This window comes from Elephas maximus, chromosome 9 (genome assembly GCF_024166365.1).
Source record: "Elephas maximus indicus isolate mEleMax1 chromosome 9, mEleMax1 primary haplotype, whole genome shotgun sequence".
In the NCBI taxonomy this organism is placed as follows: Eukaryota; Metazoa; Chordata; class Mammalia; order Proboscidea; family Elephantidae; genus Elephas; species Elephas maximus.
Window position 1 is genome coordinate 44,702,514 of NC_064827.1, and position 120,579 is coordinate 44,823,092.

Here is a 120,579-nt window from a genome sequence, read left to right on the forward strand (position 1 = left end):
TCTGCAAAATGGGGACAATAACACTTCACAGGGCTGATATTGTCTGGCTTGGTCCAGTACCTGAAATTATTGTTGCTCACTATTTCACTTCTCAGGGTATCTGTAAAGTAGGGCTAAAAGCCCAGTCTCCCTTCTGAAAGTGCTGGGGGTCTGAGGAGGTGGTAGGTATGAAAGAACAGTGAGGGCCAGGACAGAACCCCTCTGGCGATTGACTCAGTGGCCTGGGCCTGGCTCATCCCTCAAATTCCACCAAGTAGAGAATCCAGCAGGGGGCAGGGCCAGGATGACAAGGGGTGTGTGTGGGGGTGGGGTGAATGCAGTGGGGGACGCAGCTGTGCAGGTCTTGGGTCCTCATTCACAATTGGAGGAAGGGATTCAGGAAGTGCTCACAGCTGCTCAGACAACTCGGAGCCAAGTCTAAGCAGGGCCAAGGCTGCAGCACTCACGGATAAGCTGCCATGGTCTGGTCCCTGGGGCAGGAGGGCCCATCGGAGTGGCCAGGGTAAGTCTTAACAGCACCTGAATGTGAGCAGTGGGCATAAGGAGGGCTGGTGGGTGGCTGGCACAGAAGAGGGCTTCTCCTGAGACCTCAGGGCAAAGGAGCCTATAGTGTGTCATTGGAGGGGCTTGGATACCCAGCGCCTCAGAGCACGCCCTGCCCTAACTGAACTGACTCTCGCTCCTCCATGCCCAACGGGGGCCAAATGAAACGCGCCCCTTCCGCACACAGTCCCGGTGGGAGCCCTCTTGGCACTTGTGGGGAACTAGCTATCCTCCCGTCCCCCCACCCTGCCCAGAGTGGCACTTGCCTTCCTCTGCAGCATGTCCATGGTTGGGGGCTTGGGAGGTAGTGCAGAAGGCTGATACAGGGATTGGCCCAAGGCCCCTTGAGGGGAGGAGCCCGGGCTTATGCTGAATCCACAGGCCTGGGAGTATTTTGTCTTTCGTCTGAGCGTACAATCTATCTTGAAATTCGTAGGCTTCACGAGAGGGCTGGGGTTGGCAAGGCTCCCTCTGAGCAGTCTTCTGCCTCCTCCTCCCACCTCCTCAGTGTCCAGAGAGCCTTGTGCTCATAACTTTCCGAACAGCGCTTCTTCCAGAAGCTGCCAGCTGAGTTGACCACAGCTCTTGGAAGCCTGGCCTGAGGCTTAGAAAGCATACACGAAGCAGCGTAGATCCGAGTGGGGCCACGTGGGGGCGCCCAGCAGCCTAGAGCACGCTCGACCCACCGCTTCAGACCTGCATATTCTGCGAGGACTACTGGGAAAGCAGCTTTGGAGCACAGGGACCTTCAATCACCCAGACCCCCCAAGATTCAGATGGGGAGCTAAGCCTCCGAGACGCACCCGAGGTTGCTCAAGAGGTCAGCTGCCTCGTGGAACCATGGAAACTGCGGTGATTGGGGTGGTGGCGGTGCTGTTTGTGGTCACTGTGGCCATCACCTGCATCCTCTGCTGCTTCAGCTATGACCCAAAGACCCAGGATCCTCAGGGAGGCCCTGGCCCCAGCTTCACGGTGGCTACATTTCACCAGGAGGCATCTCTCTTCACAGGGCCGGGCCGCCATACCCAGCCGGCAGCTGGTGCCCGGGAATTCTGGACCTTCATGTGAGGCCTAACCATCCCCCAGGATTCACCCTGCTGGTGGTCCAGACTCACCCACCCCTCAGGAAGCCTTCCCTGGTGTCCCACTCCTCAAGTCCTGCATCCCTCTTCTTCCCCTCCTGTATCCTGGGAACTCCTTGTTGCATCCCAGCTTGCTGCCCTCTAGCCCAAGAGGTGGGACCAGGTGGGAGTCAGCCAGTGGCATCACTGGGGGGCTGCAGGGGGTGGGTGACAGCAAAACGACTGTCTATAAAATTTTTGTGCAATGTTTCAGCAGAAATTTATTATTTTTCATAAAAAAATCCCCGTAGTTAGCTATAAAACAAAAATATTTTTCATAAGTCCAGCTTACATGTGTCAATATACTTACAAGGTTAAAACTCTATGCTAAGTTTTTGAACCTTCTAATGCGATCTGGTCAGAGCAGTCATTACTACCCAATTACAGTCTGAACAGGCTAAAACCATGTGCTGTTGTCTTCCTGCTCCAGTGTCTTTTGTAGTTGCTGATTTGGTCAAATTTTCTGGTGTTTTACCTATAATATTGTGATAATTAGTATTTGCAAACCTACATCAAAACCTTCTTTGAGACTTAAGTAGTAAGGAGCAGTAAGAAGAAAAATAAAAAAAGTAAGAATTAAGTAGTAAGGAGAAAAATTAAAAAAAGGCTTCCGCTCAGTTACTAATAATGTTGTAATTCAATGTAGAAAGATTTTACAATTTTGTTGTTAGTATTCATATAATCTAAGAAGTATTGCATTTAAGCAATTTATAGCTATGTTCATCACATATTATTCTGTGATTAAAATTGATAATCAACATCGCTAAAGATTCTGTATTGTCTGGTATGGGAGGAGGTCCATGAGGTGGGTAACACCCTGAGTTACCACACTGGGTGACACCAACCCTACTGATGCCACTGGAGTCAGCTCTGATCTTGCCCTCAGGATGGGGCTTAGGATGTGTCCAAAGAGTGAGTGAGCAGACACGGTGTTGGATTGTGTGGTGGGCCAGCTCTGCTGATCTATATGGGGCACTAAAATTTCACTGGAACTCATTGTTACAGGGTTACCTCCAGGTTACCCCAGGAGGCTACACAACTGCTTCTACTTCCACTAGAAGGAGCAGCGCCCTCAAGTGGACACTTTTAGAAACCAGTTCTTATCTGCTCCCCTAATTGAGGATTTTTTGCTTTTGCATATGAAAACTGCGTGGAGCCCAACCCTGAGGCCTGCCAGCTGCGAGTCGCCTGAAATCAGCCCTGGAATTATGAAACCAAAGTGTTCCGTGTACAGCTGTTTTCTGGGAACAAGTGATTTATTTTATAAGTGAAAATGTGTACCCTTTTATGGGTCTTCCAAGAAGCTGTCTGGTTTGGAAAACCACAAAAGAAAACAGAAGAGAAATGAAGAGTCACAGAAAGCAGAAGGTGTTTTACTAACAGGAAAGACAGAAAGAAGACTTTTAAACCTATTTCGAAAGAGACTGTATCTTAACAGGTCACTTCTATTCTTAGGGAATGTGAGTGACTTACATCATTAAAGAATGATAGAAAACTCTTGAACTAAAGGACAATTTCAAATAAGTTAAAATGTTATGTTACATTCTGAGTATGTAACAAAGCTCTTGTTTTCACGTCAAAGAATTCTTTCATTGTTATTAATAGAAAATCTGTTTCTCTCTGTGCCCACAAAATAATTGCTGGGCCATGTCCAAAGAGTATGGTTTGAAGCGTGCAGTGTGCAAAATTATGAGCCACCTGTACCCGTGTGTGTTAGTCATCTAGTGCTGCCATAACAGAAATACCACAAGTGGATGACTTTAACACAGAGAAATTTATTTCCTCATAGTAAGGTAGGCTAGAAGTCCAAATTCAGGGCATCAGCTCCAGAGGAAGACATTTTCTCTCTGTCAGCCTTCTCATCAATATTCCCCCAGACTAGAAGCTTCTTCACCCAGGGACCCCGAGTCCAAAGGAAGTGCTCTGCTCCCGGCGCTCCTTTTTTGGTGGTATGAGGTCCCCAACTCTCTTCTTGCTTCCCCTTCCTTTTATCTCTTGAAAGATAAAAGGTGGTACAGGCCACCGCTCAGGGAAACTCCCTTTACCTTGGGTCAAGGAGGTGACCTGAGTAAGAGTGGTGTTACAATCCCACCCTAATCCTCTCAACATAAAATTACAATCACAAAATGGAGGACAACCACACAATACTGAGAATCATGGCCTAACCAAGTTGATACACACATTTTTGGGGAGACATAATTCAATTCATGACACCGTGTGTCTCTGTCCAGCTCTCCCAGTACCTTCCTGTTGGGAGGGCAGGACTGACTCTGAGGGGTACTCTGGCCTCTGAGGGTACCCAGACAGACTGCTGTTGCCAGAGGCAGGATGCTCAGAGAGTGAGGTTTGGGTCTGGAGGGGTGAGAAGGTGAGAAGCAGGGAGTTGGTTTGATGGAGAGAAGATGGGGTGAGGCCAGGATGGGGAGGGGAGGGGCACATCCTGGGGACAAGAGCTCCTGGAGCCATGTCTGGGTCACTCTGGAACCCCAGAGCTCCCAAGCAGAGCCTTCATAGATGTGTGTGGAAGGGAACTGGCTGCAGGGAGGCCCAGGAAGACTGAGTGAAGGCAACCGTTGCAGGTTGTGTTCTCTAAAAGTAAAGTTTGGGGTGCAAGATGTTTATTAGGGGTCAACACCTGTGAGGGAATAAGGAGGAAGCAGGATTGGGCCACGGAAGAAGTCAAACTGTGAGGCCAACCTGATAAAGCCTGAGCCGCTTGCGGGTGTTCTGGAGGTGTCCTGCTTGTCAGCGTGGCCCACGTGGGGCTGCAGTGGCTGGGCCTCAATGTCCCTCTGCCTTTGCTCTGACTCTGAGTTCTAGCCATTCCCTCTCCCCTCACAGGCAGGCCGCTCTCTGTCACAGAGGCAGGTCCTGAAGGAGCTCACCGATGGCGTCTATCTGCTGACCATACTTCCCGCAGCTGTAAGCAAATCCTTCCTTGAAGGGGGACCTGGGTGGTGCATCTCCACGGGAACTCAGTGGTGTTCCATTCTCAGAGGCCCAGACCAGTCAGAGATGGTGAGCACGTGCAGAAACAAAGAAATGCCTGGCATGAGAGCTCCAGATGGAGACAGAGGGCTGGGTAGGACCTGGGAGGGGAGTGGGCCTCAGCCTCCCTCTGCTCCAAGTCGAGGCATACTTTAGCAGGTTCTAAGGGCAGTGGTGGTTGTCTTGGGTCTCTCCCTCACTGGTGAAGACACAGGGGCCAGAGCAGGGATGGGGGTCTCCCAAGGTCACCTAGCAAGTCCGAGGCAGATACTTCAACCCAGGATCCCAGGGTCTCAGGATTGCAGGCCCAGCTTCAGTGAGATTTGGGCGCTGGCTGGTGTCCAGCTTCATTTCTTATGTCCAGTCAAGCTGAACGTCCCCCACGTGTCCTCTGAACCTCCACTCATGCTGTTCCCTCTGCCTGGAACATCTTCCCCCAAATTCTGCTGAGCACTGGTTCAGTGGAAGAGGGCCTGCAGGCTGGGGTCACACAACTGTGCATGCAGAGCAACGTCAGGGAAGCCAGCCTCACCCTGAAGGGTGGGCAGTTTGTCAAACCTCAAAGCCTTCTCAGGGCTCACGTGCTCATCCACCCCCCCAGTCTATGCACTACCCCTCCCGCCACTCACTGCTTATTTCTTCACTGACCTATGCATTTACTCATTCATCCAGTCACTCACTCATTCATTTATTCAGTCATTCACTCCTTTATTCAATGAACACTGGTTGAGCACTTACTATGTACTAGGTACTGCCCTGGGAACATGGGAGTCATCAGACAAGGTCCCAGCACTCAGTGAAGTCCCAGTGTCAGGACCTCGATAAGACCAGTCTGCAGATTACCCACTCTGTGTGCTCAGGGACGGGAGATCTGGGGACACCCAGAGAAACCTTTGGGAGGAGGTGGCCCTTGAGCCAGACTTGAAGAGAGGACTTCAATAAGCAGAATTTGGGGGAGGATGTTCCAGGCAGAGGGAACAGCATGAGTGGAGGTTCAGAGGACATGTGGGGGAAGTTCAGCTTGACTGGACATAAGAGATGAAGCTGGACACCAGCCAGCTCCCAAGGGAAGCACTTCTTGCCACAGCTAGCCAGGATGTCACAAAGGAGGAGGAAGACAGCAAAGAGGCAGCCTCGCTTGTCAAGCTGGGCAGGTACAGTCTCTCCAAGTACAGACACGGTAGCATTGCAGAATGCTGACACCGCAGGGGAGAGGTGGCCCCTGCAGTATAGGAGCAGAGAGAAAATCCCTGGAGGACTCTGACATCAGCCAGCCCCAGTGGAGGTGGAACTGAAGGGTGGGAAAGACAGCCCAGGAGAGCAGGGAGTTTGAGAACAGAAGGTAGTCAAGGCCAGCACACTGCTGACAAAAGGAAGGCCCTGAGGAAGAGCCGTCAGAGAAGGTGCAGGAAGGTGGGGACTGGGAGGGGCAGAGAAATATGGGAGTAGGGGTCCCATATTTAGCAAATAAAACCCTGAATTTGGACTGCTAGACTCGGGAGCTATGAGACAATAATTTTCTGTTGTTTAAAGCCACCCATTTTGTGGTACTTTGTAAGGGCAGCCCTGGGAAGCTAGTATACATCCTTATTAGAAAAACAATAACAACAACACAGCCTCTTTTGGAGCTAGAAACGACTAACAGAAGTGGTGTGCAACTTCTGGGAAATGTCCTTAAATAAAGGGAAGTACTGCTCTCTGACTTTCCTCCTACCATCTGGCCAGGACATGAATGCAGTGGCTGCAGCTACAGAAGTCATATTGCACCCAAAGGGGCCTTGGGGAGGGAGACCACACTTGGGGGAACCACAGATAGAGGTGCCTGGGTTACTGATACTGTGGGGGCACCATACCTACCTCTAGGCTAGTACATCAACAAGAAATGAACTTCTATCTTATGTAAGTCACTGTTGAAGTTTTCTATCATTCACAAAGAAACAAACTCTAAATTAGACAGCATGCTAATGCATTCTGTTCCTATTGCAAGCACAGACCACTGGCAAGACACTTTGAAAGGTCAGTAATGCGACGTGACCAATGAAAGAACTTAGCAATATTTAGGGACTCAGGAGGCATGGGGGAGGAGGCTGTTCTGGAGGTACAGATGATATTTGTAAAGTATGAGGCCTATCCACCTGCCAAGAAGGCTGGGGAGTAAATTTCTATACTGCTCTTAGTTAGCCTGGGAAAGAAATTTCCAGTCTCCTCACCATTCATAGGGTCTTTTCGCAATATCTGTGATGTTTACTTTGTAGCAACCAGGCGCCTGGAAGGCATAAAATGTACCTCATTGCAAGGCCAGCTGAAGGTTTAAATACTGGCCGCAGGGACTGGGGGATTTAGCCTAGGGAAGAAAAGATAGGTGGTGGTGGTGGTGGTGGTGGGGTGGATCTGAGTGCTGCTTTCACACATCAAAATAAAAAAGGGTTTAGATTTCTTCATGGAGGGCCTCAGGGCAAAACCAGGACCAAAGGGTGGAAGCTGCCAATTTTAACCTAATTTAAAGAGAACCCTCCTACCCATTAGTGCTGGATGGAATTAGCCGAGGAAGAGTTGTGTTTCCATTGCTGGAGGTGTTTAAGAAGAGGATGTTGCAAAGGGAATTTAGCAATTGAGCAGCTGTTCCCAAACCTGGATTTACATGTTGGTACCTGTTTTTTTTATCTGTCCATAAAGAAGCTTTGCAGACCTCATCTTCCAAATGAGGAAAGGAAAGACAATGTAGTATGTTTTTTTACAAAGCTAAGTATTTACAATCTGAAGTACATTTCCTTTACTCTGAGATTATGCTCTTTCTGTTTTGGGGGATGTAAAAATATTATTATTTTTTCCCTAAATTTTATTTTGTTGTTGAGAATATACACAGCAAAACATACCAATTCAACAGTTTCTATGTGTACAATTTAGTGACATTGATTATATTCTTCGAGTTGTGCAACCATTCTCACCCTCCTTTTCTGAGTTGTTCTTCCCTCATTAACATAAACTCACTGCCCCCTAAGGTTCCTGTCTAATTGTTCAGGTTGCAGTTGTCGCTTTGATTTCATATAGATAGTTCTTAAAAGAGCATTACACTCAAGGCAGACATTTTTTACTAGTTAAGCTAAATTAATGTTTGGTTTTAAAAAGGTTTCAGGGGATATTTTCTGTTTAAGGTTTAAAGATTATCTCAGGGCAATAGTTTCAGGGGTTCATCTGCCCTCCATGGCCCCAGAAAGTCTAGAGTCCGTGAGACTTTGAAATTCTGTTCTGCATTTTCCCCCTTTTGATCATGGTTCTTCTATGGACTCTTTGATCATAATATTCAGTAATAGTAGCTGCCCAAACCCAGTGCCGTCGAGTAGATTCCTACTCGTAGGGACCCTACAGGACAGAGTAGAACTGCCCCATAGAGTTTCCAAGGAGTGCTTGGTGGATTCAAACTGCTGACCCTTTGGTTAGCAGCCGTAGCACTTAACCACTACGCCACCAGGGTTTCTGGACACCATCCAATTCTTCTGGTCTCATGGCAAAGGAGGCAGTTGTTCATGGAGGCAATGAGCCACACATTCCATATCCTCCTCCTATTCTTGGCTCTCCTTCCTCTATTGCTCCAGGCAAATAGAGAGCAATTCTTGTGCCTTGGATGGCTACTTATAAGCTTTTAAACCTCAGACACTACACAATGAAGTAGGAGATAGAACAGAAGCACTGAACACCTTATTAGGCCTATTAACTGTGATGTCACATGAAACCATGACCCTAAATCTCCAAATCAAGGAACCAGATCCCATGAAGTATTTGGTTGTACATAAGCAGCCTCAGCAGCTACTTTTTTTTTTTGTCATTGTAAATATATTGATCACACAACTTGTGCCAATTCAACCTTTTACAGGTAAACAACTTATTGACAGCAATTATAATAACCTGCTCTGCAACCCTATCCTTAAACAATGCAAATTTTCTATCACTGTTAACCCCCTTTTTTCCTCTCCCTTCCACCCCTGGTAACCACTTATAAACTTTGGTCTCTGCACATTTACCTTTTCTTATCTTTTTATATAAGTGAGGTCATTTATAATATTTATCCTTTTGTGATTGACTTATTTCACTCAGCATAATGTCTTCAAGCTCCATCCATATTGTAGCATGTATCAAGACTTCATTTCTCCTACTGGCTGAGTAGTATTCCATTGTGTATAAATACCACATTTTGTTTACCGTTTCATCTGTTGATGGGCAGTTAGTTTGTTTTCACCTTTTGGCTGTTGTGAATAGTGCTGAATGAACATCGTTTTACAAGTCTCTTTGAGTCTCTGATTTGAAGTCTTTTGGGTATATACCTAGGAGTGGAATTGCTGGGTCATATGGTAGTTCTTTGAACCAAAGTATGAACCTTGAGTATACCCCACCTGAATTTAGAGACCATCTCAAGAACAGATTTGATGCATTAAACACTAATGAATGAAGACCAGATGAGTAGTGGGATGACATCAAGGCCATAATAAATGAAGAAAGCAAGAGGTCATTAAAAAGACAAGAAAGAAGGGAAAGACCACAATGCATGTCAGAAGAGACTTTGAAACTTGTTCTCGAACGTCCAATAGCTAGAGTGAAAAGGAAGAGATGATGAGGTAAAAGAGCTGAACAGAAGGTTTCGAAGGGAGGCTGGAGAAGACAAAGTATTATGATGAAATGTGCAAAGACCTGGAGTTAGAAAACCAAAAGGGAAGAACTCTGCATTTCTCAGGCTGAAAGAACTAAAGAAAAAATTCAGTCCTTGAGTTGCAATATTGAAGGATTCTATTTCTTATGGGTAAAACACTGAACCACGCAGGAAGCATAAAAGAAGATGGAAGGAATACGCAGAGTCACTGTACCAAAAAGAATTGGTCAACATTCAACCATTTCAAGAGGTATTGTATGATCAAGAACTGATGGTACTGAAGGAAGAAGTCCAAGCTGCACTGAAGGCACTGGTGATATACAAGCCTCCAGGAACTGACAGAATACCAATTGAGGTGTTTCAACAAATGGATGCAGTGCTGGAAGTGCTCACTTGTCTATGCCAAGAAATTTGGAAGACGGCTACCTGGCCAACCAACTGGAAGAGATCCATATTTGTACCATTTCCAAAGAAAGGTGATCCAACTGAATACAGAAATTATCTAACAATACCATTAATACCACACACATATAAAATTTTGCTGAAGGTCATTTGTTAAAGCCACCCATTTGTGGTATTTCTGTTATAGGAGCACTAGATAACTAAGACAATGTGTTTGGTGGACATTTGAATGTCCTCTTTGGTGAAATGTCTATTGAAGTCCTTTGCCCACTTTATGATTGAGTTGTCTTTTTGTTGTTGTCAAGGTTTTATATATATCTTGGTTATTAGATTCTTATCAGATATGGTTTCCAAAAATATTCTCCCAGTTGATGGCTTGTCTTATCTTTTCACTTTTTTGATGAAGTTGTTTGATGAACAAAAGTTCTTAATTTTTATGAAGTCCCAATTACTTATTTTGTCTTTTGCTATTTGCGCTTTTGTTATTACATTAAATAAACCATTGTTAAAAGCTAGGCCTGACAAGATTGTGCCTGCATTTTCTTCTAAGAATTTCATGGTTTTAATCCCCACACTTAGGTCCTTAATCCATTTTGGATTTGTTTTTGTATATGGTGTGAGGCATGGGTCCTGTTTCATTTTTTTGCTTGTGGAAATCCAATTTTAACAACACCATTTATTGAACAGACCCTTCTTTCCCCATCAAATGGACTTAACACCCTTGTCAAAAATCAGTTTACCATAGATGTGTCTGTTTATTTCTGGACTCTCATTTTTATTCCATTGGTCTGTGTGTCATTGTTATACTAGTACCAGGCTGCTTTGATTACTGTAGCTGTATAGTATATTTTAAAATCAAGAAGCATGATTCCTCCTACTTTGTTCTTCTCTTTCAACATTGCTTTAGCTGTTTGGGGCCTCTTACCATGCCATATGAAATTGAAGATTGTTTTTTTTATTTCTGTAAAGAAGGCTGCTGGAATTTTGATTGGAATAGTGTTGAATCTGTAGATTGCTTTAGGTAATATTGACATATTAACAATAAAAAGTCTTCCAGTCCATAAGGATGAGACATTTTTTCATTTATTTAAGTCTTTTTAAATCTCTCTCAGCAGTCTTTTACAGTTTTGATTGTGTAAGTTCTTCACATCCCTTATTAGGTTTATTCCTAGGTATTTTATTCTCTTAGATGCTATTATAAATGGAATTGTTTCCCTAATATCCCTTTCAGATTTTCACTGCTGGTGTATAGAAACTCAACTGATTTTTGTTTATTGACCTTATATCCTGCAACTTTGCTAAATTCCTCAATTAACTCTAGAAGTTTTCTTGTGGGCTTTTTGGGATTTTCTATATATAGGATCATATCATCTGCAAATAGAGATAATTTTACTTCTTCTTTTCCAATATGGATACCTTTTATTTATTTTTCTTGTCTTATTGTTCTGGCTAGGACTTCTAATACAATATTGAATAGAAGTGGTGAGATCAAACACCCTTGCCTTGTTCCCAATTTCAAGGGTAAAGCTCTCAGCCTTAAGTATAGTGTTGGCTGCTGGCTTTTCATATATGCCTTGAATCATACTGAGGAATTTCCCTTCTATTCCAATCTTCTTTAGGGTTTTCATCAAGAAAGGGTGTTGGATTTTATCAAATGCTTTTTCTGCATCCATAGAGGTGAACATGTGGTTTGTGTTCCTTTGTCCTATTGATGTGGTGTGTTATGTTGATTGATTTTCTAATGTTGAACCATACCTGCATTCCTGGAATAATCCCACTTGGTCATGGTATATGACTGTTTAAATATGCTGCTGAATTCTGTTCACTAGTATTTTGTTGAGGATATTTACATCTATATTCATAACATATTGGCCTGTAATTTTCTTTTCTTGTGGTGTCTTTGACTGGTTTTGGCATCAGGGTTATGTTCACTTCATAGAATGAATTAAGAAGTGTTATAGATTGAATTTTGTCCCCCCAAAAATGTATGTAGCAATTGGGCTGGGGCATGATTCCCAGTATTGTGTGATTTTTCTATATGTTGTAAATCCTGCCTCTATGATGTTAATGAGAGAGGATGGGCAGCAGTTGTGTTAGTGAGGCAGGATTCAACCTACAGGATTAGATTGTGTTTTGAGGCAAGCTCTGGAGATATAAAAGATAAAAGCAAGCAGAGACACGGGGGACCTCATACCATCAAGAAAGCAGCATCAGGAGCAGAGTGCATCCTTTGGACACGGGGTCCCTGCGCCTGAGAAGCTCCTCAACCAGGGGAAGATTGAGGACAAGGACCTTCCTCCAGAGCCGACAGAGAGAGAAAGCCGACACCCTGAATTTGGACTTGTAACCTTCTAGACTGTGAGAAAATAAATTTCTCTTTGTTAAAGCCATCCACTTGTGATATTTCTGTTATGGCAGCACTAGATAACTAAGACAGGGAGTATTCCTTCCCTCTCTATCTTTTGGAAGAGTTTAAACAGTATCGATGTCAGTTCTTCTCTAAACGTTTGGTAGAATTCCCCAGTGAAGCCTTTTGGTCCAGGACTTTTTTTTGATGGTAGGTTTTTGATCATTGATTTTATCTCTTCACTTGTTATGGGTCTGTTGAAACTTTCTATTTCCTCTTGAGCCAGTCTGGGTAGGTTGTATGCTTCTCAGAATTTGTCCATGTCATCTAGGTTATCCAGTTTGTGGCCATACAGTTATTAATAATATTCTGTCATAATTCTCTTTATTTCTACAAGGGTCAATTGTAATGTTTCTTATTTTGGTTATTTGCATCTTTTTTTTTTTCTTTGTCAGTCTGGTTAAAAGTTCGTCAATTTTATTGATCTTTGAATAAAAAAAAAATTTTTTTTTTATTCAAAGAACCAAATTCTGGTTTTATTGATTCTATTGTTTTTCTGTTTTCAATTTATTTATTTCTGCTCTGATCTTTGTTATTTCCTTTCTTCTATTCGGTTTAGGCTTAGTTTGCTCTTCTCTTTCTTGTTCCTGAAATTGTTGAGTTAGGGTGCTGATTTGAGATCTTTCTTCTTGTTTTTAATGTAAGCATTTGTTGCTACAAGTTTCCCTCTGAGTACTGCTTTTGCTGTATCCCATAAGTTTTGGTATGTTGTGCTTTCATTTTCATTTTATTCTAAGAAAATTGTCATTCCTCTTTTGATTTTTTACCTCCACCCATTAGTAGTTTAATAGTGTGTTGTTTAATTTCCATATGCTTGTGTTTTTTTTTTGTGTGTGTGTGTGTGTGTGTATTTTCCAGGTTTTTTTCTGTTACTGATTTCTAGCTTCACTCTGTTGTTTGTATGATTTTAATCTCTTTAAGTTTATCAAGGCCTATCCTGGAGAATGATCCACATGCACTGGAGTAGAATGTATATTGTGCTCTTGTTTGGTAGAATGTTATGTGTATGTTTGTTAAGTCTCATTGTTTATAATATCATTCAGGGCCTCTGTTTCTTTGTTAATCTTAAAATGTTCTTTAGTTGTTGTTAAGTATAGATGGTATATGTTTATTGTTTAATATCCTTACTCAACCAAATAAAAGTTTGGGAACTCCATATAGGTCTCCATTAAAAAAAATTTTTGCTGGCTGTGAAATCTGGAAATTTGGTAACCCTGATGTAAAAGATTGGACAAGATGATGCTTGTCTCTTTGACTTGACCTTTCATGGACCTGTATTTTTCCCTAGTGGCCCCTAGATGTCGCTTCCTTGTGCTTACAGCAGTTAGATCTTTTCATGGTGCAAATTAGAGAAACCAGAAATGTGATCCTGTTGCTTTACAGTAAATTAAACTTTATTGACAAAGTATTCATTTTTTTTTTACCACATGTAATTACTTTTTGATAAATACAAGAATATAAACTATTACTTGAGGCAAAACAATTTTCAAATTTCTGTTCTTAAAATTGAAATGATTACATTCCTAAATGCTCTCTGAGAATATCTCCCAATATCCTCACAAATTCAGGGTACTAATGATAAGCTGTTTCTCTTGGTCAAAAGATTTCTGTGAGCATCTCAACGGGATGATGTCTCTATCTGTGTGAGCAGGGACCGTGCTGTCCATTTTTACAGAGCACAAAACATCCAGCACTATGCCATATTAATGTCATGATAATTTCCATTTGTGTAAGCGGTTTGCAGAATGAGGATATAAAGTATCTGCATTCTGCATCTGCCCTTTTAAATACCAATGTGTGTTAGCACAATTAAGCAAGCCCGCTGTGCAAAGTCGTACGGTGTCTAATCTGTACGACTATCCATGGCTTCTGTGCTCTAAGCAATGAGACAGTGAAGAAGCTCATCAGACTTGTTTAGCCTATCATTTCCCATAGTTATTTGATTCAAAAGCTGTAGTTCTTTCCATTATGTCAAAACTGCCTTAAATGTAATGTCTGTCAGAAAATCATTTCTGAATTTAGATTAACTGAATAACAGATTGCCACAATTTGTACTGTGTAACAGCCTCAATTTTCTCTTCGCTAATTAGTTATTCTACATAAAAAACAGTCTACTCCCTCTCAATAGTAGTTCAAGTTGTAGAGAAAGTCCTTTTCTTTGCCCTTCTCAGGAATAAACCAAAGTGAATCTAGCGCACATTCCTCATAGTGAGGGCTTTCTACCTCATTCGTTCATTCATTTAACAAATATTCATTGAGAACCTATTACATGTTAGGCACTGTACTAGGCACCATGCTGGGCACTGTGTTCGCAATGACACGCCAGATGAAGCCTCATCCCCCGTGAAGTGGCATTCTAAAAGGAAGATAGTCAATAAATGAACAAATAAATAGATAATTTGTCAGGTGGTAATGAATTGTTACGGAGTCCTTGGGTGGCATAAATGTTTAAGTGCTCAGTTTCTAACTTAAAAGTTGGTTCAAACCTGCCTAGAAGTGCTTCGGAAGAAAAGTCTGGCCATCTGCTTCCAAAAGGTTACAGCCTCGAAAGCCCTACTTGCAGCTCCACTCTGCACACATGGGGTCATCATGAGTCAAAATCAACCCAGTGGCAACTAGCTTTGTTTTGGTTTGGTAATGAGTGTTACAGGGGATGGAAAGCAATGGGAGGGTGTCCATGTCAGGTGAGAAGGCGCCCTTCATGCAGAGATCTGAGTGACAAGAAGGAGAGAGTAGCGTGAAGATCTGGAGGAAGCACCTTCCAGGTCTTGCCCAGAAAGCATCTTCGTTGTTTTAGAGCCAGCACAGAAGTCAGTGTGGCTGGAAGGGTGGAAGGAGGGGCTGGTAGTGGGAGATGAGGCTGAAGAGGTGGACAGGATGCAGATTGTGTGGGCCTCTCAGGCCAAGGAATGGAGTTTGGATTTTATTCCTAAGTGGGACAGGACGCCAGTGGAAGGTTTTGAGTTGGGTAGAGACATAATCTAAAGTGTGAAGAATGGCCTGCAGAGAAGCACATGCACCAAAAGAATGGGTTCAAGTTGGATGTATTTTAAAGGTGGCAGATAGAACTCCCTGATGGGCTGGATGTGGAGGGTGAAGGAAAGAATAATCAAAGATGATCCATAGGTTTTTGGCTTGAACAACCAGGCGAGTGGTGGTGCTCCTATTTACGTAGATGGGAACAATTGAAGAATAAGCTGGAAGACAGGCATTGAGAAGCTAAGAGTTGTATTTGGGACGTATTAAATCTGAGGGGTCCATTATACATCCAAGTGTAGATGTCAGATAGGCAGGTAGTAATTCAAGTCTAGACTTTGGAGGATGGGTTGGGGGTGGTAAGGTTGCTGTGAGATCCATACTTGTGGATCTCTGTTACCTGGGCAGCTTAGATATAATAGGATATAATACCCTAATGATGCCCAGAAATCCACAATGTCTTCACTGCATTTCGAGTGGAATATTTACTAAGTTCTACATCTATGACGCTGTCAGACACTTGTGGTATAATAATGCGTACATAGTATACTAAGGTGCATTCTCTGGGCTGTGTTAAAAAATTGAATGTCTCATGGGTGCTTGATTTTGACACTGTCCTTGGAGGCTATTTTCATTCTTCTCCTCCTTCATGTTAATGCATCTAAAATTGTCTCTGTTTTCATTCAGGGCAAAATCAGCTGGAACTCAATGATTGACAGTCAGGGCCAAATTCAGAGGAGGAAGGGAGGCCCTAGAAGGGGAAGGCAGAGACCACAGGGCTTGTTGGGGGAGAGGGTGAAGGGAGAGGAAGTTCAGAGACAAGAGACTCTCAGGCAGACTAAGAGAGGGGCAACTGCTTGGGCAGCAGCAACTGTCAAGAACAAAAGTTGGCCATCACCCTTGAGGAGCAGGAGGGGCAACCTAAATAGGGCAGAGGATCCACTCCTGATCCCTCACCTATGGTGAATGCTGTGGAGACTGCAACAGGTGACTTGAACCCAAAGGAAAGAACTACTTATGTGTAAATCTTTCTGAACTTCATGTAGGTGATAAACTGACTAATCCTCAGATGGCTACTATTTTTTCAGTTATGGTCTTCATTGTGTCACCCTTCTGAAGTTAAGGATGTAGTAAGGTGGTTACAGTTAAATGAGGAAATTGAGGCTTAAAGAGGCAAAGCACAAAACACAATGTGAAGACCTCATTTAGATTCTTTTTCAAAGTAATTGTAAAAAAATAAATAAAAGAAAAAATAGAAAAGATTTCATGACATTTATGAGATAATTAAGAATTTCAAATTTGGAAATAACTAGATATTTGATGACATTAAAAATTACTGATAAAATTTTACATGTGGTAATAGTATTGTGGATATGTTAAGAGAAGTTATTATCTTCTTTTTTTTTAATTTTTATTGAGCTTCAAGTGAACGTTTACAAATCAAGTCAGTCTGTCACATGTAAGTTTATATACACCTTACTCCATACTCCCACTTGCTCTCCCCCTAATGAGTCAGCCCTTCCAGTCTCTCCTTGCGTGACAATTTTGCCAGCTTGAAGTTATTATCTTTTAGAGACACATGTTTATTTTTTATGGGTGTAATAAAATACTGATGGGTATAATTATATGATGGGTGTAGTGATATGACGTCTGGAATTTGCCTCAAAATAATGATTGAGTGGGAGAAACGGATAGGAATATAAATGAAAGGACTTGGCTATGAGTTTGTCATTGTGGTGAGATGGATGGCTTTTGTGTGGTCTTTCTTGCCATGGTCTTGTAACTCCTGCCCAGGTGGTTGGGCGGGACTCTGCAGATAGGGTAATTGTGGCCTACCAAAGGGATTGTTCAGTTTGCCATCCCACTGGGCTTGAGGTGAGCCATCCCAGAGGCGGGAAAGAGAGGATCCGACTACCACCAAGGAAGAACAGCCAGGAGCAGAGAACTGAGAAGCTTCTGGAACCAGGAGAGAGAGAGTGCTGTCAAGAAGTGGTGGTAGAGAAACCACAGTATGAGACAGTGTGGTGGGCTTCCTGGTCCATGAAGCGAGAAACCTGAGTGCCTGGGATGCCTCTGGGGACTTACTGGCAGGGCTAAAAGAGCTTTGTAATGTTTGCCTGAGCAGGACAGAGACATAGGGCCAGAGAGATGTGTGCCTGATGGAAGAACTGTATCCTGAGTGTGCCTGAGCTTGAATTGTAACCTGTTACTTCCCTAATAAACCCTGTAATTTTAAGTATTGTCTGTGAGTTCTGTGTGGCCATTGCAATGAATTATTGAACCCAGCAGAGAAGTAGAGTGTGCCATGGGAAGGACAGTTGGTGTCAGAATTGGTAAAGATGGCATAGAGAGGAGGCATGTCTAACCTCCGCCTCATAGGAATAAGCCTTGAGCTGTTGATCTTGATTCTCCTTCCCCCTTGTGAAGTTAGAGGAGATCGGACACCACCTGCATGCCATTTTTACAATCATATTCTCTCTACTTTTGTATATGTTTAAGATTGTCCGTAATAAAGAAAAAAAGAATAAGGTCAGGCAATTTGCCTATGTTTTTGTGGTTAGTAAGTGATGAGCCCAGGGCTGTTTGTCTTCAAAACCTGTGTCCTTTATGACTGTAAAAATGGCATGGCAGGGGCATTTGACCTCCTCTAACTTCACAAGAGGGAAGGAGAATCAAGATCAACAGCCCGAAGCTGATTCCTGTGAAGCAGAGGTCAGATATACCTCCTCTCTCCAACATTTTTACCAACTCTGACACCAGCTGTCCTTCTACAGCACTCAGCTTCACTGCTGGGTTTGATAATTCACTACAATGGCCATGCAGAACTCACAGACAACACTCATGATTGTGGGGTTTATTAAGAAAGTAACAGGTTACAATTCACGATCAGAAAGGACTCAGGATACAGTTCTTTGGTTAGGACAGCTTCTTGGCTATGCCCACAGGCAGGCCTCTCCTTGGGCTTTGGCCTCTCAGCCCCTCAGCCTCTTGGCCCCTCAGCCCTCTTTAGCTGGCCACCCTCTGCCCTGCTTGGAAAATTGTTACAAAGCTCTTTAGCTCCACCAGTAAGTGCCCAGAGGCACTCCACTCCACTAGTAAGCCTTGGCCTGAAGGCACTAAGCTCTCTTGCTCTTTGGGTTAGTGAGCCTAGCTCCACCAAGTGCCCAGAGGCACCCTACTCCATCAGGAAACCTCCTGCCCGAAAGCACTGTTCTACGTCTTTCCAACCCATCGGGGCAGGAATTGTTCTCCCCGGCACTTTCTTAAGTCAGGGCATCCCATTAGGAGGTTCTTTTTCAGGGTGAACTGTAACTTCCACTCCCTCATCCTGTTTCTTGCCTTCTCTGACCACTGCCAACCTAGGCTAGGTTAGGTAGCCCATCCTGGGTTTCCACAGCATTCTATACTTCTCCTTCATGGCACTCAGCACACTTCGATTACTCCTTCAATGTCCGCCTTCTTTGCTTAGCTGTAGCTCCAGGGAGGGCGGGCCTTACCTGCTGCATTCTCTGCTGTGTGTTGGATACACTAATAAACAGCTCAGACTGCTGAAGGATTGAGGTAATCAAGCCAGAGGACAAGGATCCAGGATGAAGTGCTTTGGTTAGAAAGAGAGAAAGACAAAAGCACCCCTGGGTTCCAAGAAGAGCATGGAGAAGAAGAACCGAGGATGAAGGTCCTGAGAGTGAATGTAAAAACAGTTATAGATGCAAAGACTCAAGATTTTCACCTGTACCAAAGTGAAATGGAGCTGAAATTTGGTTGTGCAACTTTTATAGTTCTTCCAAATAAGTTCCAAGCTAAAGCTAGTGCAGAGCACATGGGTTCTGTCATTCCCAACTAATACTTTTCCTGTGTTCATATAATCTGAGTCAGAGATCTCAGGGCACCTTCCATGTGGGTTGTAATTTCTATAACCGCTGGGTCCCTGCCATTTCCTGTTGTAACAATACATGATGCACTTTTACACCAATACCCCACATTCTAATGTTTGGGGCCTTCACCTGCTTGTTTATCAGGAAGGCAATTCTTTCCTCCAGCAGCCCTCTCTCAGTCATTCCCTCCAAGGTTTGAAAGACTTGATGGTGACTACTTCAGACCTGTGGTCAGAGCTGCTGCCTTCCATCAGCAGTTCCTGCCTCAGTGTCCTTCTGCTCTCCTGAGCACCGTCACACCATGACCAACTTCTATCAACATGCTCTTCTTTAGAGCTCTTCTCTTTCTGGCCAACAGTAAATTCTCTCTCTCTCCCCTGAGTGGCTTTTGTAGAAGAGTTGCCCACAACATTCCTCCTACTTATTCTCTAGGCCTCTCCTTGTATACACAGGGTACCTGGAAACAACTCTGCACCTGGAAACAACTCTCCCTTCAGACTTCAGGCCTTCCTTCTCAGCCTGACCACTGTGCCTGACTCCCCAATGGGAGTGGATTTCCCTTTCAGACTGTTGTTTCTTTCTCTTTCCTGATCAGTCCCTTACCAAAACCAAATCATTTGTTGTCAAGCCATTTCCGACTCATGGCGACCCCATGTGTTGCAGAGTAGAACTGTGTTTCATAGAGTTTACAGCTGTGATCTTTTGGATGTAGATTGCCAGGCCTTTGTTTCGAGGTGCCTCTGGGTGGATTAAAACCTCCAACTTTTCAGCTAATAGCTAAGCATTTAACTGTGCCAACCAGGGACTCCTATCAGGACCTTTAAAAAAGAAATCTGTGGCTGTTGAGTTGATCTCAACTCATGGTGACCCCATGTGTTACAGAGTAGAACTGAACAGCAAGCACATGAAAAGATATTCAAGTTCATTAGCCATCCCCACTAAAACCCACTGCTGCCGGGTCGATTCTGGCTCATAGCGACACCATAGGGTTTCCAAGGCTGTAAATTTCTGCAGAAGCAGACTGCCACATCTTTCTCCTGTGGAGCCACTGATGGTTTTGAACCGCCAGCCTTTTGGTTAGCAGTCAATTGCTTTAACCACTGTGCCACCAGGGCTCCTTACATTAGCCATTAAGGGAGCTGAAAACCAAAACCACAAGGAGTTACCACTTCATCCCCACTAGGATGGCTAAGATTTAAATAAAATAAAAACAACAACAAAAAACACAGAAAACAAGAAATGTTGGCGAGGTTGTGGAGAAATTGGAACCCTCCTCCACTGCTGGTGGGTATGCAATATGGTACCACTGCTATGGAAAACAGTTTGATGGTTCCTCAAAAACTTGAACACAGAGCTACCATATAACCCAGCAATTTCACTCCTGGGTATATATCCAAGAGACTTGAAAGCAGGACACAGACAAATGTACACTAATGTTCATTGCAGCGCTATTCACAACATCCAAAAAATGGAAGCAACTGAAATGTCCATCAACAGATAAATGGATAAACAAAATATAGCATATGCATACAATGGAATATCACTCAGCCATAAACAGAAATGAAGTTCTGATACATGCTATGACATGGATGAACCTTGAAAACATTATGCTGAGTGAAGTAAGTCAATCACAAAAGGAAAAATGTTTTATGATCACACATAAAATACTAGGATAGGCAAACATATAGACATCAAAGTTTATTAATGGTTATCAGAAGTGGGAGGAAGGGGGAAAGGGTGAGAAATTGTTCAGGAAGCATTGAGTTGCTGTTTATGGGGATGGAAAATTTGGCAACGGATATTGGTGAGGTTTCACAACACGATCGATATACTTGGTGTCACTGAATTGTGCGGGTGAAAAGTGTTGAATTTGTAAGTGCTGTGCTCTCTATATTTTTACAACAATAAAAATAAAGAACACTTATTTCCCTCTACCCTCATCAATATCAGTGTTTTAATTTGTGCTAACCTGCAAGGCAAAAGTTTGAAAACTGCTGGTTTAGAGCACTTCCTAAATGAGACAAACTTTTCTTTTGTGATGTCTAGTATCAAGGTTTTCTTTAGTCCTTGTAGCAAAAGGAATTTTAAATTTTATTCTGTATCGTAAAAATTTGTACACTGGAATGTAATGACTTACCAAACATTAGCCTTAAATTCCAACAGTGAATTTTCCAACTACCTCCAACAAAACTGATCTTTTCTGTGTCTACTCAAAAAACACTCAAGAGTTTCAACATAGTTTTAGCAAAAACAAATACATTTAAAAAGAAAACATATGAATTCAGAATTCATTAAGATAAAAAAGTTATAATAAAGCAGCCTTCTTGCTTGATACCCCTCATGGCACTATCTTGGTCAGACAACTTATACCATTCCTCTAGCTTTGCACAATCATATTTGAAATTATTGCATATGGGTTTAAAAAAAAAAACCCTAGTCTCTTTAATCCACATTTTCACAAAAAACTGTTTAAACTTCTGCTTAGTTGTTTTTTCTTTTGCTTAAAAAAAAAAAAAGAAAAGATACCAGGAATCCCACCCACCCCGCTGTTGGGTCACACTCAAAAAAACAAGCCAAATGCATTGCCATCAGGTTGATTCTGACTCATAGCAGCCCTGTAGGACATAGTAGAACTGCCCCACAGGGTTTCCTAGAAGCAGCTGGTGGATTCGAACTGCCCGCCTTTTTGGACAGTTGTTGTTGTTAGATGCCGCTGCATCGATTCGGACTCATAGCGACCCTATGCACAACAGAACGAAACACTGCCTGGTCCTGTGCCATTCTTACAATCGCTGTTACGCTTGAGCCCATTGTTGTAGCCACTGTGTCAATCCATCTTGCTGAGGGTCTTCCTCTTTTCCACTGACCCTGTACTTTACCAAGCATGATGTCCTCTAGGGACTGATCCCTCCTGACAACATGTCCAAAGTACGCAACAGGTGGTCTTGCTATCCTTGCTTCTAAGGAGCATTCTGGTTATACTTCTTCCAAGACAGATTTGTTCATTCTTTTGGCAGTCCACGATATATCCAATATTCTTCACCAACACCACAATTCAAAGGCGTCAATTCTTCCTCAGTTTTCCTTATTCATTGCCCAGGTTTCACATGCATATGATGCGATTGAAAATACCATGGCTTGGGTCAGGCGCACCTTAGTCTTCAAGGTGACGTCTTTGCTTTTCAACACTTTAAAGAGGTCCTTTGCAGCAGATTTGCCCAATGCAATGCATCTTTTGATTTCTTGACTGTTGTTTCCATGGCTGTTAATTGTGGATCCAGATAAAATGAAATCCTTGACAACTTCAATCTTTTCTCCATCTATCATGACGTGGTTTATTGGTCCTGTTGTGAGGATTTTTGTTTTATGTTGAGGTGTAATCCATACTGAAGGCTGTGGTCTTTGGTCTTCACCAGTAAGTGCTTCAAGTCCTCTTCACTTTCAGCAAGCAAGGTTGTGCCATCTGCATAACGCAGGTTGTTAATAAGTCTTCCTCCAATCTGATCCCCCATTCTTCTTCATACAGTCCAGGTTCTCAGATTAGTTGCTCAGCATACAGATTGAATAGGTATGGTGAAAGGATACAACCCTGATGCACACTTTTCCTGACTTTAAACCACTCAGTATCCCCTTGTTGTGTTCACACAACTGCCTCTTGATCTATGTACAGGTCCCTCCTGAGCACAATTAAGTGTTCTGGAATTTGGACAGTAGTCAGATGCTTAACCACTCGCTGCACCACCAGAGTTATTCCTGAACCAAACACTAGCATTCATGCAGATGAAAAAGCTTTGCAATGAATAGGATTTTGGTCTCTACTAAAAACAAAAAATGGCTAAAAAGAGACTTCAATTTATTTTCAAATTCTATGGCTAAATTCCTGTAATTCTTAACTGGTGTAAATATGAGCAAGCTGCTAGATTTTACTTCGGGTCAGATTTACTTCTTTGGTGTATGCCCAGAGGTGCTATTGAGAGCTGTTCGTGGCTACTTTTTTATGAGCCCAAGGAAAACTTCAAAAGGAGTGAATATTGACACTGAAATACCGTGTATAAAGACAGGTGGGAGAATTGAATACTTTTATTTTTTTTTTAAATAACTAAGTATAACCAATTTCTACTTAGTTTTAACATTAGGCAAACCAAAGAAATCACTTCTTAAAATAACCATAATTACAGCTGAACCCTTTACCAGGGTTGTGTTGTTATTGTTAGGTGCCTTCAAGTTGGTTCCTATTCATAGTGACCCTATGTACAAGAGAATGAAACACTGCCCAGTCCTGCACTGTGTCAGTTCACCTGTTGATGGACATTTTGATTGTTTCTACATTTTGGCCATTGTGAATAGTGTTGCATTAAACATTGGTGTACAATTATCTGTTTGCATTGCTGCTTTCAAGCAGCTTACCAAGAATTATATATCTTACCAAAATTCTTACTTAATCAGATGATTAAATCAAGCTCTCCTAATACAATCACACTTAACCCAGACATAATAGTGTTCCCACCCTAATCATAATCAGCCCTGAACCTAATCAACCCTAAGAAACAAGTTAACCCCCAGAATTAATCACCCCCCCAAAATAATCAAACCCCTTAATTTTAGCAGAGCACATGGCTCCCCAGCTAGACATGGCATTTCCCATCCTCCCTTTTATCTGAGTGTGATCATATGAATAAGCTCTGGCCAATGGGATGTGAGTGGAAACGGTGTTTACAGCTTCCAGGTCAAATCTTAAGAAAAAAACTCCCCACACTCTCTCTGTCCCCCTTTCTTTGGGCTGGAATGGATGAAATAAAGTGGTGAGCCAGTGTTGATATCTGAATGAGGACAATACCATAAGGAAAGGTAGCGCAAAGAGATAAAAAGACTGAGTCTCTAGATTACCTTATGGAGCAGCACAGCCTACCTGCCTCGGACTATCTACTCTGGACTGTTCCATGAGTGAGAAAAAACCCATCTCATTTGAGCCATGGTAATTTTGGGTTTCTCCATTATAGCAACTTAACCTGTGCCTCAATATGCTAAACCATCCAGTAGGTGAAAAGCATTTGCTTAAGCTGTCTGAAAGTTTAAGCAAGAAAAAAGCAACCTGGACCTCTGATGTAGAAAGACTTTGTAAAACATACTAACCTTCTGCTTCAAATTCCAATGGAACAAGACTACCGAATTAAAACTCTTTTCTCTGACTTTGAAAATTATAGCAAAATGGAAGATAATTTTCCTCTTATAGGTTGGAAATCTCAATGTGAAAACCAACCAACAAACTTGGAGACTTAATCTCCTCAGCCTCAGTTTCCAACATAACTAATCTACAAAATTAAAAGTTTTTTTTCAATTGTTTGAAAATTTTGGCAAATGACTTTCTCGTTATGTATCTGAAATCCTGATAGTTTTTAAAAACTCTGAGACCTGGTCTCTTTTTAGTTAAAATTAAAAGCATTCCACAGAACTATAAAGCTACTGCCTTAAACTCGGTTTGAACAAGAACCATTGTGACTATTAAAAAGTTTGTAAATTTCATCCATTTGTTTTTGTTTAAAAACAAAGCCCACAAAACAGGGTGTGTCAACATCTGTTATGGATCGAATTGTGTCCCACAGAAATATGTGTTGTAATTCCTAACCTCATTTTTTTTTTTTTTTATGCTTGTGGTTAAAATCCCATTTGGAAATAGGTTCTTTGTTATGTTGATGAGATAGGATCAGTGTAGGATGTGCCATGAGTCAATCTCTTTTGAGATACGAAAGAGATTAAACAAGCAAGTAAGCTAGCAGAGATGGGGAAATAGAGATGCCAAGCCACATGAAGATCACCCAGGCTCAGAAGCTGAGAAGAGACAAGGACCTTCTTCCAGAGCAGACAGACAAGAAAGCTCTTTCCTAGAGCCAACAGCCTGAATTTGGACTTCTAGCCTCCTAAACTGTGTGAAAAGAAATTTCTGTTTGTTAGGGAAGAGGCCCTGGAGAAATAAAGCACTATTGAGGAAGAAGAATGAAGTAGGAGGACTCACACTACCTTACCTCAGAACCTACTATACAGCTATGCTAGTCAAAACAGCCTGGTACTGGTACAACCGCAGATACATTGACCAATGGAACAGAATTGAGAACCCAGTTGTAAATCCATCCACCTACCTGATCTTCGACAAAGGCCCAAAGTTCATCAAATGGGGAAGAGACAATCTTTTTAACAAATGCTGCTGGCAAAACTGGATGTCCTTCTGCAAAAAAATGAAGCAGGACCCATACCTCACACCATACACAAAAACTAATTCAAAATGGATCAAAGACTTAAATATAAAACCAAAAACCATAAAGATCATAAGAAGAAAAAATAGGGTCAACACTAGAGACCCTAATACATGGCATTAACAGAATACAAACCATAATTAACAATACAAACTTCAGAAGATAAGCTAGATACCTGGGACCTTCTAAAAATTAAACACTTATGCTCATCAAAAGATTTCACCAAAACTCAAAAGACTCCACAAGAAAACTACTGGAATTAATAGAGAGATTCAGCAGAGTGGCAGGATACAAGATAAACATACAAAGATCAGTTGGATTCCTATACATCAATAAAGAGAATGATGAAAAGGAAATCAGGAAAACAATACCGTTTATAATAGCCCCTAAAAAAATAAAATACTTAGGAATAAATCTAACCAGGGATGTAAAAGACCTATACAAAGAAAACTACAAAACACCACTGCAAGAAACCAAAAGAGATCTATCAACCCAAAACCAAACCCACTGCCCTCGAGTCGATTCCGACTCATAGCAACCCTATAGGACAGAGTAGAACTGCCCCGTAGAGTTTCCAAGGAGCACCTGGTGGCTTCAAACTGCCGACCTTTTGGTTAGCAGCCGTAGCACTTAACCATTACGCCACCAGGGTTTCCAAAGAGATCTACATAAATGGAAAAACATACCATGCTCATGGATAGGTAGACTCAACATTGTGAAAATGACAGTTCTACCCAAAGCGATTTACAAGTACAATGCAATCCCATTCCATATACCAACAACATGCTTTGAAGACATGGAAAAACTAGTCATTAACTTTATATGGAAAGGGAAGAAGCCCCGATTAAGCAAAGCACTATTGAAGAAGAAGAATAAAGTAGGAGGACTCACACTACCTGACCTTAGAACATACTATACAGCTACGGTAGTCAAAACAGCCTGGTACTGGTACAACCACAGATACATCAACCAATGGAACAGAATTGAGAACCCAGATGTAAATCCTTCCACCTATGGTCACCTGATCTTTGACAAGGGCCCAAATTCCATCAAATGGGGAAAAGACAATCTTTTTAACAAATGCTGCTGGCAAAACTGGATGTTCAGTTGCAAAAAAAAAAAAGAAACAGGACCCATACCTCACACCACATACAAAAATTAATTCAAAATGGATCAAAGACCTAAATATAAAGCCCAAAACTATAAAGTTCGTAGAAGAAAAAATAGGATCAACATAGAGGCCCTAATACATGGCATTAACAGGATACAAACTATAATAAACAGCACACAAACTCCAGAAGATAAGCTAGATAACTGGGATCTTCCAAAAATTAAACACTTATACTCATCAAAAGAGTTCACCAAAAAGAGTAAAAAGAGAACCTAAAAACTGGGAAAAAAATGTTGGCTGTTATAAATCAGACTAAAGTCTGATCTCTAAAATCTACAAGAAAGTGCAACGGGACCTCAACAACAAAAAGACAAATAACCCAATTAAGAAATGGGCAATGGAAATGAACAGACACTTCACCAAAGAAGACATTCAAGCAACCAACAGACAAATGAGGAAATGCTCGAGATCACTAGCCATTAGAGAAATGCAAATTAAAACCACAATGAGCTGCCATCTCACCCTGGCATTATTGGCATGAATCAAAAAAAACAGGAAATAACAAATGTTGGAGAGGCTGCAGGAATTGAAACTCTTATGCACTGCTGGTGGGAATACAAAATGATACAACCATTTTCGAAAACGATATGGCGCTTCATTAAAAGCTAGAAATTGAAATACCATATGATTCAGCAATCCCACTCCTAGGAATATATCCTACAGAAATAGAGCCGTCACACGGGTAGACATATGCACACCCATGTTTATTGCAGCATTGTTCACAATAACAAAAAGATGGAAACTACCTAGATGCCTATCAACAAACAGATGAATGGATAAAGATAAAGAAACATCTCACAACACGGATGAACTGGAGAGCGTTATGCTGAGTGAAATAAGTTAATCACAAAAGGACAAATATTGTATGAGACCACTAGTATAAAAATAATGAAAAGGTTTACACACTAAAGAAACAATCTTTGATGGTTACCAGGGAGGGAAGGGTGGGGGTTGAAAAACACTAAATAGACAATAGATAAGTGATAACTCTGGTGAAGGGTAAGACAGTGCACAATATAAAAAGAAAAAACCAAAAAAATTCTGTTAAAGCCATCCACTTGTGGTATTTCTGTTACAGCAGCACTGGATAACTAAGACAACATCCTTGGTAAAAACCAGCAGCAAGGATGCTGCAAATGCTGATGAAGTCTCACAGCGTAAGCCAAGGGCTATCCCCTTGTACCTATAGTTGTAACCCAGGTCAGATCCTAGGATGTGGCCAACCACATGGTTTTGGAGGACCCAGCACTTTGGAAGGTCTGTCACTCAGACATTAAAACAGGTGGTAACCCTGCAGAAACAGAGGTTGGTCCCCAAGTATCCCTGATAAAGTCCAGGAAGAAGAAGTCATCTGAGATTTTTTTGGTGAGGATTTTGTGTTCTTTGGTGGTGAGGATTTACGAAGGGCCTATGAGCTACTTTAGGGTTATGGACTATTAGAACTAAATCAGGATTGTAAATCTGGAAAGTCTTTAGAAAGGCCTGTGGGCCATAACTATAGACATTGAATACCTATGAGTGTTCAAAATGTTATCAATCCTCAGTATTTTCAAATGGATGGTGTTGATTTATACCACAGTGTGTATTACATAGGCCTCAGGTTGGCTAGTCCGGTATGGCAGAGTTCCAAGGTTGGTGGAGTTGTATTGTTCGGGTTAACTGCCATAGTGATAAACAGAATGGGGAGTGGGTTCATGAGTGGAGCCCCTGGGTGGTACAAAAAGTAGAGCGCTCCATTACTAAAAAAGGTTGGAGGTTCAAACCCACCTAGAGGCACCTCAGAAGAAATGCCTAGTGATTTGCTTCTGGAAGGTCACAGCCTTGAAATCATTATGGACTGTGATTCTAAGGGATTGCAGACTGCTAGTGGGAATGTAACATGGTGCAGCAACCTTGGAAAACAGTCTGGAAGTTTGTCAAAAGTTAAACATAGATTTACCATATGACCTAGCAATTCTATTCCTAGGAATTTCCTAGAGAAATGAAAACATATGCTAAAGACCACTGAATTTGTATACTTCAAAGGAGTGAATTTTATTGTATGTGAATTATGTCTCAATGAAGCTTTTTTTTTTTTTAAGAGAGAGAAATGGAATTTCAGCCACATCTTTAAGAATGGATGGTCTTTCTTCAGGCATTGGAGACAAACGGAGAAAGTAGAGGGAAGCAGGCTAATGGACTTTCCAGCAGATAATCAAGAAGAAGCGGTAACTCAAATTCCCTTTATATTCCCTTTCTCTCTTGAGATCAGTGACCTAAGTCCTTCTGAGGTATGGGTGAAGCCTGTGAGGCTGCAGACAAACTTCTGCCTTTTTGGCACAGCCCTGGGGCTTAACACATCTCATGAGTTTTCTTTCAGCCAGATTTGAAGGACACAGGGTATATGTGGGCTGGAAGTTTTAGTGCTTCTGAGGAGGTGCTGTGGGATTTTCCAAAACAGCCTTTACTTGGTGACTTTTAAAGGAACATGGCAGAGGTATGCCTCTGCCAACAAAAGTCAGCATAAGTTCGTTTTGTTGAAAGAAAAATTGAGTTGGGTTGGGCAGGAAAATCCCTCAGGGAGAATGAACGGGCTATTTCACAGTACCTGCTTGCTCTGTTTCCCTGTTTTTTCTAAAATCTGTTGAGAGCAGGATCTATAATTCATCTCTGAGGCTCACTAAAAGCCTAGTATAGTGTTGCTGGAGCAGAAAGAGCATGGGCTTTGGAATTAAAGTTGGATTTGAATCCTGACATTTCTTTCTCAACACTTTCAAATCTCTTATTCACTCTCTGCTTCCAAAAAAAAAACCAAAAAAAACTTCCAACAAAAACTCCACCTTCCTCTGACCTTGCATTTCCCTTGAATCTCATCATATTACGCCTTCTCTTCTCAGCTAACTTCAGAGTGGTCTACCCTTGCTCTGAAGTCTGCTGTCCACCCTTACCACCCTTCTGAACCAGCTTTGGTCAGGGTCCGCTGGGGCCTCTACTTGGCCAAACACAGGGAACTCTGCATTCTGGCCCTCTGACCCTCTGGCTGGCCCTCTGGCCCTCTCAGCTGCATCCATCTCCTGTGAACCCTCATTCTTATTTTTTTAAGCCTTGATTCCCTTAATTTCATAGCACTACTCTCCCCTGGAGTCCCTTCGTAGTACAAACAGTTAACACACTTGGCTGCTAACCAAAAGGTTCGTGGTTCGGGCACCTTGGAAGAAAGGCCTGGCGATCTGCTTCTGAAAGGTGACAGTCATGACAATCCTATGGAGCACACTTCCTCTCTGAGACACATAGGGTTGCCATGAATTGGCATCAACTCGATAATAACTGGTTAGCTGGCAAAGTAGCGATGTGGTTTACAGAGTCCCAGCCCAGCATCACAAAACAGAGTACAGAAGGGTGACTTTGAAGCTGAGGGACAAGAGCTTTATAATTAGCACATTGACTTTATCACATATTAAATGACCATACGTATTTGGGTCTATTTCTGGGCTCTCTTCTGTTCCAGTGATCTATTTTCTACCAGTACCAAACTTTTTGATTACTGTACCTTTTATATATTTTGACATCTGGTAGGGCCAGTCTCCCCTAGTTGGTCTTTTTCTAAAAATTTCTATCTGTTCTGACACATTTTTCTGTATGAACTTTAGAATTTGCTTGTCGGTGATTGGGATAGCCTTGAATTTATAACCGAAGTGTCAGCAGTTCCAATCTTCCAGCCGCTCCTGGAAACCCCATAGGACAAGTGCTACTCTGTCTTATAGAGTAGCTCTGAGTCGGAATTGACTTGATGGCAGTGGGTTTGGTTTTTGATTAGGAGTGGTTAGGAGACTTGAAAAGTTTATTCTCTATTGAAACTTCTTATCCAAGTTATATCTTTCAATTTATTAAAATATTCCATTGAATTCTCTCAATAAGAGTATTATGGTTTTATTCATGTATGCATTGGAAATTTGTAACTTTATTCTCAAGTATTCCCCCCCCCCATTTAATTGCTAATATAAAAAAAAATATATAGATGAATTCTCTTTTTCCATGACATTTTCCTCCTGGCTGTTGTTTGTATGAAAACTTGATTTTTGCATGTTAGTTTTATAACCAGCCACCTTGTTGAATTCTATTTTTTAAAATTGTTTTTTGATCTATTTTCCTGTTTTGTCCTGGTATAAAATTACCAGTGTTACCGCAAATTGTGGATTCATGCTGCCTGCTGCAAAGCCAATACTGAGACAGGAGGAGGTAAGCATTAAAAGCATTAAGAGGGCTTTATTGAATACCGGTATTCAAGAGACAGAGAGGGTTAAATTCCTCTCAAATTCTGTCTAAACCTAGAGGACTGATTGGAGAGTTTTTATAGGGGGAAGGTCAGGGTTTAGAGGTTTTCAGGAATGTTGGTTTTTCTTTGAGGTAGACACGATGATAAAGTGATCTATTATTGAAGTCCTGCAAGTCTCTTCATGCCATCTTGGAGTCCTGCAAGTCTCTTCACGCCATCCTGGTTTCTGTCACAACATGGATCTAAGCTTTGTTCAGCCACCTCAGTTTTGTGTATTTTTTCCTTGGGAGAGGAACATAGTTTAATCAGCAACTAAAAATTGATTACATTATTTTTCTTTAAAGGAACAATCGTGGGACAGATTCCAGAGCAAATAATTATATTTCAAAGACTAGCTTATACAGTTATACTGAAACATTAGAAAATATATTCTCTCTACTTCAATATTAAAACACTAAAGAAAATATGTTTTCTCTACTTCACTAGTATATTAGTTATCAATAATAAGAAAGTTATTCCCTACTTTCTTCTATTTTCTCCATATTTTCTTTCTCTAGTTCAGTGGTTGGTATTTCTAGAACAATGTTAAATTATAATGGGTTTGATCTACTGATTCACTGTAGGCATGATGTAGGCTTTTTGTTAGAGACGTAGATTTAATTTTGTTGAAGAAGTACACGTTACCAACTGCCAATCTGACACAAAGGGTCCTTGTGTTTTTCCAAGTAAGAATACATGTGAAAGACAAACTTTATCTTCAGCAAGCTTTATTTTGCTTGAGTCAAGCAAAAGGAGTCAGTGGGGATCTAAGCCTCTCCAAAAGACTGACTCGAAAAGGGAAGCAAGGCTAGGGCTTATATGGGTTCGGTGGAGACAACAGAGAATGAATATTTAGTGGGCTTCTTTCAAGGGGCGGGTACTTCTCAGAATGGCAGTGTATGTTAATTAGGTTGCATGAGCATCTGGAATCTAAGATGGAACCCGTTGATATTAAAATGGGAGTCCTCTTGGCAGCCCTTGGCGTCACTTATTATGGGATATAGTGCACACGCACTTGATCTTCAGCACTACATCACCATCTTCAGAGGGCTAAGGAAGGTCACACAGCAGTCACACTCTGCTCCTCTATGCATATGAAGCCTGCAAAGGAGGAGGGGACTAGAAAGACATTAAGAAGATAGTAATTCACGGGCTGCCCCAATCCTGTCTCATGTTGACGGGTGGGTTCCTGTTTACCCAACTTTTAGATGATAATCTTTTAAAAACTCTTTTGTTCAGCCACCAGCACAGTTAACCCTGTCTTACACATGCATTCCTATTTTATTAGAAGGTTGTTAAAACTCAGAAATTTTTAATTTTTTCAAATAACTTTGGGGCATCTATTGAATAATCGCTTTTTTCCTCTCTTGACCTATGAATATGGTGAATTATACCAATAAAAAACCAGTTGCCATTGGGTCAACTCTGACTCATGTGGACTCCACTGTATAGGGTTTTCAATGGCTGGATTTTTTGGAAGTAGATTTCCAGGTTTCTCAAAGTGCCCCATACCCTTAAACTGTTGCAATTAACGCCTACATTTTCTAATAAATAAATTCTGTTATACATATTAGAGTTCTCTATGTTTTCCTCTATGCATGGTAAAGTAGAAGTTCAGCAAAAAAGAGGAAGACCTTCAATGAGATGGGATGACACAGCGGGCTTAAACACAGCAATGATCGTGAAGATGGCACAGGACCGGGCGATGTTTCATTCTATTATACATAAGGTCGCTGAGTCTGAACTGACTTAATGGCATCTAACAATAACAGCAACATGTGTTCCTCTGTCCTTCTTTGTCATGTTTTTTACCTTTCGGCATCAATGTTATGCTGGCTTGGTTAAAGGAATTTGGAAGATACCCTTCTTGCTGTGTGTTCTGAAACAGTTTAAACAGTATTAAAATCTTTTGTTCGGTGAATGATAACACTCATCTGTGAAACCACTTGGGCCTGGAACTTTTTAAGGTGGTAGTTCTTTGACAATTTCTTTTTAAGTAGTTGGTCCTTTTAGGTTGTCTATCTCTTTAGTGATTAATTGGTGATTTAGGAAATAATATTGGAGTCATTATTCCCTGTCCTTGAGCATAGAGAGTGTGACCCAGCTGGAGCTGGGCTCACAAGGACTCACAAGGACACATCAACTGGGCCTTGAGGTATAAAGACAAGAGCTAAGATAATCTTGGAAAATATCTTTAGGGAACATTTTAGGTAAGCCAGAACACAAAAGACTTTCCACTCTTATCTTTTTCCATTAACATACAGTGAATAGAGATTTGTTGGACCAGTGAAGACTCTCCTGACTGTTATCACTGAAACCTGTACCAACGATTGTTGAGAGGGACAATTCAAAATGAAAGATCACAGTTTCTAGCCAATCTGTGAAAAGGCGAAACTTCCAATGGTTTTGCCTATTTTGTAGTGTTAATATATACTGATGACTCTGTAACGTTCCTTGGATTTGGGCAGACAAGGCTGTGGCAGCATGCTTGTCCATTTTCCCATTCTTGTTTATTCTGTAATGTTCATTGGACTCGGGCAGACATGGCTCTGGCAACATGTATCCCACTTTTGCCTTTTTGAATATATGCTGAATAAAACTTTCTTTTTGCTTTACTAAACTTCGTAATGTTTTTTACTCTACAACATTGGATAATTTAATTCCTCATAGAATGTAAGTTTTTTCCAGGTTCTTAAATTTCTTTCTGAAAGTGTAGCAAAATATTCTTATACAATGTCAAATTTTCATGGCCACGGTTTTTAGGGTCATATTTGAGTTGGGTGGTGCCTCTGGACCGGAGAACCCCTGAGAGGTGGGGATAAAGGGCTGGCTGAGGAATAGAGCCTTACTCCCTCCACTGCCTCCCACCTCTATTCTGTCTCTACCATTGGCACTTTATATTTGGGCTTTCAGCTTCAAGATTTCATTGTGGGTAGGGGGTTTGATGATCACCTAGGTCAATCGGAAATTTCCTCAGCCTTGTCTCTTCTTGTACCTATTGATTTATACTTTCTGACCCCCACGTGTCTGTCAGTTTGTCATACTGTGGGGGCTTGTGTGTTGCTGTGATGGTGGAAGCTATGCTCCTGGTATTCAGATACAAGCAGGGTCACCCACAGAGGACAGGTTTCAGCTGAGCTTCCAGACTAAGGTAGACTAGGAAGAAGGACCTGGCAGTCTACTTCTGAAAAGCATTAGCCAGTGAAAACCTTATGAATAGCAGTGGAACATTGTCTGATATAGTGCTGGAAGATAAGCCCCCCAGGTTGGAAGGCACTCAAAAGATGACTGGGGAAGAGCTAGCTGCCTCTTCAAAGTAGAGTTAACCTTAATGATGTGGATGGACTAAAGCTTTCGGGACCTTCATTTGCTGATGTGGCACGACTCAAAATGAGAAGAAATAGCTGCAAACATCCATTAATAATCGGAACCTGGAATGTATGAAGTATGAATCTAGGAAAATTGGAAATCATCAAAAATGAAATGGAACACATAAGCATCGATATCCTAGGCATTAGTGAGCTGAAATGGACTAGTATTGGCCATTTTGAATCAGACAATCATATAGTCTACTATGCTGGGAATGACAACTTGAAGAGGAATAGTGTTGCATTCATCGTCAAAAAGAATGTTTCAAGATCTATCCTGTCAGTGACAGGATAATATCCATACGCATACAAGGAAGACCAGTTAATATGACTATTATTCAAATTTACTCACCAACCACTAGGGCCAAAGATGAAGAAATAGAAGATTTTTATCAGCTGCTGCAGTCTGAAATTGATCAAACATGCAATCAAGATGCATTGATAATTACTGGTGATTGGAATGCAGAAGTTGGAAACAAAGAAGAAGGATCAGTAGTTGGAAAATATGGCCTTGGTGATAGAAACAATGCTGGAGATCAAATGATAGAATTTTGCAAGACCAACGACTTCTTCATTGCAAATACCTTCTTTCACCAACATAAACGGCGACTATACACATGGACCTCACCAGATGGAACACACAGAAATCAAATTGACTACATCTGTGGAAAGAGACAATGGAAAAGCTTAATATCATCAGTCAGGACAAGGCCAGGGGCCAACTGTGGGACAGACCATCAATTGCTCATATGGAAGTCCAAGCTGAAACTAAAGAAAATCAGAGCAAGTCCACAAGAGCCAAAATATGACCTTGAGTATATCCCACCTCAATTTAGAGACCATCTCAAGAATAGATTTGACGCATTGAACACTAGTGACCAAAGACCAGACAAGTTGTGGAATGACATCAAGGACGTCATCCATGAAGAAAGCAAGAGGTCATTGAAAAGACAGGAAAGAAAGAAAGATCAAGCTGGATGTCAGAGGAGACTCTGAAACTTGCTCTCGAACGTCAAGCAGCTAAAGCAAAAGGAAGAATTGATGAAGCAAAAGAACTGAACAGAAGGATTTCAAAGGGCAGCTCGAGAAGACAAAGTAAAGTATTATAATGATATGTGCAAAGAGCTGGAGATGGAAAACCAAAAGGGAAGAACACGCTTGCCATTTCTCAAGCTGAAGGAACTGAAGAAAAAATTCAAGCCTCGAGTTCAATAGTGAAGGATTCTATGGGGAAAATATTAAACGATGCAGGAAGCATCAAAAGAAGATGGAAGGAATACGCAGAGTCATTATACCAAAAAAAATTAGATGATGTTCAACCATTTCAAGAGGTGGCATATGATCAGGAACCAATGGCACTGAAGGAAGAAGTCCAAGCTGCTCTGAAGGCACTGGCGAAAAACGAGGCTACAGGAATTGATGGAATATCAGTTGAGATGTTTCAACAAACAGATGCAGCACTGGAGGTGCTCACTCGTCTATGCCAAGAAATATGGAAGACAGCTTCCTCGCCACCTGACTGGAAGAGATCCATATTTATGCCTATTCCTAAGAAAGGTGATCCAACTGAATGTGCAAATTATAGAACAGTATCATTAATATCACATGGAAGCAAAAATTTTTTTTTATTAACTTTTATTGAGCTTCAAGTGAACGTTTACAAATCCAGTCAGTCTGTCACATATAAGTTTATATACATCTTACTCCTTACTCCCACTTGCTCTCCCCCTAATGAGTCAGCCCTTCCAGTCTCTCCTTTCGTGACAATTTTGCCAGCTTCCAACTCTCTCTATCCTCCCATCCCCCCTCCAGACAGGAGATGGAAGCAAAATTTTGCTGAAGATCATTCAAAAATAGCTGCAGCAGTATATTGACAGGGAACTGCCAGAAATTCAGGCCAGTTTCAGAAAAGGACGTGGAACCAGGGATATCATTGCTGATGTCAGATGGATCCTGGCTAAAAGCAGAGAATACCAGAAGGATTTTACCTGTGTTTTATTGACTATCCAAAGGCATTCGACTGTGTGGATCATAACAAATAATGGATAACATTGCCAAGAATGGGAATTCCAGAACACTTAATTGTGCTCATGAGGAGCCTTTACACAGATCAAAAGGCAGTTGTTCAGACAGAACAAGGGGATACTGATTGGTCTAAAGTCAGGAAAGGTGTGTGTCAGGGTTGTATTCTTTCACCATACCTATTCAATCTGTATGCTGAGCAAATAATCCGAGAAGCTGGACGATATGAAGAAGAACGGGGCATCAGGACTGGAGGAAGACTCATTAACAACCTGCGTTATGCAGATGACACAACCTTGCTTGCTGAAAGTGAAGAGGACTTGAAGCACTTACTAATGAAGATCATAGACCACAGCCTTCAGTATGGATTGCACCTCAACATAAAGAAAACAAAAATCCTCACAACTGGATCAATGAGCAACATCATGATAAATGGAGAAAAAAATTGAAATTGTCAAGGATTTCATTTTACTTGGATCCACAATCAACAGCCATGGAAGCAGCAGTCGAGAAATCAAAAGACACATTGCATTGGGTAAATCTGCTGCGAAAGACCTCTTCAAAGTGTTGAAGAACAAAGATGTCACCTTGAAGACTAAGGTGCACCTGACCCAAGCCATGGCATTTTCAATCGCATCATATGCATATGAAAGCTGGACAGTGAATAAGGAAGACCAAAGAAGAACTGACACCTTCGAATTGTGGTGTTGGCGAAGAATATTGAATATACCATGGACTGCCGAAAGAACGAACAAATCTGTCTTGGAAGAAGTACAACCAGAATGCTCCTTAGAAGCAAGGATGGCGAGACTGTGTCTTACATACTTTGGACATGTTGTCAGGAGGGATCAGTCCCTGGAGAAGGACATCATGCTTGGCAGAGTACAGGGTCAGTGGAAAAGAGGAAGACCCTTAACGAGGTGGATTGACACAGTAGCTGCAACAATGAGCTCGAGTATAACAACGATTGTAAGGATGGTGCAGGACCGGGCAGTGTTTCGTTCTGTTGTGCACAGGATCACTGTGAGTTGGAACCGACTCGACAGCACCTAACAACAACAACATACTTTCTGAAAGCATATGTCAAAAGAAAGGTGACTGGTTTTAAAAGGCAAGACATGTGACATTGGAGGGTGGGGCGGGGTAGTCACTGTTCCTGGAGGAAACAATTATGTAATTTCTAACTTAACAGTTACACTATGAAAATGTAATTTGTAATATAAAGGGTATGGCTGCTATTACTCAGTGGAAAAGATAGTGAGTAGAGGACAACCTAACAGGTAAGTGGGCTTGTTCAAAAGAGTTTCTCTGTATCAGCATGATCTGAGTTGCCCTGGGGAAATAGCTTAGCAGAGTCATTGTTATCCCCAAGGTATTTTATGTGAAATATCACATTCTTTCTATTGCTAAAATAAAAAAATGATGCTCTAGGCACAGTTTCCCCCATGTATCTGTCAGTTTCTTATACCGTGGTGGCTTGCTTTTTGCTGTGATGCTAGAAGCTATGCCTCTGGTATTTCAAATACCAGCAGGGTCACCCATGGCGGACAGGTTTCAGCTGAGCTTCCAGACTAAGACAGACTAGGAAGAAAGACCTGGTGGTCCACTTCTGAAAAGAATTAGCCAGTGAAAACCTTACGAATAGCAGCAGAACACTGTCTAACAGAGTGCTAGAAGATGAGCCCCTCAGGTTGGAAGGTACTCAAAAGATGACTGGGGAAGAGCGTCGTCCTCAAAGTAGAGTTGACCTTAACGACATGGATAAAGTCAAGCTATCGGTATCTTTATTTGCTAATGTGGCTTGAATCAAAATGAGAAGAAACAGCTGAAACATCTATTAATAATTGGAAAGCAGAAGGTACTAAGTATGAATCTAGGAAAATTGGAAATTGTCAAAAACGAGACAGAACACATAAACATTGATATCCTAGGCATTAGTGAGCTGTAATGGACTAGTATTTGACATTTTCAATTGGACAACCATACGGTCTACTATGCTGGGAATGACAAATTGAAGAGGCATGGCATTACATTCATCATCAAAAAGAACATTCCAAGATCTATCCTGAAGTACAATGCTGTCAGTGATAGAATAATATCGATAGGCCTACAAGGAAGACCAACTAATATGACTATTATTCAAATTTACACACCAGCCACTAATGCCAAAGATGAAGAAATTGAAGATTTTTACCAACTTCTGCAGTCTGAAATTGATTGAACATGCAATCAGGATGCATTGATAATTATTGGTGATTGGAATGTGCAAGTTGGACAAAGAAGGAACAATAGTTGGAAAATATGGCCTTGGTGATAGAAACAATGCTGGAGATCACATGATAAAATTTTGCAAGACCACCGACTTTGTCACTGAAAATTCCTTTTTCAACAACATATATAGCGACTATACACTTGGACCTTACCAGATGGAATACACAGGAATCAAATTGACTACATCTATTTTTTATGGAAAGAGATAATGGAAAAGTTCGATATCATCAGTCAGAACAGGGCTAGGGGCCAACTGTGAAACAGACCATTAATTGTTTATATGCAAGTTCAAGTTGAAGCTGGAGAAAATTAGAACAAGTCCACAAGAACCAAAGTATGACCTTGAGTATATCCCACCTGAATTTAGAGACCATCTCAAGAATAGATTTGATGCCTTGAACACTAATGACCGAAGACCAGATGAGTTGTTGAATGACTTCAAGGACATCAAACATGAAGAAAGCAAGAGGTCACTCAAAAGACAGGAAAGAAAGAAAAGATCAAAATGGATGTCAGAAGAGACTTTGAAAGTTGCTTTTGAATGTCGAGTAGCTAAAGTGAAACTAAGAATTGATGAAGTAAAAGAGCTGAACAGAAGATTTCAAAGGGTGACTGGAGAAAACAAAGTAAAGTATTATATGAAATATGCACAAAGCTGGAGATAGAAAACCAAAAGAAAAGGACACGCTCGGCATTTCTCCAGCTGAGAGAACTAAAGAAAAAAATTCAAGCCTCGAGTTCAATAGTGAAGGATTCTACAAGCAGGAAAAATCAAAAGAAGATGGAAGGACAATATAGAGTCACTATACCAAAAAGAATTGGTTGATGTTCAACCATTTCAGGAGGTAGCATACTATCAGAAGTCAATGGTACTGAAGGAAGAGGTCCAAGCTGCACTGGAGGCATTTGCAAATAATAAGGCTGCAGGAATTGACGCAATACCAACTGAGATGTTTCAACAAACAGAGGCAGTGCTGGGAGGGCTCACTCGTCAATGCCAAGAAATTTGGAAGACAGCTACCTGGCCAGCCGAAAGGAAGAGATCCATATTTATGCCTATTCCAAAGAAAGGTGATCCAACTGGATGTGGAAATTATCAAACAATATCATTAATATCACATGCAAGTAAAATTTTGCTGAAGATCATTCAAAAGTGACTGCAGCAGTACATCAACAGGGAACTGCCAGAAATTCATGTCGGATTCAGAAGAGGATGTGGAACCAGGGATATCATTGTTGATGTCAGATGAATCCTGGCTTAGGGCAGAGAATATCAGAAAGATGCTTACCTGTGTTGTATTGACTATGCAAAGGCATTCGGCTCTTTGGATCGTAACAAATTATGGATAACATTACAAAGAATGAGAATCCCAGAGCACATAATTGTGCTCATGAGGAACCTATACATAGATCAAGAGGCAGTAAGGAAAGCTGTGCGTCAGGGTTCTATCCTTTCACCATACCTATTCAATGTGTATGCTGAGCAAGAAGCTGGACTATATGAAGAAGAACGGGGCATCAGCATTGGAAGAAGACTTATTAACAACCTGCGTTATGCTGATGGCACAACCTTGTTTGCTGAAAGTCAAGAGGCCTTGAAGCACTTACTGATGAAGATCGAAGACGACAGCCTTCCGTATGGATTACACCTCAACATAAAGAAACCAAAATCCTTACAACTGGACAAATAAGCAATGTCATGACAAATGGAGAAAAGTTTGAAGTTGTCAAGGACTTCATTTTACTTGGATCTATAATCAACATCCATGGAAGAAGCACTCAAGAAATCAAACGATGCACTACATTGGGCAAATCTGCTGCCAAAGACCTCTTTAAAGTGTTAAAAAGCAAAGATGTCACCTTGAAGACTAAGGTGCACCTGAACTAAGCCATGGTGTTTTCAGTGACCTTATATGCATGTGAAAGCTGGACAATGAATAAGGAAGACATATGAAGAAACTGATACCTTTGAATTATGGTGCTGGCGAAGAACATTGAATATATCATGGACTGCCAAAAGAAGGAACAAATCCGTCTTGGACGAAGTACAGCCAGAATCCTTCTTAGAAGCAAGGAATGGACCCTGGAGAACAGTATCGTGCTTGGTATAGTAGAGGGTCAGGGAAAAAGAGGAAAACCTTCAAGGCGATGAATTGACAAAGTGACTGCAACAATGAGCCTGAGCATAGCAATGACTGTGAGGATGGTGCAGGACCGGGCAGTGTTTTGTTCTGTTGTACACAGATAGGGTCGCTTTGAGTGGGAACTGTTTCGATGGCACCTAACAACAACCACAGGCACAGTTTAGTACCTGTGAGTTGGTAACTATGTTGATTTTGGCATAGGTGGAAGGAATGGGGCTCTTTAGACTCAAGGGACGTAGGCTAAAGATCCAGGAGAACTATCTTCATATAGCAGAAGGAAAGAGAATAGGTGCATTTCATGTATGGGGACAAAGATGTGGACTTAGGACTGAAAGATGGAAGCTACTGGAGAGCACAGTTCAGGGAGAATTTCCTAGTAGAGCTGAATGGAACAGCTAGAATCTGTAAGTATTGAATTTCCATTACTGGAGGTGTCCAGGCAGATCCTGGATGCCTGGAGTCAGGGATGTTGGAGAGGAATTCTGTGCATCATGTGGATAGGGTTGAAGAAGAAGACCTCTCAAAGCTCTTCTGGTAATGTTAAGTGGCTCAGCAAGTGCCTGAAGTTTTCCTGAATGACCAGTAGGTGACACTCTTGTGTATTTGCAGTGGCAGGATTGTTTCTCTGTTGGGGCAAAATAGGAATCAGGAACATAGTCAACTAGTCTAAGAAAGTGAAATTTTATTAACAAAACAAGCATTCTTATCTTAAAAAATTCATTCTTCATAAATATAAAAACATAAATATCACTTGAAGCAAAATTCTCAAGGACCTATTCTCAAAATAGGATTAACTTCCTAAATTCTCTCTTTAAGTAAGTCTTCTTATATTCTTAGAATTTAATATAACTTGCCATAAAAGCCCTGGTAGTGCAGTGGTTAAGAGCTCGGCTTCTAACCAAAAGGTCAGCAGTTTGAATCCACCAGCTGCTTCTAGGAAACTCTATGTGGCAGTCCTACTCTGTCCTATAGGGCCACTGCGAGTCGGAATCAACACCACGGCAATGGGTTTGTTTGTTTTGCCGTAAAACTGTTTGTATTCATCCAGAGCCAGCTCTGAACAAAACTATGTTTTGTTCCTTATTACTCAGCAAGTAGCACTGTAGCAGCATTCCTAATAATGATAATAGTAACATCTTACCTTCCTATTTTGCTTACCATTTACTAAGCTCTTATTTATAGTATCTCATCTAATCTACATAAAATCATGTGATTAATATTAATAATATAAACAAATAGGCTGAGATGGGTTAAACAACCTGTCCAAAATCATAAGAAAATGCTTCCCTTTCATAACACGGAGCAATCTGGAAGGCATTATGCTGAATGAAATTAGTCAGTTGCAAAAGGACAAATATTGTATGAGACCACTATTATAAGAACTGAAGAAATAGTTTAAATAGAGAAGAAAATATTCTTTGATGGTTACGAGAGTGGGGAATGAGGAGGGAGAGGGGTATCCACTAATTTAAGTGAAGGGAAAGACAGCACACAATACAGGAGAGGTCAGCACAACTGGACTAAATCAAAATCAAAGAAGTTTCCTGAATAAACTGAAAGCTTCAACAGGCCAGCGTAGCAGGGGTTGGGGTTTGGGGACCACGGTTTCAGGGGATATCTAGGTCAATTGGCATAACAAAATCTATTAAGAAAACATTCTGCATCTCAATTGGAAGAGTGACATCTGGGGTCTTAAATGCTATGAAGTGGCCATCTAAGATGCATCAATTGGTCTCAACCCACCTGGAGCAAAGGAGAATGAAGAATACCAAAGACACAAGGTAATTATGAGCCCAAGAGACAGAAAGGGCCACGTAAACCGGCAACTACATCAGCCTGAGACCAGAAGAACTAGATGGTGCCCGGCTACAACTGATGACTGCCCTGATGGGGAACACAACAGAGAACCCGTGAGGGAGCAGGAGAGCAGTAGGATGCAGGCCTCAAATTCTCGTAAAAAGACCGGACTCAATGGTCTGACTGAGACTAGAAGGACCCCAGAGGTCATGGTCCCCAGACCTTCTGTTAGCCCAAGACAGGAACCATTCCCAAAGCCAACTCTTCAGACAGGGGTTGGACTGAAATATAAGATAGAAAATGATACTGACGAGGAGTGAGATTCTTGGCTCAAGTGGACACGTGAGACTACGTGGGCAGCTCTTGTCTGGAGGGGAGATGAAAAGGCAGAGGGGGACGGAAGCTAGCTGAATGGACATGGAAATACAGGGTGGAAAGAAGGAGAGTGCTACCTCATTAGGGGGAGAGCAACTAGGAGTTTATAGCAAGGTGTATGTAATTTTTTGGATAAGAGACTGACTTGATTTGTAAACTTTCACTTAAAGCACAATAAAAATTAAAAAAAAAAAAGAAAATGCATCCCAATCTATATTGTGTTGAACTATGGAGGCCCAAGAAACACTACAGGCTTCTTTATACCCTGTCATATACTGAATTGTGTCCCCCCAAAATATATGCCAACTTGGTTAGGCCATGATTCCCAGTATTGTATGGTTGTTCTCCATTCTGTTATTGATATAATTTTCCTATAGGTTGTAAATTCTAATCTCTGCTTCTGGTTAATGAGGTAAAATGAGATTCTGTTGAAGAGGATTAGGCTGGGATGTAACACCCTTGCTCAGGTTACACCCCTGATCCATTGTAAAGGAAGTTTCCCCGGGGTGTGGCCTGCACCAGATTTTATCTTACAAGAGATAAAAGGAAAGGAAAGTGAGCAGAGTGGGGGACCTCATACCACCAAGAAAGCAGCACCAGGAGCAGAGCCTGTCCTTTGGGCCTGGGGTCCCTGAGCCTGAGAAACTCCTCGACCAGGGGAAGATTGATGATAAGGACCTTCCTCCAGAGCTGACACAGAGAGAAAGCCTTTCCCTGGAGCTGATGCCCTGAATTTGGACTTGTAGCCTACTAAACCAAAACCACTGCCGTCGAGTCGATTCCGACTCATAGCGACCCTATAGGACAGAGTAGAACGGCCCCATAGAGTTTCTGTGAGAAAATAAATTTCTTTTTGTTAAAGCCATTCACTTGTGGTATTTCTGTTACGGCAGCACTAGATGAGTAAGACATACTTCCTTGGATATTCACAGTGATTTTAGCATAGTAAAAGCTCCTAAAATTAATGGAGCAAACAAACCTGTAAAATGTACCCCAGAAGCTTTCAAAAATATTTAGCCACTAAACACACACTGTCTCTCTCATACATACAAACACATACAAATATATATAAATTATTAAGATCATGAATTAGTATCTCACAGAACACCAGTTTCCTGTTGGGAAATGCTGTAAGTCATGAATGTGAAATTCAAACTCCATAGTCCTTCTCAAGTTTAATTATTTATTAGCAATGTTTCATAATTTTCAGTGCATCAGGAAAAAATAGCCTCAATTTCCTCTTAGCTAAAAGGGTATTCAACTTATTAAAATAGATTATTCCCATCCAGAAGCTCCCCTGATGGAGAACTTGCATTTGTCTCTTCTTAGCACTTCAGGCAAACTGAATCTAATAAACAAAAGCCCAAGCTGAAAGTTTTCACTTGCTCCTTGTTTCTCTGACTCTCCTGGTGAATCCAATAGGGGTGGCAAAGTTGCTGTGAAAACCGGCTTACTTCCCTGTGCTAACTCTACAGGTTAGACACAATAAGGGCCATTTGGTTTGCTCTAATGTCTTCTGTCTTGTGTGGTTTCAGCATGTGTTCATTAAGTCTGTTATCCTCTGATGCCATCAGGCGTATGATCAAAAGTCAGCAGATATACCCTGAATAATTACATAAACATTCCTGCAAATGCACTTTAGGGTGAGAGACAATTCTAGTTACCTTGACTTGGTTTATGAATGGCACCTGTAATGATCGGAGGTTCTTTCTTACCCGTGGATGAGAATCGTAGGGGCCCCCAACTATCATCACTGGGTGAAGTCTTTCCAAGCCACCAGGTTCTTTGCAGCAGCCTTCACATCCTTGTTCCTTAGACTATAGATGATGGGGTTGAGCATGGGGGTCACCACCCCATAGAAGAGGGAGATGAGCTTGTCTGAAAAGTCCTGTTTGTCTGCCCCCAGCAGGTCCTTAGACTTGGGCTTCCTGTAAATAAAAAATAAGGTCCCATAGAAGAAGACCACCACAGAGCAGGTAGAGAAGGCCTTTTTCTTTCCCTCTGCAGAGGGTATCCTCAGGATGGTTGCAATGATGAACACACAGAAGAGAGAGATAAATAGAACTGGGACCCCCAGGAAGATCACATTTGTCACTCCCATGCTGATCACATTGATGGAAATATCAGCACAGGCTAACTTTAGGAGAATCTAACTTTAGCCAGAATCTCACGGGTGAAGTGGCTGATGACATTGTCCTCACAGAAGGGTAGCTGAATTGTCAAGGATGTATGTACCACAGAAGCAGCGCCACTAATAGCCCAGGAGCTGGCAGCCATAGGCACATAGATACCTTGCTCATGATCACAGGGTACCTAAGAGAGTTGCAGATGGACACAAAGCGGTCAAACGCCATCATGCTGAGAAGTAGGTACTCTGTTCCTGCCATGGCAAAGGAAAGAGCCATCTGCTCTGCACAGGCTGAGATGGAGATGGTTTCCCGGGGTGTCAGGAAGCTGTCCAGGACCAGAGGAACAGATGAGGTTATGCAGCAGATATTCAGGAAGGAGAGGTTCCCCAGGAAGAAGTACATGGGCGTGCCCAGGTGGGAGTCAAGGATGGTCACCAGGATGAGGACCCCATTGCCCAGTAGGATCACCAGGTACATCAGCAGGACCAGCACAAAGAAAATCTTCTCCAGCTTTGGGTAGTCAGATAGTCCCAGGAGAATGAACTCTATCACTGGGGAGGTCCAATTGACTTTTTCCATTTTGTATCCCCTCTGTCATCAGCAATGTTCAAAGCAGCACATCAGGCTTTCTTGAGAAGAGTCCTAGGCATCCAGTATGTCATCAGTTCCCTGCTGCATAATAGGAGAACGTACACGCATAGAGAAAGAGACTGAAAGAGATGGAAGAAGTTGTTTCTTAATTGTCAGATGAGAGAAGGTCAGAGCTGGAATAGAGTTTATGACAAATCAGCATTGAGTGAGGGCCTCATGTGTTCAGGTATGTGCGGGGAATTTTCTGATGTTGGTGCGTGCCCTCTTTGTAAAAGGCAGTTGTGTATAAAAGACAAATATGTGTCAGAGTAGAACTGTGCTCCACAGAGTTTTCAATGGCTGATTTTTGGAATTATATTACCAAGCCTGTCTTCTGAGGCACCTCTGGGTGGATTCAAACCTCTCAACTTTCTGTTACCAGCCAGGTGTGTTAAATATATGAAGTCTCGTTTGTACACCCAGGGACTTCAAATATTTCTACAGCTCCTTCTTAATTACAGTGGGGTGGGGTGTAGGAATGGATGAATGATGGAAGATGAGTGATTAATATTAATGAGCATCTACTCTGTGCCATATTCTTTGAAACACCCCATGGAGAAGATACTGTCTTTCTAGTTTTATAGATGAAGTAACCAAAACTCAGAGGAGCTAAAGAATTTGGTGTGTGGGGTTGAATAACCGAGCTGGGGTTGGATCCTAGACCCCAATTCTAAATTGTTTTTACCAGATAGCTGCCTCCCTCCTTTGGTTCACAGATTTTAAGAAGACTGTCTCTCCAGTACCAGCTGGATGCATTCTGTGATCTGCTGAGGTCATTGTCTACTGAGCATGCTCTATGCAGTCATGGTGGGAGGATTCATTCCAGATGTGCACTCAGGCAGGGCAGCTCCCACCCTAAATTTAACCCAGGGTGTTTTAACCTGACTCTATTGACATTTGGGGCAATAATCCTTTGTTTTGGGAGGCTGTCCTGTATACTGTAGGATGTTTAGCAGTGTCCTTGGCCTCAACCACTAGTGGCCAGCAGCATCTCTCCTGCCTACCCTGAGCTATAACAACCAATAATATCTCCAGATGTTGCCAAATGTCCCCTGGGGGTAGGAAGGACAAAACTTTGCCCAGTAAAGAACACTGATCTAACCCAGGAAAAGCCTCAGTCATTATGCAACCATGGACTTCACTGTATTTCCTGTGTAATTCCATTGCCCTTTCCTTACCCCTCAATAGAGCACTTAAAGGTGTCCCTGTTTGCTCAGTCCAGGCCCACTCTGGTGCCCCATTATGACATTCTGCCTCTGATTTATCCCACATTCCTCCCAGTGGCTGTCCTACCCACTCCAGAAAATGAAAAAGAAAACATTCCAGCCAGCTGCACAAATGAGACTTAATAGTGACAAGGACATGCCACAGCTTCTGTTGGAGGAACCACACCTATCCACTGCCATCACACATCCACTCAAATTTCCTACATGAATAATGTGGTGTGGGCATGAGCAGTGAATAGGATCTCACCTACATGAGACCTACATCTGTGGGAGTCTTAGTGCCTGGCACCTAAAAGTTGCTGAATAAACGTTTGTTCAATTGGATGGCCTTATGGTCAGAGAAGATGCTTCATAATATTTCAATGTTTTGGATTCTGCTAAGGCTTGATTTTGTAATCCATTCTGCCACTCTCTGTCTCTTTATTGATGCATTTAGTCCATTTACATTCAGTGTAATTATGGATAGGTATGAATTTAGTGCTATCACTTTGATGTCTTTTTCCATGTGTGGTTGGCAGTTTCTTTTTCCCACTTAATTTTATATGCTGAGTAGATTATCCTTATATATTGTCCTTTCCTCATATTCGTTGTTGTTGATTTTGTTTCTGCTAAGTCTTTATTTTTTTCTTCTATTTTATTTTGAAGATAGTTTGTCTCCTTTGTGGTTACCTTATTATTTACCCCTATTTTTCTAAATTTTAACCTGATATTTCTTTGTATCGCCTTGTCATCCTCTCCATATGGAAGTTCTACATTTCTTAGTTCCTCTTTATTGTTTTAATGTTGTCTTCTTTTACATAATAACATCGCTGTTTCCCTGTTTTGAGTGTTTTTTTTTTAATCTTCATTTATTTTTGTGATTTCCCTGTCTGGGTTGACTTCTGATTGCTCTGTCCAGTGATTTAGTCTTGGGTTGATATCTGATATTATCGATTTTCTAACCAAAGAACTCTTCTTAGTAGTTCTTGTACTTTTGGTTTGGTTTTTACCAATTCTCTAAACTTCTGTTTATCTGAAACGTCCTAATTGCACCTTCATATTTGAGAGAGAGTTTTGCTGGATATAAGATTCTTGGCTGGCACTTTTTCTCTTTCAATTTTTTAGATAAGTCATCCCATTGCCTTCTTGCCTGGATGGTTCCTGCCAAGTAGTCCAAGCTTATTCTTATTGACTCTCATTTGTAGGTGATTTTTTGTTTATCCCTAGCTGCTCTTAAAATTTTCTCATCTTTGCTTTTGGCAAGTTTGATTGTAATATGTTTTGGTGACTTTCTTTTAAAATCTACCTTATGTGGAGCTCAAAGAGCATCTTGGATAGATATCTTCCCATCTTTCACGATATCAGGGAAGTTTTCTGCCAACAAATCTTCGACAATTCTCTCTGTATTTTCTGTTATCCCTCCCTGTTCTGGTACTCCAATTGCTTGTAGGTTATTTCTCTTGATAGAGTCCTACATGATTCTTAAGGTTTCTTCATTTTTTAAAATCCTTTTATCTGATTTTTCTTCAAATATATTGGTGCCAACTGCTTTATCTTCAAGTTCAGAAATTTTGCCTTCCACTTGCTCAATTCTGCTCCTCTGACTTTCTATTGAGTTGTCTACTTCTGTAATTTTATTATTAATCTTCTGAATTTCTGATTGTTGTCTGTCTATGGATTTTTCCAGCTTATTAAATTTTTCATTATGTTCCTGAATAATCCCTTTAATTTCTTCAATTGCTTTATCTGTGTGTTCCTTGGCTTGTTCTGTGTATTGCCTCCTTTCCTTCCTGATGTCTTGAAGGGTTCTGTATATTAACCTTTTGTATTCTGCCTTTGGTAATTCCAGGAAGGTACTTTCGTCTAGAACATGCCTTGATTCTTTGTTTTGAGAGCTTGTTGAGGCAATCATGGTCTGTATCTTTATGTGACTTGATATTGACTGTTGTCTCCGAGCCATGTATAAGTTATTGTATTAGTTTATTTTATGTTTGCTTACTGTGTGGTAGCTTCTTGCTTTGTTTTGTTTTGATATGCCCAAATGGGTTGTTTGAGTGAGCTAGCTTATTTTCACCTTTGGAGCTCTGACGTCCTGTCCCCAGATGGCTAGAGCTGTTATCAGGTCTATCAGTCTAGGAGTCCATTCACTGTTCTTGTATGAATTCAGCTCAGGTGTCCAGGTAGCTGATCATCAAATGTGTGGTACAGGGGCGGAGCCAAGATGGCGGACTAGGCAGATGCTACCTCGGATCCCTCTTACAACAAAGACACGGAAAAACAAGTGAATCGATCACACACATAACAATCTACGAACCCTGAACAACAAACACAGATTTAGAGACAGAGAACGAACTAATACGGGGAAGCAGCGATTGTTTCCAGAGCCTGGAGCCAGCGTACCAGTCAGGTACGGCACAAGCAGAGAGCTGCTCCACCCCCCTGAACTAACACTGGGAGGGGGCCCGGCTGGTTCGCGCGGGCGGCGTGGGACGCAGCCGGTAGGAGAAGTCCCTGGGAGGCAGTGACTGGTCTTGGAACGGGGAGAGCAGCGTCCCACCCGGGGAACCGTCCCGCCGGGATTTGGACTGGATGCAGGTACGGCATAAACATGGGGAATTGCTCCACCCCCCTGAACTAACCCCGGGAGGGGGCCCAGTTGGGTCGCGCCGGCGGCGTGGGACGCAGCCAGTAGGAGAAGTCCCCGGGAGGCAGCGACTGGTATTGGAGCGGGGAGAACAGCGTCCCAGCCGGGACACTCGGTCACGGCACAAGCACGGGGAGCTGCTCCACCCAACTGAACTAACCCCGGGAGGCGGCCCAACTGGTTCGTGGAGGCGGCACGGCAATGCGGCTGGAGGGACGAGAAGTCCCCGGGAGGCAGCGACTGATTTTGGAGACGAGAGTGCACCGTCCTAGTAGGGGAGCCTTGACGCTGGGCGTGGGGCTGGAAGCGGAGGATCTGACCTTGACTCCAGCGGGCCAGACCCCCCAGGGGCAATCTCCACACAGCCAGCACACATAGGCGACGCGCCCCGCGGGAATCTCAGATATAATAGTCATTCCAAGCAAGACAAGCAACTCTGGCTATATTCTGAGGTTTTACTCTCCTATCTTCTGTTCCCTCCCCCACCCTCCCCAGGAGGCTTCATTAACATCTGAATAGCCTGAGCCAGAGGGAGAACTCTGATAGGGATCTGACTGCATTTTTTTTTTAGCGGATTTTCTGGAAAAACTAGTTTCCCAGTGATGGCTCGGAGACAACAATCCATATCAAACCACTTAAAGAAGCAGACCGTGACAGCTTCTCCAACCCCCCAAACAAAAGAATCAAAATCTTTCCGAAATGAAGATACAATCCTGGAATTATCAGATACAGAATATAAAAAACTAATTTACAGAATGCTTCAAGACATCACAAATGAAATAAGGCAAACTGCAGAACAAACCAAGGAACACACTGATAAAACTGTTGAAGAACTCAAAAAGATTATTCAAGAGCATAGTGGAAAAATTAATAAGTTGCAAGAATCCATAGAGAGACAGCATGTAGAAATCCAAAAGATTAACAATAAAATTACAGAATTAGACAATGCAATAGGAAGTCAGAGGAGCAGACTCGAGCAATTAGAATGCAGACTGGGACATATGGAGGACCAGGGAATCAACACCAACATAGCTGAAAAAAAATCAGATAAAAGAATTAAAAAAAATGAAGAAACCCTAAGAATCATGTGGGACTCTATCAAGAAGGATAACCTGCAGGTGATTGGAGTCCCAGAACAGGGAGGGGGGACAGAAAACACAGAGAAAATAGTTGAAGAACTCCTGACAGAAAACTTCCCTGACATCATGAAAGACGAAAGGATATCTATCCAAGATGCTCATTGAAACCCCATTTAAGATTGATCCAAAAAGAAAAACACCAAGACATATTATCATCAAACTCACCAAAACCAAAGATAAATAGAAAATTTTAAAAGCAGCCAGGGAGAAAAGAAAGGTTTCCTTCAAGGGAGAATCAATAAGAATAAGTTCAGACTACTCAGCAGAAACCATGCAGGCAAGAAGGGAATGGGACGACACATACAGAACACTGAAGGAGAAAAACTGCCAGCCAAGGATCATATATCCAGCAAAACTCTCTCTGAAATATGAAGGCGAAATTAAGATATTTACAGATAAACACAAGTTTAGAGAATTTGCAAAAACCAAACCAAAGCTACAAGAAATACTAAAGGATATTGTTTGGTCAGAGAACCAATAATATCAGATATCAGCACAACACAAGGTCACAGAACAGAACGTCCTGATATCAACTCAAATAGGGAAATCACAAAAACAAACAAATTAAGAGTAATTAAAAATATATATATATAACAGGGAATCATGGAAGTCAATAGGTAAAAGATCTCAATAATCAAAAAGAGGGACTAAATACAGGAGGTATTGAACTGCCATATGGAGAGTGATACAAGGCGATATAGAACAATACAAGTTAGGTTTTTACTTAGAAAAATAGGGGTAAATAATAAGGTAACCACAAAAAGGTATAACAACTCTATAACTCAAGATAAAAGCCAAGAAAAACGTAACGACTCAACTAACATAAAGTCAAACACTATGAAAATGAGGATCTCACAATTTACTAAGAAAAACGCCTCAGCACAAAAAAGTATGTGGAAAAATGAAATTGTCAACAACACACATAAAAAGGCATCAAAATGACAGCACTAAAAACTTATTTATCTATAATTACCCTGAATGTAAATGGACTAAATGCACCAATAAAGAGACAGAGAGTCACAGACTGGATAAAGAAACACGATCCATCTATATGCTGCCTACAAGAGACACACCTCAGACTTAGAGACACAAACAAACTAAAACTCAAAGGATGGAAAAAAATATATCAAGCAAACAATAAGCAAAAAAGAAGAGGAGTAGCAATATTAATTTCTGACAAAATAGACTTTAGACTTAAATCCACCACAAAGGATAAAGAAGGACACTATATAATGATAAAAGGGACAATTGATCAGGAAGACATAACCATATTAAATATTTATGCACCCAATGACAGGGCTGCAAGATACATAAATCAAATTTTAACAGAATTGAAAAGTGAGATAGATACCTCCACAATTATAGTAGGAGACTTCAACACACCACTTTCGGAGAAGGACAGGACATCCAGTAAGAAGCTCAATAGAGACACGGAAGATCTAATTACAACAATCAACCAACTTGACCTCATTGACTTATACAGAACTCTCCACCCAACTGCTGCAAAATATACTTTTTTTTCTAGCGCACATGGAACATTCTCTAGAATAGACCACATACTAGGTCATAAAACAAACCTTTGCAGAGTCCAAAACATCGAAATATTACAAAGCATCTTTTCAGACCACAAGGCAATAAAACTAGAGATCAATAACAGAAAAACTAGGGAAAAGAAATCAAATACTTGGAAAATGAACAATACCCTCCTGAAAAAAGACTGGGTTATAGAAGACATCAAGGAGGGAATAAGGAAATTCTTAGAAAGCAACGAGAATGAAAATACTTCCTATCAAAACCTCTGGGACACAGCAAAAGCAGTGCTCAGAGGCCAATTTATATCGATACATGCACACATACAAAAAGAAGAAGGAGCCAAAATCAGAGAACTGTCCCTACAACTTCAACAAATAGAAACTGAGCAACAAAAGAATCCATCAGGCACCAGAAGAAAACAAATAATAAAAATTAGAGCTGAACTAAATGAATTAGAGAACAGAAAAACAACTGAAAGAATTAACAAAGCCAAAAGCTGGTTCTTTGAAAAAATTAGCAAAATTGATAAACCATTGGCTAGACTGACTAAAGAAATACAGGAAAGGAAACAAATAACCCGAATAAGAAACGAGAAGGACCACACCACAACAGAACCAAATGAAATTAAAAGAATCATTTCAGATTATTACGAAAAATTGTACTCTAACAAATTTGAAAACCTAGAAGAAATGGATGAATTTCTGGAAAAACATTACCTACCTAAACTAACACATTCAGAAGTAGAACAACTAAATAGACCCATAACAAAAAAAGAGATTGAAACAGTAATAAAAAACTCCCAACAAAAAAAAGCCCTGGCCCGGACGGCTTCACTGCAGAGTTCTACCAAACTTTCAGAGAAGAGTTAACACCACTACTTCTGAAGGTATTCCAAAGCATAGAAAATGACGGAATACTACCCAACTCATTCTATGAAGCCACCATCTCCCTGATACCAAAACCAGGTAAAGACATTACAAAAAAAGAAAATTATAGACCTATATCCCTCATGAACATAGATGCAAAAATCCTCAACAAAATTCTAGCCAATAGAATCCAACAACACATCAAAAAAATAATTCACCATGATCAAGTGGGATTTATACCAGGTATGCAAGGCTGGTTTAATACCAGAAAAACCATTAATGTAATCCATCACATAAATAAAACAAAAGACAAAAAACCACATGATCTTATCAATTGATGCAGAAAAGGCATTTGACAAAGTCCAACACCCATTTATGATAAAAACTCTTACCAAAATAGGAATTGAAGGAAAATACCTCAACATAATAAAGGGCGTCTATGCAAAGCCAACAGCCAATATCACTCTAAATGGAGAGAACCTGAAAGCATTTCCCTTGAGAACAGGAACCAGACAAGGATGCCCTTTATCACCGCTCTTATTCAACATCGTGCTGGAAGTCCTAGCCAGGGCAATTAGGCTAGACAAAGAAATAAAAGGTATCCGGATTGGCAAGGAAGAAGTAAAGTTATCACTATTTGCAGATGACATGATTATATACACAGAAAACCCTAAGGAATCCTCCAGAAAACTACTGAAACTAATAGAAGAGTTTGGCAGAGTCTCAGGTTATAAGATAAACATACAAAAATCACTTGGGTTCCTCTACATCAACAAAAAGAACACCGAAGAGGAAATAACCAAATCAATACCATTCACAGTAGCCCCCAAGAAGATAAGATACTTAGGAATAAATCTTACCAAGGATGTAAAAGACCTATACAAAGAAAACTACAAAGCTCTACTACAAGAAATTCAAAAGGACATACTTAAGTGGAAAAACATACCTTGCTCATGGTTAGGAAGACTTAACATAGTAAAAATGTCTATTCTACCAAAAGCCATCTATACATTTAACGCACTTCCGATCCAAATTCCAATGTCATATTTTAAGGGGATAGAGAAACAAATCACCAATTTCATATGGAAGGGAAAGAAGCCCCGGATAAGCAAAGCACTACTGAAAAAGAAGAAGAAAGTGGGAGGCCTCACTTTACCTGATTTCAGAACCTATTATACAGCCACAGTAGTCAAAACAGCCTGGTACTGGTACAACAACAGGCACATAGACCAATGGAACAGAATTGAGAACCCAGACATAGATCCATCCACGTATGAGCAGCTGATATTTGACAAAGGACCAGTGTCAATTAATTGGGGAAAAGAAAGCCTTTTTAACAAATGGTGCTGGCATAACTGGATAATCATTTGCAAAAAAATGAAACAGGACCTATACCTTACACCATGCACAAAAACTAACTCCAAGTGGATCAAAGACCTAAACATAAAGACTAAAACGATAAAGATCATGGAAGAAAAAATTGGGAAAACCTTAGGAGCCCTAATACAAGGCATAAACAGAATACAAAACATTACCAAAAATGACAAAGAGAAACCCAATAACTGGGAGCTCCTAAAAATCAAACACCTATGCTCATCTAAAGACTTCACCAAAAGAGTAAAAAGACCACCTACAGACTGGGAAAGAATTTTCAGCTATGACATCTCCGACCAGCGCCTGATCTCTAAAATCTACATGATTCTGTCAAAACTCAACCACAAAAAGACAAACAACCCAATCAAAAAGTGGGCAAAGGATATGAACACACATTTCACTAAAGAAGATATTCAGGCAGCCAACAGATACATGAGAAAATGCTCACGATCATTAGCCATTAGAGAAATGCAAATTAAAACTACGATGAGATTCCATCTCACACCAGCAAGGCTGGCATTAATCCAAAAAACACCAAATAATGTTGGAGAGGCAGCGGAGAGATTGGAACTCTTATACACTGCTGGTGGGAATGTAAAATGGTACAACCACTTTGGAAATCTATCTGGCGTTATCTTAAACAGTTAGAAATAGATCTACCATACAACCCAGAAATCCCACTCCTCGGAATATACCCTAGAGATACAAGAGCCTTCATACAAACAGATATATGCACACCCATGTTTATTGCAGCTCTGTTTACAATAGCAAAAAGTTGGAAGCAACCAAGGTGTCCATCAACGGATGAATGGGTAAATAAATTGTGGTATATTCACACAATGGAATACTACGCATTGATAAAGAACAGTGAAGAATCTGTGAAACATTTCATAACATGGAGAAACCTGGAAGGCATTATGCTGAGCGAAATTAGTCAGAGGCAAAAGGACAAATATTGTATAAGACCACTATTATAAGATCTTGAGTAATAGTAAACCTGAGAAGAACACATACTTTTGTGGTTACGAGGGGGGGGAGGGAGGGAGGGTGGGAGAGGGTTTGTTATTGATTAATCAGTAGATAAGAACTGCTTTAGGTGAAGGGAAAGACAACACTCAATACATGGAAGGTCAGCTCAATTGGACTGGACCAAAAGCAAAGAAGTTTCCGGGATAAAATGAATGCTTCAAAGGTCAGCGGAGCAAGGGCAGGGGTCTGGGGAACATGGTTTGCGGGGACTTCTAAGTCAATTGGCAAAATAATTCTATTATGAAATCATTCTGCATCCCACTTTGAAATGTGGCGCCTGGGGTCTTAAATGCTAACAAGCGGCCATCTAAGATGCATCATTTGGTCTCAACCCACCTGGAGCAAAGGAAAATGAAGAACACCAAGGCCACACGACAACTAAGAGCCCAAGAGACAGAAAGGGCCACATGAACCAGAGACCTACATCATCCTGAGACCAGAAGAACTAGTTGGTGCCCGGCCACAATCGATGACTGCCCTGACAGGGAGCACAGCAGAGGACCCCTGAGGGAGCAGGAGATCAGTGGGATACAGACCCCAAATTCTCATAAAAAGACCAAACTTAATGGTCTGACTGAGACTAGAGGAATCCCGGAAGCCATGGTCCCCAGACCTTCTGTTGGCAGAGGACAGGAACCATCCCCGAAGACAACTCATCAGACATGAAAGTGACTGGTCAGCGGGTGGGAGAGAGACGCTGATGAAGAGTGAGCTAATTATATCAGGTGGACACTTGAGATTGTGTTGGCAACTCTTGTCTGGAGGGGGGATGGGAGGATAGAGAGAGAGAGAAGCCAAAAAAAAAAAAAAAATGTGTGGTACATGCTCTGTCCTACAGTCTTAGAGGGGCAGGGGTGATTGGTATAGGTACTGGTATCTGGTTGCAGCAGGGGGCCACATTCTGAACAAGGCAGGGGGCTGAGATTTGTCTCCTGCGTGTCTCTGAGCAAAGCATATCTCTCTTCCCTAGAGCGTACAGGTGGGTGGGTTCTACAGACGGACCATGGGCACCCAATGTTCTTGGTAGTAACGACTGGGAGGTACCAGTTATCCTTGAACCCCTGTCGCGGGTGGCTGTGTGACCTGAGTGGAGCCACCAGTCCTTAGGCCCCTGATATGGGTAGGTGAAAAAAAAAAAAAAAAAAGGTGAGGACCCTGTTTAATAGGCAAAGCAATGTCAAATGTTAAACGTCCACCTCTCTGCCGCACAGCTGAAATGGTTGGAGTCTGCCAACGAGGGCCTATTCTCCTGAAATAGGCCAACACAGGTCCATGCAGAGGGGAAAAGTGCTCAAAGTCCACGAACTATTTATGCCTGGACAGGAGCTGCTTCTGTCCTGAGCTCCCCTGGTTAGTGGAGCTGGCAAATTATCTTTTCCCCCAATTGCAAATTTACTCCTTCTCCAAGGCCAGGAGAATGGCTCTAGGTGACAACACAGCCTATCTCAGGCCCAGGCAAATCAGCTGCTGAAGCTGGCTTGGGAGTGGGGCAGAGGAGGGAGGGGGCGGGAGGCGGTAAAATATATGGAAGTACTTAGCTTTTGCCAAGAGCGGCGTTCTTCTCTGGTTCCGGAGGTGTGAGTAGGCTGTGTGGCTGGGCGTTTCTCCGTGATGAAACTGTGGCCGAATGCGAATACCAGCCTGCCACTGCCACTCCCAGGAATGGTGCCTGAGGGCTCCCAGCGATTCAGGTCAGGTAATTCCTCTCCGCTTCTGAACCGTCTCTTCCTTCCCCTGCCCCTCAGTTCGTTTTCTAAGCTTGCCTTTAATGCTCAGGGCTCCTAGCTTGTCATAGATATACTCGTTTCACTTGTTTTTGGGGTGTCTGTTGTAAGAGGGCTTGCCGGAAGCATCTGCCTATTCCACCATGTTGGCTGTGCTTCTTGTATAGGTTTTTTACGTATCTGGTTAGATTTATTCCTAAGTATTTTATCTTCTTGGGGGCTATTGTAACTGGTATTGATTTGGTGATTTCCTCTTCAACATTCTCATTGTTGGCGTAGAGGAATCCAACTGACTTTTGTATGTCTATCTTGTATCCTAATACTCTGCTGAAATCTTCTATTAGTTTCAGTAGTTTTCTTGGGGATTTTTTAGGGTTTTCTGTGTATAAGATCATATCATCTGCAGACAGAGATACTTTTACTTCTTCCTTACCAATTTGGATGCCCTTTATTTCTTTTTCTAGCCTACTTCCTCTAGCTAGGACCTCTAGCACAATGTTGAATAAGAGTGGTGATACAGGGCTTCCTTGCCTGGTTCCCATTCTCAAGGGGAATGCTTTCAGTCTCTCTCCATTTAGGATGATGCTAGCTGTCGGCTTTCTATAAATGCTCTTTATTATGTTGAGGAATTTCCCTTCTATTCCTATTTTGCTGAGAGTTTTTATCATGCATGGGTATTGGACTTTGTCAAATACCTACTCTGCATCAATTGATAAGATCGTGTGGTTCTTGTCTTTTATTTATGTGATGGATTACAGTGATTGTTTCTCTAATGCTAAATGATCCCTGCATACCTGGTATGAATCCTACTTGGTCATGGTGAATTATTTTTTTGATACGTTGTTGAATTCTATTGGCTGGAACTTTATTGAGGATTTTTGTATCTAAGTTCATGAAGGATATTGGTCTGTAATTTTTTTTTTTTTTAATGGTGTCTTTCCTGGTTTTGGTATCAGGGTTATGCTGGCTTCATAGATGGAGTTTGCGAGTATTCCATCCTTTTCTATGCTCTGAAATACCTTTAGTAGTAGTGGTGTTCACTCTTCTCTGAAAGTTTGGTAGAATTCTCCAGAGAGGCCATCAGGGCCAGGTGTTTATATTTGTTGGGTGTTTTTTAATTACCTTTTGAATCTCTTCTTTTGTTATAGGTTTACTTAGTTGTTCTATCTGTTTGTGTTAGTTTTGATAGGTACTGTGCTTCTAGAAATTTGTCCATTTCCTCTAGGTTTTCAAATTTGTTCGAATACAATTTTTCCTAGTATTCTGTTAAACCAAAACCAAACCAAACCTGTTGCCATCAAGCCAATTCTGACTCCAGTGAACCTGTAGGATAGAACCACCCCACAGGGTGTCCAAGGAGTGCCTGGTGGATTTACACTGCCAACCTATTGGTTAGCAGCTGCAGCACTTAACCAGTACGCCACCAGGGTTTCCAGTATTCTGATTCTTTTAATTTCGCTTGGGTCTGTTGTGATATTGCCCATCTCATTTCTTATTTGGGTTATTTGATTCCTCTCCTGTTTTTTCTTTTGTCAGTTTGGCCAATGGTTTATCAGTTTTGTTGATCTTTTAAAAAAGAATCAGGTTTTGTTCTTGCTAATGCTTTCAATTGTTTTTCTGGTCTCTATTTCATTTAATTCTGCTCTAAGTTTTATTATTTGCTTTCTTCTGATGTCTGAGGGCTTCTTTCGCTGTTCTCCTTCTATTTGTTCGAGTTGTAGGGATAACTCTTCGATTTTGGCCCTTTCTTCTTTTTGGATGTGTGCATTTATTACTATAAATTGACCTCTGAGCACTGCTTTTGCTGTGTCCAAAAGGTTCTGGTAGGAAATGTTTTCATTTCCATTTGATGCTATGAATTCCTTTATTCTGTCCTTAATTTCTTCTATAATCCAGTAGTATTTGAGCAAGGTGGTTTTCAGTTCCATGTGTTTGATTTTATTCCTTGCTTTTTCTATTATTGATTTCTACTTCTTTGGTTTTACGGTCAGAAAAGATGCTTTGTAATATTTTGATGTTTTGAATTCTGCTAAGGCTTGCTTTATGACCTAATATGTGGTCTATTCTGGAGAATGTTCCATGTGCAATGGAAAGGAAAGTATACTTGGCTGCTGTTGGGTGGAGTGTCCTGTATACGTCTATGAGGTCAAGTTGGTTGATTGTGGCATTTAGATCTTCCGTGTCTTTATTGAGCTTCTTTCTGGATGTTCTGTCCTGCCCCGAAAGTGGTGTGTTCAAGTCTCCTACTATTATCATGGAGCTGTGTATCTCTCTTGTCAATGTGGTTAGAGTTTTTTTTTTTAATGTATTTTGGAGCCCTGTCATTGGGTGCGTAAATGTTTATTATGGTTATATCCTCCTGGTATATTGACCCTTTAATCATTCTATAGTGCCCTTCCTTATCCTTTGTGATGGATTTTACTTTAAAGTCTATTTTGTCAGAAATTAATATTGCCATTCCTGCTCTTTTTTGATTGTTGTTTGCTTGACGTATTTTTTTCCATCCTTTGAGTTTTAGTTTGTTTGTGTCTTTAAGTCTAAGGTGTGCCTCTTGTAGGCAGCATATAAATGGATTGTGTTTTTATATCCATTCTGCCACTCTCTGCCTCTTTACTGGTGCATTTAGTCCATTTACATTCAGTGTACTTATCGATAGTTATGAGTTTAGTGCCCTCGTTTTGATGTTTTTTTGTGCATGCTTGTTGTTGACAGTTTCTTTGTTCCACTTAATGTTCTGTGCTGAGTAGTTTTCCTTTATATATTGTCTTTTCTTTTCATTGTTGTTGTTTTTGTATTTGCTGAGTCTTTATGTTTTTCTTGTTTTTTATTTTGATGTGTAGGATTGTTAGTTTCCTTTGTGGTTACCTTAATATTCACCCCTATTTTTCTAAGTTCAAACCTAAGTTTAACTTCTTTATATCGCCTTGACTTCTGTACATGAAAGATCTATGACTACATTTCTTAGTCCCTCTTTATTGTTTTAGTGTTGTCATCTTTTACATAATGACATCTGTGTTTTCCTGTTTTGAGCATTTTAGCTTCATTTTTGTGATTTCCCTATCTGGGTTGATATCTGGTGGCTCTGTCCTGTGTTCTAGTCTTGTGTTGCTATCTGATGTTATTGATTTTCTAACCAGAGGACTCGCGTTGTATTTCTTGTAGTTTTGATTTGGTTTTTCCACATTCCCTAAACTTCTCTTTATCTGGAAATGTCCTAATTTCACCTTCATATTTGAGAGACAGTTTTGCTGGATATATAATTCTTGGCTGGCAGTTTTTTCCTTCAAGGCTTTATTTATCTCATCGATTGCCTTCTTGCCTGCATGGTTTCTGCTGAGTAGTCCAAGCTTTGTCTTATTGACTCTCTTTTGTAGGTGACTTTTTGTTTATCCCTAGCTGCTCTTAAAATTCCCTCTTTATCTCTGGTTCTGGCAAGGGTGATTATAATATATCTTGGTGACTTTGTTTTGGGATCTACCTTGTGTGCGGCTTAATGAGCATCTTGGATAGACATCTTCTCATCTTTCACGATATTAGGGAAGTTTTCTGCCAACAAATCTTCAACAATTCTCTCTATATTTTCTATTTCTCCTCCCCCCCAGCCCATTCTGTTACTCCAATCACTCATAGGTTATTTCTCCTGAGAGAGTCCCACATAATTCTTAGGGTTTCTTCATTTTAATTATTTTATCTGATTTTTTCTCAAATAAGTTGTTGTCAAGTGCTTTATCTTCAGTCTCACTAATCTGACTTCCATTTTCAATTCTGCTCTTATGACTTCCTACTGAGTTGTCTAATTCTGAAATTTTATTGTTAATCTTCTGAGTTTCTATTTGCTGTCTCTCTATGGATTCTTGCAGCTCGTTAAATTTGTCATTATGCTCTTCCATAATCTTAAATTCCTCTAATGCCATGTCTGTATGTTCCTTGGCTTGTTCTGCATTTTGCTTGATCTCCTTCCTGATCTCTTGAAGAGGTCTGTACATTAATCTTCTGTGTTCTACCTCTGGTAGTTCCAGGAAGTTCTCTTTTTCTGGAGTATTTCTTGATTCTTTGCGTTGGGAGCTTACTGAAGCCATCATGGTCTGCCTCTTTATGTGATTTGATATTGACTTGTCTCCAAGCCATCAATAAGTTATCATATTTATTTATGTTTGCTTACTGTGTCCTAACTTCTTGTTTTGTTTTGATATGCCAAATAAGCTGCTCGAGTGAGCTTGTATGATTATTGGCACCTCTGAAGCTCTAACATCCTGTCTTCAGGTGGTTAGAGCTGTTACTAGGTATATGAGCCCAGGAGTCCAATTTACTTTTCTTGTATGGATTCAGCTCAGGTGTTGAGGTAGTTGGTATCAAGTGTGTGGTGCAGGCCCTCACCTACAGTCTTAGACAACCAAAGGTGATTGGTAAGGCACAGGTATCTGGCTGCAGTAGGGGGTCATGTGCTGAGAAAGGCAGGGGACTGACAACTGCCCCTGAGTGTCTGTGAGGAAAGCATGTCCCTGTTCCCTAAAGCGCCTAGGTGGGTGGTTTTGGCAGCCAATTATGGACACCCAATGCTGTTGGCTGTAAGGACTGGAAGGCAGCACTTATCCTTGGATGACCCCTGTTGAGGGTGGCTAGGTGGCGTGGGTGAAGCCACCAGTCCTCAGGCCCCTGATATGGGGAGGTGAGGACCCTGCTTAACAGGCAGAGTGGTGTCGAACATCACAGATCTGCCTCTCCACCATATAGCTGAAAGAGCTGAAGTTAGACTTCAGGTATACACCCTGTTGTACTGTGCTAAGGAGGGCCTACGCTGTTGAAATGAGCCCACACAGGTCTATCCATTCAAAGTCTGTGGACCACTTATGCCTGTGCCTCCCTAGGCAAAGAAGCTATTTCTGCCCTAAGTTCCCAGCTTAGGGGAGCTGACAGATTATTATTTCCTGTTTGTTAATTTGTTCCTTCTCCAAGGCTGAGAGGATGCCTCATGGCACGCAACAGGTCCTACTTCCAGCACAGGGAAAGTGGTTTTTGTAGAAGCCGGCTCAGGACCCAGTACAGAGCGGTGAAGGGTCGGTTAAACGGGGAATATTTTCCAAAGTGGTGTTTTTCGGATTACACAGTAGATTAGATACAAGTACTTATCTTATGTGGAGAGCACTGCTCTTCATTGATGCCTGAGGCGTGAGTGAACCTTCCACCGCTTGCTCTGTCTCTCCTGATGTGGAAAACACTTCCTGAATGCCACTGCTTGTCTCATCGTGCTCGCACCAATGGATGTGGTCTGCACGGTGCCAGTTCCCGCCGGGTCAGGTCTCGCAACTCCTCACTGCTTCTGAGCTGTCTCTTCCTCTCCTTGCCGCTCAGTCCAGTTCTTTAACTTTGCCTTTGACGTTCAGGGCTCCTAGATTGTCCTATATAATCGATTCACTAGTTTTTTGGGTCTTTGTTCTAAGAGGGACTAAGAGTCTGACTACTCCACAATCTTGGCCCTGCCCCCAGGACTAGTTTTCTTAGTAATTTAATTATCTTTCAAAGATAACCTTCTGTTTAAAGAAAAAATAACATTGTATTGTGGAATTTATAATGTGTGTAGAAGTCAAAATATGGCAACAATACCAAAAGGCTGGCACAAAGGTTCTTATATAGGTGAAGTGGCATAATATCACTTGAAGGTAAACTGTGATAACTGGAACACACATCCAATGCATTCTATAAAGCCAAAATCACCTTGATACTAAAACCAGACAAAGACATCACAGGAAAACTACAGACCGATATCCCTCATGTATATAGATGCAAAAATTCTTCTTTAATTTATTTTGCTTTTGTTGCTGTTAATATACAAAGCAGAACACACACCAATTCAACAATTTCTACATGTACAATTCAGTAACACTGATTGCATTCTTCAAGTTGTGCAACCATTCTCACTCTCTTTTCCAAGTTGTTTCTCCTCCATTAACATAAATTCACTGCCTTCTAAGTCTCCCACATAATCTTTTGAGTTGCTGTTGTGAGTTGTATCCCAGTGCTCACGGTGGACATTCTTTACTATTGTTTGGTTTTAAGAAGGCTTCAGGGGATATTTTTTGTTCTAGATTTAAGGTCTAAAGATTATCTCAGGGCAAGAGTTTCAGGGGTTCATCCAGCCTTCATGTTTCCAAAAACTACGGATTCCATGAAAATTTGAAATGCTATTCTGCATTTCTGCCCCTTTGATCAAGATTCTTCTACAGAATCTTTGATCAAAATGTTCAGTGATGGTAGCCAGACACCATCCAGTTCTTCTGATCTCATGGCAAAGGAGGCAGTTGTTGGTCTTTGTATGACTGATCGCAAGCTTTTAAGACCACAGGCACTATACAGTGAACTTGGGTGTACAACAGAAGCACTAACCACGTTCTTAGGCCAATTAACTGAGATGTCCCATGAAACCATGACCCTAAACCTCCAAGCCAAGGAACCAAATCCCATGAGGTATTTGGTTGTACATAAGCAGCTTCAGCACATATACTTTTTTTTTTCCTTTGGTCATTGTGGTAAACATATCTATCACTCAATTTTTGCCAATTCTACCTTTAACAGGTGTACAACTTAAATTGACAACAATTGCATTAATAGGTTGTGCAACCCGAGAGTTGCTGCAAAAATTCTTGACAAAATTTTAGCAAATAAAATTAATGACTAAACAAGTGTCTTAGGCTGTGTTCTCTAGAGAAGCTTTATGCCAATAAAATGTATGAATACATACAGAGAGAGATTTACATCAAGGAAATGGCTCACGCGGTTGTAGAGGCTGGAACATACCAAGCTAGGACAGAGGAGTCCCCTGATTCACGTAGCCACAGGGGCTGATGAATCCAAGACCGGCAGGACAGAGAGCAGGGCTCTTGCTCACAGGCTGCAAAAATCGACAAATCCCAAGATCGCCAGACAAGACCGCAGGAAAGCGGCTAGCTCAAGTGCAGAGAACTGGAGGTCAGAGGAACAGGAGCCAGCTGCAGGATCCAGAGCAAGCAAAAGCCCACGAGCTGTGCCAGAATGTCCACTTATATTCGATGCAGCCCACACGCCGAAGGAAACTCCCTTTCAACTGACTGGCTACTCACAACAGATCCCATCACAGAGGTGATCACATTATATCAGATCTCATCATGGAAGTGATCACAACATCACACGGCTGCCAAACCACTGAGAATCATGGTCTAACCAAGTTGACACACAACCTTAACCATCACGACAGGGTTTATTGCAGAAATGCAGGTTGTTTTAACATTTGAAAATAAGCGCTCACCATGCCTGCTAGTGGAGGACTGAAGGCTGGAGGAAGAACAAATACCCTCTTCAGAGATTATCAGCCCAAGACTTGTTTGGCTGTCAGACCAGTCTCACTGAAAGACCTTTCCAAGGAAGCACAGAAATCCTGGGGTGTTAGAAGTGTATCACAATATCGACAGAAGGCAAGCAGGTAACGTAAATGTGTAAAATAAAGGTGGACAGTAGAAACACTGGGTCCTGGGACTGAATTGGAAAACACCTACCCTGCCTAAAGATTTCCAAAATCCAGGTTTAAAACAAAACAGAACAAAAAACTTCTCCAGTCAAACGGCATGCATCCAGAGTAGATGAGTAGATCTAACCATGAGCAACTAGTTTGTGGCCCTTAGTTGAAAGTGGCCACCAACCCATCTCTGCAGGTAGTCATCGCCCTGAGGAGGCAAAGGCTGTAACATCTGTAAGGGTAGCTCTGGAAAACCAGGCCTTGGACAGGCCTCCAGAGGTGAGGCTCATTCCTCTGCCTCCATAGGAGGCTGTTTACAATCTCTTCTCATGCACACAGCCTGGAGGCATCCCTTTCTTGTTCCCACAATGTCATTTAAAGATAGTGCTGCTTTGGTCTTTTCCTGTCACATCAGCCTTGGTCCCCTTCCTGCACCTCTGATTACCAATCACCCATTACTTGTAACATCAAAGCTCTCCGTTGCCAAGGCTTAACCCGACTCTGCCTGCCCTCACCTCTTGTGTACTTTTCAGGTAAGTTTCTAGTACAGGTGAAGGAGTTGGTGGAGGGTCCTCTGCCCTGGCTACTCTTTCTTATAAGGTGCCCTGTGTGCTTAAACACTCAGTTTCTGGGGAGTTTCAGACTGCTGTAAGAGAGAGAGCTGAGTCATCAGGCTGGTGCAGAGTGTGGAGAGTGTAGAGAGAATGGGAGTGTAGACACTGCCTGAGGCCTGGCCATGGCATCTTTAGTTGCAAGCTCTGAAACCCTCAGAGATAACCAGATGCCCTCATCTACAGACTGAGTCACCACATAAACTTCCCTAAGGCAGCTACAGGGATTTGATACCACACCTGGTTTATGACACGGGAGGGCTTTGTGATGCAGTCGATGACTCTGAGGTGGAGATGACAAGGCTTAGCACTGAGAATCATTAGGCACCAGTATCCTGGATGCCTAGAGGGAGGACTGGTCTCCTCACACTAATGAGGCGAGACCATGTTGTGCCCTACTTTCTTTTGAAGGGACGCTGGATATCCCTTATATAAATATGTCTCTATTTTCTGCCTTATGATAAATATTTGGCAAATGAAAAAGAAATACCATGGATTCAGGCTGGAATCTAAGAGAAGCAGCTGTAAGGTACGGAAACACTCTCTGAACACTACTGAACTGTTAAGTCTCGGACAAGGAGCTTTTAAACCCCCAGTTTCTCTCCTTATACCCCCTGCCCCAGAGTTTTTTTTGTATCAAAACTTCAGTTATTCTTGTATAGTCATTTACTTCTTAGAGCCTAGAACAATTCCTTACCAGCTCTCCATGCAATGTACTCTAATTGAAAAGCCAAGGACATTGCCTGACTTGGGTTGAGGCCTCAAAGATGTAAAGTCTACCTTACCGACCTCCCAGTTTGGGTGATTTTTCTAGTTGGTGGTTCTTTAAGGCCTTTGTAAGCTGAAGCCTTTGGCTACTGGAACCATTCACCCTTTAATCTGCTCCACTCTTCCTCCTGTGTCATCCCGAGCCCTCCAGAGAACTTTTCCTAGAAATGAGGTATAAGGCATGGAGCCTGGAAGAGCATAGAAGTGAGTCAAATAAGCAGAAAAGAGAAATGTTGGGGTAAAAAACAGGGACTAGGGAAAAGAAATGTAGGAAAAGTATAAAATATAGAAAAATATATAAAAGGGATTAGAAAATGTTTATTGGTTTTGTCTCATTCTGGGCATGGAAAGAAATTTGTGTCAGAGCTTCACATTCTAACCTGTTTTGTCTTTAAGCAACGCCAAAGAGTCGGCCAAAGGGCTGGAGATTCTCCATCAAGAGATAAGGTCCCAGTCTCTCCCCTGAGCCCCCTTCACCGTGAGCAAGGTTCCCACGGATACTAGCACTAACCCTGGGTGCCAAGAGCGAGATGCTCTAACCACTAAAGGCTGAAGTTCCCCAAATTGACAATTTCTCACAGAAACTTCCTTGGTTGGGAAATCAGAGTCTGAGAATGTCCAAATTTCTGTACCTGAACCTGCTGGGGAGGAAGAAATAGGACAGAAGTCCCTAAGTGTGTTATTTACTAGTTTTTTTCGACACTGTGGAAGTCATTCCATGTCTCAGTCTTATTATCCATAAAATGGGCGTAACACTGATGATCCTGCCTCACTCACACTGTGATTGTGAACATCAAATGAGATTAGGAATGAGATACACAGTGTAAATGTTTAAGTTATACACAGACATGCCTTAGAGCTTGACCCTTGAAGCCTTTAGTCTCCTTTACTGAGAGTCAAAGGCCTCACTACTGAGCTTCCTATAGAATGTCCCTACCCTCTCCTGTCCATGTAACACTGTTTCCTGGTTTTTCAGCTAGGAGACCTTCCGAGGAAGAAGCTGAGAATCTCCAAGAGTGTCTCGCTGTCACAAAAATGTGATCTCTTGCTCTCTGTTCTTTGTTGTCTCCCAAGTCCCAGCCTGGCCTGTGATGATTTCTCAGTTTGGCCAGGAACAAGGATGAGGAGAGTGATAATGCATGGGAGGGAACCATACACGAGAGAGGCTGGTTCACTGGTTGAGAGAGTTGCCAGGACAGAAGTGATCAGACATCATAGGAGAGAAGAGTCTCCCTATCTGCACTGTGCTAGAGTGACATTACTATTGGACTTCAGGTCTGACTAGTACCTAATTTACAAAAGATTCTTCATGAAGTGGAACTCAGCAAGGAGACAAGTTATCTAGCCTAGAGTCTGGATTTTCCATAAATAAGTCACCACTGTCATATTCCTTTTGCTTCTACACCCTTTCAAAGGCAGACTCCTCTGAGTCTGGCTTGGCCTTGAAACATAGGGAGGTCACTCACTAGGACAGTCTTCAGACAGAAGCCTACCATCTTATCCTCTTAATAAGATCTCCAGAGGACAGGACTAGTCCCCAAGAGATGCTGTATATACACAGGGACAATCCACAGTCCCTGGAATACAGCATTCCCACAAAGATGTCATTATCCACACAGTATGGATAACAGACATTGCCTTCATAGCCCCAAATGAGACTGACTCTAGGTTATACCTGGTGATGTGCCTGGTGATGGCCACTCTGCTAACTACCTGACATCCTCACCTGCTTGGTTCTCTTCTAGTTCAGCTTCTCAACAGAGTTCAGCAGAGAATTGACCCTACCTCCCCGTCCTATCTGAGGGCTCTGCCCACCCAGCAGTTGTCTGAGACCTTACCTGACAAGACAAAGACCCTCAGCTCAGCCAGGCCTAACAAGCAAGGTGGTAGATTCCCAGGGGTAGGCCCAGGGCTTACAGGCCCAGGGGAAAAGAAGGGCCAGTCCTCAAGACCACACTCTTCCAAGGAGGCAGATGACACTGGATCAGTAATGGTTGCCATGCTTCCCTTTCCAGGCAGGGCTGGCTTCCTCAGGAAGGATGTGCGTTGCAGCTCCTACATGCAGACCTCTACTATCAGATCTCCAATGACACGGCTCTGGACATTCAACAGTTAGTGACAGGTAAAAACACCCTGATCACACCCACTCCAGCAGGGACCTCACAACACTCCTCTTGCCTAGAAATTCTGTCCATCTCTGGAGTGTCTAAGCAGAGTCTGCAACTGCGTTCCAAGAACTCCAGAGAGCTTTTACTGGCATCTGTAACCTCCACACTGGTAAAATTAACGGATCAGAAATCCTTAACCCAGATGGCTGCCCCATCAACCGGTGTGGTCAGCATCCAAGATCACTGGGATGAACACCTGCAGCTAGGGAAGGGATTTCAACTGCCAGATGTGCCCAGGGACGCAGGAACTAGATCCTCTTCAAGCCTTGAGGAGACTATAGTCGTTCCTGTGAACCAGCAAGAGATGATGCATAGCAGCCACAAATTTTTCCGTGGGAACCAAGGCCAGCAGCCCTTGAGATCCCATGTCTCTCTGTTGTTCCTGACCACAGACCTCACAAATCTGACATATGATATAGCCATGCATATGGTCACTATCTTCCCCGCCCACCTTCCATCCCTCAGTCCTGAAGTTCTCAGGCATCTTGAGGTCCAAGTAATAAAATGGATGCATTTCCAGAGGTGGGGACTCCCCAGACATGTGGAAGAGTCCCTGAGACAGCTTATGCCATACACACCATTAACTTTCACCAAGGATGATAATCTGAATGCTTGTGTTGAAACAATTGGGACCATTTCCCACAAGACCTGGGGTCCATGTATGCTCAACCAGCCTACTCAGGCCTTCTGGCTTTTTAAATGGTCCATCAGGGACCAAGAACAAAGCTGCCACTGCCAGAAAACCCCAAACCCTCTGGCTCTGGCCTTGCCCTCTCTAGTCCTTAAAGTTCTAAGTGGTCTCTATCCACAACCTGAGAGACAGGCCGAAGACTCAGGTGATCCTCTGAAGCAGGAGCACAGCCAGCTATTCTGCGGCTTCTCTTGTCTAACCAGTGAGTCCCTGGTTGTCACTTACATTGAGTTTCAAGGCATTTCCACAAACAGGGGCATACCCCCATTTCCCTTGAATGTTCCTTTTTTCTTCAATGCGTGCTCCTTCCTCCCACTTTTGCATAATAATCCACCCCAGTCAGCTTCACATTCTTCCACATCTACCCCAAACTCGGTCTCTCCAACTGACCATCAAGGAGGCCAGATCAATATCCCATTTTGGGCTCTGGCAAAGTTCAAAGTGTTAGAGTGGAACCTGCTGCAGAGGCAGCTCCAGGTTAGGCGGGAATTGCCAGCTGTTTTCGAGAGATCTCAGTATGTCCAAACTGTCATGCAGTACAAGCCCTGTGACACAGCCCAGTCTCCTGAGACCGTGGAAACTTCCTGGTCCAGTAAGACAGTCTCAGTCCTCATGAGGGAACTACCCTTCTTCCCGGACCCTGCACAGAGGCTGCTGGAGTTCCACCTCCAGAAGCAGTTAATTCACCATCACTGGGGCCTGTCTCAGAGGATCAAGCGGTCCACTGGATTGCTCCTATCCCCTGCTGACCAACAGCCTCTGTCTTCGAGCAGTACAGCCTTGGATGATGTGAATGTCCCCTGGTTTGTACCCCCAGAGGTCAGTGGGGTTAGTGACCTAATCTCAGTCACACTGGCCCCAGTGTCAGACTCCATGCCGCACTTGCTCACCAAGACCAAAGCAATACTGCAGAGCCACATCGACTCCGAATGCTGTCACATCCTCCAGGGCACTGTCCTTGCCCATATATTTATCTCCCGGGACTGCGGAATTCCTGGGAGCATGGAAGTAGCTCAGTTCCACCGCATTCCAGAAAACAAGCTCCTAGAGCTACAGGCAGCAACTGCTCCTGAGCTATATCAGAAAGTTATGCCCTCACAGACCTCGCCAGGTGCTGTCATTGAACACACTAAGCTGTCCAGATCCCTGCCTGAGGGAGCCATGGAGAAACTGGGAACTAATTTCCAGGATAAACATCTAGCCTTCCTGTCAGGGCTGCCTGCTCTCTATCATTTGGCTCCCTCTAAGGCTACGGGCCCGGCAATCACTAGCCAATCTGCAGTTGCAGAGTTAATGCCTGATAAGCCTGTTGAAATCACACAAGAGCCTCTGACTGAAATGATCTCATATGAAGAACAGCGCATAAGTCCCAGGCCAGGCCTTCAAGACGACGAGACTCGTGCAGACGGTGCACAAGAGTTCCTCACTGAAGTGCAGGAGGAAGAAACAAAGGAGATGGTGCATCTAGAAAGCCAGACAAATGCTGCTATTCCAAAGGCACTCAAAACATCCATCTTGACCAAACTAAATTTCCATCTGAGAAAAAAGGTCCTAGATATACAGTTGGGAATTCCCATAAAGGCAAGGGAGCCCCGGAACCAATCTGTAGCAGTTTCAGAGAACGTAGCCACACAGGAGGTGCTTGGGACTCTAAACAACCAAGGGAAAACATCCCTCCAGGAACTCCGCATCCCACCAGACAGTCCACATGCCCCAGTTCCAGAATTAGTCCACCTTAAAGAACAGCTCATTATCGAGCTCTCAACGGGACAGCAGAAGAAGAAACAAGCTAGTTCCAGAGCAGGGCCCCATGGTTCTGCCCACCAGGTCTCCAAGATCTCACAACTCAGCGGGGACATGACAGATACCCAGGTGCTTTGTGTTCAGCTAGAAGCCCGAGTGAACAGCTCCAGCCTGCAAGAGGCCTGGTGCCCTGAGTCCCAAGGCCCTGGCAAGACTAAGGACTCGGCCCAAGTACCCACACTGGTAGAGAAGAAAGAATACCCAGGGAATCTGAAGCCATTAGGGGACCCTGGAGCACGGAACGCAGGGTTTGGGCTGCCCTCAACCAGAAAAAACAGACACTCTGCTGAAGACCAGAAGCCAGCAGCAATATCTGTGAACAGGAGATCCCGAGGTCCGTGGCGAAGGAGTCAGAGCTCTGATATTATAGCCTCCTGTCAGCAAAGTCCTAAGTACTGTCCTCAGTTTAAGCTCCCAAAACTACCTCCAGGGGCTCCTGGGGGGAAAGACTTTGAGGAGAATGACGTGCAGGACAGAGAAACCAAGGTGAATCTTATTAGAGAACCGGCCAATACTCCAGGGACTGAGCAGCCTTTGGTGCCCCAGGCTTCACAGGGCCGGTCTTCGCTGGGCCCACTAATTCAGGGTAAGCCTTTGCAGGACAAAACTTTGTGGAATGAGACTTCACAGGAGCGAGTGAGACTAGCCCATACTGAGAAGAACCCTGGCCTTCCAGAGTCTGGCTTAAGAAATAAGATGAAGTGCATTTTTCACTGTATTAATTCCAAGACAGTCGACGAGGAATCCATGTTTTCTTCAGAGGGGAAAGCAACCAAAACGCAAAAAGAAAATCTTAAGAAGGGCCTGGCCCCAGCCAAAGGCCCCGTGCGGCAAGCTAAGACAGAGAAGATAACAGAGGATCCGAAGACCCAATCTTTCCCCACTGAGAAAGAGGTGAGCCTGGCCTTCTCAGATGGCCTGGAGGCCCCGGACAATCACCTCTGGCACTACTCTCGTCATCTGCGCTCTGGCTCTATGCTGGGCCACCTCCACTGCTGCTTTGGTACGGTCCTTGAGAGGCTTGTGCCACCCAAGCAGGGAACCCACCATACGTCCCAACCCTCACTTCAGAGAAAAACACTGCTTTCTTCAAGGAGAAGACCCAGTTCATTAAAATAGTTTGTAGGGTATCAAATTCCTGTACCTTTTAAAGAGGACTCGTATTTTCATTTTCATTACTGTACAGGTTGTGCAAAGCATAGCCCAAATATATCTCTAAGAAAAGATACATATGTGCATGCTTGCTCCTTCTCTCTCCTTGTGACATGTTAAAGGGTTAGTGCAGAGGTATATAGTCTTTTCTGTTAGAGAATAACCTTAAACCCACAGTTCAGGTGTGTTAGCATTCCACATAACTCCTCCCAGCCCTATCCTGGACTGTGGATAAAGGGACTTGAGTAGAGAAGGCAAGGCCCTGTCTAAGGTACACTGAGGGTCAAGGTCAGGCTGAAATTCAGTCATGGCTTCCCACGATGATCTTGAACCCCATGACAAAAGTACTGACAAGAAGGAGTGGTCTGGAAATCAATGCATTGTTGGCCCACCCATAGGCAAAAATCATTAATTGATGACTGATATATACATATGCCTACAATCTGGAAGAAGGTTTTTAGGGGAGTGCCACAGTGCTCCATCCCTGAAGAGGTGTTTTGTGATTCGAAAAAGCCGTTTGTTTGACACATGTCAAAACCAAAACACAGAATATCCCCTCTCTGCTCCCTGGTTGGTACTAACAAGATCTTTCAAACAATCTGGGAGCCTGCTGTGGCCCTGTTGCCTGTTTCCCACCTCCACTGCCTCTCAGCTACATGGAAGGAATGCCTCCTAGAATGAAGATCAGAGTAGAGGGTGGAGAGGTCTGTCCCCCAACCCTAAGACTGGCAGGGAAGGAAGCCGGTAGGGAAAGAATGTAAATGGTAAGTATGAATACCTGGGACAGCATGCCATGCTCCTGACCAGGGCATGATAATGGAGAAAAGCTGGGTTTTTCGGCATTAAGAAAAGTCCAGAGCCAGGAGGTCAACCCACAGCCTAAGTGCTCTTGGTGGAGGGAGGTAAGCAAACCCTGAGATTTATGAGCCTGAGAAAGAACACGGGCCTAGCGATGCAGAAACAGGGCAGAGGTGGCATCCTAGCCTTCAGGGACCAGTGAGGTTTGGGGCTGGGAAGAAAGAACTAGGAAACAAAAAGACAAAGAGGTTGCCCTGAGCATGTGGGATGGATTACTATATTGGCCACCACCTAGTAGCCTTCAAAAGGTACCACCCCTGCCTCCTCCTCTGACCTACCACAGAGAAGCCAAGAGCTGGAGAAAGAACAGGAAATGTGGCTTCTTTATGATGTGGTACAAGGCACTGCGGGATACCCCTGCCTCACTGGTTCCTAAGGAGATCCAGGATCACTCACCATCCCATCAAACCAGGAGGACATGGTGGCTGGACTCACTTCCTCTATAGGATTCCACTGCTTAGCACAATGTGTCCACTGAGAGGATGCAGAAAAACCAGGGTGGGAGGAAGCATGGCTGTATCCCTGTTCAGAATGGTGATTCTGTGCCTAAAGGGTGGGGACCCCAGCCCCTATTGTGGCCATCAGAGGAGGCAGGCACATGCTTTAGACCTGCCGTGCTAACATTCTCTACGTGTTTTCCTAATGCCTCTCCAAAGGAGATCAAAGGAGGTCTTGTGGCAGGCACATCCTCCCTGCCTGGTGGGAGTTGGGCAGAGAGCCACGGAACAGAGAGAGAAATAGAGGAAGGCCAGAGTGAAGAGAAGTGACTCAAAAGGGTCAAAACAGCATCAGGTAGGAAGCAAGGGTTAGTAGTGTGCACACATCCTGACTTACAGTGGAGCAGGTCCTTTCTGTGCCCCACTCCAGCATGGGCTGATGCTGATGACCAAAGTCCTGGGCCAAAGGGCTAGGGCAGTGAGAGGAGCTGGAATGAATACCTTCAGGATTATGAGTTCTCGGCAAAATCAAGGGCTGAGAAGAGAGAGGGTGAGAGCTTATGAGCTCATGCAGGATGTTGTTGAGGGGGTGAAGCCTTGCTCATCATATCCCATAACCCTAGCACTACCCCTACCTTCCTCCTCCCCCACAGAGCTTGAGAGAGTTAAAATAAGGGCAAAATAAATGCTTCATGGCAGGGCACAAACTCCAAAAATGTAATATACCCCAGAATTTGTGGCAGATGCTAGGAATACATCACTGCTTGCTCAGGATCTTTGGAGTTCACCTCCGGGCCTCTGAGGTAACGTGTCATAGTGAACAGCCCTGACCTCCTACAGCCCTTCCTTTGGGCTCTCTGGGTGGGTACTTCAGAATTCTATAAACGTAACTTAGGGGACTAACAGAACTAAGAGAAGAATGTCTTCTCGAAACATCACTCTGCCTGTTAATCGCTGAGTCCTTGAGGATATGGACCATGCCTGCCTCATTCTGTACATGCTCACCCTGTCCCAACCAGGGAAGGCACAAAACACATCGAGCACAGGAGTGAGAGGGTAAAACCCCACTGATGCTATTTCCTGTGCCATGAGAGAGGACGCTGGGCCTCTGCTGCTTTACTGGCCATCAAGGCCTAATGCTCTACCTGTGCTCAGGTTCCTGTGTCCACTGTAGGGTTGGAAAAGGAGGACGGACAATCTTGAGCTGGAGTGGAGAGATGGAGAAAGGGCACCATGCAGGCAGGTAAGGTGCTGGGAGACAGTACCAAATCCCTAGCACATCTGGCTGGGCTTGCAAAGAGATGTCCACTCCCATCCCCAGAGATGGTGAGGTCGGGCCCTTGAATGCTTGGTCTGCGTGAGACCACAGGAGAAGAAGGGACCCTGAGAAGGAGAGAGAGAAAGATATCCATTCCCAGAAGGAGGGAAGGGTTCTGGCAACAGCCTGCCTTCCCTGATTTGTCCCTCTCCTCCATTGTAACTTCTCTGGGTCCGTGGCCAGGAAGGAGCATGCTGGGGGCTTTCCAGAATGTATTACTTCCAAGGTTGAGCCTGTACAGAGACCACAGGGTCAGGGCCCTGGGCAGATAGCCTGACCGGTGGGAATCCAGACCACAGGAAGGGAAACCTCCCTTTGCGGTAAATACTGCTGGGAGTCGTGGTACACTGGGAGGCAGGAAGGATGATTAAAGACAGATGTCAGACTAGGATCTCACTGTAAGACAGACGTCAGACTAGGATCTCACTACAAACAGTGAATAACGCACGGGCACACAGACACCCAGCCACGCATGTACATAAAGAGGAAGACACAGATCCAAAAATGCCACACAGAAATACTACAGAGTATGAAGAGACATGACCAGAAATACACACCTACATAGACCCGGGAACACCCTGGGTCAGAAATGCTCAAGCAGACACAGGCACAAAAACACAAGTACATACAAAGCTGACTTGCACACATAACAAAAAGATACAGCCCATCTTGTAGACGTACAAACACAAATGCAGTCCAAATTGATCCTTCAAAGCCCTTTTCCTCTATAAAGCCTCCTAGGCCACCTCAGAACCGGGCCTGCCTCTCCCTCCTCTAAACTCTGGTTTGTAATTTCTGGTTCACTGCTTGCTCTTTAATAGGGACAGTCTTGGATTCAGGTGCATACCCCAGGTCTCAACAACTTGGCTGTGTGCTCTTAAAAAAATGTCAAGGGCTTGCAGTAGATCTACTGCACTCATCCTTCACCTATGCACCCATCTCCACAAGAGCCCCCAATTTACTACTGGCTCCACCCCTGCAGGGCCCTGGCCCCCAGCGCCTTCAACACAGCAAATAGACACACCAAGGGAAGAACAAAAAAAACAGACACACCCACCAAGGGCACTCTCAAGGAACCATGAAGATGCAGGTCTTGGTTCCCCAGGAGGGAGACCATGACACACAGCATGACTACACGTGTAGTTCTAGCCCAAATTTTAATGTTAACCACCATCCCACACCTGTCAACTCTAGCCCCTACTCCAAAACTATTCCCAGAGACAACTCTAAACCGGCAGTGCTTTTAAGTGCAACCTTTGGAACAACTGTACCTCAGGAAGGTAAGAAATGAATTCTTCCAAAAGCCTGAGTGAGCTTGGAAGTGGATTCTTCCACAGTCAAGACTCCAGATGAGAACACATCCCAGTCAACAGCTTGATTGCAGCCTTGTGAGACCATAAGCAAAGGACTAAAGCTAAGCCACAGAAAACATGGCATAAGAAATGAATGTAGTTTTAAGCCACCAAGTTTGTGGTACTTTCTTACGAAGCAATGTATTTGTTATATATACAACAAGGCAATACTTTATTATACAACAGTGCTAATAGGCTGTTTTAGCCATAAAGGCAAGGGAAGAGGATCTTGATGTGTCTCTCAGGCAGCTTGGAATGCGTACATGTGCAAGGCAAACTCAATCTCTGTAAAGTAATTGCTTAAAGTGCAGTGGGATTATTTATAAGGCCAAGTGTTGGTAGGAGGAAGAGGAGGCTTCTCCACAGCAGGAAATACGGAAAAAATAGGGAAAGAGAAGGCATCTAGGGAACCCTTCTCCTTTAGCTCTCTATAAAGATAAGTAGCTATGGAGGGTATGCAGCCCTCCTAATAGGCCGGCGCTCCCTCATCTTGCATGTTAAATGTAAAGTAACCTTGAGTACCTTCATCTGATAATTGATATGAGAGTGGCATACGTTGGAAAAAGCTAAAAACAATAACAACAAAAGTGACAGTGATCCTGTAGAAGGTGGGAGAGTTTCCCAGGCAATAATAAAGTAAGGAAAACTAAAAAAAAACAGTAGGTTTAACAGGTAGCTCCAGATTTTCTTAGAGCTCAGGAGGGGGAAACAATCTAAACAGGATTACAAGGAGAAATGCTCAATAAATACTTGTTGAATAAATTTTGCAAAGATGATTGGAGAAAACAAAGGGTTTACTTGAGATCCCAGTGCCAGTATCCCCAAAGGGATTCATCAGACCAAATCTTTAGAACTTGTTTCTAAAAACTACACAGTCACCAGCTCATCATATCCACTCTGCCGCCTCAGAGGTAGAACCTAAATAGTGAGTCAAGGCTAGCGGGGATGAGAACAGGTAACCCGTACAGTAGCTATGGGTGATTTCTCTGGCCATAGGAAGAACTGATAAATTTGGGGATTTAGCCAGTTTCCACAACCACAATGATAAGAAGAGATCAACATCACCTGCATTTATGCTATGTCCTGTGGTCCTCTGTCCTGGCCTACAGGAAAGCAGCTGGCCTAAAGGCACTGTTGCGGATTGAATTGTGTCCCCTAAAAATATGTGTCAACTTGGCTAGGGCATGATTCCCCATATTGTGTGGTTGTCCTCCATTGTGTGATCTGATGTAATTACCTGTGTATGTGTTATAAATCCTAACCTCCATGATGTTAATGAGGTAGGACACAATCTAGGGACTAGGTTCTATCTTGAGTCAATCTCTTTTGAGATATAAAAGAGAGAAGCAAGCAGAGAGGAGGGGGACCTCATCGCCATCAAGCAAGAAGAGCAGGAGGGAAGCAAATTCTTTGGACCTGGGGTCCCTGCACTGAGACACTCCTAGGCCAGGGGAAGATTTATGACAAGGACCTTCCCCCAAAGCTGACAGAGAGAGAAAGCCTTCCCCTCGAGCTGGCACCCTGAATTTGGACTTCTAGCCTCCTCAACTGTGCGAGAATAAATTTTTCTTTGTTAAACCCATCCACTTGTGATATTTCTGTTATATAGCAGCACTAAATAACTAAGACAGGCACTAACCAAAAACTTGAAAATTCATCTCCTCTGTCTGTCCTGGATTTGATCTGGAAGAATGTAGCACAAGCAGCACTTGCATATAAGGGTAGAAGTTTGCAAGGTAGCAGACAATTGGCTTCTAGAAGCATATGCCTCAGGAATAGCAACTTAATCGAACACAGATGACCAAAGGGCTTTGGAAAATCAGCATATCTGGGGCCTCTAAAAAATTTAGCATACACAGGCACACATTCTGAGTGCAAGGTGCACATCTGGGTGATTCAGATCAAATGAAGCTAGAAGTGCGGCCACTTTACCCAAAGGTTATGGACAAAAGTAATCTGGTAGAGTAATGGCAGGGGGGCTAAGAATGTGGCTGCCAGAGGAGGGAAAACAGTAACTGAGTTTCAGTGTCACCTTTGAAAAGGCATAAAACCAAACCAGCTGCCATCAAGTGGATTCCCACTTATGGTGGCCCCATGTGTTTCAGAGTAGAACTGTACTCCATAGGGTTTTCAAAGACTGTGACGTTGCAGGAGGACATCGCCAGGTCTTTCTTCTGAGGTGCCTCTAGGTGGATTTGAACCACCAATGTTTCCATTAGTATCTGAGCATTTAACCATTTGAGCCATCCAACCCGTTGCTGACGATTCCGACTCATAGCGACCCTATAGAACACAGTAGAACTGCCCCCTAGGGTTCCGAGAAGCCGCTGGATTTGAACTGCCCACCTTTTGATTGTAAGTCGAGCCCTTACCCCCTGGGCCACCAGGGTCCTTGAGTCAGCCAGGGACTCCATAATATAGGATACTCCTGTAAGTATACTGCAAAGCTGTATTTTCCCCTTATGGCTCAATATCTGGCAGTATATGAACTCAAGAGCATAAAACATTTATTTATTTAGCATAGTGCCTGGCAAGTAGGTAAAAAACCCCTAGTGCCAGCACTTAGTAAATACCATGTGGGTCTCTGAGGCGATTACTGGGAAGGGGGGATGGGGATGAAGGAGGAAGTTGTAATGGGAAAGATGATCATTTCTCCAGCTGGACACTGATGGTCTTGGTTTCTTGGTCCAAATCTTGTGAGCAATTTCTGACAGAGCTTGGCCATTGAGATCGAAGCATGGAGTGGATAATGATATTCCTATTAGAAATGAGAGTAAATCAATCTGGGAAATGGGGATACCAGAAAGCAAGCAGCTCTGCTTGAAGACAGACGTGAGATTGGGAGATAAAAAGATTCTGAAACTGAAGGGAAAGGAAACTTTTTGCGTAATTGAGATCCATTTTGGAGCTGATATGGGGAAAAAACATGAAGAGTGCAAGAAATGGGCCTAGGGAGGTTGTCTTGTTTATGTTGGGGGGGGGTGTCATATATATAAGTGACAAAGTGGAAGAATAAGAATGTGACCAGAGAATATGTGGAATATCAGAGGCTGAGAAATCCAGGCAGTAAGGATACTGGTCAGCTTTGAAATGAATATATTCAAATGGAACCGGGGTGAGCTATTCTCTCCACATTTATTTCCTTTTCAGATAGTGTTTTTGAGAAGATTTACAGCAACCTGCTGACACCCTTCAGTTCCATCTGGGAACTATTTGCAGAATTTTTTGTGACTGGGCTAGAATTAAACCGTATTCTTAGGATCTGTATGATCTTAATACTCACCTAACAGACCTGGTTTGGTTTTTCCTCTCACCGCTTAACCCCCAGGAAGGCCACTGCTCCCGAGGAGGGTGTATTAGTTATCTAATGCTGCTTAAGAAATTGCCCCAAAACTTAGTGGTCTACAACAACAAATAGTATGTGGGTCAGGAATTTGGGAGTAGCTTAAATTTTTTTTTTTTTAGCAGGGTGCTTCTGGCTTTCATGAGGTTGCAGTCAAGACATCCGCCAGGGCAGCAGTCATCTGAAAGCTTGACCGGAGCTACAGGGTCTGCTTCCAAGTTCACTCACATGGCTGATGGCCAGAGTCTTCAGGACCCCAACACGTGGGCCCATCCATTGAGCAGACTGAATATCCTCACAACAGGGCGCTCTCTTCCATAGAGGCAAGTCCAGAGACCACCCCTGGGGGTCTGTAGGTACACTGGGGCGCCCACGGGGCAAAGACAGAGAGAGCCCTGGGGAGGCTCCATTCACACAGGGGTGCTCCATGGGGGCGACTCTCCACGCCTCCTCAGGAACTCTCTCGAGGGGCCAGAAGCAGCAGACACTTAGGGTCATTCTCCTACACAGGGGCACCTTGGGGCGGCTCCCACACAAACACCTCAGAGTCCCCGGAAGGCCGCCCGCAGCCCTGCCCCTTGGGGTGCCCGCCGCCCCCGCTCCCGCTTACCGGGACCGTCCGGGTGCGGGACGCGGCTTCGGGGCTGGCGGGCTCTACACCGCGGGCCCCGCGCCGCCCTTGGCCGCTCGGCCGGCCGGCGTGCTGGGGCCCAACGCCGGGGGCAGGCGCCGCGGACGGAGCGGCAGGCGGAGGCGGCGGGCGGAGCGGCTAGCGGAGGCGGCGGGCGGAGCGGCGGGCTGAGGCGGCGGCGGCGGCGGCGGCGGCGGCGGGGCGCGCCCCCGCCCCACACCCACCCTCCCCGCCCCCCGCTGCGAGCGACTGCGGCTCGCGCGCCCGTCCGCCTCCCCCCCACCCCCCGCCCAGCGGGCCACCGGCGCGGGAGAGCGAGGTGCGGCGGGACCGCGGGTTGGCGGCGGCCCGGCCGGGACTTGGCGTGCGGCTCACACGAGCCGTCGGCTCAGGTGCCAATGGGCGTCCTCCGCCAGCGCCCGGCACTGCGGCGGGGGGACTGCGCCAGCCCGGCCGCCCGCGGCAAGGTCAGTGTCGGTCCCGAGGAGGTGGCCCGGGAGGGGGGCGCCGCAGGGGGCCGCGGCCGCTCACAACTCCTGCCGGCGCCGAGGCGAGGGCGGGGGCCCGGTGGGTCTCGCCGCCGGCATCCGGGGGGGGTGGGGGGGAGGGCGAGAATGACTCTCTCAGCCGCCCCGGCCGGGGCCCTACTTCCGTTCCCCCACCAGGCTCTGCTGCCCAGCTAGGCCTCCGGCCCCGTGGTCGTGGGGCGCTTACCTTCGCGCTATGCCACCCCCGCCCCCGGAGTGCCCAAGAGTGCGCTGTTTTCTCAGACTATTGGTCTTCCATCTCCAGCAGTAAAGCTGTACCCTATTGTAACCCACTTCTTTTTTTTTTTTTTTTCTTGCTGCAGCAACCTTGTCCCTCTGATTATCCAGTCAGAAGTCTGAGCGGTATAAAGTGCGTTACGTTAAACTAGATGCTTTGTAAAAAGTGAGGGTAACAAAAAGAATATTAAAGTCTTAAGCCCCTAACACTAATTATAAAGCAGTTAAGTGAGGAAATACAAATATGCTGAGGACCTTTTTATTAAAATTATATTTCATTTAAATTTTTAATATACCTAGTGTTTCCGGATAAATTTAACTTCTGCATCACAAATACAATTCACTTCATCACGTGGGGGAAAGAAAGCAAAGAGGAACTCATTTTGTCCTTAACATCATGGAATATAAGGCAGGTAAGTATAGTACTATATATTACCATCACTTTTAAACATTTAAAGTGCCAGGTTATTAGACACTGACATATATTAAGTAATTTAAACTTCTCAACATGGCTATAAAGTACCATACTTCTGTTGCCTACAGATGTAGAAACTGAGGCGTGGAGAGTTTAAACAACCTGCCTATTACGGTCACATAGCTAATATGTGGAACCTAGGAATTCTGAGTCCAGAACCGATACTCCTAACCATTCATTGTACTGTGCTGCCTCCAGGACCACCTTAAGGATGTGCAGAAGTATCCCAGGTTAAAAAAAAAAAATTTTTTTTGAGGACCCTGACTACGTACACTATTTGCTTAAAATATGTATTACAGAATTAGTGGGTCCATATGAGGTGTAATATTTTAGTGAAGATTTAGGATAAAAGGTAGAGAAGTAGTAGTTACATATCTGTTTACTGCCACATCAGTGCACCTAAAGATGCTTGGTAGTATCTAGGCATTATCTCTTCCTGTTCAAATATAAGTACTGTCTCTTCCTGTCTTTATTGTCAGATACACCATTCCTGGCTAATTTCATATCTCTTACCTTCAAAAAAAATAATAATGATGCTGTTATTACTTACAAGGCCAAGACCCTTCAGAACCCATTTGTCTTGAAACTATCGATCTTCTTGCCTTTGTAGTTTCTTAATACCATTTATCCAATGCTGGTTATGTCATTATTTATGACGCTGCGTCATCTTGCCACGTGTGAATACTGGCTGTGTTTCATTACTAATGACCACAAGTGCAAATCATACCCAGAGTATGAAGGAAAATGTATGTGACTGATGGTTTGTTTTCTAGATTGTTAAATTTGTACTTTGGAATTTTATAATGTAAATGTAGAGCAATGTGCCCTACAACCATGTCTTTTCTTGAATTCCTTAGGCCATAATCACTACATTCCTAAAATTATCTCTTTCAGTATTGATCACACCTCTACTTTACACACACCACCGCCAGCAGGGATAATAGGTGAGGGGCCCTTGACTCAGTGACAAGAGTGATGACATCGGTACAAGTTATGTCTAACCCTCCTCTAGCATGGTTAAGAACACCCCTTCATGATAAAAACACTCAACAAACAAGAAATAGAAGGGAACTTCTTCAGCATAAGAGGCATCTAGCAAAAATCCATCAGCTAATATTACACTTAATGATGAAAGGCTGAATGTTTTCCCCCTAAACACAGGAACAAGGCAAGGATGTCTTTTCTTACCACTTCTATTCAGCATTGTACTGGAAGTGCTAACCAGTGCAATTAGGCAAGAAAATAAAAGGCATGCAGATTGGAAAGGAAGAAATAAAACTATCTCTTTTTGCAGATGACGTAATCATGTATATAGAAAACCCTAAAGAATGCACTAAAAATCTATTAGAAATAATAAAACAAGACCTAAGTAAATTGAAAGACATCCGTGTTCACAGGTCAGAAGATTTAATATTGTTAAGATGGCAACACATACCAAATTGATCTACAGATTTAACACAATCCCTATCAAAATCTCAGCTGGCTTCTTACAGAAACTGATAAGCTGACCCTAAAATTTGTTTGGACATTCAAGGAACACGGAATAGCCAAGATAATCTTGAAAAAGAACAAGGTTGGAGGATTCACACGTCCCAATTTCAAAACTTAAACTACAAAGCTAGAGTAATCAAGAGAGTGCAGTACTAGCACAAGGAAAGCAGATAGATCTGTGGAATAGAATTGAGAGTCCAGAAATAAATCCTTACATTTCCAGTCTGTAGATTTTCAGGAAGGATGCCAAGACAATTTAATGGGGAAAGAATAGCCTTTTCAACAAATGGTGCTGGGACAAGTGGATATCCACATGCAAAGAATGAAGTTGGAGCCCTGTCTCACACTGTATATGTGTGGATCAAAGACCTAAATGTAAATCCTGAAACTATAAAACTCTCAGAATAAAACAGACATAAATCTTTGTGATCTTGGATTAGGCAACATTTTATTAGATATGACACAAGCAGTGAAAGAAAAAATAGATGAATTGGGCTTCATCAGAATGAAAAAATGTTTGTGCTTCAAAGGATGCCAAGAAAGTTAAAAGAGAACCCACAGACTGGGAGAAAATATTTGCAAATCATATATCTGATAAGGGATTTGCATCTAGAATATATAAAGAACTCTTACAACTCAATAATAAAAAGATAACCCAATTAAAAAATGGGCAAAAGACATGTTCACTGCAGCACTGTTTACAATAGCAAAAAGATGGAAGCAACCAAGGTGCCCATCAACAGATGAATGGATAAATAAATTATGGTATATTCACATAATGGAATATTATGCAACGATTAAGAACAACGATGAATCTATGAAACATCTCATAACATGGAGGAATCTGGAAGGCATTATGCTGAGTGAAATTAGCCAGTTGCAAAAGGACAAATATTATGTGAGACCACTATTATAAGAACTCAAGAAAAAGTTAAAACACAGAAGAAAATATTCTTTGATGTTTACGAGGGTGGGGAGGGAGGGAGAGGGATAGTCATTAATTAGGTAGTAGGAAAGAACTATTTTAGGTGAAGGAAAAGATAACACACAATACAGGGGAGGTCAGCACAACTGGACTAAACCAAAAGCAAAGAGGTTTCCTGAATACAACCAAACGCTTTGAAGGCCAGAGTAGCAGGGAGGAGGTCTGATTGGCATAACAAAGTGTATTAAGAAAACGTTCTGCGTCCCACTTTGGTGAGTGGCATGGGGGTCTTAAACACTAGCAAGTGGCCATCTAAGACAAACCAATTGGTCTCAACCTACCTGGAGCAAAGGAGAGTGAAGAACACCAAACACACAAGGTGGATATGAAGCCAAGGGACAGAAAGGGCCACATAAACCAGAGACTCCATCAGCCTGAGACTGAAAGAACTAGATGGTGCCCGGCTACCACCGATGACTGCCCTGACAGAGAACACAACAGAGAATCCTGGTTGAGCAGAAGAGCAATGGGATGCAGACCTCAAATTCTCGCTAAAATACCAGACTTAATGCTCTGACTGAGACTGGAGGGACCCCAGAGGTCATGGTCCCCAGGCCCTCTGTTAGCCCAAGACCACAACCATTCCCAAAGCCAACTCTTCAGACAGGGATTGGACTGGACTATAAGACAGAAAATGATACTGGTGAGGAGTGAGCTTCTTGGCTCAAGTAGACACGTGAGACTATGTGGGCAGCTCCTGTCTGGAGGCGAGATGAGAAGGCGGAGGGAGGCAGGAGTTGGTTGAATGGACAGTGGGAATACAGGGTGGAGAGGAGGAATGTGCTGTCTCATTAGGGGGAGAGCAGCTAGGAGTACATAGCAAGGTGGGTATAAGATTTTATATGACAGACTGACTTGATTTGTAAACTTTCACTTAAAGCACAATTAAAAAAAAAAAAAAAGGGCAAAAGACCTGAATAGGCATTTATCCAAAGAAGATATGTACAAATGGCCAATAAGGATGAAAAGATGCTCAATATCATTAAAAAAAAAAAACATTAGCCATCAGGAAATACAAATCAAAACCAAAATGAGATACACTTCACACCCACGAGGATGGCTATAATAAAAAAGACAGTGTCGTATATAACAAGTGTTGGCAAGGATGTGGAGAAATTGGAACCTTTGTACATTGCTGTTGGGAATGTAAAATGGTAGAGTTGCTTTGGAAAATAGTCTGGCAGTTTCTCAAAAGGCTAAACATAGAGTTACCAAATGACCTAGCCATTCCCCTTCTAGGTATATACCCAGAAGAAATGAAAACCTATGTCCACATAAAAACTCATAAACAAATGTTCATAGCAGCATTATTTATAATAGCAGAAAAATGGAAACAATCTATATGTCCATAAAGTAATGAATGGATAAGTAAAATGCTATATATCCATACAATGGAATATTGTTCAGCAACAAAAAAATGAAACACTGGTATATTGCTATACCATGGATGAACCTTGAAAACATTATGCTAAGTGAAAGGAGTCAGTCACAAAAGCCTACATATTGTATGATCCATTTATATGAAGTCTTTAGAGACAGAAAGTAGACTAGTGATTGCCTAGGGCTTGGGGTATCGGAGGTTGGGAGTGATAGCTAAGGGATATAAAGTTTTCTTTTTGTAGTCCTGAAAATGTCCTGCTCATGTGTACAGAGTTTCTTTTTGGGATGGAAAATGTAAACTTGGATTATGGTGATGGTTGCACAACTCTAATATACTAAAACCCACTGAATTAAGCACTTATAAATGGTTGAACTTTTTAGTATGTAAATTTTATCTCAATAAAGCTGTTTAAATTAATTAATTTTTTAAAAATCATGCTGGCCAGTAGGAGCTATCCACCTGCCAGGGAGCTCTCCTGGGGCTCTGGGATGAGCCCACAGGCTCAAATCCTGAAGAAGCCTGGGTATCTGAATGATTCCACATGGGGGATGGGGAGTGGATATGGGAGGGGAAGGGCTGGAAAGGGCCAGAAAAGGGGAGAAATGGGGGCCTGGACCTTGTTGTTGTTTGCCGCTGAGTCGATTCCAACTCATGGTGACCCTATGTGACAGGGCTGAACTGCCCCATAGGGTTTCCTAGGCAGTAATATTTACAGGAGCAGATCGCTAGGTCTTGTCTGCCGCGGAGCGGCTGGTGGGTTCTAACTGCACCAACCTTTTGATTAACAACCAACTGCTTAGCCATTGTGCCATCAGGGCTCCTTGACCCTGGCCTTCTGGGTTCTAATTGGGGCTGGGAGCACCCCTACCAGATAGCACAGGGCAACCCCACAATCAACAGAGATGGATTTTAAAATTTTCAGGGTAGGCACACCAAAGCATGGAGCCTCCTGAGACACAAGGCATTAGGCAAGGGACCCATGTGCTTTGTCTATACTGGTTATCTCTACACTAGGTACCATGTAATGAGAATTAAAACCAAGTGCTATGGAAGTGCTGAGAGAACTGCTGAAAATTAGAGCGCAGGTAAGAGGAAGACAGTATTTTGCCCTCTGATAAGGAAGAAAAGCCATTTAGGCAGAAATTTTTTTTTTTTTTTTGTAAAGCAAGGCAAAAAATGAATTGTGCCCAATACCGCATTGCCATTGAGTCAGTTCTGACTTGTAGTGAACCTAAAGGACAGAGCAGAACTGCCTGACGGGGTTTCTAAGGACCGCCTGGTGGATTTGAACTGCCAAACTTTTGGTTAGCCACAGTAGCTTTTAACCACCAGGCCACTAATAGAGGGGTGAAATGCGGTGGTAATTCAGAGGACAAATTGCTTCATGAAGGAAGGTGCTTTGATTAAGGAAAATGTATAACGACCATTTAACTCATTGTTTGCATTTAAGTATCAAAAAATCTAATTTATTAAATGTCTTTATATTTCCACTGTGTGAAACATTTCTGTCAGGTTCTAGAGAAGAGAGCTCTTTACTGTGGTCCAAGCAGTATTAAGGGGGTCGTTTGGGGAATGCAAAGGTTAATGACAGCAGGCTTTTTGAGAGATTTACTCTGCCTCCCCAAGTGGCAGGCACAGAATACAAAGGCACAAGATAAGACATTCAAGGTCAAAGTGGCAGCAGGAGAAAAAACAAGGTGGGGAATGAACAAAGTAGGTCTGAGGAGGTGCAGCTTTATTTTACATTTGTATTCATTCTTGTTTGTTTGTTTTTATTGTGGCAATATATACATAACACGTTGCCGTTAAATGCCGTTGAGTTGATTCCAACTCATAGCAACCCTATGTACAACAGAACGAAACGTTGCCTGGTCCTGTGCCATCCTCACAGTTGTTGCTATGCTTGAGCTCATCACTGCAGCTACATACATAAAATTTACCATTTTAACCATTTTTAAATGTACAATTTAGTGTCATTAAGTATGTTTACAGTTTGTGCAACCATCATCACTATTTCCAGAACTTTCTTGTCATCCCAAACAGAAATTCTGTACCCATTAAATAATTGCTTCCCATTCTCCTCCTTTCCCCAACTCCTGGTAATCTCATTCTACTTTCTGTCTCTATGAATTTTTTTTTTTTTTTTAGATAACTCATGGAAACCCTGGTGCCATAGTGGCTAAGAGCTATGGCTGCTAACCAAAAGGTCAGCAGTTCAAAATCCACCAGGCTCTCATTGGAAACCCTACGGGGCAGTTCTACTCTGTCCTCTAGGGTCGCTATGAGTCAGAATTGACAGCAACGGATTTTTTTTTTATTCTAAGATAACTCATGTAAGTGGAATCATATAATACTTGTCCTTTTGTGTCTGGTTTATTTCACTTAGCATAATGTTTTCGAGATTCATCCAGATTGTAGCATATATCAGAACTTCCTTTCTTTATATGATTGCATAATATTCCATTGTATGTATGTGCCACATTTTGTTTATCTGTTCATCTGTTGATAGACAGACACTTGAGTTGTTTCCACCTTTTGGCTATCATGAATAATGCTGTTAGGAACATTTGTGTACGAGTATTTGTTTCAGTCACTGTTTTGATTGTTTTTGGATATGTACCTAGGAGTGGAGTTGCTGGGTCATGTGGTAATTCTAGGGAGCCCTGGTGGCGCAGTGGTGAAGAGCTGTGGCTGCTAACCAAAATGTTGGCAGTTTATGTCCACCAGCTGCTCCTTGGAAACCCTATGGGGCAGTTCTACTCTGTCCTATAGGGTTGCTAAGAGTTGAAATCAACTTGAAGGCATCGGATTATGGTAATTCTATGTTTAACTTTTGAAAAATTGCCAAACTGTTTTTCACCAACAATGCATGAATATTCCAGTTTTTCCACATCCTTGCCAACACTTATTTCCCTGCCCCCTTTTATTTTAAATTATAGCCACCTTAGTAATATGAGGTGGTGGTGTTTGTGTGTTTCTAGGAATTTGTCCGTTTCGTCTAGGTTATCCACGTTATTGGCGTACAGTTCTTCATAGTATTCTCTTACAATCCTTTTTTTATTATTAACTTTTATTGAGCTTCAAGTGAACGTTTACAAATCAAGTCAGACTGTCACATATAAGTTTATATACACGTTACTCCATACTCCCACTTGCTCTCCCCCTAATGAGTCAGCCCTTCCAGTCTCTCCTTTCGTGACAATTTTGCCAGCTTCCAACTCTCTCTATCCTCCCATCCCCCCTCCAGACAGGAGATGCCAACACAGTCTCAAGTGACCACTTGATATAATTAGCTCACTCTTCATCAGCATCTCTCACCTACCCACTGTCCAGTCCCTTTCATGTCTGATGAGTTGTCTTCGGGGATGGTTCCTGTCCTGTGCCAAGAGAAGGTTTGGGGACCATGACCACCGGGATTCCTCTAGTCTTAGTCAGACCATTAAGTGTGGTCTTTTTATGCGAATTTGGGGTCTGCATCCTACTGATCTCCTGCTCCCTCAGGGGTTCTCTGTTGCGCTCCCTGTCAGGGCAGTCATCGATTGTGGCCGGGCACCAACTAGTTCTTCTGGTCTCAGGATGATGTAGGTCTCTGGTTCATGTGGCCCTTTCTGTCTCTTGGGCTCTTAGTTGTCGTGTGACCTTGGTGTTCTTCATTCTCCTTTGCTCCAGGTGGGTTGAGACAATTGATGCATCTTAGATGGCTGCTTGTTAGCATTTAAGACCCCAGACACCACATTTCAAAGTGGGATGCAGAATGTTTTCATAATAGAATTATTTTGCCAATTGACTGAGAAGTCCCTTTAAACCATGGTCCCAAAACCCTCACCCTTGCTCCGCTGACCTTTGAAGCATTCATTTTATCCTGGAAACTTCTTTGCTTTTGGTCCAGTCCAGTTGAGCTGACCTTCCATGTATTAAGTATTGTCCTTCCCTTCACCTAAAGCAATTCTTATCTACTAATTAATCAGTAAAAAACCCTCTCCCACCCTCCCTCCCTCCCAGCCTCGTAACCACAAAAGTATGTGTTCTTCTCAGTTTATACTATTTCTCAAGATCATATAATAGTGGTCTTATACAATATTTGTCCTTTTGCCTCTGACTAATTTCACTCAGCATAATGCCTTCCAAGTTCCTCCATGTTATGAAATGTTTCATAGATTCGTCACTGTTCTTTATCGATGCGTAGTATTCCATTGTGTGAATACACCACAATTTATTTAGCCATTCATCTGTTGATGGACACCTTGGTTGCTTCCAGCTTTTTGCTATTGTAAACAGACCTACAATAAACATGGGTGTGCATATATCTGTTTGTGTGAAGGCTCTTGTATCTCTAGGGTATATTCCGAGGAGTGGGATTTCTGGGTTGTATGGTAGTTCTATTTCTAACTGTTTAAGATATCACCAGATAGATTTCCAAAGTGGTTGTACCATTTTACATTCCCACCAGCAGTGTATAAGAGTTCCAATCTCTCCACAGCCTCTCCAACATTTATTATTTTGTGTTTTTTGGATTAATGCCAGCCTTGTTGGTGTGAGATGGAATCTCATTGTAGTTTTAATTTGCATTTCTCTAATGGCTAATGATCGAGAGCATTTTCTCGTCTATCTGTTAGCTGCCTGAATATCTTCTTTAGTGAAGTGTGTGTTCATATCCTTTGCCCACTTCTTGATTGGGTTGTTTGTCTTTTTGTGGTTGAGTTTTGACAGAATCATATGGATTTTAGAGATCAGGCGCTGGTTGGAGATGTCATAGCTGAAAATTCTTTCCCAGTCTGTAGGTGGTCTTTTTACTCTTTTGGTGAAGTCTTTAGATGAGCGTAGGTGTTTGATTTTTAGGAGCTCCCAGTTATCTGGTTTCTCTTCGTCATTTTTGGTAATGTTTTGTATTCTGTTTATGCCTTGTATTAGGGCTCCTAAGGTTGTCCCTATTTTTTCTTCCATGATCTTTATCGTTTTAGTCTTTATGTTTAGGTCTTTGATCCACTTGGAGTTAGTTTTTGTGCTTGGTGTTTACAATCTTTTTTTACTTCTGGAAGGTTGGTGGCAATAGTAAAACTGCCTTTTTTTGTTTCTGATTTTAGCAATTTAAGTCTTCTCTCTTTTTCTTAGTCAATCTATCTAAAGATTTGTCAGTTTTGTTCTTTTCAAAAAACCAACTTTTTAGTTCATTGAATGTATCATTTTTCTATTCTCTATTTTGTTTATCTCTGCTTTAATCTTTATGTTTTTATTTCTCCTAGCTTTGAGTTAAGTTTGCTTTTTTCTTCTAGCTCATTAAAGTGTACAGTTAGGTTATTGATTTGAGATCTTTCTTCTTTTTTAATGTAGGCATTTAGAGCAATAAATTTCTCTCTGAACATTGCCTTTCCTGTATCCTATTAGTTTTGGTATGTGTTTTATATTTCACTACTCAAGGTATTTTCAGATTTCTCTTAAAATTTCTTCTGTGACTTGTTGGTTGTTTAATAGTGTGTTATTTCATTTCTATATATTTGTGAGTTTTCCAGTTTTCCTTCTGATATTGATCTCTATTTTCATTCTGTTGTGGTTGGAAAAGATACTTTTTATGATTAAAATTTTTTCAATTTATTTAGAATTGTTTTCCATCTAAGATACATCTGTTGATCTCATCCCATCTGGAGCAAAGGAGAATGAAGAAAACCAAAGACACAGGGAAAATATTAGCTCAAAGGATTAAAGAACCATGTGAACCACAGCCTCCATCAGCCTGAGCCAGAAGAACTAGATGGTGCCTGGCTACTGCCACCAGCTGCTTTTACACGGATCACAACAGAGCAGGAGCAAAATGTAGAACTCAAATCCACTCACACACAAAAAGACTAGACTTAACTGGTCTGACAGAGACTTGAGGAACTCCTGAGGCTGTGGCCCCCAGACACTCTGCTAACTTAGAACTAAAACCATTCCTGAAGCCCGCCTTTCAGCCAAAGATCAGATAGGCCTATAAAACAAACAGTAACACACGTGAGGAATGTGCTTCTTTTTTTTTTTTATTAACTTTTTTTGAGTTTCAAGTGAACGTTTACAAATCAAGTCAGACTGTCACATATAAGTTTATATACACGTTACTCCATACTCCCACTTGCTCTCCCCCTAATGAGTCAGCCCTTCCAGTCTCTCCTTTCGTGACAATTTTGCCAGCTTCCAACTCTCTCTATCCTCCCATCTCCCCTCCAGACAGGAGACAAGTGACCACTTGATATAATTAGCTCACTCTTCATCAGCATCTCTCACCTACCCACTGTCCAGTCCCTTTCATGTCTGATGAGTTGTCTTCGGGGATGGTTCCTGTCCTGTGCCAACAGAAGGTTTGGGGACCACGACCACCGAGGAATGTGCTTCTTAGTTCAGTAAAATATATGAGACTAAATGGGCAAACTCTGCCCAAAAGCAAGATGAGAAGGCAGGAAGGAGCAGGAAAACTGGATGAATGGATACAGGGAAACTGGGATAGAAAGAGAAAGAATGCTGTCACATTGTGGGGATTACAACCAATGTCACAAAACAATATGTGTATAAATTTTTGAATAAGAAACTAACTTGACCTGCAAAGTTTCACCTAAAGCACAATGAAATTAAAAAAATAATAAAATTTCATATCTGGAGAAAATATCTTTTACATATAAACATGAAATAAAGACAGTCTGAGACCAAAAAATAAGAATTGTTTTGTGGCCTGACGTGGTCTGTCCTGGAGAATGTTCCATGAGCACTTGAGAACAATGTGTATTCTGCTGTTGGGTGGTTATCGATATCTGTTAGGTCTAATTGGCTTATAGTGTTCTGTTGTTCAAGTCCTCTATTTCCTTATTGACCTTCTGTCTGGTTGTTGTATGTATTATTGAAAGTGGTGTACTGAAGCCTTCAACTGCTATTACAGAAATGTCTATTTCTCCCCCTTCATTTCGGTCTATTTTGCTTCATATATTTTGAGGCTCTGTTGTTAGGTATGTGTATATTTGTAATTATTAGGTCTTCTTGACTAATTGAACCTTTTAATAATATACAATGTCCTCATTTGTTTCTTGTAACCTTTTGTTTTAAAGTCTATTTTGTCTGATATTGATATAGCCGCCCCAGCTCTCTTTTGGTTACTATTTGCATGGAATACATTTTTCCATCCTTTTACTTTCAATGTACCAGTATCTTTGGATCTAAAGTGAGTCTCTTGTAGCAAACATATAGATGGATCATGTTGCCAATCTCTGCCTTTTAATTGGGGAGTTTAATCCACTTACACTTAAAGTAATTACTCATGAGGCAGGATTTATTTCTACCATTTTGTTATTTCTTTTCTGTATGTCTTCAATTCCTCCATTATTGCCTTTTTACTTGATTTTTGTAGTGTACCATTTTGATTCCCTTCATCTTTCTGTTCCCTTATTGTCTTAGTCATCTAGTGCTGCTATAACAGAAATACCACAAGTGGATGACTTTAACAAAGAGAAATTTATTCTCTCACAGTCTAGTAGACTACAAGTCCAAATTCAAGGCATCAGTTCCAGGGGGAAGGCTTTCTTTCTCTGTCAGCTCTGGAGGAAGGTCCATGTCATCAGTCTTCCCTTGGTCTAGGAGCTTCTCTGCACAGGAACCCCAGGTCCAAAGGATACTCCCTGCTTCTGGCACTGCTTTCTTGGTGGTATGAGGTCTCCACATCTCTCTGCTTGCTTCTCTCTTTTATATCTCAAAAGAGATTGGCTTGAGACACTATCTAATCTTGTAGATCTCATCAATATAACTACTACTAATCCATCTACTTACACCATAGTGACAGGATTTACAACACATAGAGAAATCACATCAGATGACAAAATGGTAGATAATTGTACAATACTGGGAATCATGACCCAGCCAAGTTGACACATATTTCTTAGGTACACAATTCAATCCATGACAGAAACTAAAAGAAAGGTGCATCTAGTTGATTCTGTTCCATTCTGTGCAGAACATTTTTCCATAGGACTTTTAATGGCAGATTTTTTTGGAAGTAGATCACTATGTCTTTCTTCTGAGGCACCTCTGGGTGAAGTCAAACTTCCAACCTTCCGGATAGCAGTTGAACATGTTAACAGTTGTCATCATCCAGGAATTCCAGGAAACTAATATAAATCCCCATATCAAATATGGAGCTTCTGGGCTTGAAACATGCCACCAAGCTTGAAGGGTCTCAGGTCAACCTTCTCACTACCTGAAGATTTCTGTCACATCCACCTGCCTCCATACATCTGTCTTCAGTGAAAGTTGGTTATTTTACTTCATTTTCCTATCTGAGTGTTTTTTTTTTTTTTTTTTTATCCTTCGTTAAGCGGTATTCATCATCCCTCTTTCCTGGGATATATTGGTGGAATGGCTGAGGGGGAGCATGATTGGATATTGGGAACATGACTGTGGTGGGATGTCAGGGAGAAACATGGATTAGTTTTATGTCAGAATATTAAAATTATTAGCTTATTAGCTTATTGTCTCTCACCACAAAATGTAAGCTCCAAGAATGCTGAGACTCCCTTGTCTGTTTACTGTTGTAAAGATATAATACATAATAACCTTGAGACACAACACCATATAGTCAGGATATACTAAGAGTATACCAAGATTATCAAACCTCTAAATACCTGAATAGTAATTAAAAATAACTTCATAGGTACCCACCCACCAAAAAGCCACTGCCGTTGAGTCGATTCCGACTCACAGAGACCCTATAGGACAGAGTAGAACTGCCCCATAGCATTTCCAAGGAGCACCTGGCAGATCCAAACTGCCGACCTTTTTGGTTGGCAGCTGTATCACTTAACCACTATGCCACCAGGGTTTCCGACTTCATAGTAAATGATGTGAATTCCCCAGTCAAACCATTGACTTCAATGATGCTAGATTTAAAAAAAAAAAAAAAAAAAAGTTGTGACCAAGTTTTTTTTTTAATAATAAAGAAATAGTAATAAAATTATGACATAATATTATACTTTTATTCTCAAATATTAGGCAAAAACACAAGAGGATATACAAACTTATAAATCTTAACCCAAAGAGAATCAGGCACTTCTCTTGATTTTTAATAACATGTTCCATATAATTCATAACATGTTAAACAAATCTTTTTAGCACTTTTCCTCTATAAAAATTTTGTGGCTTTCCATGAATTTTCAGAGTTGTCATGAGTTTATTATAGGTTACTGTGAAGTTATTTAACCAAGGATCTTAAAGTAAAGCCTTAGCTTTTTTTTATTTCCTAAAGCTATGTGGCTTAGTTTTCAACTCAGGAATCTTATTCTAATGAGAGGCCAAACCTTGGTCTTTGAGTCAGATCACAGTAATAAATTAACCCTTTAACTCAGAAATAAAAGAAAATTTTGTTTTTTAACAGCAAGAAACCTATTTATTTGTTTTATATGCTATTTAACACTAATGCTCCTAAAAATCCCATAAATTAAACCATTAAACTTCAGTCAGACAGTTAAAACTTTTGGCCATTATCGAATAAATTTCTTTTTTCAATAAACCTCTTAAACGTTGTCTTTGTTGCATATAGTACATCCTTTAAAATGACAAAAATGAACACACTCATTAGCAGACCCAGATATACACACACATATCCCCTTTCTCTTGTGGCATAAAAAGCAAAAGTATATAAGCTTAAATTATGACAAATACATATTAACTCCAGTTAATATCAGTAAGTTACCTAAAAAAAAAATTTTTTTTTTACCTAAAAGGTCTTGGAAATTATTTTAAGCCTGTATAACATAAAATATAACTGTAATTGAAATAAAGTCTGTTTAAACATTCTAACTTTTCATTCACCTTTTACTATTTTTCATATTTTTCTCAATCTAATTTTAGCCTTTAAAGGTTTTATCAACTGGCTTTGGAAATCATAAAGTTTCTGCTCAGTTGACCAATTCATTGATATGGATATAACCTTAAGTGTCTGGCTACGGTTGGAAACATTTTTCCAGGCCATTTCAGGTGTGTCTCATTGTGATTTCTATTTTTTTGGTTTCTTAAAGTTCCCCTACAATAGAGAGAACTTGTTTACAGTTCTTTTACTATTGAGATCTATCCAATTTCTGATAACTATGGCAAAGCAGCAATTCTTTCCCGTCTTCTTTTTGTCTTAAAAGGGTCTCCACCCAGAAGAACTAGATGGTGCCCGGCTACAACTGATGACTGCCCTGACAGGGAGCACAACAGAGAACCCCTGAGGGAGCAGGAGAGCAGTGGGATGCAGATCGCAAATTCTCATAAGACCAGACTTAATGGTCTGACTGAGACTAGAAGGACCCCGGTGGTCATGGCCCCCAGACCTTCTGTTGGCCCAGGACAGGAACCATTCCCAAAGCCAACTCTTCAGACATGGATTGGACTGGATAATGGGTTGGAGAGGGATGCTGGTGAGGAGTGAGCTTCTTGGATCAGGTGGACACTTGAGACTATGTTGGCATCTCCTGCCTGGAGGGGAAATGAGAGTGTGGAGGGGGTTAGAAGCTGGCAAAAGGGACATGAAAAGAGAGAGTAGAGGGAGAGAGTGGGCTGTCTCATTAGGGGGAGAGTCATTGGGAGTGTGTAGCAAGGTGTATATGAGTTTTTGTGTGAGATGCTGACTTGATTTGTAAACTTTCACTTAAAGCACAATAAAAATTATTAAAAAAAAAAAAAAGGTTTCCACCTAGTTGGAAAGGGTTTTTCAAAAGCTTCCCTGTATCTATATGACCTTGGAGACTGGGGGCTGGGGAAGCCTGATCCTGCCCTACCCTTCCCATTTTTTAACTCTTCTTAGAAGACAAGATTAGATCATTCCAATTCATTTACATATGTTTAAGTGGACCTAGACATTTTGAAAGGCAAAAGATAACTAATTTCTTTCCCTTATACTGTTCTGAAACTGCTACTTTTACTTTAAGATAAAACCATCCTTTTTCTTTTTTTCTTTAAAGAAAACACATTTCATATAATATCTAGCTTAAGTTACTTAGGTTTCACTTTTAAGATTGGCATAGTATAGAATATAAAGATCCTAGTGTACTTTTCAAATAAACTAATTTGTATCAAAGTTTCTCTAAGTAGCTATTAAATCTAACTCACAAGACAGACACAAGACACAGTTTTTCTGGATGTAGAAAGAACTGAGGTTCTAAGACAGCCTTACAAAAAACAGCAATTCTCAGTCATAGACACCGACCTAATACAAGATGGAAACTTAGGTACAACGCTCTAGAACAGAAGCAAGCTCTCGGAAGAAAAGGAGACAGAAAGACCACAGAAACTCACTGAACAATACCACACAAAACAAAGATATGGGAATTCCGGTTTCTTAAAGTATATATAGAAATTTTGGTAAGATCGACTCAATTCAATGGAAAAAAAAGGTTCTAGATAAAACTTATTAACTTGCAAGAGCTTCAGATGGAGGAATATTAGACCTTTTGACAAAACCGGAGCATCAAGCATTAAATTCCCTAAAGAGAAAAGACAACACAAATGAAAGTTCACTTTTCCAAAGTGGTCACTGAAATCCCAAATTACTTTTAGTATATTCAGTTTATAAAATAAAAAAATTTTTTTTTAAATTTTATTTTATAAACTGAATTTATAGCATTTTTAAATATGAACCCCAAACCAGTATTTCAGTAGTGGGGGAAATCCAGGCTCATTTGTCAAAGATATTAAGCTCTAATGTTCAAGCTTTTTGTTTCCTTCTTTTTGAACTTAATTCATTCTGCTGGCTAGAGACCTAGTCTCTTATTTTAGACCTTAAATATACTAGTTCCTCCAATTGTAAAGTACTTTAAAGCTGCTGACGGTCTTAATTTTAACATTGTGATTCTTCCTTGAGAAACTATGTCATAAATAAGATACAGAACTACCACTTCTCCCTTCAAATTTTATAATGGAGGCCAGGAGCTGCCACCTCCCCCTGAGAATTTCATACCACAGGTCAGGAGCTGCCACCTCCCTCTGAGAATTTAGAAAAAAAAAAGCAATGTTTTCCAGGTTTTCTCTGAGCCACAAAAAGAACCCTAACAAGAAATGTCGCGGGGTTTGGACAGTGTTTTGCTTAGACCAGTGGGTACCTTCGTTGCACGAGAGTTTCATTGTGGGTGGCAGGCAGCCTAGTGCTCTAGCCTAACTGGTGACCATCTTACCCTGTCACAGGAGACTTTAACGGTCATGATGAGCACCAGCAACTACCCTAATGGCTTTTACTGGTCAACTTGTGCCTGAATTTTTGCGGCTTATAGTGGCTCAAAGCTCTTTGAAAATAGAATTTCCTCTTTAATGTTTCAAATGCCCGAATTCGGACCTAAACTGCAGCTCACTTAAAAAGTTACTAAGTGTCACTCTTAACCAAACGATCAAGCAAAAATCTAAGAAACATTCTCCTTAATCAACCCACCAGTTTTTCAAACAAATATGCCAAACAAAACTTAAGAAAACATGAGAAAGAGAACAAAAAGAATAAGCAAAGGCTAGTATTCCGAGAGCACGCACCCTGTTGATGTCGAAGGGACATGGAGTGGGAACATGTGGGTCCAGAAGACAGGGCCTCTTTTTTTTTGCCAGCTTCTGCTCCACAGTCCAGGTCTCCTCGAGTTCGACTGGATTCGTAGGTTCAGAAATCCTTGATGACTAAGCCAGTAACTGTTGCAGGGGAAAAAAAATCATAAAGTTTAGTAAAGCAAAAATAAAATTTTATTTGGCATATATTCAAAAAGGCAAAAGTGGGAAGTGAACAACCATACTGCCAGAGTCATGTCTGCCCGAGTATTACAGAATAAGCAAGGGTGGGAAAATGGACAAGCATCCTGCCATAGCCATCTCTGCCTGAGTCCCAGATTTTCATTCCTTCGTAGATAACCTGTTTCCTTCTATTGACAACTCTGTAGAAATATTCTACTACCTGTGGAAATAAAAACTTATTCTTTTACTTAGGTAGGCTAAATCTTTTGCCACAATCCTTTCCTGATAATCAGTGAACTCTTTTGGACCAGAGACCTAAAACTACTTTTGTTCACAGAAAATTTTATTTTTTTGTAGCGATTATTATTTATCTTCTATCTGTACTGTTCTCACCTGGTGAAATTCTATGATGGATCCTCCGGGTTGAGATTCCATGCCTTCCCAAATCTTTTCTCAAATAATTTTTAATCTCTTTTTTTCCTCTGAAGTTTAAGAGAATAATTTGTTTTTTTTTAATTCAAAAATTCATTTTTAGTGTTGTCCTTTCTACTTTTCTGTTGTTTGCTATTGAATCTCATTTGCTCATAATGTTTTACTTCCAAGACAATGTTCTTATCTCCCAATCATCTTTTCTCCTAGCCTCATTTCTCATAGACTGCTCTGTTTATTGATTCAATACCCTCTTGAATATCACTAAGAATTATACTGAGATTTTTAAAATGTTTTTCTATCTTACTGTATTAACAATTTTTTTTTAAAGCAAAAGCTGATTGTTTTGTTTCTTCTCGATAGGATTGAAAGTTTATATCAACTGTCAGAGGTTTTCTGTTCTGTTCATTCTTTTAACTAGATTGATCACTGTTGGGAGCTGTTTGGAATTCCTTACCAAATCATGTGAGTGGCTCTTAAATGTCTCCTAGTGGATTTCACCTCCATGTTCTTCTGAGTACCATATGGTTTTGGTGATTCTTAGGTGGCAAAGCAAGTAATGACATCACTTGGCTGCAGTCTTGGTCATGCTGTGCCAAGTAGTTGATAAAACTCATTTGATCCTTCTTGACATATCTCAGTTTCCACATTGCTCCAATGAGCCATGGGAGACCATTGCTGTCTAGGGCAGAGCCCGGGGATAAATAACATCTTCACAAAGGGAAAACTCTTGCACACCTTCCTCACTCCCCTCTCTGATCCAAGGGCATGAGTGATTTCCTGGTGGGGAGCTTGAGTGAGAACCAGACAGTGAGAACTATAGGGTAGTTATAGAACCAAGGGAGAGAAAAATTCAGGAAACATTTTTTAAAGAATCAATATGACAATGAAATGGTAAGGAGAAAGATAAAAACATTTCCTGATACTATTTTATATGGCATAGAAAGAGTTGAAAGGTAACATAAAAGTAAGCACTCATTCAAATATGTTCAAGGAAAGAAACCATGAAGGGTTAAATAAAAGACTAGAGCTTTTCATTAGTTAAACAATAAAAATTTGAAGAGTTACTTTTCCTTGACCTCAATATGTTCATTGTCCATTAGAGAGAGTAAGAATTACAAGCCTAGACAAGTAAGAATATTCCTCTATTGAACTGTTTATAGAATGAAGTGAAAAAAAAAAAAAAACTCCTATTAAAAGCTCCTGGTTCACACAGAGTCTTTCTATATAATGAAATTTATGTAATATTTGATGAAGTTGGCCCACATCTGGTGATCTTATCCTCTGAGACCCTCAGGTGAGAGAAAGCAGGAAGCACAGGACTACCAGGACCCCTCCCACCATCACCGGATGAGGTGTTTCTGAAATACCAGATTCCTCACAGCGGCCTTCACATCCTTGTTCCTCAGGCTGTAGATGATGGGGTTGAGCATGGGTATCACCACCCCATAGAAGAGGGAGAAGAGTTTGTCTGAAAGGTCCTGTTTGTCTGCCCCCAGTGGACCCTTAGACTTGGGCTTTGCGTACATAAAGAGGATGGTCCCATAGAAGACAACCACAACTGTAAGGTGGGCAGAGCAGGTAGAGAAGGCCTTTTTCCTCCCCTCTGCTGAACGGATCCTTAAGATGGTAGCAATGATGAACACATAGGAGAAAAAAATGAACAGCACTGGGATTCCCAGAATGATCACATTGGCCACTCCCATACTGATCACATTAATGGAGATGCCAGCACAGGCCAACTTCAGGACAGCCAGGATCTCACAGGCAAAGTGGTTGATGACATTGTCCCCACAGAAAGGCAGTCGCATTGCCAGGGAAGTCTGTATCATAGCGGTGGTGCTTCCAGCTACCCAGGAGCTGGCAACCATGGGCATATAAGCAGCCTTTCTCATGATCTCAGGGTACCTAAGGGGGTTGCAAATGGCCACATAACGGTCAAATGCCATCATGCTCAGGAGCACACACTCTGGCTCCCATGGCAAAGGAGAGAAACATCTGCACAGCACAGGCTAAGAAGGGGATGGTTTTCTTGGGAGTGAGGAAGCTGTCAAGAATAAGGGGGACTGAAGAGGTTGTGTAGCAGATGTCCAAGAATGAGAGGTTCCCCAGGAAGAAGTACATGGGCGCGTGCAGGCGGAAGTCCAGGATGGTCACAAGAGTGAGGACCCTGTTGCCCAGCAGGATCACCAGATACATCAGGAAGATGAGTACAAAGAAAATTTTCTCTAGCAATGGGTGGGCAGAGAGTCCCAGGAGAATGAACCCTACCACAGGTGAGGTCTGATTGGACTTGACCATGAGGTTTCTTATTTCACTTGCAGGAACTCAGAAGACTAACACCATCATTCTTTGCTGTCTAAAGTGCCTGGGCAGTCAGTGAAGAATCCCCATCTTGCTAAGTAATTGGAGAAGAGCTCTGACAATTGAGGTTCTCCACATGGTTCTAAATAAAATGCAGGGAATTTGATTAAAATCTACTTTGTGATCTCTGGCCACCTCCTAATAAGGCTTGGAAAGTAGTCTGATTTGATTTCCCTAATCGCGTTCACGATAGACAGTACACATTTACTTCAAGTTACACCATGTTTGGCTAATTTGCTTGATTCAGCTTTGATAAGAAATGTGAGATCCCATTCATGTTTTCCTTCCCCTTGGGGCCTAGGACTTGTAGAAAGAACTGGTACTCTTCATCCTTAATTCCTGACCAGATCTCCTCTCCAAGCGTTTTTAGATACAATCTGCCTCCTCTTTCCATTTCTCTCTCACAATGCACAGGATGCTAAGCCATTCATTCATTCATCCATCTATCTGCCAAACTCCTCTGGAGCACTTTTCAAAAGAACTGGCATTCAACAATCACCCAATGCATACAAATAGTTAAGTCTCCTTTTCTCTCTGTGCCTCAGTTTCCCTAAGGCTCACTTAGAATAGGTTATTTTTAGGGATATTCCATCCCAGGGACTAATGGATCTGATGACCTTATCACTCTTGGACTTTCTTTTGCACCACTGAGATGTCTTTTTCCTTTTCCTTCAAGACCTTCTGTACCACTTAGCCACATGAGAAGGATTGGTCCAAGAAGAGTTTACATATTCTTTAAAAATCTGCTCCCTTACCTTTATAAGTTAATATGCTGATAATGAAAATAATTTCTCGAGGTTTTGGAATAATCCAGTGGCCAAAAATAGCCAGTTCAGTCAGGAAGCAGCAGCGGGGTCATTGGCTCCTGATATGGGTGAAAGTTAAGTTTCTTGTCTTTGTTCTGTATTTGGACAAAACCCACAAAGGACCATCTGTTGCATATACAAAGCTGTTTAAATCCTACCTCGCTATTGAGATTATTCTAGTCCCTGAAGTGATTTAAATTTTAAAAATTGAAGTGAAAAAGTTTAGAAACCTTTCATACGCCTGGGATTATGTCCCCAAGTTCCAATTATTCTAAAGTCCCTCCAGAAATACTTTCTTCCTTCTTATCCTCTCTTGCTAGGAGTCCCTGGGTGGTACATACAGTTATGTGCTCAACTACTAGCCAGAAAGTTGGTGGTTTAAGCCTACCAAGGGGTGCCTTGGAAGATAGGCCTGGCAGTCTGCTTCGGAAAGGTCACAGCCTTGAAAACCCTATGTAGCAATTCTACTATGCACATGTGGGGTTGCCATGAGTCAGAATCAACTTGACAGCAGCTAACAACAGCAACACACCTCTGTTCCTATCTATTCTGTTGAGCTAGGAAAACACTAGAGAGAAGAATCATTCAGGCCCTGCCAAAATTAACATAAACCCCCAATCAATGAAACTCTTACCCAGAGCCCATGATAGACCTGGGAGAATGAGAAACCCACCACACAAGGCAAATCCTTGTAGCTCAGTACTCTTGGCCATTTCTACATTCAGGATCCCAGAGTTGAAAGACGCTAGCAACCTAGGAGTTCCCTTCTTGTCTGTGTCTCACCAAATAGACTCTGGCTCCTCCCATAGTCTAGGCCTTTAAAGGATGTTAAAAAAAAAAAAATCAGTTGCCATTGAGTCCATTACGACTCATGGTGACCTCATGTGTGTCAGAGTAGAACTGTGCTCCATAGAGTTTTCAGTAACTGATTTTTTTTGGAAGTAGACTGCCAGGCCTTTATTTTCTGAGGTATCACTGGGTAGACTTGGATCGCTAACTCTTCAGTTAGCAGCTGAGCATGCTAGCCATTTACACCACCCAGGGACTTCCGGGTCACCAATGAACCTGGTCATGGCTCCTGTGAAGAGTTTCAGAGGCATAGCAGCTGTGGGTTGGGTAAAGGACAGTTGATCCCAAAAGAGGGGTTCTGTTGCTTAAAGTCTTTTTTGTGTGTGTTTGCATGAGTGTGCCTGTCTATGCATTTGTGAGATCATGGCTCGTTTACCATTGTTTTCTGGTAAAGTATAGCTTTTTAACCACATTCTTATCTTCCCTTTCTCAATTAATTTGAATGCTGGGAATGGTAGGTTATGCGTGTGTTGTGCTTTTGCTCAGAGATGTCCATGGTGTGCAAGAGGAGCCTGCCTAGTACCAGGAATAAATTAAAGACCTGGGCAATTCCTCCCACTTCTTCCATAAACAAAACACTGGCTTATATGCACTGGCTTATAAAAACCTTAGAATCAAATACATGCCACATTCATATCTTAAATCATTATGCTTTGCCTTAAATTTTTCATTCTGTAAAATATACATATAGAAGGATGTAAAGACTATATGTAACTTTTAAGGAAAAATAATAAACTACACACCACATACCCACAACCCTGGTTAAGAAGTAGAATGGTTCACTACCTTAGAAGTCCCTCATGTTACCCTCCTCAATTATAGTCCCCCTTCTTCCCTCTCAACCAGAGATGTCCACTATTCTGACTTTTGTGGAAAGCATTCTGTGGTAGTCAGAATCCTAATGATATTCCTGTTTCCCCATAATTCTTATCCTCTGGTGATAAAAGTCAAACACAAACCTGTTGTGAAGGGATTTTGATGAAATACTTGAAGTTCCAAGTCAGTTGATCTGAAGATAAGAATATTATCCTGGTGGGCATGACCCAATCAGATGAGCCTTTTAAAGGCAGAACGTTTTCTCTGGCTAGTAGCAGAAGGAGAAGTCAGATTTAAAGCATAAGAAGGATTTCATATGCCATTTCCAGATTTAAAGATGGAGGGGCCCATGTGCTAGGCCCAAGGAGCTGCCACAAGAAGCTGGGAGTGACCCCTGGCCAACAGCCAGCAAGGAAACCAAGTTCATAGTCTTGACAACCACAAGAAACTGAATTTTGCCAACAACCTGAATGAATTTGTTGCGTAACCATGAGAAAGGACTTAATTCAAGTGACTTTTAAACCAGTAATTTGACGTACATCCTTAGAGAGAGATATCTTAAAGACAAACTGTGCTGTGAACTTTTTTTTTTAAATTGGGCTTTAGGTGAAAGTTTACATCTCTAGTTAATTTCTCACAGAAAAATTTATACACATATTGTTATGTGACCCTAGTTGTAATCCTTGTAATGTGGCAGCACACTCCCCCTTTCCACCCGGGGTTTCCTGTGTCCATCCAACCAGCTCCTGTCCCTTCCTGCCTTCTCATCCTGCCGCCAGACAGGAGCCACCCATTTGGTCTCGTGTATCTGCTTGAACTAAGAAGCCCTCGCTTCACAAGTATTATTTTATGTTTTATATTCCAGTCTAATCTTTGTCTGAAGAGGGGGCTCCGGGAATGGTATTAGTTCTGGGTTAACAGAGCGTCTGGGGGCCATGGCTTTGGGGGTTCCAGCAGTCTCTGTCAGACCATTAAGTCTGGTCTTTTTATGTGAATTTGAGTTCTGCTCCACACTTTTCTCCTGCTCTGCATGGACTCTGTTGTATTCTCTGTCAGGGCGGTCATTGGTGGTAGCTGGGCATCATCTCGTTCTGGTCTCAGGCTGATAGAATCTCCGGTTTATGTGGCTCTTTTGTCTCTTGGGCTAACGCTTTCCTTGTGTCTTTGGTGTTCTTCATTCTCCTTTGCTCCAAGTGGCTTGGGACCAACTGATGCATCTTAGAAGGCCACTGCCAAGCTTTTAAGACACCAGATGCCACTCACCAAAGTGGGATGCAGAACATTTTCTTAATTAACTTTGTTATGCCAATTGACCTAGATGTCCCCTGAAACCATGGTCCCCAGATCCCAGTCCCAGATACTCTGTCCCTCAAAGAGTTTGGCTGTGTTCAGGAAACTTCTTAGCTTTTGGTAAGAAGTTTTAGTCCAGTTGTGCTGACTTTCCCTGTATTGTGTTTATCCATTCGTCTCTTGATGGGCACCAAGTTGTTTTCATCTTTTTGCTATTGTGAACAGTGCTGCAATGCACCAAAAATTAGCCATTAGAGAAATGCAAATCAAAACTACAATGAGATACCATCTCACCCCAAAAAGGATTACTGCTAGCTAATGGCTAACGATCATGAGCATTTCCTCATATATCTGTTAGCCACCTGAATGTCTTCTTCGGTGAAGTGTCTGTTCATTTTTTAATTGGGCTATTTGTCTTTTTGTTGTTGAAGTGTTGGAGTATCTTGTAGATTTTAGAGATTAGACGCTGATCGGATTTGTTGTAGCCAATTTTTTTCCCAATTTGTAGGTCGTCTTTTTACTCTTTTGGTGAAGCCTTTGGATGAGCATAAGTGTTTGATTTTTAGGAGCTCCCAGCTACCTAGTTTCTTTTCTGGTATTTGTGCATTGTTAGTTCTGTTTTGTATTCTGTTTATGCCATGTGTTAGGGCTCCTAGTGTTGTCCCTATTTTTTCTTCCATGATCTTTATCATCTTAGATTTTATATTAAGGTCTTTGATTCATTTTGAGTTAGTTTTGTACATGGTGTGAGGTATAAGTCTTGTTTCTTTTTTTTTTTTAATTTTTATTGTGCTTTAAGTGAAAGTTTACAAAGCAAGTCAGTCTCTCATACAAAAATTTATATACACCTTACTATATACTCCTAATTGCTCTCCCCCTAATGAGACAGCATGCTCCTTCCCTCCACTCTCTCTTTTTGTGTTCATTCGGCCAGCTTCTGACCCCCTCTGCCCTCTCATCTCCCCTCCAGACAGGAGATGACAACATAGTCTCATGTGTCTACTTGATCCAAGAAGCTCGTTCTTCACCAGTATCATTTTCTATCCCATTGTCCAGTCCATTCCCTGTCTGAAGAGTTGGCTTTGGGAATGGTTCCTGTCCTAGGCTAACAGAAGGTCTGGGGACCATGACCACAAGGGTCCTTCTAGTCTCAGTCAGACCATTAAATCTGGTATTTTTATGATAATTTGGTGTCTGCATCCCACTGCTTACTGCTCCCTCAGGGGTTCTCTGTTGTGTTCCCTGTCAGGGCAGTCATCGGTTATACCTGGACACCATCTAGTTCTTCTGGTCTCAGGCTGATGTAGTCTTTGATTTATGTGGCCCTTTCTGTCTCTTGGGCTTATAATTACCTCGTGTCTTTGGCGTTCTTCATTCTCCTTTGCTCCAGGTGGGTTCAGACCAATTGATGCATCTTAGACGCCACTCTCCAAAGTGGGATGCAGAATGTTTCCTTAACAGATTTTATTATGCCAACTGACTTAGATGTCCCCTGAAATCATGGTCCCCAAACCCTCACCCCTGCTACGCTGGCCTTCGAAGCATTCAGTTTATTCAGGAAACTTCTTTGCTTTTGGTTTAGTCCAGTTGTGCTGACCTTTCCTGTATCATATGTTGTCTTTCCCTTCACCTAAAATAGTTCTTACCTACTATCTAATTAGTGAAAACTCCTCTCACTCCCTCCTCCCCCTCGTACCCATCAAAGAATATTTTTTTCTCTAATTAAACTATTTCTTAAATTCTTATAATAGTGGTCTTATACAATATTTGTCCTTTTGCAACTGACTGATTTCACTCAGCATACTGTCTTCCAGATTCCTCCATGGTATGAAATGATTCCCGGATTCATCACTGTTCTTTATTGATGTGTAGTATTCCATTGTGTGAATATACCATAATTTATTCGTTCATCCCTTGTTGGGCACCTTGGTTGCTTCCATCTTTTTGCTATTGTAATAAACATGGGCATGCATATATCTGTTTGTGTAAAGGCTCTTATTTCTCTAGGATATATTCCAAGGAGTGGGATTGCTGGATCTTATGGTAGTTCTATTTCTAACTGTTTAAGATAACGCCAGACAGACTTCCAAAGTAGTTGTACCATTTTACATTCCCACCAGCAGTGTATAAGTGTTCCAGACTCTCCACAACCTCTCCAACATTTATTATTTTGTGTTTTTTGGATTAATGCCAGCCTTGTTGGAGTGAGATGGAATCTCATTGTAGTTTTGATTTGCATTTCTCTAATGACTAATGATTGTTAGCATTTCCTCATGTATCTGCTAGCTACCTGAATGTCTTCTTTAGTGAAGTGCCTGTTCATATCTTTTGCCCATTTTTTAATTGGATTGTCTTTTCATAGTTGAGTTTTTTCAGTATCATCTAGATTTTAGAGATCAGGAGCTCGTCAGAAATATCATAGCTAAAAACTTTTTCCCAGTCTGTAGGTAATCTTTTTACTCTTTTTATGAAGTCTTTGGACAAGCATAGGTGTTTGATTTTTAGGAGCTCACAGTTATCTAGTTTTTTTCCTACATTGTTAGTAATGTTTTGTATATGGTTTATGCCATGTATTAGGGCTCCTAATGTTATGCCTATTTTTTCTTCCATGATCTTTATGTTTTTAGATTTTATATTTAGGACTTTGATCCATTTTGAGTTCGTTTTTGTGCATGGTGTAAGGTATAGGTCTTGTTTCATTTTTTTGCAGACGGATATCCAGTTATGCCAGCACCATTTGTTAAAAAGACTGTCTTTTGCCCCTTTAGCTGACTTTGGGCCTTTGTCAAATATCAGCTGCTTATATGTGGATGGATTTATGTCTGGATTCTCAATTCTATTCCATTGGTCTATGTATCCATTGTTGTATCAGTACAAGGCTGTTTTGACTACTGTGGCGGTATTAAAATCAGGTAGAGTAATGCCTCCCACTTCATTCTTCTTTTTCAGTAATGCTTTACTTATCCGGGGCCTCTTTCCTTTCCATATGAAGTTGATGATTTGTTTCTCCATCTAATTAAAAAACGTCATTGGAATTTGGAATTTGGATTGGAATTGCATAGTATCTATAGATGGCTTTTGGTAGAGTAGACATCTTTACAATGTTAAGCCTTCCTATCCATAAGCAAGGTATGTTTTTCCAGTTATGTAGGTCTCTTTTGGTTTCTTGCAGTAGCATTTTGTAGCTTTGTTTGTATAGGACTTTTATATCTCCGGTAAGATTTATTCCTAAGTATTTTATCTTCTTGGGGGCTACTGTAAATGGTATTGATTTGGTGATTTCCTCTTCAATGTTCTTTTTGTTGCTGTAGAACAATACAACTGATTTTTGTGTGTTTGTCTTGTATTCTGATACTCTGCTGAATTCTTCTATTAGTTCTAGTAGTTTTCTTCAGGAGTCTTTAGGGTTTCCTTTGTATAATATCATGTCATCTGCAAATAGAGATAATTTACTTCTTCCTTGCTGATCTGGATGCCCTTCATTTCTTTATCTAGCTTAATTTCTCTGGCTAGGACCTCCAGCACAATGTTGAATAAGAGCGGTGAAAAAGGGCATCCTTGTCTGGTTCCCAATCTCAAGGGGAACGCTTTCAGACTCTCCATTTAGGATGATGTTGGCTGGCTTTGTATAAATGGCCTTTATTATGTTGAGGAATTTCCCTTCTATTCCTATTTTGCTGAGAGTTTTTATCATGAATGGGTGTTGAACTTTGTCAAATGCCTTTCCTGCATCAATTGATAAAATCATGTGATTCTTGTCTTTTGTTTATTTATGTGATGGATTACAGTAATTGTTTTTCTAATGTTGAACCTTCCCTGCATACCTGGTATGAATCCCACTTGGTCATGATGAGTTATTTTTTTGATGTGTTGTTGAATTCTGTTTTCTAGAATATTGTTGAGGATTTCTGCATCTGAGTTCACGAGCGATATAGGTCTGTAATTTTCTTTTTTTTATGTTGTCTTTACCTGGTTTTGGTATCAGGGATATGCTGGCTTCATAGAATGAGTTTGGGAGTATACCGTCCTTTTCTATGCTCTGAAATACCCTTAGTAGTAGTGGTGTTAACTCTTCTCTGAAAGTTTGGTAGAACTCTGCAGTGAAGCTGTCCGGGCCAGGGCTTTTTTTTCTGTTGGGAGTTTTTTTTTTTTAAATAATTTTTATTGTGCTTTAAGTGAAAGTTTACAAATCAAGTCAGTCTGTCACATATAAGCTTATGTACACATACTCCCATTTACTCTCCCCCTAAGGAGTCAGCCCACTCCTCCTTCCAGTCTCTCCTTTCGTGACTGTTTTGCCAGTTTCTAACCCTCTCTACCCTCCCATCTGCCCTCCAGACAGGAGATGCCAACACAGTCTCAAGTGTCCACCTGATACAAGTAGCTCACTCTTCATCAGCATCTCTCTCCAACCCATTGTCCAGTCCCTTCCATGTCTGATGAGTAGTCTTTGGGAATGGTTCCTGTCCTGGGCCAACAGAAGGTTTGGGGACCATGACCGCCGGGATTCTTCTAGTCTCAGTCAGACCATTAAGTCTGGTCTTTTGATGAGAATTTGGGTTCTGCATCCCACTGTTCTCCTGCTCCCTCAGGGGTTCTCTGTTCTGCTCCCTGTCAGGGCAGTCATCGGTTGTGGCTGGGCACCATCTAGTTCTTCTGGTCTCAGGATGATGTAAGTCTCTAGTTCATGTTGGGAGTTTTTTGATGACCTTTTCGATCTCTTCTTTTCTTATGGGTCTATTTAGTTGTTCTACTTCTGTTTGTGTTAGTTTAGGTAGGTAGTGTGTTTCTAGGAATTCATCCATTTCGTCTAGGTTTTCGAATTTGTTAGAGTACAGTTTTTCATAATAATCTGATATGATTCTTTTAATTTCAGTTGGGTCTGTTGTAATATCACCCATCTCATTTCTTATTCAGGTCATTTACTTCCTCTCCTGTTTTTCTTTTGTCAGGTTGGCCAATGGTTTATCAATTTGTTACTTTTTTCAAAGAACCATCTTTTGGTCTTGTTAATTCTTTCAATTGTTTTTCTGTTTTCTATTTCATTTAATTCTGCTCTAATGTTTATTATTTGCTTTCTTCTGGTGCCTGAGGGTTTCTTTTGTTGCTCTCTTTCTATTTGTTCAAGTTGTGGGGATAATTCTTTGATTTTGGCCCTTTCTTGTTTTTGGATGTGTGCATTTATTGATATAAATTGACCTCTGAGCACTGCTTTCGCCTTGTCCCAAAGGTTCTGATAGGAAGTGTTTTCATTCTCATTGGATTCTCTGAATTTCTTTATTCCATCCTTAATGTCTTCTATGGCCCAGTCTTTTTTGAGCAGGGTATTGTTCAGTTTCCAAGTGTTTGATTTATTTTCCCTCCTTTTTCTGTTATTGGTTTCTACTTTTATGGCCTTACGGTCAGAGAAGATGCTTTGTAATATTTCAGTGTTTTGGATTCTGCTAAGGCTTGCTTTTTGACCTAATATGTGGTCTATTCTAGAGACTGTTCCATGTGCACTAGAAAAGAAATTATACTTGGCTGCCTTTGGGTGGAGTGTTCTGTATGTGTCTATGAGGTCAAGTTGGTTGATTGTGGCCTTCCATGTCTTTATTAAGCTTCTTTCTTGATGCTCTGTCCTTCACCAAAAGTGGACTGTTGAAGTCTTCTACTACTATTGTGGAGCTGTCTATCTCTCTTTTCAATGCCGTTAGAGTTTGTTTTATGTATCTTGGAGCCCTGTCATTGGGTGTGGAAATATTTACTATGCCTATGTCCTCCTGGTGTATCAACACTTTAATCATCATATAGTGTCCTTTCTTATCCTTTGTGGTGGATTTTGCCTTAAAATCTATTTTTTTAGAGATTAATATTGCCACTCCTATTCTTTTCTGATTGGTGTCCGCTTGGTATATTTTTTTTCATCCTTTGAGTTTTTGTTTGTGTCTTTGAGTCTAAGGTGTATCTCTTGTAGGCAACGTATAGACAAATAGTGTTTTTTTTATTCATTCTGCCACTCTCTGTCTCTTTATTGGTGCATTTAGTCCATATGCATTTGGTGTAATTATCAGTAGGTATGGGTTTAATGCTGTCATTTTGATGTTTTGTTGTTGTTAACAGTTTCTTTGTTCCACTTAATTTTTTGTGCTGAATTGTTTTTCTTTATGTATTTTCTTCATTGTTGTTGATTTTGTATTTGCGAAGTCTTTAGGTTTTTCTTTTTTTTATTTTTGACGTGTAGGTTTGTTAGTTTCCTTTGTGGTGACCTTAAAATTTAGCCCTGTTTCTCTAAGTTTAAACCAATCTTTTATTTCTTGATATCGTCTTAACTTCTTCTCCATATGAAAGTTCCATGACTACACTATTTTTTCCTCTTTTTTGTTGTAATGTTGTCATCTTTTACATATTGACATCTCTTTCCCTATTTTCAGTGTTTTAGCTTTGACTTATTTTTGTGACTTACCTATCTGGGATGATATCTGGTTGTTCTGCCCTGTGTTCTAGTCTTGGGTTGTTATCTGGTGTTATTAATTCTGTAACCGGAGGACTCCCTTTAGTATTTCGTGTAATTTTGGTTTGGTTTTTACAAATTCCCTTAACTTCTGTTTATCTGCAAATGCCCTAATTTTGCCTTCATATGAGATAGACAGGTTTGCTGGATATATAATTCTTGGCTGGCAAATTTTTCCTTTAAGGCATCTCATTGCCTTCTGGCCTGCATAGTTTCTGCTGACTAGTGAGAGCTTGGTCTTATTGACTCTCCTTTATAGGTAACTTTTCATTTATACCTTGCAGCTCTTAAAATTCTCTCTTTATCCTTGGTTTTGGCAAGTTTGATTACAATATATTTTGGTGACTCTCTTTTGAGATCTACCCTGTGTGGGATTCAATGAGCTTCTTGGATAGATATCGTCTCATCTTTCACATTACCAGGGAAGTTTTCTGCCAACAAATCTTCCACAATTCTCTCCGTATTTTCTGTTATCCCCCCTGTTTTGGTACTCCAGTCTCTCATAGATTATTCCTCTTGATAGACTCCCACATAATTCTTTGGGTTTCTTCATTTTTTTAAATTCTTTTATCTGATTTTTCGTCAAATAAATTGGTGTCAAGTGCTTTATCATCAACCTCACTAGTTCTGACTTCCATTGCCTCAATTTTGCTCCTGTGACTTTTATTGAGTTGTCTAATTCTGAAATTTTATTGTTAATCTTTTGGATTTCTATTTGTTGTCTCTATGCATTTTGCAGCCTGTTGAATTTGTCATTCTGCTCTTGTATAGCTTTCCTAGTTTCCTCTATTGCTTTGTCTGTTTGTTCTTTGGCTTGGTCTGAGTTTTGCCTGATCGCTTGAAGAATTCTGTATATTAATCTTTTGAATTATACCTGCGGTAATTCCAAGAACTTGTCTTCCTCTGGGAGGTTTCCTGGTTCTTTGTTTTGGTCACAGCCATCATGGTCTGCCTCTTTATGTGATTTGATGCTGACCGTTGTCTCTGAGCCATCAATAAGTTACTGTATTTATTTATTGTTTATTTACTTTCTGTGTCCTAGGTTCTTGTTTTGTTTTGATATGCCCAGATAGGTTGGGTGTGTGAACTACTTTGATTATTGGCATCTTTGAAACTCTCACATCCTGTCACTAGGAGGTTAGAGCTGCTACTATATGTGAGCCCAGGAGTCTGTTTACTTCTCTTATGTGGATTCAGCTCAGGTGCCCAGGTCGTCAGTCACTAAGTGTGTGGTGCAGGTTCTCACCTATAGTCCTAGATGGGCAGGACTATGTAGGGGTGACTGGAGCAGGCACAAATATCTGGCTGCAGTAGGGGGTTATGTGCTGAGCAAGGTAGGGAGCTGACGGCTGCCCCTGCATGCCTAAGTGGAAGGCATGTCCCTGTCCCCTAGAGCACATAGGTGGATGGGTTTTGTGGCTAGACTTTGGGCACCCAATGCTGTTGACTCTAAGGACTGGGAGGCATCACTTATTCTTGGACTCCTGTTGTGTGTGGCTAGGTGGATGGGTAAAGCCTCCAATCCTCAGGCCACTGATGTGGGTGGGTGAGGACCCTGTGTCAAGTGTCATGAATCTGCCACTCCCCATTAGCTGTTGCAGTTGAAAATAGGCTTCAGGTATATACCCTGTTGTACTATGCTAATGAGTGCCTACGCTGTTGAATGGGCCCCCACAGGTCTAGGCAAGGGTGAAAGGCACTCAAAGTCTGTGGACCCCTTATGCCTGTGCCTAGGCAAAGGGGCAGTGTCTATCTCAGCTCCCAGCTTAGGAGCTGGGGGTTTCTTCCTTTTGTTTGTTTGTTTGTTCCCTTTCCGCAGCCAGGAGACTGGCTCGGGTGCGATGAGACCCACTGCTGGCCTAGCAGGTACAGCAACTGCTGAACACTGCTGGACTTCCACTTAAGTAGAGCAGGGAGAGGGTGGGATGGGGAAGAGAGGCACTTCTCTCTTATGGAAGTCCCAAAGGGGAAAGGGTTATTTTGATCCTATGTGGTAGATTAGATGTTTGCATGTAACTTTTGCAGATCCAGTGCCACTTCCCCCTGGCTCCAGAGGTTTTTGCAGACTCTCTACCACTCGATTTCTTCCTGTGTGGTAAAACATGTCCCAAGTACTGCTGCTTGCCTTAGCCTGCATATGCCAAATCCAGCCTGCAGTGTGCCAGCTAGGTCAGGTCTGGCATTTCTTTGCTGCTTCTGAAATGTCTCTTCCTTCCCCTGCTGCTCAGTCGAACTCCTCAACTTTGTCTTTGAAGTTCAGGGCTTGTAGATTGTCATACATAATCAATTCACTTCTTTTTTGGGATCTTTGTTGTAAGAGGGACCACAGGAAATGTCTGACTATTCCACCATCTTGGATCTGCCTCTTTTAAACATTAAAAACAAAACAAAACTGTTTTCACTGGGGTCTTGAAGGCTTGTGAGTGGTCATCTAAGATATGTCTACTGGTCCCACCCCATCTGGAGCAAGGAAGAATGAAGGAAATCAAAGACACAAGGGAAAGATTAGTCCAAAGGATTAGTGTACCACAACTACCACAGCATCTACCACACTGAGTCTAGCACAACTAGATGGTGCCCAGCTACCGCCACCGACTGCTCCGACAGGGATTACAATAGGGGGTCTCAGACAGAGCTGGAGAAAAATGTAGAGCAAAATTCTAACTCAGAAAAAAAGTCCAGACTAACTGAGAAAACCCAAGAGCATGGCCCCTGGACACCCTTTTAACTTACTAGTGAAGTCACTCCTGAGATTCACCCTTCAGCCAAAGATTAGATAGGCCTATAAAATAAACAATAATACATATAGTTCAACCATGTATATGAAAGTAAATAGGCACACCAGCCCAGAAGCAAGGACAAGAAAACAGAAGGGGACAGGAAAGCTGGACAAATGGAAATGGGGAAACCAAGGTTGAGAAGGGGTGAGTGTTGACATGTGGGGTTGGCAGCCAATGTCACAAAAAATATGTGTATGGATTATTTAAGGAGAAAGTAATTTGCTGTGTATACTTTTACCTAAAGCACAATTGAAAAAAAAAAAGATTAAAAAAATGTTTTCTGTAGTTGTATCATTGTGTATACTTGTGTAGTTAAGAGTATGAGCAATTATGTTGATAGAATTGAGAACAAATATTTTTGGCATGGGAGAAAGGAGATATAGATATTAGATCATTGAGGCTAGGTAATTTGGATTGGCTGTACGTTTGAACTCATGATGTATTTGATCTTAAAAATATATTTATATATTTCCCCATTCTTTCCACTGAAAAGGCCTAGAAACCATGACAAACTCAGTAGCACCCCTAGCACCCAGATTGTGGTTTCTACATCCCAGTCCCCACTAAAGGAAACAAAGGCTCCTTAGAGAAAATGGCTGTTTCCTGGTCTTGAGAGCAACTGTGAACATTTAGCCTGGACATCTTGACATACCAGAAGGCAAAGAAGCCACTTAAGATTATTAAAGTCATGTCAAAAGGTCTCAGGGATCAGTCATGAGCTCATAATTATACTGAAATGAAAAACACTCTGAAGTATCTAGATGTAATCAGCAATTTATAGAAAATACAGGGCCAGATACCACAGGGCTGCAATCAGCAAAAGGCAGTCTGTGGTAAACTCTACAGTTTCCCATAGTGGGAAACTATTCGTCCCAAAAAATGTAAAAGAGAGGAAAGAAAGAGAACAAGGAGGAGAAAGAAGAGGAGAAGAAGGGAAGGGAACTAGAGATTAAAAAAAGACTAATCACAATGTATGATCTTATTTGAATCCTGGTTCAAATAAACATATTGAAATAATTAAAACATTCATAAGACATCTGGAGAAATAGAAACATTGGATAATCAACGAAATAGAAACACTGGATAATTAACAATGTCCCTGGGTGCTGAAAACTGTTAAGTGCTCCACTAATAGTGAAAAGGTTGGTGGGTCAAACTCCCACAAGGATCCTGGAAGACAGGAAGTCATAGCCTTGAAAACCCTAAGGAGCAGTTCTACTCTGCACACATGGGGTCACCATGAGTCAGAATCGACTCGATGGCAACTAACAACAAGACATCTGGGGAAACAGAAAACACCAAAGGCCCATTGCTGTACAGTTGATTCTGACTCAGATTGGCCCCGTAGGACAGAGTAGAACTGCCCTAGAGGGTTTCCAAGGCTGTAACTCTTTACGAAAACAGAGTGCCACATCTTTCTTCCATGGAGTGGCTGCTAGGTTTGAACCACAAACCTTTTGGTTAGCAGCTGACCACTTAACCACTGTGCCACCAGGGCTCCTTGGGGAAATAGAAACACTGGAGAAATAATGATATAATGGAAATTATTGTTGGGTTTCAGGTAAAATAATGGTAATTTATTTATATTTTTCAAAGGCTACTAATCATTTTTAGAGACACACACTGAACTGTTTAAGGATGAAATGCTATAATCACTGGGATTTGCCTCAGAATTATCCAGAAGAAGGAGAAAGTGGGTGTGGGATGGATGAACAAGATTGGCCTTGAGCTGATCATTGTTCAGTCTGGGAGATGGATACCTAAGCAGTCTTTCTATTATTCTTTCTACTTTTCTATGGGTTTAAGATTTCCCATAAAATAATAGGAAAAAAGCTCCTCCCAAAACAAAACTAAAAAATTTACAACAGGGAACCAGAGAGGTCAATATGTAAATGACAATAACATCAGAACAATAAAAGAGGGAATAAACAGCTTAGGTATAGAACTTTCAAATGGAAAAGAAGTCACAGAGATACCAAACAGTAAAAGACTGGTTCAAACTTAGGAAGATAGGGGTAAATTTCAAGGTAATCACAAAGAAAGTTAACAAACCTACTCATCAGAATGAAGAAGAAAAACATAAAGTCTCAGTAAACACAAAATCTACAAAAAAAAATCAAAAACAAAAGGAATTCAGCAGTAACAGGAACAAAGAAAAAGTCAACACCACACACACACACAAAACTACAAAATGAGAGCAATAAACTCACATTATCAATAATCACACTGAATGTAAATGGCTTAAATTCACCATAAAGAGACAGAGAGTAACAGAATGGATTTAAAAAAAAAAAACAGGATCCATCAATATGCTGTCTACAAGAAGCACATCTTAGAAACAAAGACATAAATATATAAAAAATCAGAGGATGGAAAAAATATACATCAAGCGAACAGCAACCAAAAAAGAGCAGGAGTGGCAACACTAATCTCAGATAAAATAGACTTTTAAACAAAACCCACCATAAAAGACAAAGGACATTATATAATGATTAAAGGGACAATCCACCATGAAGACCTAACTACAATAAAATATCTATGCACTCAATGACAGGGCTCCAAAATACATAAAACAAACTCTAACAGTGCTGAAAAGAGAAATTGACAGTTCCACAGTAATAGTAGGAGACTTCAATGCACCACTCTCAGTAAAGGACAGAACATCTAGAAAGAAACTCAACAAAGATACAGAAGATCTAAAGGGCACAGTCAACCAACTCGACCTCATAGACATATATAGAACACTCCACCCAATTGCAGCAAAGTACACAATGTTTTCCAGAATAGACCGCATCTTAGGCCACAAAGAACGCTCAACAAAATCCAAAACATTGAAATAATATGAAGTTTTTTTTTTTATCTTCTCTGATCACACTGCCATAAAAGTTGAAATTAACAGGAAGAGCAAGGGAAAAAAATCAAATAAATGGAAACTGAATAACACCCTGCTGAAAAACCACTGGGCATTAGAAGAAGTCACAGATGGAATAAAAAAATTCTTAGAATCAAGCGAGAATGAAAACACATCATACCATAACCTTTGGGACACAGCAAAAGCAGTGCCCAGAGATCAGTTTATAGCAATAGATGTACACATCAAAAAAAGAAGAAAGGGACAACATCAAAACATTAGCCATATAACTTGAACAAACAGGAAGAGAACAGCAAAAGAAGCCCACAGCCACCAGAAGAAAGGAAATAATAAAGATCAGAACAGAAATAAATGAAACAGAGAATAGAAAAACAATAGAAAAAATCAACAAAACCAAAAGCTGGTTCTTTGAAAGGACAAACAAAATCGACAAACCAATGGCGAATTTGACAAAAGAAAAAAGGGAGAAGACGCAAATAACCCAAATTAGAAATTAAATGGCGGATATTACAACAGACCTAGCTGATATAAAAAGGATCATAACAGAGTACTATGAAAAACTATAGTCCAACAAATTGGAAAACCTAGAGGAAATGGACAAATTTCTGGAAGCACACTACCTACCCAAACTAACATAAACTGAAGTTGAAAACCTGAACATACCTATAATGAGAGAAGAGACTGAAAAGGTAATTAAAAAAAAAAACAAAACTCCCAACAACAACAAAAAAAGTCCTGGCCCACATGGCTTCACTGGAGAATTCTACCAAACATTCAGAGAAGAGCTTGCGCCAGTACTACTCAAACTATTTCGGAGCATAGAAAAGGAAGGGATACTTCCAAATTCAATCTATGAAGCCAGCATAACCCTGAAACCAAAACCAGGCAAAGACACTACAAAAAAAGCAAAATTACAGACCAATATCCCTAATGGATATAGGTGCAAAACTTCTCGACAAAATTCTAGCCAATAGAATTCAACACCATATAAAGCAAATAATACACCACGATCAACTGGGATTCATACCAGATATACAAGGATGGTTCCACATTAGGAAAACCAATCAGTGTAATCCACCACATAAATAAAAGTATCACATGATCGTCTCAATAGACGCAGAAAAGGCATTTGACAAAGTCCAACACCCCTTCCTGATAAAAACTCTCAATAAGATAGGTGTAGAAGGGAAATTCCTCAACATGATAAAGGGCATCTATACAAAACCAACAACCAACATCATTCTTAATGGAGAGAGGCTGAAAATATTCCCCTTGAGAACAGAAACAAGCAAGGCTGCTCTTTATCACCACTCCTATTTAACATTGTGCTGGAAGTCCTAGTTAGAGAAATAAGGGGAGGAAGAAAGAAAGGGCATCCAAATTGGTAAGGAAGAAGTAACACTGTCCCTATTTTCTGATAATATGATACTATACGTAGAAAACCCAAAAGACTACACAAGAAAACTACTGGAACTAATAGAAAGATTCAGCAGAGTAGCACGATACGAGATAAACATACGAAAATCAGCTGGATTCCTATGTACCAATAAAGAGAGCTACGAAAAGGAAATTAGGAAAAACAATACCGTTTATAATAACCCCTAAATAAAAAGCAACAACAACGTTAGGAATAAATCTAAGTAGGGTTGTAAAAGACCTACACAAGGAAATCTACAAAACACAACTGCAAGAAACCAAAAGAGACCTACATAAATGGAAAAACATACCATGCTCATGGATAGGTAGACTCAACATTGTGAAAATGTCAGTTCTACTCAAAGCAATCTATAAATACAATGCAATCCCAATCCAAATACCAATAGCATTTAAAAAAAAAAAAAAAAAAAACTAAACCCATTGCCATCGAGTCGATTCCAACTCATAGCAACCCTATAGGACAGAGTAGAACTGCCTCATACAGTTTCCAAGGAGCACCTGGTGGATTCAAACTTCTGACCTTTTGGTTAGCAGCTGTAGAACTTAAACACTACACCACCAGGGTTTCCACTACGCCACCAGGGTTTATAGCATTCTTTAAAGAGATGGAAAAACTAACCATTAACTTTATATGGCCCCCAAGTGTCTGTCACTTTGTCGTACTGTGGGAGCTTGTGTGCTGCTGTGATGCTGGAAGCTATACCACCAGTATTCAGATACCAGCAGGGTCACCCATGGAGGACAAGTCTCAGCTGAGCTTCCAGACTCAGACAGACTAGGAAGAAGGACCCGGCAGTCTACTTCTGAAAAGAATTAGCCAGTGAAAACGTTATGAATAGCAGAGGAACATTGTCTGGTATAGTGCCGGAAGATGAGCCCCTCAGGTTGGAAAGCACTCAAAAAACAACTGGGGAAGAGCAGCCTCCTCAAAGTAGAATCGACCTTAATGACATGGATGGAGTAAAGCTTTCCGGACCTTCCTTTGCCGATGTGGCACGACTCAAAAAGAGAAGAAACAGCTGCAAACATCCATTAAAAATCGGAACCTGGAATATACGAACTATGAATCTAGGAAAACTGGAAATCGTCAAAAATGAAATGGAACACATAAACATTGATATCCTAGACGTTAGTGAACTGAAATGGACTGGTATTGGCCATTTTGAATCAGACAATCATATAGTCTGCTATGCTGGGAATGACAACTTGAAGAGGAATGGTATTGCATTCATTGTCAAAAAGAGCATTTCAAGATCTATCCTGAAGTACAAGGCCGTCAGTGATAGGATAATATCCATACATGGACAAGGAAGACCAGCTAATTTGCACACCAACCACTAAGGCCAAAGATGAAGAAATTGAAGATTTTTGGTAGCTTCTGTAGTCTGAAATTGATTGAACATGCAATCAGGATGCATTGATAACTACTGGTAATTGGAATGCAAAAGTCGGAAATGAAACAGAAGGATCAGTAGTTGGAAAATATGGCCTTGGTGATAGAAACAATGCTGGAGATCGCCTGAGAGAATTTTGCAAGACCAACAATTTCTTCATTGGAAATACCTTTTTTCAACAACATAAATGGCGACTATACACATGGACCTCGCCAGATGGAATACAGAGTAATCAAATCGACTGCATCTCTGGAAAGAGACAATGGAAAAGCTCAATACCATCAGTCAGAACAAGGCCAGAGGCCAACTGTGGAACAGACCATCAATTGCTCATATGCAAGTTCAAGTTGAAACTGAAGAAAACCAGAGCAGGTCTTCGCGAGCCAAAATATGACCTTGAGTGTATCCCACTTGAATTTAGAGACAATCTCAAGAATAGATTTGACTCATTGAACACTAATGACCAAAGACCAGATGAGTTGTGGAATGACATCAAGGACATCACACATGAAGAAAGCAAGAGGTCATTGACAAGGCAGGAAAGAAAGAAAAGACCAAGGTGGATGTCAGAGGAGACTCTGAAACTTGGTTTCGAACGTCGAGCAGCTAAAGCAAAAGGAAGAAATGATGAAGTAAAAGAACTGAACAGAAGATTTTGGAGGGTGGCTCGAGAAGACAAAGTAAAGTATTATAATGACATGTGCAAAGAGTTGAAGATAGAAAACCAAAAGGGAAGAACACGCTTAGCGTTTCTCAAGCTTAAGGAACTGAATAAAAAATTCAAGCCCTGAGTTGCAATAGTGAAGGATTCTATGGGGAAAATACTACATGACGCAGGAAGCATCAAAAGAAGATGGAAGGAATACACAGAGTCATTATACCAAAAAGAATTAGTCAACATTCAACCATTTCAGGAGGTAGCATATGATCAGGAACCAACGGTACTGAAGGAAGAAGTCCAAGTTGCACCGAAGGCATTGGTGAAAAACAAGGCTCCAGGAATTGACAGACTATCTATTGAGATGTTTCAACAAACAGATGCAGTGCTGCAAGTGCTCACTTGTCTATGCCAAGAAATTTGGAAGACAGCTACCTGGCAAACTGAGTGGAAGAGATCCATATTTATGTCTATTCCCAAGAAAGGTGATGCAACTGAATGTGGAAATTATCGAACAATATCATTAATATAACATGCAAGCAAAATTTTGAGAAGGTCGTTCAAAAGTGACTGCAGCAATACATCAACAGGGAACTGCCAGAAATTCAAGCTGGTTTCAGAAGAGGATGTGGAACCAGGGATGTCATTGCTGATGTCAGATGGATCCTGGCTGAAAGCAGAGAATACCAGAAGGATGTTTATCTGTGTTTTATTGACTATGCAAAGGCACAGGACTGTGTGTATCGTAACAAATCATGGATAACATTGCGAAGAATGGGAATTCCGGACACTTAATTGTGCTCATGAGGAACCCATATGTAGATCAAAAGTCAGTTGTTCACACAGAATAAGGGGATACTGAGTGGTTTATAGTCAGGAAAGGTGTGCGTCAGGGCTGTGTCCTTTCACCATACCTATTCAATCTGTATGCTGCGCTAATAATCTGAGAAGCTGGACTATATGAAGAAGAACAGGGCCTCAGGATTGGAGGAAGACTCATTAACAACCTGCGTTATGCAGATGACACAACCTTGCTTGCTGAAAATGAAGAG

At 41.7% G+C, this 120,579-nt stretch overlaps 2 protein-coding genes, 1 long non-coding RNA gene and 1 pseudogene across 15 annotated transcripts; 2 read left to right on the top strand and 2 right to left on the bottom strand.

Annotated features, from left to right (window-relative positions):
- The first annotated feature begins 359 nt into the window (after positions 1 to 359).
- SPAAR (small regulatory polypeptide of amino acid response) lies at positions 360 to 79,474 on the top strand. Of its 12 annotated transcripts, none has more exons than XM_049896679.1 (5): positions 360 to 502; positions 1,052 to 3,124; positions 28,461 to 28,586; positions 67,807 to 67,913; positions 79,036 to 79,474. In XM_049896679.1, exon 2 carries the CDS (start codon positions 1,384 to 1,386, stop codon positions 1,609 to 1,611), a length of 228 nt encoding a protein of 75 aa, XP_049752636.1. In that variant the 5' UTR covers positions 360 to 502; positions 1,052 to 1,383; the 3' UTR covers positions 1,612 to 3,124; positions 28,461 to 28,586; positions 67,807 to 67,913; positions 79,036 to 79,474. The 12 variants fall into 12 exon arrangements, with proteins under 12 accessions (XP_049752636.1, XP_049752627.1, XP_049752624.1 ...); XM_049896670.1 differs by lacking the exon at positions 79,036 to 79,474 and having other exon boundaries at positions 980 to 1,363; positions 2,670 to 3,124; positions 67,807 to 74,927; XM_049896667.1 differs by lacking the exon at positions 79,036 to 79,474 and having other exon boundaries at positions 1,052 to 1,363; positions 2,670 to 3,124; positions 67,807 to 74,927.
- On the bottom strand, positions 44,401 to 45,358 carry LOC126083220 (olfactory receptor 2S2-like; annotated as a pseudogene).
- A 368-nt stretch (positions 79,475 to 79,842) lies between the features above and the next one.
- Positions 79,843 to 95,421, top strand: LOC126083225 (uncharacterized). Of its 2 annotated transcripts, none has more exons than XR_007518746.1 (5): positions 79,843 to 80,011; positions 80,609 to 80,721; positions 80,852 to 81,013; positions 94,502 to 94,627; positions 94,783 to 95,421. It is a non-coding gene; the product is annotated as an uncharacterized LOC126083225 (long non-coding RNA). The 2 variants fall into 2 exon arrangements; XR_007518747.1 differs by lacking the exon at positions 79,843 to 80,011 and adding an exon at positions 80,143 to 80,474.
- Positions 95,422 to 99,111: 3,690 nt separating this feature from the next.
- LOC126083216 (olfactory receptor 13C7-like) lies at positions 99,112 to 100,069 on the bottom strand. Its single transcript, XM_049896695.1, is given in 2 exon segments — positions 99,112 to 99,739; positions 99,741 to 100,069. Coding segments are annotated over 2 exon segments (957 nt in total).
- Between the last annotated feature and the right edge of the window lie 20,510 nt (positions 100,070 to 120,579).

Coding starts and splice junctions, on each gene's coding strand:
- SPAAR (XM_049896670.1), top strand. CDS start 68,102: ATGGCTGCCCCATCAACCGGTGTGGTCAGCATCCAAGATCACTGGGAT.